This window comes from Phascolarctos cinereus, unplaced genomic scaffold, assembly GCF_003287225.1.
Source record: "Phascolarctos cinereus isolate Bilbo 61053 unplaced genomic scaffold, phaCin_HiC Scaffold_4;HRSCAF=312, whole genome shotgun sequence".
NCBI classification, from domain to species: domain Eukaryota; kingdom Metazoa; phylum Chordata; class Mammalia; order Diprotodontia; family Phascolarctidae; genus Phascolarctos; species Phascolarctos cinereus.
Window position 1 is genome coordinate 721,064,501 of NW_027555847.1, and position 111,494 is coordinate 721,175,994.

At 41.0% G+C, this 111,494-nt stretch overlaps 1 protein-coding gene and 1 pseudogene across 1 annotated transcript; both read left to right on the top strand.

Annotated features, from left to right (window-relative positions):
- The first annotated feature begins 28,958 nt into the window (after positions 1–28,958).
- Positions 28,959–87,817, top strand: LOC110215229 (solute carrier family 5 member 4-like). The gene is given in 16 exon segments (XM_020996543.2): positions 28,959–29,093; positions 36,889–36,919; positions 36,922–36,959; positions 37,705–37,809; positions 41,725–41,784; positions 42,121–42,225; positions 59,683–59,788; positions 64,929–65,009; positions 68,959–69,186; positions 73,193–73,327; positions 76,209–76,316; positions 78,942–79,092; positions 82,658–82,826; positions 85,177–85,392; positions 86,772–86,874; positions 87,590–87,817. Coding segments are annotated over 16 exon segments (1,989 nt in total). The 3' UTR covers positions 87,808–87,817.
- Positions 87,818–98,513: 10,696 nt separating this feature from the next.
- On the top strand, positions 98,514–99,056 carry LOC110215230 (myosin light polypeptide 6 pseudogene; annotated as a pseudogene).
- The last annotated feature ends 12,438 nt before the right edge of the window (positions 99,057–111,494 follow it).

The window sequence follows — 111,494 nt, forward strand, 5'->3', positions numbered from 1 at the left end:
GGACAGGATCAAGAGAGAGTACTAGAAGTTGGAGATTGATGATTTGTGTCAGCCTAGCCACCAACTGCAGGACCTGCTGTGTCCTTGTTAATTACGGCTAGCCTGGCAGTGTTATGGCCCTGTATACAGTTTGGGAACCTATGGAGGAGGTGGGAAGTGATTTGTCCTAGGTGGGAAGCTCCATGTTGCCCAACTGTAGGTGAACAAAACTGATGATTTAGATGAAATAAATGCATCTTTACAAAAAATGCAAAACACCCAGACTAACAGAACAAAAAAATGGAGATTTCAAGTAACTCAGTCTCAGAAGAAGAAATTGAACAAGCCATAAATGAAAGTAAAAAAGTCCAGGACCAAATGTAATTACAAGTGATGTCTTCAAACATTCAAAAAACAATTCATTCCAATATTGTGCAAATTGTTTACAAAAATAAGAATATAAAGGATCCTACCATTTTTATATGATGCAAATATGGCCTTACTAATTAAATCAGGGAGAGAAAAAATGGAGAAAAAATCTTTAGACTAATTAATATCCCTAATAAATGCTGAAGTTCAGGAGGCAGCCCCTGCCCCATGGCCACGCTCTGAAACTGGACCTGAGACCTATCTTCTCTCTCATCACAGAAACAGACTTCCCACCGACCTTCTAAGTTGTATTTGGTGTTTGTAGGTTGAGAAGTCTGGAAACTGCCACAGCTGCCTGCAATTCAGTCCTCTGAGGCCTGCCCACACCAAACTGCACTCCTCTCCCAGCATGGAGAGATATACCTTTTCCATCAACCACCTAGATTGTCTTGGGTTGGAAATTTGTTTCACTCTGTCTTTTTGTGGGTTCTGCTGCTTTAGAATTTGCTTACAGCCTTTTTTATAGGTATTTGGAGGGGTTTGGGGGAGAGCTAAAGCAAGTCACTGCTTTCACTCTATATTTGCTCTTGAAGATAACAACGAGCTATTGGAGCTCCCCAAGTAGAGGAGAGTGACATTGTCAGACCTATCCAATGTCTCTTGTGCCAGATTGCAGAGCCCGCCTCCTAAGGGAGACCTGGGGCAAATACCAGGTCACCTGGATGAGCAGACTGAGAGATCTCAGAGTGGGGGCAGGGAGAGAATTTGGTCTAAATTTCCTGCAAGCGCCTCAGTCTAGTTATGTTGTTAAGACCTGAGGGGTCCAGTTAGGGGAGACCCTAGCTGGGAGGGAGCAGAGGGGAAATGTTGAGCTTCAGTGGGTGAAGGAGCTGATGTTGTGTTGGAAACAAGCTCATATTTGATTATCATGGGGAGGTGAGTGTGCCCAACCTTCCCATCCTCTGACTGTTTGAATAATCAGAAGGATTAGGCCTCTAACCTTGGGGTTAGACCATATCCAACACTTTGGAGACTTCTGCCTAAGGGCATCAAAATGTTAACTAACTAATCCTGGTTTGCATAGCCAGTATGTGTCACAGGGAGGACTTGAATCCAGGTCTCTCTTGCTCCCTAGTCACACTGTATCCATAGCTTCCATTCATAGGGCATTGCAAGGTTTGCCAAGTACCAATGATTAGTCTTGCTCTGCCTGACCCTGGGGGCAGAACCAGGAGCAATAGTACCCGATGTCAGGACAACCATCCTAACAATTAGTGCTATCTCTAAGTGTAATGGCCTGCACCAAGGGCTGGTGGTCTTCAAGCAAGTCTGGATGGGCCACTTGAGGATATTGTAGGCAAAGGTCCTTGGTCTATAAAAAATGTAGGGAAGGTAGCATAGGCTCTGTTCTGAGCATCCAGGCCCATGAGGCTCAAGGTTATATCTAGGGAGATTCCAGGGATGAGGGCCGGGGGAGCATTGAGCTATAATGGATGAAAGGGAGTGGTGGAGTTATGGTGGAGACAAGCCCACAACCATCACAAGTATCATGAAATGTGGCCAATGTACCCAACATTCCCTTCTGTTCATGTCATGGCTCTCTTGGCATCACAGACACCATGGAATGTGACCAATCTGCCCAACCTTCCCTTGTGTACATGCCATGGCTTTCTTGGCATCAGTCCTATAGCCTAGTAAGGCAAGTGAATTGCCCAGGGTCACACAGCCAGGTGGTCAGAGACAGAATATGAACCCAAATCTGAAGCCTCAAAGCAAAGTTTCTATGTTTACTGCCCATAATTATTATAAATACATTTGTTTTCATGATCATTAAGTCAACATTTATATATCATTGTAAGGTTTGCAAAGTGCCATATATTAATCATCTCTTTTAATGAAACTCACAGTCTAGTAGAGGAGAAAGCTACCAGTTCACAGATGAGAATAGCATCCCCTATTACATGATAAATTCATTGCAGGGAGGCAAAAGGCTATGTGAAGAATGAGCTGTCTGAAGGGCCCTGACAAGCTGGAGAGGGTCCAGAGGAGGCAAGGTCATTGGAGGATCTGTTGTTTAGCCTGGAAAAGAGAAGGCTCAGGGAGGACTTGGGAGCTGTGACATGAATGGAATGTTCTCCCTCTTCTTTTAATTGATATTTTTAAAAAAACTAAATAGATAAACAAGCAAACACACAATTAAATCACAGTTCATCTTCCCTGCAAACAAAACAACCCTGAACTGTGATTGGGACCGATGCTTCATTTAGCTTCATTGTTTTATACTTTATTCTTTTTAAAGGAAGGTCATACAGTTTAGGTTTAGTCTGGTAAGATCATCGGCTGATATTTATATTGTATGTTAAGGTTTGCAAAGCACTATACAGACACACACACACATATGCATGAATATTTACATTGATATGTAATGTTATTGTGGAGTAATAATGATTGATTTTATTCACTTAGCAAAATTGACTCAGACATCCCCTAGTTATTAGGGATATAGCTTGTTTCCAACTTTTTGCCATTACACGTAGAGCTGCTATGAATATTTTTGTACAGATCAATATTTCCTTTTTGTTGCTGATTTCCTTCGGAGCATAAACCTAGCAGTGGGATCACTGCATCAAAGAATAAGAAGAATTTGGTAACTTTTTTGATAGTTTCATTTCCCCCTTTTAATTGGACCTGTGATTTCATTGGCCTATGGAACTTTCAGTGAGGAAACCACTGACTAATGCAGATTACCTTTGCTGTAATTCGCAGTCTTAGAGAGTTGCCTATAGCTCCCAAGAAGTTTAATAACTTTCCAGAGTCACACTGCTGGTATGTCAGAGATAGGACTTAAAACTGAGTCTTCCTGAGATCATCTCTATCCACTGTGTCCTGATGCATCTCTACATTGCTTTCTAAAAATAGCTGGATCAACTCCCAGTCAACAATGCATCAACGTGCCTGATTTCCCACAGTCTAGCTAGCACTAAATTTCCCTTCCCCCAGAAAGATCTCTCGCTGGGATCTGATATATCCCTCCTGGGTATTGTAGGTAATCCAACAGCTGTCTCCTAAACTCTGTGCCAGCAATACTGTTTGCTTTCTTTTAAAAAAAATTAAAATTCATTTGAACTTAGATTTAAAAACTAGAACAACAACAAAAGAACATTTCCATGTACACAGCACTACATAAAGAGGATTCAATATAAAACCATGAATTTCCATTTCACATTGTTTGCTTTACTACAGAATAAATGCTACACATCATTTTCAAAATTACTTTGTTTTTTCATTTCTTTCTTCTGATTTTTATTTTTTTCTGTTGTGAACTTTCATTTTTTCCCTCTCTCCCTCTCCACCCCATCCTAGAGAAGGCTGCCACTAGACAGAAATGTATATATGTATATGTATGCATACACACACACACAGAGGTAAAACCATATTATATATGCTTCTCTTCATCAGTTCTTTTGCTGGAGGTGGGTAGCATCATCCTTCACAGGTCCTTTGTAGTTGATTTGATACTCAAGATGAATTAGTCATTTCAAGTTGTTCTTTGAAGTCAGTATTTCAAAGACAACATTTCTGTTACTGTATAAACTATTCTCTCGGTTCTGTTTATTCCGCTTTTCATTATTTCACGTAAATCTTGCCATGTTTTTCTAAAGTCAATCAGCTCATCACTTGTTATAGCACAGTAGTATTCCATCACAATCATAATACCACAACTTGTTTAGCCATTCCCCAATGGAATTCTTTCTATTTGTAGTTCTTTGCCACCACAAAGAGCTGCTATGAATATTTTAGAACATATACATCCTTTTCCTTTTCCTCTAAGCACCTAATCAATGCTGAAACCTATGAGTCTATAGCCATTTCCTTGTAAAATTCAGACAAAATTGGCTAGGAGAGCCAGAGTAGGAATATGCTCAGGAGCTGTCCACGGTTCTGAAACCATACATCTGCTTCCCCAGAGCAGGCTAGATTATGCAGACGCCTCCAGCAATTCTGTCTTAGTGATAAAAGAGCCCATCAGCTGCTCTGCTTGCTCACATGGCTACTGACAAATATCATCCTCAGGATAGAGGGGAAGCACGAAAGTCACTGCTGCATTTAGGGCCAGATATATTTAAGCATGAACTATGTAAGACACCAGTCCCTACACCTTCAAGAGATTCTTGCTACCTAGGAGTGATCCCTGCACTCTATGTAAAACAGATGAATAAATGATGAAATTATTATCATTTGTAAATAATGAATTTTAATTGACTTTTTGAACCCAGAAGGCACCTTAAAGATCCTTTAGTTCAACCCCCCATAAGTCTCAGAAAGGTCATAGATTTTAGAGTCGAGGACCTTGGAAAGAGGACTTGCCTAGGATCACACAGTAAATAAGTTAATAGAGTAGAATCAAGATTTGAACTCAGGTCTTCTGAATCAAAATCCAACACTATTTCTACCATAGCATCAGAGTCTCTAGTGGAAGGAGGGACATGACTGTCATCATTACCATTCATAATCATATGAGAGTACCAGATATCTCTGATATTAAGGTCTTACATCCATCAAGTGTTTTGAAAGTTCTAAAAGTATGTCCATATCCATTCATTCATGTGATCTTTGCAATGGCCCCATGAGGTAGGCAGGACAATGGGCATATTGCTCATTTTACAGACAAGAAAAAGGAGTTCCAGTCATGGGGAGAAGTTTGCCCACTTGGCTAGTTTATTGGTGAGAGATTAGAGACTAGAGTACTAGTCTCCTGATTCCTACTGCTGCACTGACTCAGTTCTATGGGCATGACTTGCCTAAAATCTTCTCTGGAGAATGAAAGACTTCATTCTCTCAAGGAGATATCATTGGAAGATCAGACCTAAAGTTGAATAACAAGTTATCTCTGTTGCTGTGCCTATAGGTTAACCTTTTGTATCCTAGTGCATTTATCAGGAACATCTGTCTGAATTATGATCAGGTGACTCTGTGAGCCTGTAAGTCTGACACTTACAGAGAATCCATCCATATATGTACGCATCCATCCATGCAACAAGACCACACACTAGAAATTTTGCAAAGGCAAAAAACAAAAAACAAACCAGTTCCTGCCCTTATGGAGCTTGTATTCTTTTTTAAATCTGTTTTTACTTTTTAATTATTAAATTAATTAATTTCTTTTTAATTTTCAACATTAACTTCTGTAAGCTTTGAGTTTTAAATTTTGTCCACCTCTCTTCTCTCCTCCCTCCCCAAGATGGTGTGCAATCTTATATAGGCTGTACATATACATTCTTTCTTTAAAATTAATCAATTTATTTTTAGTTTTCAACATTCACTTCCATAAGCTTTTAAGCTTTAAATTTTGTCCACCTCCCTCCCCCTTTAGAAACCCAATTCTCCTTTTTATGAATTCATCACCCTGAGTCGCCTGTATAAGCTAGACTACTCTAGGAGAACAGTGGTCTGGTTTCAGAACCACAGATAGCTTCCTGGGCACCTTCAGGCATTCTTCAGGATTTATAGCCAGTTTTGCTAACATTTCACAAAGCAATTGAAGGCATGCTAGGTTCACAGGCTTTGGTGATGAAGGAGGCTTTGGGACCCTCTAGTTTGAGGGAATCTCTCCAAACCTAGCCTCCTTCATCCTCTTCAGCTTGGAAGGAATGCTAGAGCTTATACTCCATTATAATAGCCTTTGAGAGCTCATTAGGACATTAGTGGGGGATTAAAGAAGTCTTCAATACCAACATTTATAGGACTATCAGTAGTGGCATAGGGCATAAAGGGCCAACCTTAGCATCAGGACAACCTAGGTTCAAGCTTTACCCCTCTCATATGCTGGTGATATGACTCTTGGCCAGGCACTTAACATCTCAGTGTTTTGGACAATTTCCAAAGATCCTACTGGGGATTTAGTACACCAATAAAATCACACATCTGGTAACAAACAGAAAAATCCCTGAAATACTTACAAAGTTCTTTGTGGCTGCAAATACCTTACCATATGAGTACTTGAATTGGAGTCAAGAGAACTGGTTTCAAATCCTGCCTCTCACTTACCTGCCATGCCACTATGGGCAAGTTACTTTACCTGTGTGAACCTCAGTTTCCTCATTTGCAAAATGGGAATAATAGTATCTACTTCACCAGGTTACTGTTCGTATAGAGTGAAAGAAATATAAAGCACTTTGAAAGCCTTAAATCTCTAAGGAAATGCTGGCTCTCATTATTGTCATCTTATTTTCTCATTACAATAAGTGTAAATATCATTACCCATTCTGGACACTAAGGATCCTGGCCCAAAATTCAGGCTGTTTCTACTCTTCTTTGTTGATCTCCTCACTGATGACAAGTTGGATACATTTCTTTTTTTTATTTTTATTTTATTTATTTTATTTTTTTAAATTTTATTAATTTATTTTTATTTGTCAACAATCACTTCCATATGCTTTTGAGTTGAAAATTTTTCTCCCCCTTACTCCCCCCCACCCTCCCCGACACGGCAGACATTCTGATATAGGCTTTACATTTACATTTCTATTAAACATATTTTCACGTTAGTGAAGTTGTAAGTAAAAATTAAAACCAATAGGAGGAACCATCAGGAAAATGAAACAAAGGTAAAATGAGTGATAGCGATTCGACTTCCATAGTTCTTTCTTTGGATGTGGACAGCATTTTCCATCTTGAGGCCTCTGGAGATGTCTTAGATCCTTGTAATGCTAAGAAGGGTTCAGTTTAACAATATTAGTCGTCACATAATGTGGCTGTTATTGTGTACAAAGTCCTCTTGGTTCTGCTCACTTCACTCAGCATCAGACCATATAAGTCTTTCCAGGTTTTTCTGAAGTCAGCCTGTTCATATTTCTTATAGCACAATAGTATTCCATTACATTCATATACCACAACTTGCTCAGCCATTCCCCAATTGATGGGCACCCTCTCAATTTCCAATTCTCTGCCACGACAAAAAGAGCTGCTATGAATATTTTTGTACATGTGGGTCCTTTTCCCATTTGTTTGATCTCTTTGGGATATAGCCCTAGAAGTGCTGTTGCTGGATCAAAGGGTATGCACATTTTTGTAGCCCTTTGGGATTAGTTTCAAATTGTTCTCCAAAATGGTTGGATCATTTCACAACCAAGTTGGATACATTTCTAAAAATATTTGTGTCATTTCCATTTCTGTAAATAGGAATGGAGAAAGTCATCTTTAGCATAGCTGGTTACCAGAAAGGAAATTGCCCTCTTAATAGGAGACTGTCTATCTCTTTGCTATTTTCAGTTCCCCCACCTCCCAAAACCCGTAATTCTCTTATGCTTCTTATTATCTCATTACTCTCCCAATTTCTTGTGGACCAGAAAGCTTTCTAAATAGTGTGTAGTGTAATCTGTGCTCTGAGACACTTAACCTAACTAGAGTATGGCTACTGTATCTCCTCATGGTTTTAGGGATAGACCTAGAAGGTTACGGATTTTTTCTTTCTAGTATTATAGCTCAAAAGCCCCTACTGGTATACTTCTCTCCAAAAGTATTAGTTGCAAATGAATTTAGTTTTTCATTAAATCTAGCAGCATCTTGACTTATTCTTCATAATGAATTTTGACTGATTATGTCACATCCATGCTAGTTTTAAGTAGCTTTTTGAAAGGAGTATTTACTAAGGTGATACAGTAGGAGCAGTTAGCACAAAACACTCCCTTTGCCAATTCTATGATAAACTGTCCCATGTAGATATGGAGTCCAAAGGGAAGTAGGTTCAAGCTTAGAAAGCACATGGGGAAAAAGCATAACTCACAGCTCCTGGTTGTTAAAAGCATTTTTCTCCTTTTTGTGGTGGTGTTCAAGAAATTTCCTTCAGTCATGGTGTAACTCTTTTTCTGTGCTCCTTGGTGGAGCTGTGAGTACACCTTTCTGCATCATATCCAAGTGCTGTTGTTTGGGGAGGGAGGTGGGTGATTCTAGGAAGCTGATAGAACATTCCAAATTCTCTGGATCCTTCAAAGCTCAAACAATCCTGCTCTAGCCAAAGAGGGTTGAGAAGGAGACCTGGGCTGAGGCCAAAGCCAAGGCTTCTCCTTCCCTCAAATCCCTTAAATGATCCTTCCTTGGTGTTTTGCTTTATTGCTACAATTTTCCTTATCTCTAGCAAAATTCTAGTTCTTGACTATCTTGATATTTTAAAGCAGACCTTCAGAGTGTAACATGGTTCCTGTGAAATATTGTTCTCGTCCCCAGAACTTTTCAAATTTAATCTAACATATTTGACTGATTGATTGAGATTTATTTTCACCTGTTGAAGCATCAGGGCATCTAATCACTTACTTTAAGTGCTCTGGGGTAACTCAGTTGATTTACACAATTTGTCCCACCCTTACAATATATTGGAGTAAGTTTGACTTAATGAAATTAAAAAGCACAAGATAAAAATTTAAATTAGGAATTCTAAGTAGTTGGCAATCCACTGCTCCCAGTAAGGTCTGAAATCTCAACTTTCCAGACAACTCACTGTTTCCAGTGAAAACAAAGTGAACATCTGCTTTAATTCATTCTGAGCACTGATATCTGGCCACTCCTAGTCAAGCATTACATCCCAATTTCTCAGTCATTCTGAGTTTGCTGTTTTTCCTGACATATTGGAAGACCACATAGGGAAACGATAACACCTTACACATTTTGATATAAAAAATAAAAGGCACATGGTAGTGTCTTCATGAATTTTACTGTCTTATTAGCTTCAGGGGTGGCAGCACAAAATAGAACTTTATTGACTGAATATAGGAGGGGAGAGGGAAGAGTTGAGGATGACTCCTAGGTTGGGAACTTGGGTGATTGGGACTCTCAAACAGAAACAGGGAATTTAGGATGAAGTGTAGGTTTGGGGTATGCACAATGAATTCCATTCTGGATATTTTGAGTCTGAGGTATTGTTTAGATGGTGAAGTCAAGATGCTCAGCAGGGAGTTGATAAGGCAGGAAAGATGTGTAGTGGGTACATCAATTTGGAAGCCATTTGCATAGATTTGGATATAGATAGACAGACACAGAGAGAGAATAAGAGAGAAAGAACCAGAGGCAGAAGTTGAGCCAAGTCTAAAGGATAGAGCCCTGCAGAACTTGGGGGGAAGGATAGGAGTGGTGATACAATAAAGGAGACTTTGAGCGAGCAATCAAACAGGGAGGAAAAGGACCAGGAGAAAGAAATATTACAGAAATCAAGAGAGGAAGGAAGTGGTTAACTGTGCCAAACATTGCAAAGAGTTTAAAAGGGCTGAAGGCTGAGGTAAGAGCACTGGGTTTCACAATTGAGAAATTGTTGGCAACCTTAGTTAGAGCAATTTAGCTTAACAGTGGGATCAGAAGCTGGAATGCAAAATGCTGAAAGGTGAGAGATGAGATTGAGGCACAGAGTGTAGATAGCTTTTTCTAGTAGTTTAGTTATATAAGGGAAGAATAAATTGAGGAGATGGAAGGGCCAAAGGAAGATCTTTGAATGTGTGTGTGTGTGTGTTTTTTAAAGGATGAGTGAGATTTGTGCATGTTTGTAGGCAGCAGGGAGGTAATCAATGGGTAAGGAGAGACTGAAGACATATCATTAAACCCTTCAAGAAATGCAAATATACTGTAGAGAAAATCAATAGGAGACCAAGGATTTAGGGATATGGAATTAAATATCATATATATATATATAAAATGTGTGTGTGTGTATGTGTATGTGTGTGTGTATATATATGTGTATATATATGTATGTATGTATGTCACACCTGCCTGTGTTATGTTTTATGAAATACCAAATTGTGATCTAAAAAGGTAAGGATAAAACAAGCAATGGTGAATTTTGACTAAAACAATTAACAAAAAAAATCTATTTGTACAAACAACTTCACCTTTTTACATTTCTGACCCATGTAGATCATCAAGGAGGTTTACTTACAGTACCCAGCAGGTGGCAGCAGAGATCTCTTCTAGCATCACTAAGATAACAGTTGAACTAGGCAGAGGGACTGCTCAGGCAATACAGAATCATTGTGTGGGAAGAGGTTTCAGAGGCTGTGTTGTCCAACCTGCACTTGACCCAGAATCCTTTTTTCAACATGTCCCCAGATGGTTATTTTACTTTCCCCTTGAAAATTGGAGCAGGTGAAGGGATTGACCATTTATTAAGTACCATTGACCATTTATTCAGCCCTACTTGGCTTGGAGACCTCCATTATCACTGAACCCACCAGAACCCATGGCATGGCTTTGATTCTGAAGAAGTTCTCCTGACAGCCAGCCCAAATCTGCCTTGCTGTAAGCCACCTACTGCTCTTGTTTCTGCCCTCTGAGGCCAAGGAGAATAATTCTTTCTTTTGAAAAAGGTATGTATTGATAGCTTTGGAAATGAAGGCAATGAAAAAACAAAAGATACCAGTAAAATTGAAATCATTGAAAAATAAAGCCATGTGGAGTGGTAGCTTTTGTTTTTAGATTGTCTTCATTCCCAAATATATCATTCCCCTCTTCCCTATTTAGTCATCCATTCCTTGTAACAAGAACGAAAAAAGAAAGAAAATAACAAAAGGCAATTTAGTAAAATCAATCAACACACTCACTGAGTCTATTGGTATGATAACAAGGACTAGCATTTCTGTAGTGTTGTACAGTTTGCAATGCACTTTACAAACATCACATTTTATCTTCACAACAACCTGGGAAGTAGGTGCTATTATTATCCTCATTTTACAGATGGAGAAACTGAGGTTAAGAGAGGTCAAGTGACTTGCCCAGGATCACACGTCTAGCAAGTGCCTGAGGCAGGATTTGAACTTGGGTCTCCCTGATCCAAGGTCTAGTGCTCTCTCACTGTGCCTCCTAGCTTCCTAGTCCCCCTTCTCTGCAAAGAAGGGGAGGTGGTGAATCTTCTCATTTTCGGGAGAAAGTTTTGCCATTGTAATTTCATAAGAAACAGCTTCTTTTTTTTTTCTTTCCATTTACATTATTGCAGTGGTTGTAGTGTAGCTAGGTGGTGGGCTGGAGTCAGCAAGACTCCTTCCATTACATTGCGATGGTGAAACTGGTTCAGCCATTCCCCAAGTAATAGGCGTCTACTTGGTTTCTGATTTTTTGCTGCTACAAACAGTAGAAGCAGAACAATTCTAATCATTCTCCCCGTATACTCCGCAAGACCTCTTTTCTCCTGATTAACCCCCCCATTCCTTCAGCTGATTTTATGTGGCATTGATTTGAGGGTCTTCGTCATCCTCCTTGTCCTTCACTGAATGCTCCCCAGCTTGTTCATGACCTTCCTAAAATGTCACCCTCAGAATCAACCAACCAACTCCAGATGGCATCTCACCAGAGCAACACATCAGGACCCGGACTCTCAGAACTTCTGTATCAGGGATGTCAGAGGCCACCCAGTCCAACCCACACCGAAACCCACATTTTCTCTCCAACATGATGGCCATCCAGTCTCTATTGGGATCTATCCTGAGGGTGGAGTGGAAGATGAAAGAGTTGACTGAATGCTCTTCAGAGGGTGTTGAGGGCCAGAGCTGGAGAGTCTAACATGGGATAAGGAATTTAGGTTAGAGCTTGACTCTTTCCTTTTCCTGCCCGTAAGGGCTTACTTATTCAGAATATTTGGCTTGCCAGCTTCCTGTGCCTAGGAGGTTAGAACACTGACCCTTAGACCTTGCTAGTAAGCAGGTGTGAACGATTAAGGATGCTCATAAGGGCTGGGGTTAGTCACCTAAGAAGGGTGAGAACGCCTCGGGGATGATTGTTAGCTTTCACTATATAATCCGGACCCTCAGAATAATAAATTGGCTCAGTCTTTCACTGATCCGCCTGGCCCACATTTCTTCATTGCACACTCCTTCGTTTAATGCAACACTTAGTCGCAGGTGACAGGTGGCGCCACGAGCAGGGACTCATGAAGGCACGAGAGGAGTGGCTTTCTTGGTGCTCCAGAGAAGAAAAAAGAAAAAAGAACCTTGGCAGATCCATGCTGTGAAAAGAAGGTAAGAGAGTGACGGTTACAACACCCCATCTTTTAGCAGTTTTGGGGCTGAAAGGACACCAGGCTAAGTGGGGATATAGGGGAAAGAAAAAAAAAGAGAGAAAGGTTCGGTAACAGGAGCATAAGAAAAGAAAAGAAAAAGGGCTCGAGCATAAGAATAATGTCACTTTGGAACGGCCACACGCACTTTCTTTCGGTTCTGGGAGGCGTGCCTGGGATCGAAAGTATGGATCAAACACAAAGCAGAAGCAAAGACAGAGAATATTATCTAAAACTTTCAAGGAAATAGTGAAAGAAAGAGGTTTATTTATTACAAGGAAGTAGGTCCAGGTGCATTCTCTATAGCTACATTCTCAATTTGGAACGTGCTAAAAATATGTCTTACTCCTCCAGAGAAAGTGCTATTAACAACAAAAGTACTTAAGGCAGATGTGGGGGCGGGGACAGAGGAAGAAGAAGAGATGAATAGAGTATTTGAGGAAAAGCTTAGAATTGGAAGAGAAGATGTTATCTATGCAAAATCTATCACACCTTCAGCACCACCACATCCCCCACCTTCATATAGGTCAAGCTCATACAGAGAAGATAGTGGGGAGACAAATAAAGATCAAAAAAGCCATAAAACACATTGTAAAGGGATATTAGAAGAATCAATTATAAAAACAATGAGAAAAGATTAAGAGGAACCACACATTTTCAAGCACAAGTCATAGCAGCTGCCTTTAATAATGTCCAAAAGCCTTAACGAACACTAAAATGTTTTAACTGTGGGAAACCAGGTCACCTAAAAAAGGAGTGTAGAATACCCAGAAAAATCTCTCAAAATTCTCCTAGTACACCCTGTCCCAAATGTTGCCGTGGTAAGCATTGGGCTTCTCAATGTAGATCTTCTATTGATATTGATGGGCAACCTTTGAATCCCCGGCGGGGCCTGCTCTGGCCCCAGCAAACAATAGAAACTGAGCTGGCTCTTACGCACCCCAGGCCAGCTCCGACTCTGCAATAACCACTGTGCTTGATCTTATACATGCTAACTCCGGTGGTGCTGGGTTGGATTTAAGTTCTGATATTTCTACAGAAATTAGTGATGATGTAGTTTGCATTCCCACCGGTGTATATGGTCCACTCCCTCCGGGGACTGTGGGACTTATATTAGGTAGGAGTTCACAGTCACTCCGTGGTCTCATGGTTGTCCCTGGAGTAATAGATTCTGATTACGTTGGGGAAATTGATGTTATGTTGTATGCTTTCTCTCGTTGCCACATTTCTATCAAAAAAGGGGAAAGGGTAGCTCAAATGATTATCATGGAGTATAAAAAGTTAGGAAAAACAGCTAAAAGAGTAAGAGGAACAGAAGGCTTTGGGAGCACAGGGATGTTTTGGCATAGAAAGAACTATCACAGATGCCAGACCTACATTAAAGATAAAAGTACAAGGGAGAGATTTACTGAAACATATGAATGTCAGCGTAAGTAGCAAGAATTTTTTGTAGGGGTCACAGCCAAAGATAAAAGAACAGTACAAGTTCCAAAAATAACTTGGAAAGAAGGGCTTCCCATATGGGTGGACCAGTGACCGCTTAATCTAGAAAAAATCCGTGCTCTTCAACAGATAGTAGAGGAACAATTAGCTGCAGGACACATAGAACCATCCACAAGTTCATGAAACTCTCCAATATTTGCCATTAAAAAGCCGTTAGGAAAGTGAAGGATATTGAAGATCTCAAACAGAGAAATCATGGCATGAAAGAACATGTTAAGGAACCTTTGGAACTCAGAAAAGTATTGAGCAGTTATAGATAAGTGGTTTAAGCAGCCAGAAAGTGCATTTTTGTAAAGAATTGATTGAAGTAGATCAACTAAAAACAGCTGGAAAAGGAGAATTGTTATTGGACACTACATACAGGGACCTTTAAATACCCAAAGATTGAACTTAGATGTCAGCAAAATAATATTATAGTACTAGATGATACAATGAAGTTCAGAACAGGGGATTCCTATTACTATGGAACACTTGACAGGAACAGAGATTAAAAACTTTTAACAACAAAACAAGAGGTACAGACAACTTAGGATTTTTGCTTAAAAGCATGATTTTCAAGGGGTAATTCACTTGTATATAGGATATTTTTCCTTCTTTTTGAGGAGAGGGGAAAATAGTAAAAGACTTTAATAACGACAGATTTTGAACGGTTTCTTTGGTAAGTTTTATAAGAACTCATTCACAGCCAAAATAAAATTCTCCTGTTCCTAGTCTTTACATGCTTCGTATCATCACTGTCCCAAGTGGAAGGGAAAAGCAGTTTTCAAAACTTTATTGCTAACAACTGGTGGAGGTATAAGTGCAAAAATTAGGATCTGGTTATGGTTCTTATAGTGTGTACTTTGTCATGAGGTGGAAAAAATAGTTTGAGTTATCTGTTCACTCTTACAGATTTATTTCACCCCTCCAAGAAAGCAAGATCACATATAATTGCCAATCTCAGCTAATTAAGATGCTCTACATCGGAGTAACATGAGTGGAACAACTTAAGATTGAGGGCTGTTGGGAAAGCTGTGTAGGAAACTTTGTGCTTTCTCCTGCTCCTGAATCTGTTTGAGTTTTGACCTTTCAGAAGCATCTAAGTTTTTCAAAAGGAAAAAAGGCTTATAGGGGAGTTTATTATGTAATCCCTAAATGTTTTTTCAGAGCATATACAGAGCTGCAAGAACAATCACAATTGGTCTACCCAAGAGGAAAAAACGAATGTTTCAAATGCTGTCTTTGATTCTGTGAACAGCCAGGGCCCCACACTAACATCTTTAGAGAGGCGGAAAGCTCAAGCAGCTGAAATGAATGATGATAAAGCAGATAATGAAATTGTACTTTAAACTACCACCAATTGTTAACAAGAAATTGACATGTTGACTCAGATTCCAGGAGTTCAAGAAGAAAGGCAAAGAACACTAAAGAATTATCCTGAACATGGCATCTGCTCAGGGAACTTGGCTTTTGTTATTAGAACCTATTCTTGTATATGACGGCAGTTCAGAGTAGTTCTTAACCATTCGTTAATCGTTCATTTAGAATGGGTGTTCTTATCAGCACAACCAAAGTACGCTGTCCAAACGTATCAAAGAGTAGGTAGTAGACAAATGGCCAACAAGGAATTCTTTGCACTTGCTTCAAGGCATTCAAATAATACAATGACACTGTGAGTGACATGTCCTTCTGTGGACGTAAAGAAATTGAATTTTGTGACACTGAGTTCTTAGGATATTTGGAAATTTTTTCAGGTTGGATTTTTTTTTTTTGTTAAAAAGCACCTGTTTATTGGTTAGAATATCAACTCGTGGTAACCTGTTTCACTGAACCATTGTACAAATACAAAAATCAAATCCATTGGAAGAGGTTACAAACAGAAGTTCATAGTAAGTGACCATTTCACAGGGAAGTCATTGATGTAGAAGCCCTATTGGAGAATGACAAGTCCCTGGTTTTTATTAGCTTACATTGGAGCTGTTAAGACTTTATTTGGATACAGACACACTCCAAAGGCAACGTGGAATTGATTCATCTTTTGTAATATTTACTGACTTATCTGGTCCAAGTCAGCACAGAGTGTGTAAAACAAATATTCTAAGATGAGAAGAAATATAGTGGAAATTTGACTATTATACAGTGACTGCAAAACAAAAGCTTTTAGAAAAACCAATTACATTTAGACTCCTTTGGATGTAATATGTAATACAAGTGTTCAAATGCCTCTTGGAAAGGAGAAAAAACACAGAACACAGAGCGCCATTGTGTAAGTAAAACAAAGTCTTGAAATATCTAAAGACTCTTCCACTGAAGTCCACAATAGTCAAAAACCTAACACTGTGTGTGGTACAAGATTTTGTCAGGCACATTTGATCTCTTGTCAGTTATATCAATTGGGTGGCACTTTGCACATTTTTACCATTGCAACACTGCATTAACATTCTGCATGTATAACCAGCAACTGCATGAAAAGGCCTGTGGTGCCTCCAAAGTGCAGGAAGAAATTTTGCCAGCATGCATACCAGATCACTAAATATAAGGTGCACCAGCAGCCCATGCTTGCTTAATTTATACATGAAATGCGATCTTAAAATCAGTCATTCTGCTATAGAACGCCGCAGATAATGCATCTGTTTTCACTAATTCTAACCAGTTTAGTGAGATTGACTGTCCTTTGAATAAAGGGAGAAAAATAATAATGGAATGTTTTTCATGCTTTTCCAAATAAAACACATCACTGGAATCCCATATAACCCTACGGGAACAAAAAAATAGATCCCTGAAAAGGCTTCTTCAAAAGCAAAAAGGGGGAGAGTTAAGGGGAAGGCCACAAAGACACTTGGCATAAGCGGTATATGCTCTAAATTTTCTTACACCTGATAGAGAAGGCTACACCCCGGCTGAAAAACACTTTAAGGTTTATGGGAAAGATAATAATGAAGAAAAAAGACTCAAAAAAGAGTCACGTGGAAGGACCCAAAACCCAATCATTGGTTTGGGCCAGATAGGTTGTTGACTTGGGGATGAGGGTATGCTTCTGTCTTTCCAGATGGCACAGAAAGACCAATATGGGTTCCTGAACGAAACATCCAGATCTGTGCTCGAAGTGACCCAGAAACTTCAGACACTCAGACTGCAGAACAAGCGCAGAGACAAAAGAACAAGAAGGGAACGTCCGAGATGATGGAGGAGGACAACAAAGACATTATTACAAATTATGATCATGCTGCAGTTGACCACCCTGAAGTCTGATAAAAGCATTGACTCTCATTTTCCCCTGCAGCCTTGAGGTGTTGTTTTTCTTCAGTGCCTGTACAATGTACTCTTTCATTTTGCAAGGGCAAGCCAGTTAGAGTTAAGTCTTCTCCTCTCCTCCACCGTGGAATGTAGTTTCTCAAGATATGAGTAAACCCCAGGACACATTGCTAAAGTGACTAACATTGTACCAGAAGAGTTATGTTTGCATTGCTTATCACCTTGCAGGGGCATTACACCACAGCAAAGTGAAAGCTAGTATGCTTCCAATGTGTTTTAGGATAGAGGTAACTTTTGATCATTGTCTTATCTGGGATATTGTATCCCTTGTATTGTCTCATCAGTGTCATTTGGCAACAGCTTCATTGTGTTATCTGGGATATTGTATCCTTTGTATACTTAACAGCTTTAAGAAGTAGGAAGCATTGGCTTGGAATGTGTCTTTGTCATAGTGTTGAATTTATTGGAGATCTTTGATTCTGATTTGTCTTTTGCTAACAGTCATTTCCCAGGGACTCAACCCCAGAACCTAGCCCAAGAAATTCTGGAAAATTGGGCATAACCAATATAGTTAAAAAGTACCTGCTTTACTGTGTCATCTGTTTTCATGGGCAACATTGTTTGATATATCTCACTATTGCTTGTTATATTATCTACAGCAAAATCATGGCTCGAGTCTTTGGGTGCAGATGTTCATCACCTTAAGTTAATTATAAAAAAAAAAGAAAAGGGGAGTTGTTGAGGGCCAGAGCTGGAGAGTCTAATGTGGGATAAATAATTTAGGTTAGAGCTTGACTCTTTCCTTTTCCTAGCAAGGGCTTACTTATTCAGAATATTTGGCTCGCCAAACTTCCAGTGCCTAGGAGTTTAGAACACTGACCTTGATAGTAAGCAGGTGTGAACAATTAGGGATGCACATAAGGGCTGGGGTTAGTCACTTAAGAAGGGTGAGAATGCCTCGGGGATGATTATTAGCTTTCACTATATAATCCGGACCCTCAGAATAATAAATTGGCTCAGTCTTTCACTGACCCGCCTGGCCCACGTTTCTTCATTGCAAACTCCTCCGTTTGATGCAACACTTAGTCTCGGGCGACAAGAGGGCCTTCCAGCTCAGAAATGTTATGATTTTCTGATTCTTGGCACACTACCTTCTCCATCTGCTTTCATCACCAAATTTCTTAGGTTAAGCAGGAGCTTCATAATTTAGAAGAAAAAAGATTCTCCAGGCTCTTGGTTTCCTATTGTGTCAATCTGGCTATAAGCCAGTTTCTATCATTTTGTGTGAGGCTTGTTACACTCATTTGAATGTGTATTTATTGATAACTGTGTGACCAGAGGCAAATCTCTACCCCTCTCTGAGCCACAGTTTTCTTCTCTGTAAAATGATGTGGGATAATGTTGACTAAATAATATCTAAAGTTGCTTTCACTTCTAAATCCTATGATCTTATAAGAGAATTCCCCATCATTGGGAACCTTTCAGCTTCATTGGGAAGCCAGATTTTAAATTCCTGAAGCATTTAACTTAATTCAGTTGAACATTCATTAAGCTGTTACAAGAGTTCCAGGAACTGTTCTAGGTGCTGGAGTTCCAAAGAGGAGAAAGAAGACAGTCTTCTTCCTTAACACCCATACATTTTATAGGAGGAAGGTGAGGAAAGCAAATTAACCTGTGGGGGAAAGTACACGACAAGATATCAAAGATATTAAACACAGGACAAGATAATAACAGGCCAAATTAAATGTGATCTATTCCCTATGGTCTATTCACTAGCTATATGATCACATATGACCATATCGGTTAATCTTTCTAAGCCTCAGTTTCCCCATCCATAAAATAATAGGATTGAATTAGACAGCCTTCAGTGGTTTTTTTTTTTCTGGTTAATGGTTTTTCTGGATCTTATGTGCTTGCTGTTACCCCTCTTAGATAAGGGGCCAGAACCCATGGTCCAGCGAGTGAGTACCATGGAGAGTCAGGAGGGGGAGAGAGCAACATTGGTTAGAGTAATTGGAGAAGGCCTCCTCAAGGATTTGGTACTGGGAATAAGCTTTCAAGACTGGGTAGGACTTGGACAGATAAAGAATGAAGGAAGGGCATTCCAGGAAAGGAGATCCTGGGCAAGTCTCTACCTTTCTCTAGGGCTCAGTTTTTTCATTGTAAGAATGTATGTAGCTTGGCATCATAGACAGAATGCTGGACCTGGATGAAAGAAGGACTGGGTTCAAAATGAGAAAGTCACGGTCCCTTGTGGACCACAGTTTACTCCTTCCTAGAACTTGCTGAATAATCCTTCTACAACCTTTGTTAATAATAATAGCTGGCATTTCTACGTTGCTGTAAGGCATGCAAAATGCCTTAAATTGTTTAGTCATATCTGACTCCTCCTGACCGCATTTGGAGTTTTCTTGCAAAGATACTGGAGTGGTTTGCCATTTCATTCTCCAGTTCATTTTACAAATAAGAAAACTGAGGCAAATAGTGTGAAGTGACTTGTTTAGGATCACACAACTAGTAAGTGTGTAAGACCAGATTTGAAATCATGAAGATAAGTCTTCCTGATTCTAGATCCAATCCTCTATCCACTGCACCATCTAACTGCCCCTGTGCTTTGCTTGCACAATCTCAATCGATTTTTTCAATGATGATAATTGTGTGTGTGGTGTTCTATTGTGGTGCCCATTTTACATATGAGAAAATTGAGGTTTAAAGAGTTGTCCAGGGCTACTCGGTTAGAAAATGTCTAAGGTGGTATTTGAACCCAGGCCTTCATGCACTTGGCCAAGGTCACACAGTTGGTAAGGTCCAGAGTTTAGAATTTGAAGCCAGCCCTCTTTCCATTGCACCAAGTTGTCCCTGAGTAGGAGAGATAATAGTTGCTAAGAAAGAAGTGTAATTTGAAAGTTAAATGCCACAAGAAAAGGACCAAGAAAGTGCTTATGGTAGTTAAGGAGGAGAGATAGATTCCCTCCTTCCCCTCCTTGTAGGCAGCAGGGTGGGCTTCCTGAAGAAGTCAGCACTTAGAGTGGTCACTGGAATGGTACCACACTCCTGCTGCCATGGCCACATGATGAATTACACTGCCTGTCCTGGTTGCTCCGAGACAGCCAAGAGGAGAGCGTTGACTAGAATCCAAAGCAGTACAGAGGAGAAGGGGCTGGAGACTGGGTAGAAGGAGGTGATCTCTGGTTCAGTGGCCATTTGTCTCCCTGTGCACCTGGCTGTGTTTTGTTCTTAGAAATCCTGCCTTGTGGCAAACAGTTGACTTTTTGGCAAACTGGGAAGGACAGATAGCATGCCAACCTCTCATCTGTTGAGGTAGACTTGTCCTTAGGAGGACGTGGGGCTCCTGTTTCCCTCTATTTATGGCTGTCTTGTAAGCAAAGAGAAGCATTAAGAAGTCTTTGATTTCAAATAACCCAACCCAGGGAAAGTTTGGATTTATCGGAAATTGGTTATGGAGAACTGAAAATCTTGTAACTACTTATAGAGACATTTGTCCATGAGCCCTACTCATAGGAGGTGTCTGTGGTTAGGTCTCTTCATGGTCCTTGTCATAATTTCTATCTGGCAAGGTTTCCAGGAACTTTAACCTGGTCAAATCACATCTAGAATGTTGGCGACAAGGTGGTGCGGTGGCTAGAGTAGGGGATTAAGAGTCAGGATAGAATTGAGTTTATATCCAGCCTCAGATACTTACTATGTCTGTGACCCTGAGCAAGTCACTTAACCTTTGTTTGCCTCAGTTTCCTCATCTGTGAAGTGTAGATAATAATGGACCTTGCCCATAAGAGTTGTTGTGATGGTAACATGAGATAATATAAAGACCTTTGCCAATGTGAAAGTGTTACCCTTTTATGAGTACATTTTCTGACCCCTTGCTTATCTCCCTATCCTCCCGATAAGTCCAAGTGATTCAGAGGGTGTGTCCAGAGAGCTTGAAATATGTTCTTTGGTCTGGAGCCACCTAAAGAAAGGCCCTAACCTGAACAAGGAGGAGGAGCTGACCTGCAGAAGAAGTGGACACAGTCCTTGTGGAGGACTGTGGTGAATGTCACTGCCATCCTGGTGTCCATCATGGGCAGTTCCTATCACTCATATGATAGAGTCCTGCCCAGCAAGCAGAGGAGTGTCTGCCTCCAGAATCCTTGGCCTGCCTCTTCTCTCTACTTCCCTTTCTGGGCTGAGGGAGGGCAGTGACTGGGTGTAGGTGGAAGAGGTTCCCTGGGTGGCACGGTGTTTTGGGTAGAGGGCTGACTTTGCAGTTGGGATAGACCTGGCCTACCTCTGAGAAATACCTAGTTGTATGACACTTGCCAAGTTACTTCGACTCTCAGACAATTTTCTAAGAATGTCTGTTACAGCTAAGTTATTGATCTGCACTAGTGGAGGGAACTTCCACACAGGAACTTCTATACTCTATTGAAATCATAAATCTGGATCCAAAAAGAAAAGCTAGACCTGTGAGATAAAAGTGTGATAGCCCAGTGGATGGAATACTGGTCCTGGAATCAGGAAGACCTGAGTTCAAATCCAACCTCAGACTTGCTATCTGTGTGACCCTGGGCAAATCATTTAATCCTTGTAGTGCCTCTGTTTCTCCACCTGTAAAATAAGGATAACAATAGCACTTGTGTTGCAGGGTTGTTGTGGGGATCAAATGGGATGCTATTTATGAAGTGTTCCACAGACCTTAAAGCGATATACAAATGCTGGCTCTTATTTGTAACCATAACTTCTGTTCAGTCAATTTCAGCGGCTTCCTATAATTGATCCCAGAATCAAATATAAAACCCGGTGTTTGTCTTTTAAAGTCCTTAACCTTCCTACCTAGCCAGTCATCTTACACGTTGATCCCCTCTACATATTCTATGATACTATGACTCTGGCTTCCTTTCTGTTCATAAGACTCCATCTCTCAGCTCCACGCATTTTCACTGGCTGTCTCTCTTTCCGGGAATGCTTTCCCCCTTGTCTCTTTCTTTTGCCTTCTCTGGCTTCCTTTTGGTCTCAGCTAAAATCTCATCTTCAGCAATGTCTTCCCCAGGCCTCCATAATCCATTGATCTCCCTCTGTTGATTATCTCCAAATTATCCTGCATCTAGCTTGCTGTTTGCCTGGCATCTCCCTGATCAGACTGTGAGTTTCTTGAGAGTAGGGGTTATTTTTCTCTTTTATTCTATCTCTAGTTCAGAAATGTATACTGGTCAACTCCAAATGACTTTTATTTCGTAAGAGAAAGATTTCATGAGATGGTGCAGCTGTTTCATTTATTTCTCATTAGTCCCACATAGTTTTATGTCATTTACAGACATCAATTAATTAAAATAACATTTTGTTTCAGCTCAAGAAAGTTATACTTAATTCTTCTTAGGAGAGATGCTAATAGTTTAAAGGTAGACAGAACCACAATGGGCTTAAGCCTGTCTCCTCAGAAAAAATATCATGTTTTATTTGTATAAATTGTTATTGACATGACTGTGTTGGCAACATGTTTTAAATAGGAAATAGTTTCCCATGAGGATATAAGATACTTGGGCCTGTTTTATATGTTAAAATATATGAATAATAATAAATGCAGAACTGAGTCAAAAGCTTTGTAAGCACCAACAAAGGCAGTTAGGTATGTTACGGTGCTTTGGGATAGCTTCTGCAATAAATAATATATAGATAACAAGCCACCTTTATAACTGGAATTTTTGAGTGCATATCTTTTCCTCTGGAAAGTAAACTAAACTCTGATCCTTTGCAAGGCACCTAAAGCTGTAATTGCACTGTATTTGTAGGGGGTCACTGGTATTCTTTGGTAATAGACATGTGATGCCTTTTGTGAATGGAGGCATTGGTGTCTGAGAGTAACCTGGTGAAGTGCCTCACTACTAATCCATGCCCAGGTCCTTTTCAAAATCATTGGAGCTTTTGGAGCTGTTTTTATCCTGTTTCAGCACTGGTAATAATTTCTGGAATTGGGATTGTGGAGAATTTCAATGATCTCAGGATCTTCAACCTTTCCCTCTTCAGATTTCAGTCATTCCTTACTTTGACTGATCTAGGGTTAGAAATGGAGTTATGTGTAATGGTTACCCTGCACCACTTGGCAATATGCTGTTATGTGACTTGGAGCTAAGGGTAGCATTGGAAAAAATGCAGCATGAATCCCTTTTGTCATGAGATATTCCTGATATATAATGAAAGTATTTCTGTTCTCAGACCACTGTATGAACATTTGTGCTTTGCTTGCTTTCATGGTCAGCCATTAATACATAATTTTGTTTTGTTTCCTCTTTCTGGTGGTTCCTCCTATAGGTTCTAATTCTTCCTTACAACATGACTAATGTGAAAGTATGTTTAATAGGAATGTATATGTATAGCCTATGTCAGATTGCATGCCATCTTGGGGAGGGAGGCGGGAGGAAGGGATAGAAAAGTTTAAAACTCAAAAGCTTATGGAAATGATTGTTGATAAATCAAAATAAATTAATGAGAAAATAAAAAAATGAAATTGGCATAAACATCTTCAACCCCCCCCCCCAAAAGCAGTTATAGCCAACAGAATATCCATATTTTTGATTTGTCCTGATGTAATTTTGCTTTGGAGGCAGCCAGTGGCTCAGTGGATAGAGTGCTGGGCCTGGAGTCAGGAAGACCTGAGTTCAAATCCAGCCTCAGATACTTCTAGCTGTGTGATCCTGGGCAAGCCATTTAACCTCTGATTCCCTGACAAAATGGATTCACTGGAGTCACTGGAGAAGGAAATGGTAAACTACCTCAGTATCTTTGCCAAGAAAACACCAGATGGGGTCACAGAGGGTCAGTCATAACAGAAAAACAACACTCTTAAGTGATTTGAGCTAAAGAAATAAGTAAAGCTATCTATTGAGCAAAGCTCACAACAGTTTTTCTTTTTTTTATTAATTTTTTCTGGTTTTTCAGCAATCACTTCTGTAAGCTTTTGAATTTTCAAAATTTCTCCCCTTTCTCCCTACCTTCCTCTCCAAGATGGCACACAATCTGATACAGGCTATACATATACATTCGTATTAAACATATTTTCACATTAGTCATGTTGTAAATAAGAATTAGAACAAATAGGAGGAACCACCAGAAAGAGGAAACAAAACACAATGAAGAAAAAAATAGCAAATAGTATGCTTCAGTTTGCATTCAAACTCCATAGTTCGTTCTTTTTGTGGATAGCATTTTCCATCATGAGGCCTTTCAGGATGTCTTAGATCCTTGTATTGCTGAGAAGGGTTAAGTCTATCAATATTAGTTATTGCACAATGTGGTGTTACTGTGTACAATGTTCTCCAGGTTCTGCTCACTTCACTCAGCATCAGACCATACACGCCTTTCCAGGTTTTTCTGAAGTCAGCCTGTTCATCATTTCTTACAGCACAATAGTATTCAATTACATTCATATACCACAACTTGTTCAGCCATTCCCCAATGGATGGGCATCCCCTCAATTTCCAATTCTTTGCCACCACAAAAAGAGCTGCTACATTTTTGTACATGTAGATCCTTTTCCCATTTGTATGATCTCTTTGGGATGTAGTCCTAGAAGTGCTATTGCTGGATTACAGGGTATGCACATTTTTATAGCCTTTGGGCATAGTTCCAAATTGTTCTCCAAAATGGTTGGATCATTTCACAACTCCACCAACAATGTATTAGTGTTCCAATTTTCCCACATTTTCTCCAACATTTATCATTTTCCTGTTTTGTCATGTTGGCCAATCTGATAGGTGTGATGTGGTACCTCAGAGTTGTTTTGATTTGCATTTCTCTAATCAATAGTGATTTAGAGCATTTTTTCATATGACTATAGATGGCTTTAATTTCTTCATCTGAGAACTGTCTGTTCATATGCTTTGACCATTTATCAGTTGGGGAATGGCTTGTGCTCTTATACATTTGTCTTAATTCTCCATATATTTTAGAAATGAGGCCCTTATCAGAGACAGTAGTTGTAAAAATTCTTTCCCAATTTTCTACTTTCCTTCTTATCTTGGTTGCATTGGCTTTGTCTGTGCAAAAACTTTTCAGTTTAATGTAATCAAAGTTATCCCTTTTGCATTTCATAATGTTCTCTATTCCTGTTTGGTCATAAATTCTTCTGTTCTCCCTAAATCTGAAGGTAAACTACTCCTTCCTCTCCCAGTTTGCTTACAGTATCAGCCTTTATATATAAATCATGAATGCATTTTGACTTTATTTTGGTATATAGTGTGAGATTTTGGTCTATGCCTAGTTTCTGCCATACTGTTTTTCAGTTTTCCCCGCAGTTCTTTTTCAAATAGTGAGTTCTTATCCCAGAAGCTGGAGTCTTTGGCTTTATCAAATAATGGATTACTATAGTAATTGACTACTGTGACTTGCATACTTAACATATTCCACTGATGCATCACTCTATTTCTTAGCCAGTATGAAGCAGTTTTGATGATTGCTACTTTATAATACCATTTAAGATCCAGAATTGCTAGGCCACCTTCCCCTGCATTTCTTTTCATTAGTTCCTTTGATATTCTGGACCTTTTGTTATTCCAAATGAATCTTCAAGCAGTTTTTCTTAAGACCAGCCTAGGTTACTCCATCTATTTCTTAGATTTGTGAGAGCAGTTTCACCTTTCTGCCTGGGGTGCTAGCCCAATCAGTGATGTCTCCAGAACCTAATTTAGTAGAAATTGAGGACTCTTGCCAACCCAGTCTCAGGGCACATGTACATGCCCATGTCTGGCATTGCCCCTGCTTTGTTGTTGCCACCCCTTTCTGACATGGATTTTGAAGGATTTATCATTATCACCAAATGTTACCCACAATTTCCTGGACTTACCACTTAATTGGCGGCAAACTTGAGGATGTCATTTTTAATAGACATCATATCCAAGATACTCAAAGTCTCCAAACTACAAGAAATGAAAAATCTGACAAAGTATAGAGACCTGTCATTTGGGAACAGAAGGGGCTAGTCATAGTTATTTTCCTGTCTGCTAAGAGTTATGCCAAGCACGCTTTCTGTGAGCCTACAGAGGATGAGTGGACACTCCAGTGCTTTTAGTGCACTACAACAAGTTATTTTTATTGACCTGGACACTTGTCTACACAATATTACATATAAAAGGAAAGCAGGAAAGTGACTTCTTCCAGGACAATTTCCATATGAAAGCCACTGGAGTGGATGGGCAGAATAAGATACTAATAAGGACAGAGCCTGGACCTGTGCGTATAGGGAACTCCCAGAAGGGAGAAGTCCCTTTACCAATACAGGTCAGCACTGTCCCTTTAATTTAGTCTTCAAGTATTGCCAGGGCAGTATTCTCCAAGCCTTTTTGATTGTTTTAAAATTTTGCACTCAAGTCTATATCTGAATGTTTATTCATAAATTAAAGACATGTCCTTTGTTGCTGTTTAGTCATTTTCAGTCATATCCAACTCTTTGAGACGCCTTTTAGGGTTTTCTTGGCAAAGACATTGTAGTGGTTTGTCATTTTCTCCTCCAGTTCACTTGACAGATGAGGAAAGTGAGGTAAACAGGTTTAAGTGACTCACCCAGGGTCACACAGGTAGCAAATTTCCACTTGCCACCTCACAGTACTTTTTCATGTATAAAATGCATACAGAAATATAAATTTAAAAGGATGAGATAAAAATGAGATCCTAATGATCCTTATAGTCAATAGGGAGCCATTGGAGTTTATTGAGTAGAGGAGTGACACAGTCAGATCTGTGCTTTAGCAAGTCACTTTGGCAGCTGAGGGGAGGATAGCCTGGAGGAGGGAGAGAATGAAGGCAGGGAGACCAATGAGGAGGGTATTGTAAGAGTCTGGGAAAGAAATGAGGAGGACCAGAGTTGGGGGTGTGTTGTGGTGGGGGTGACTTTGTGAATAGGGAGTAGGGGGGAGATTCATGAGACACCGAGAAATAAATGATAAGATTTGGCACTGGTTGGCTACACTGCATAAGTGAGAGTAAGGAGTTGAGAGTGACACCAAGGTTGTGAGCTGGAGTTACTGGGAGAATGCTGGTGTCCTTGAAAGTAATAGGAAGATTTTGATGAGGGGAGGGTTTGGGGAACAGATAATGTAATGAGTTCTGCGATGCAAACCAACCCCAACCCAAATGAAAAGTGTGTCTAGGGACATCTGACTTCCTTAGCCACCAACCCAAATAGCAGATTCTGGAATCTCAGGGCACCTGTAGAAAAGTCGTCTGTGGGAGCAGGTGTGGGTGTACTCAGGGAGAGGGGTCAGGGAATTTTGCCTTTAGGTGCCAGGGTTCCCTTTGTCTTAAGACTTTAGAGAATGAATCTGGCCCAGACAGGAAATGCTAGGAGTGAGAGGGGGCAAAGACAGGGGGATACTGGAGTTGTTTTGGCAACAACCCCACAATTGACTATGACAGGAACCTTGGGATGTGACCAATCTTCCTGCCTTTTGCTTGCATTTATGGTATGGTCCCCTTGGTGTCAGGCTTATAGCATCAAAAGTCAAGACTTTGCCCAGGTTCTCACAGTCAGTTTATCAGTGTCAGACCTTGAACCCAGATCTTCTTCTTCTTGGCTCGAGCTATCTAGCCATGTTGTCTCATTCTTATAATTATTGTCAGTATAATAAATGTATTTGTTGCCCTTTTCATTAATAGCCAGAATTTATATAGCATTATAAGATTTTCAAAGTGTTTTATATCATGTCATTTATTTAGAGGGGAATTATACACACCTAAAGATAAAGATAATACCCAATATACTTGATAGATGCATTGATAAGGGAGGACAAAGGGCCACAGGAAGAATGACCTGCCAGAAGCACACTGATAAACTGGAGAATGGCCAGAGGAGGCAGCAAGGATGAGGAAAGACCTTGAGACCAGACACTGGAGGAGCCATTGAATGAAATAGCAATGCTTAGCCTGGGGAAGAGAAAGCTCAGGAGAGCTGTGTTCAAGTATCTGAAAGGCTGCCATGGGGAGGAGGGATAAGCTTTGCTTTGCCAGGTCCCAGGAGGTGGGGCAATACAGGGAACGATGGGGTAAAGTTGCAAAGAGGTCAATTTTGGCTTGAAGAATTTCCTGACATCAGTGAGCACTGTCCCAAACAGGAAGGGGCTGCCCCCAAGGGAGGTGGGATGGCAGGCTCTGCCCCACTGGGGACCTTTAAGCAGAGGCTGGAGGTTTTAGAGGTGATCCTTGGTCTACTCCATAGAGAGGGGAGAGTGGCTAGGCTGTATTCTGAGGACCCCTTCCTATGAGCTCCATTTGACTTCCTCTTGTCCAGGGAGGCACAAGCTGCTGTAGGGTCAGGAGAGTTCTGACTGGTCAACACTGGGGACCCAAGTAAGAGTTTAATTCTGGGGGCACTGCCCCCCTCAATTTAATTCTGCTGGTAGAAGGAGCCTGGAGGGACCAATCTTTGGTCTACATGCTTGCTCCCTAATTTACCCTCCCTTCTGTTCCTGGAAAGCACTCCCCCTTTCCCCTCTGCAGCCATTCAGACAGACATTTCCTTTAATGGGACACCAGCTGGGCGAGCTTCCAGGTTCCTTCATCCCCTGACCCCCAGAGAACAGAAAGACCCTCTCTGCATGCCCTGGATACTCCCCTCCCCTGCTTTGCCCTTCTTCCATTCCCCCTCTGGATTCTTCCCTCCTCTGCCCTGCCCTCCTTTTCTGCCCTCCCCTTGGCAGCCTGGGGCTGATCATTAACGCGGATGACAGACAGAGCCCTCACCAGGAGTCATAAAGGGGTGGGCAGCAAGACCAGGGATGGTATCAGATGGTATTTCTGTCAGTGAGGGTGGGCCTGCCTCAGCGAGGAGAGGACACAAGCTGCTGCTGCCACCATGGACATCACTGTGAGCCCCAGTGTCTCTGCTGGGATCCCCGCACCTCCCCACCCATCGGACCATATCAAGAATGCAGCAGACATCTCAGTTATTGTCATCTACTTCATGGTGGTTCTGGCTGTGGGTCTGTGGGTAAGTGGGGTCCCAGGCAGAGGGCAAGGCTGGGGATTCATGGGGAGAAGAGGGGATAGCAGGGAGGAGGCAAGGGGACTCAATTTGGAGCTCTCTCACTTACTACAAAGCTTATTACCTGTGGGACAAACCCTTTCCTCTCTCTGGGCCTTGATTTCCCCAACTGTAAAATGAAAGGGACGTCTAATGTCCTGATGCCCCTTCTATCTGTAACATTCCATGTTCTGAAGTCATCATGCTTGGATACCCTCTGTCTAAAGTACCTTCCAGCTCTAATAGTTAGGGAGTCCATTCTTTGACAGTGGAGTTTTAGGAAGTGTGACTGGAGGTGGGGAAGCTGAGGCAGTGTCATCAATTTATTCCAGAGGCAGCTGAACAACTGTCTCCTTCTCCTTCCCTCAACAAGGGACAGGACAAGGCATTTGATATGCCAGATCAATGAGGAGAAACAGAAGAAAAAAGGGTCCTGTCTCTAAGCATTCAGCAGGATGGAGTAGAAAGACCTATACAAGAGTCTGATCTTCTGATTGCAACTCTGTGGGACCTTTAACAAGTCTCTTCCCCTCCTGGAGTCTGTTTCCTCATGTATAAAATGGAGGATAATCTCTTCTATGCCATCTATCTTGCAAAGGAAGGGTTTCTGTAAATCACTGAGCTTCATAGAAATGGCACATGCCAAAGTTTCTCCTTCAGGCCTCAGTTCCCTCTTCTGTAAAAGGAAGAAGAGAAACCATGCTCTTCCTAGTGAGATGGGCTGGCCCTACAAAGTGGTGGATTCTGTCTCACCGGAAGTCTTTAAATGAAGGTGAAATGACTGCTTAGGATATAGATTTATGAATGGACTTCAGCAGTCATCTACTACAAACCCCTCATTTTACTGATGAGGAAACTGAAGAGGTTAAGTGACTTGACTAGAGTAATAGATAGTAAGTATCAGAGCTGGGATTTGAACCTAGGTCCTCCAACTGCAAATGTAATGCTCTTTCCACATCAAAGCAGAACTGTCCCATTTTTACCATGGATGGATACCTGGAGGGTGGAATCTGCAGGCAAAAGGTGCTGCATCCTCATTTATGGCTCTCAAGCTCCTAAGCCATCATGTATCACATGGTACAGACAACCTCTCACTTACTTGCCCTCAGGTGAAACCTCTTCAGCCCTCTCATCACCACCTGTCTCAGGCACGCCCCTTCAAAAGTCCCTTGCATTCTCCTGTCTGATCTCCTTCCTCCTCCCATTCTATTGTTTACAAACTCCCCTTGATCCCAGATTTATTCCTATTGCCCTCCTATCTTCAGGCCTATACAGAGACCTGGCTCCTCCTCCTTTCTTTCCCAACCCCAAGTGACCCTACATGTCTATTAATTCTTTCCAGGGGTAGATGAACCTTCCCTGCCTCTCCCAGGAAACTGGTCCTGGAGGAAGAATGGAAATACTCCTTCCTCCCTATCAGTACTTCCAGACCCTCCCTCTGCCACTATCTCTCAGCTACCTCTACTCCTTTGCTATTTATACAACGAATCCCTTCCCCCCATTCAAAGCCTGGCCAACAGTTACCAACTGGCCCCCAGGAGTCCAGCACCTGGCTCGAGGTCCTCCTCTCCACATCATCTTTGCCCTTATACTTGGGGACTTCAACATGCATGTTAATGGCCCTTTGAATAGCATGGACAATCTGGTCACCAGCCTTCTCTATTCCCATGACCTGCTCTATTCCACACAAGACTGTCACAGTATCATAGATGAGGAATTGGAACAGAGCTTAGAGACCTGTAAAGTTCAACCCCTTCATTTTACACATCAGGAAACAGGTTGAGAGAAGTTAAGTGATTTGTCCAAAATCACACAATAGTGATCACACTAGTATTATTACACAAGTTTTCCACTTTCAGGTTGGACAATTCTGAAATTCACTATGTGAGACTAGCACCGGTTATAAGCATCTCTCTCTTTGTTCCTCACTCCACCTAATTCTATTCCTCATCTTCTCCACTACATCCAGGCCCTTTGACTGCTTTGGCTTCCCTTTTCTTCCTTTCAATTCTTTTATAAAAATTAATGCTTAATTTCTCCCCATTACATGTAAAAACAATTTTTAACACTGATTAAAAAATTTTTTGTCATCCAAATTCTTGTCTTCCTTCCTTTCTCTCTCCCCTCCCCCCTCATTGAGAAGGCAAGCATTTTGATATAGATTATACATGGGCAGTCACGCAAAATATGTTTCATGTTAGTCTTGTTGTGAAAGAAAATGCAGACAAAAAACCCTAGTAAAATAAAGAAAATGTGTGCCTTGATGTGCATTCAGACTCCATCAATTCTTTTTCTGTAAGTGGAGAGCATTTTTCATCACATCTTCAGATTCATCTTGGAGCATTGTATTGCTGACAATAGCCAAGTTATTCACAGTTGATCATTATGTAATATTTCTGTTACTATATACCACATTCTGGTTCTGCTCATTTTACTTTGCATCAGGTTCTTCTTTTCAGGTTCTTCTGAGAGCATCCTGCTCATTATTTCTTATAGCACAATTGTATTCCATCACAATCACATACAATAACTTGTTTAGCCATTTCCCAATTGATGGACATCTATTCCTTTCTAATTCTTTGCCACCACTAAAAGAGCTGCTATAAATATTTATGTGCATCTATGTCCTTCTCCTTTTGTTTTTTATCTCTTTGGGATATAGACCTAGTAGTTGTATTTCTTGGTCAAAAGGTATGTGTATTATTCTGGAGAATGGTTTAATCACTTCATCAATGGCACATTAGGGTTTCAATTTTCCCACATCCCCTCCACCATTTGTCATTTTCCTTTTCTTTGATATTAGTCTGATAGTTGTAGGTCATAGCTCAGAGTTGTTTTAATTCGCATTTCTCTACTCAGTAGTAATTTAGAACATTTTTTTTCACATGACTATAGATAACAGATTACTTTGTCTGAAACTGCTTGTTCATATTCTTTGACCATTTGTCAATTGAGGAATGGCTCTTATTTCTATAAATTTGATTCCATTCTCTATATTTGAGAAATGAAGTCTTTATCAGGAAATCTACTGTAAAATTTCTTTCACAGTTATTATTACTGTCTTTCTCTCCACCCTATTTTTCCCTATTTATCCTACTCTCTCTTTCATCCTGCCCATTCTCAAAAGTGTTTTGCTTCAGACTTTTACCTCCCCCCAATCTTAACTCCTTTCTATCAGCCCCTCCTTACCCCTCTCCACTCTTACTTTCCTATATGGTAAGATCGATTACTATACCCAACTGAGTGTGTATGTTACTCTGTTGTTGAGCCAGTTCCCATTGGAGTAAGACACACATGCTCCCTTCTCCCTTACCCCATCTTCCCCTCCTTTGTAAAAGCTGTTTTGTACCTCTTTTACGTGAAATAATTTACTTCATCCTATCTCTCCCTTTCTTGTTCTCCCAGTGCCTTCCTCTTTCTCATCACTTACTTTTTTTTTTTACAGGTAATTATCCCATCCTATTCCACTCACATCCATGTCCTCTGTCTATGTATACTCCTTCTAACAGCTCCAGTGGTGAAAAAGTTTTTAGGAGTTACAAGTTTCATTTTACCACATAGGAATATAAACAGTTTAACCTTATCGAATCTCTTATGGTTTCTGTTTCCTGTTTACCTTTGTATGCTTTTCTTGAGTCCTGTATTTAATTTATTATTTTTTAAGTTTTAAAATTTATTTAAACTTAAATACAAAATAAGAAAACAAAACAAAACATTGCCATGCATATAGCAAAACACAAGAGAGGATTCAATATAAAACAATAAATTGCCATTTCAAGAAAACCTATATAAGAAATCCCACACATTATTTTCAAAATTGTCCCTTTTTTTTTGCTTCCCTGTAAGTTTTCTTTTGTCTACTGCTGTGCACTTTTTACTTTATTATTTCCCCTTTCCTACCCCTGCCCTGCCAAGAAGGCTACAAATAAGCATGGACATATTTGTCTGTGTATGTATGTATATGTGTGTGCGTGTGTATGTATATATATATACATATACATAGATATTCATAAACATACATGTATATGCACACATACATTCATACATATATGTGTAAGACTGTGCTATGCTTATTTTCACCTGTCATATGTTTCTCTGAAGGTGGATAACATCTTCCTTCATAAGTTCAAGTTATTCCATATTTTTCTAAATGCAACCAGATCATCATTTCCTACACCACAACAATGTTTTGACCCAGTTACATTCTATCTGAGAGATTGTCTATGAGAATTTTTTCCTCCAATTATCTGCATTACCTCTATTCTTGGCTACATAGGTTTTATTTATAGAGGAAAATTTTGATTTAAACTAATCAAAATTGTCCATGTTACACTTCAACACTGCTCTTACCTTACAATATGGTTTAAGGTATGATATTATCGAATCTAGTTCCTTCACATCTTACCCCCATGGTTTCCTAGAAGTTCCTGATCCTCTGCTGTTCCAGATGAACCTTGTTATTATTTTTTTCTGACTTAGTAAGATAATTTTTAAAAGAAATTTAGTTGAAATGACATTGCAGAGTCTTATTTTTGAAATTCAGATTTTCTATTCAGCTCTGGTCTCTTCATCAGGAATGCTTGAAAATCCTCTTTTTATTTATATATTTATATAGTCCTTTTTCTATTTATACAGTCCTCATTGAATATAAATTTTCCCCACTTACTGGGTAGGTGATTCTTCATTGTAATCCTAGACCTTTTGCCTTCCAGAATATAATTTTCAAAGCCCTCCAATCCTTTAAAGTCAAAACTGCTAAACCTTGTGTTATTCTACTTGTGGCTCCATGATATTTGAATTGTTTCTTTTTGGCTACCTGCAATATTTTTCCTTGACCTGGATGCTCTGGTATTTGGCTATAATATGGCTGGGAGTTTTCATTTTGGTGTCTCTTTTAGGGGATAATCAGTGGATTCTTGAGTTCCTTTTATTTATTTATTTTTGGCTGGGCAATGGGGTTAAGTGACTTGCCAAGGGTCACACAGCTGGTAAGTGTCAAGGGTCTGAGGCCAGATTTGAACTCAGGTCCTCCTGATTTCAAGGCCGGTGCTCTATCTACTACACCACCTACCTGATCCATTTTTTCTGAATTTTTTAAGGTGTTATTTTCTTCAGTACTTTTTCTTCTTTCTTTACCAAGCTGTTGACTCTTTTTTCATTATTTTCTTGCATCTCTCTAATTTCTCTTCCCATGTTTTCCTCTACTTCTTTTACTTGGTTTTAAAAATCCTTTTTGAGCTCTTCCATGGCCTGAGACCAATTCATATTTTCCTTTGAGGCTTTTCCTGTAGCAGTTTTGACTTTCTTTTCTTTTTCTGAGTTTGTGTTTTGATAGCAATTTTCTATAGTCTGGTTCTTTTTGTGCTGTTTTCTTAATTTCCCAGCCTATGTCTCCACTTTTAATTCTATAGTAAAGTGGGGCTCTGCTTCCAGAATGGAGGGATTATGTCGAGAACTCTTTTTTTGCTCTCAGCATTTCTCCTGGAGTTGTCGGGCAGCAAACACTATAGCAATTATTCCTTGGCCCTTTCTGAAGCCACACTGGCTCTCAGGTAGATGATCATGTTCCAGGTGAAGGATGAGTTGAATAGAAAGGACTCTAGCAAGAATCTTGCCAGTAATTACTAAGAGAGAGACCCCTCTGTGATTGTCACAGGTGAATCTATTTTCTTTACCTCTCCAGAAATAGACAATGGAGACATCCATGAACTACTGGGGGATAACCTCCTCTTTCCATATAACCTGGAAATTTTCTGTCAGCTTTTGTATGAGCAGTGGAATTCCTTGCCTTGTAAATTTCAGCTGGAATGTAATCAGCACCAGGTACTTTGCCACACAAGAGGAACCTGATGGCATTCAAAACCTCTTCTCCAGTTGGAATTTCAGGAAGAGAAAGATTGCCTTCAACCTGAGGTGCACACTAAATGACTTCAGCACTGTTTGGTGATAGTCTGTCGAGAACACTATGGAAGTGTTCAGCCCATTTCTCCAGAATCACATCCTTATCACTAATCAAGGTGGTTGTATCAGCACTGAGTAGTTGAGATGCACCATAGACCTTTGACCCACAAATAGCCTACAAGGCATCATAAAAGCACTTTGGATTGTTATTATCAGCATAAAACTGAATTGCACCTGCCTTCTTACTGAGCCAAGAATCTTGCACCTTTCTAAGCTTTTCTTGTTCTTTCCTTTTGATGGAGTTAAACACTGCCTTCTTAGAGATGAAAGAACTCTTCTGCTGGTAAAGCTTTTGGAGTTCTCATTTTTCACTTCACAGCTTATAAATTTTCTCATGACTTGTATCAAACCAATCTTGATTTTTGTGAGTGTTCTGGCCCAGATGGGTAATATGGTGCCGTACACCAAATTTCTGAAAGGTACCCACTCCTTTTCTGCTCCACAGTTGCCAACTGTGTCCCTTCAAGTTAACAACGAAGTGTTCCAGCTCAGAACGGTGCTCTGACCTGTTGATGTTCAGTCTTCTGGGGGTTGTCTTGTCTTGGGGCCACGATTTTTGAATGGGAATATTTAGCTTGGAGAGGATAAGTCTGTGATCAGTCCCACACTCTGCACCACAAATCGCCTTCATCACTCTCACATCCTATCTGTCTCTTCTCCTGACAATGACATAGTCTATTACATGCCAGTGTGTGCTGTGAGTGTGCATCCACAAAGTTTCATTGCATTTATGTAAGTGGGAGAGAGTGTTGGTAGAGAGCAGGTCATGAGATGCACAAGAATTCAGTAGTAAGTAACCGTTGCTGTCGCTGTGTCTGACTCTATTCCTCGCATGGACTTCCTGCCATGTCTGGTCCATCAAAGACAAATACCATGTAAAAGGAAGGTCCTGTCATAGGGAAGGCTCTAGTTTTGTAAAGGAGCCAAGATCTGAGTCTTGAAAGAGTCCAGGGAAGCTAATAGGAGGAGGCAAGGACAGGAAAAATTCCAGGTGGGGGGAAAGCCAATGAAAAGGTACGGGACTGGGAACTAGATGGTCCTTTTTGAGGAACAGAAGGGAGGCCAGTGTAGCTGGAGAGGAACAAAATCTAAGACAAAAAAGTGTCAGGGGAGGTGGGACAGGTCCTGTAGGTCTTGAAATGCCAAACAGAATACTTTCAATTTTATCCTAGAGGTAATAAGGACTGAGCCACCCAGGCAAAGTCAGATGTCTCCCTGAAAACCTCAAGGGCAATCAATCTTTATTTAATTTAGCTTCACATTTGAAAATCTGATTTTTTTTTAGAGACAAAGGGCTTCTTTCGAAGGCTTTGATCTTTTAACAATACAAATCATTGAAACCTATTTGGAGAGAAAGGAGACCAGCGTTGGGAAGGAGACTGTGCTGGATGACTCCTTCTGAGTTTTTGAATGAAGCCATACTAGGATAGACTGCAGGTTGTGGAATCATAAGGATGTGAGTTCAAATCTGATCACAGACACTTACTATCTGTGTGGACCTGGACGAGTCACTTAACACCATTTGCCTCAGTTTTCTGTCTGTAAATTGATCTGGAAAAGGAAATGGCCAATCACTCCAGTATCTTTGCCAAAAAAACCCCAAATAGGGTCACGAAGTGTCAGACAGGACTAATTGATGAAACAACAAATACTGAGATTTGTTCATAGCACAATATGACTGCATGTTGTTGAGAAGACTCTCCCTTTGCTATTTTGGGGAGTCACCTCTTAGTAGCCTGTGTGCCAATTCTGTTGTGCCTTCATCTCTTATATCTTGTCCTATTTGCTCCTTTGTATGCAGGCCGGGCTGAAGACCAGTCAAGGGTCAGTGGGAGCTTCTTCCTGGCTGGCAGGGACATGGTGTGGTGGCCAGTAAGTACTTACGACTATCCCCTTGTTATTTATTTGAACAGTAGCTTTCTATACCCTCTCCCAAGCTTCAGACTTAGGAGGACCAGATGGGATCTGAAATAAAAAAGAAAGGAGAAAGGCTGGGTTTCCCTTTGGACCTCATCCAGAGCTCAACTCACTTCTCTTTACTGTACTTGTTTAGAATATAAATTCAGTTCAGGGGAAACAAGATGGTATTTTTCTGAGTGACCAGGAGAGGAATAAACATGTGGAAGAGGGGGATGTGCTTGAGAGAGAGGCTCAGTGAGGATTCCATTGGGTTCCATTCTCCTGCTCTGCCCCTTCTTCAGTTTTATTTCTTGTCCAGGATTTTTCAGCCCCCATCAGGGACTCAACAGAAAGATGAATGAAAAAAAGGGGCATATGACAGCTTAGTAGATTAAGAACCAGTGACAGGCAGTAGACTGGCCATGACAGAAAGAAGTCTATTATTATGGTAGAAGGAGGGGGGCCAAGCCATCAAGCATTATTAACATCCCCAAGAAAAGATGGGTTTGAATCTCACCTCTGCTACTGCCTAGCTGTGTGACCCAGGGCAAGAGCCCTCCCCTCTCTGGGCCTCAGTTTTCTTCTCTGTAAAATAAGGCAGTTGGATTAGATATTCTGAAAGGTCCTTCCAGTTCTCAAGTCAGTGATCCTGCATTCCTATAAAAGTCTCTGAGAGTTCCACAGCCTGATAACACCATGTTCTTCCTTTGATTTCCAGATTGGTGCCTCTCTCTTTGCCAGCAACATTGGCAGTTCCAGTTTTGTGGGCCTGGCTGGGACTGGTGCAGCCTCAGGAATTGCTGTTGCTGCACTTGAGACAAATGTAGGTGATACATCCATCACGTATCTCTCTCTCTCTCTCTCTCTCTCTCTCTCTCTCTCTCTCTCTCTCTCTCTCTCTCTCTCTCTCTCTCTCTCTCCCCCTCTCTGGTGTTATTTTAATAACAACAATCCTTTATATTTCTATAACACCATTAAGACTTACAAAGCACTTTCACTCATCAACCTTCTGAGATAGGCTATACAAGTATTATTATCCCCATTTTAGAGATACTGTTTTGTCATCCAGTCATTGTCATGTCTGAATTTTCATGACCCATGGCCCATAATTTTCCAGGCCCTTTTATCCTCCATAATCTCCTGAAGTCTTTTCAAGTTCATGTTCATTGTTTCCATGACACTGTCTATCTGCCTCATCTTCTGCTGTCCCCTTTCTCTTCTGCCTTTAGTCTTTCCCAACATTAAGGTCTTTTCCAATTAGTCCCATCTTTTCATTATGTGGCCAAAGTATTTGGAGTTTTTCTCATAAGCCTACCACAACATACAGAGGGAGAGCTCCTTCTTAACCTAATCTATTCAGCCTGTCAGTCAACAAGCATATATTAGGCCTTTACTGTGTGCCAGGCATTGTGCTGACCACTGAGGTTCCAAAGGAACTAATTTTATTATAAGGAGACAACAGATAGCTCACTAGATCTATACAAAATATATAATGAGTGGATGGAAGGCAGTTGCTGAGAGTATGGCCCTAGTAAGAGTAGGAGAAACCTGGGAGGGAGGAGGCCCATGAAAAGCCTCCTATAGAGTGTGAGACTCTAGGTAAGTCTTGGAAGTCACCAAAGCTCAGAGTTGGGGATGAGAAAGGAGAGTGTTTCTGGCACGGGGGACAAGCCAGTGAAAATGCTTGGAGCTGGTGAATAGGGTATTTTGTGTGACACTGGGCCTGTTTCTTCCACTGTAAAGGAAGGGAGGTGGACCATGTGACCTCTGAAGTGCCTAATAGCTCTTCTTTAAAAATGATCTTCTTTTTATTTTTTAAAAAATGATATCCTTTTTGTTACAGCACCTTCAACTTTCAGTGTGCCTCACCTCCTTCCTCACTCCCTGAACTAGCCATCCTCCACCACCCCCATAATTAAGAATAAGAGGAGAAAATGCTCAGCAAAGCCAAACAACATATCAGCTAATCTGACAGTGTATGCCGTGTTCCTCACCCATAGTACCCCACCTCTTCATTCTCCTATTTGTTTTGGGGAGGAAGGTTGGCCATGTCACCACATTCAGTTGGGATTTTTGTTGTTTTTCCTGTGGGTCTATGATCATCAGGCTTCAGATCCAGTTCTCCCTTCCCTACCTTAGAGCTGCTTCAGTTTGAGGAGCTTCATCCTTTTGGCTTATGGGAGTGACACTGGGCTTTAATCCTTCTGGGCCTCAGTTTCTTCATCCATAAAATGAGAGGATTGCACTAGATGACCTCAAAAATCTCTTCCAGTTTCAGGTCCATGATCTTAGGAGCCAACATTTACAACTGTGGGCAAGTCCTTTCTACACCCTGTGCCTCAGTTTCCTCATCTGTAAAATGAGAGGCTTGGACTCAGTGGCCTCAAGGGACCTTTCCAGCTTTGCAGAGTCATAATTAAGCATAGTGTAAGGAAAAACTTCCTAATAATGAGAATTATCCAGAAGTGAGTCATTCTGCCTTGGGAGGTAGAGAGCTCCCCCTCCCCCCGACTGGAGGTCTCTAAGTACAGGCTGAAAGGGCCATTTGCTAGCAATGTTGGAGCAGCAATTCTTGGTCAGGTCTGGATTAAGTCAGAGATCTCTGAGGTCTCTTTCATTTGACATCCCAGAATTCTGAGTCATCTATGTACCTACCACCCCAAACCCACATGTCCTCTGTTCCACTCCCATAAACCTCCTTCCGAACCCAGATCTCAGGGAAATGACCCTACCGAAAGAATCAACTACCTCACACTAAGGTGCTGACATTTGATCACTTCTAGACTGTTCTAGCTGGATGGCATCAGTTTCTAATCAACTTATTTATTCAGCCAGCTTTTTAAAAAACACCTGCTATGTACCAGGCACTGTGCTATGTGCTGTACTTGTAGAAGCAGGATGAAAACAACCCCTGTCTTCAGAGAGTGTACATTCTACAGGAGCAAAGAACACTCTCAGTTACAAGGATATACGAAGTAAATTTAGGGGGCATCACAGCTGGGAGAGGGAGGAACAAGGCAGGAGGTAGCATTGGCCTGAATAATGAAGGATCCTAGGAATCATCCTTCAGAGACAGAGGTGAAGAGGAAGAACATTCCAGGGATGGAGAAGGACTTGTGCAAGGAGAGAGATGCAACATGGAACATGTGCATGAGATGCAGCAAGGCAGCCAATATAGCTGTAGAGACAAGGAACCTGAGGCAGAAAGAGGGAAAATGACTCACCGAGGTCACCCAGTCAGAATCAGTCAGGATGTGCACCCAGAGGTCCTGATTCTACATCCAGGGTTCGTCTATGACATTAAGTTGTACTCTAGGTTATTCAAGCTGGAAGGGACCTCAGAGATCTTCTAGTCCAGAGGTTCCCAAACTTATTTGTCCTGCCACCCCCTTTTCAAAGGAAAAATTACTCAGTGTCTCCCTGGAAATCTACTTTTTTTACCCCTTTTAACCTTTTTAAAAATTTGTGTCATTTCAAAAAAATATATAAAATATGTATTTTAAAATTATACATTTTAATTTAATAATTTGTGCTAAATTTGTGGTTTTTTCCTGCATTGAAAATTTGAAAACATAATATTCCATCATGTAACCATATAGTCTGCATTGTAAACAATTCATTACATACACGTATTCCTGCCTATGCATGCAGGACTTTCCGACAACGTGTGACACACTTGTCTACCAACACTTGCTTAAGATCTGTCAGCGTACTTGACCACTGATCTATTATAACTTGCATCTTGTGTGTTTATTTGGAAAATAATGTAATCACTATGACTTTAACTCTGTTACACAACAGATGAAATATGTACAAATGGTTTTCCAATTTTTTCTTCTCTTCTGTCCTTATGCTTCCATGGCTGCCTTATTTTTGTTCAATGCCCCTCACCCCCAATTATATCTGAGGCTACTACCAACCCCATGGATCATTCCAGCACTGCCCAGGGAGCAGCATTGCCCAATTTGAGAAGCTATGGACCTGGCGCAATCTTCTTCTTCTTCTTTTTTTTTTTTTTTTTTAGGTAACTGGGCTAAGTGACTTGCCCAGGATCACACAGCTACTAAGTGTCAAGTGTTTGGTCTGAGGCTGGATTTGAACTGAGGTCCTCCAGACTTCAGTGCTGGTGCTCTATCCACTGTGCCACCTAGCTGCCCTCAATCCTCTCCTTTTACAGAAGAGGAAACTGAGACCCACAAAAAGTAAAAGACTAGATCAAGGTCTAATATGTATTCTTCCATCCAGAGATTGTATTTTAATAGAGGAGCCTTTATTGTTCAGTTATTTTTCAGTTGTATCCAGCTCTTCATGACCCCATTTAGGTTTTTCTTTACAAAGATGGTGGAATATTGATCATTTCCTCCTCCAGCTCATTTTACAGATGAGGGAACTGAGGCACACATCCATTAAGTGTCTGAGTCTGGATTTGAGTCTGAGTCCTGATTTCAAGCCCAGTGCCCCAGAGGAGTCTGAAAGATTCCCTCTTAAAGACTAAAAACGTGACACTCAAAGGAGTGATTTTCTCAAGGTGGGGCCCATCTTGGCCTCATTGATTAAGGCTGATAGAGAGTTCTTTCTCAGCAGCCATATTTCCCAGTGCCCCTTTAAATCATACCATGTGGGTGCCAGGTGAATAGAGGGGAGAAGCACAGGCTCTTGGGGAAGGATGCGTTGGCTGGGCAGGACCAGTGAGAGGAGGAGCCTGACTCCCATGCGATCTCTTCTGGGTTTCTTGCAGGGTTTGTTATTGGTGCTGGTCCTTGGCTGGATCTTTGTCCCCATTTACATCAAGGCCGGGGTGAGTGAGTACCCAAATCCTGCATCATCAATTCTCCACACCACACACTTGAAAGGTGTTGTTTTATCTTCTTAATTTCATAAGTGAGGAAACTGAGGCCCAGAGAGGTCAAATTACTTACTCAAGGTTACATGAGTGGCAGGACTTGAACCGAGGTCCCTGGCTCCAAATCCCACTTTGGGATGGTGCCTTCAAACTGTAGCTTTAGGAGAATGGTATTAGCTGGGCTTCTGACACAATGCTTCAGAAAGATCCCTATTTCCCCAATCCTACTGCTCAGTGTTCCCATGATGCTTTGTGGTGCAGTGTGACTCTTGCTTCTTCCTACCTGTTCAGGTGGTGACCATGCCTGAGTACCTGATGAAGAGATTTGGAGGGAAGAGGATTCAGATCTTTTTTTCTGTTCTTTCCCTGTTCTTAAGTGTAGTCATATATATCTCGGTGAGTCCATCTTACCCATGTATTTTGGTAGAATGTAGGTTCCCGGGGGACAGGTGCTGACTCCTTTTAGTCTCTTTCTCTACATTGCCTAGCACAGCTCCTGGCACAGAGTATGTGCTTGGTAAATGTTTGTTGAATTGAATTTGGGGACTGCTACCAAATGTAGAAAGCCTGGTATGAGAGAGCTGGGAGCTGCCATTGGGTATCTTTAAAATGTAGGTGGTCGGGCATGTGAGCTTAATAGAAAGAATAATGCTAATAAAAGGAAGGAGGAGCTGTCTCTGGTGCTAGAACAGAGAATCAGGGGGCTGGCTTGTTGATGGATTGGATAATTGAATCTGGTGGGTTCTGTGATCTCTCACAATGTAAGCAGCCCTCAAGATAGCACTGAGGTATTAGCACTGAGGCCAGAAAAACAGTGGAGCTAGCTGCAGGTGAGCAGCATGTGGACCCTTTTGGGTGTCTGTGGGGTTGCAACTGGCATATTTGAGGAGGAAGAGCTACTGATTACTGCTGGGGAACAGGAAGGGTGGTCAACACCTTTTTATCTTACAGTGGATTCCATTGGCTTGAGAGGAAGAATCGTGGGATCATAGAAGTATATAGATTTGGAAGGTACCATAGAGATGATCTAGCCCAGTCTACTTATTTTACAGATAGGGAAACTGAGGACTAGAAAGGCTCAGAACTTTCCCAAAGTTACACAAGCAGCAAATAACAGTTAGGTTTTGATTTCATGTTCCCAAACACATATTCCAAGGCTCTTCCCACTAAACAACACTGCCCTCTGAGGGCTCCAGGAGAACACTGTTGGATTTACTGAACCCATTATGTGAGTTTCCCAGAATGATCTCTCAGGTGCCCTTTCAGGTTAAAAATGCTATGATTCTTGGAAAACTATCTCCTTTATCTGTTTCTAATGTCAAGCTCTCAGGCCATGTATATGTCTCGCTCTTCTCAAGAAAAATAACTGGTCCAGACTTTTGCTGTCTAGCTATGTCAGGCTGCCCATGACCAAGCCACAGCCTGAAGGCATGATGCTTCCCAAACCCAGTTCAAGTAGTAGTCAATGAGCCCTATCTTCCAAAGCAAGCTGTATGAACTTGGGCCAGTCTTTTCGTCTCCTAATACTTCAGTTTCTCTCTGTCAAATAAGGGGGTTGAAATAGAGCAGCAATTCTCAAAGTGTAGTGTGGGTACCCCTGTGGGGTCCTAAAAACTCATAAAGGAAGTCCATGAGGCCAAAAGTGTTTACTTTATATCAACTACATGGCCCAGTAAATAGAGCACTAGCCCTGGAGTCTGTAAACCACTTTGGAGTTTTCTTGGCAAAGATAGTGGAGTGGTTTGCTATTTCCTTCCCAGATCATTTTACAGATGAAGAAACTGAGGCAAACAGGGTTAAGTGATTTGCCCAGGGTCACACAACTAGGAAGTGTCTGAAGTCTGATTTGAACTCAGGAATATGAGTCTTCCTGACTCCAGGGCCAGCACTCTATCCACTGCACCACTTAGCTACTCTTATCTGGAAGAGCTGAGTTCAAATTCAGCCTCAGACACTAGCTATGTGACCTCAGGTAAGTCACTTAACTTCTGCCTCAGTTTCCCCAATTTATAAAATGGAGATCATAGTGGCATCTAACTCACAGAGTTGTCATGAGGATCAAATGCAATATTATTTGTAAAGATAGCATAGTATTTGGCCCATTTTGTGGTTGTTGTATTGTCGATGAGCTGTGGCTGACTTTTCATGATCCCATTTGGGGTTTTCTTGGCAGAGATACTGAAGTGGTTTTCTATTTCCTTCTTCAACTCATTTTATAGATGAGGAAACTGAGGCAATTAGGGTTGAGCGACTTGCCCAGGGTCATACATCCAGGAAGTGTCTGAGGCCATATTTGAATTCAGGTCCTCCTGATTTCAAGGCCAGCTCTCTAAGCCTCCTAGCTGTCCTTGTTTGCCCTATAGTAAGTACTTAATAAATGCTTGTTCCCTTCATCATGATAAGATGTTTCTATTACTAATATGATAAACATTAGTAAACATAAGTCATATAAACAAAAGCTCTTCGGGAAGTTCTCAGTAATTTTGAAGAGTGTAAATTGTCCTGAGACCAAAGTTTGAGAACCTCTGGTTCAGATTTTATCTAAGGTCCCTTGGGTTCAGACATCCTATCTTGAGTTTGTAAGCACTGCACCAGATACAACTAGGGGCAAAGTTGGGTATCTTAGGAGTTTCCACAAATAATAAGGCACAGCTTTTATTCCAGTGAGGAAGCTAGGACTAAGGTCCCTTTCATCTCTGACAATCTAAGAGTCTGTAAATGCCTAAACACATGGTCTAGACAGTAAGGGGAGACCCAAATAGTAGCCGAAGGCTTCTTGGAGGATGAACTGTCCACCAGAAGAATTTTGATTTCCTCTCCTAGACTGGAAATAAATGTTGGAAGTTGCAAAGAAAGATAGATTTTGGCTATGTGAAGAAAAACTTCCTAATAGAGCTGTCCAAAAGTGGAATGGGTGTCCTTGCCCCTCAGATTCCATATCAAGGCATAGCTCAGCTGTCACCTCCTCCACAAAGTTTTCTTTGATTTCTCCCTCAAATATTCCCAGTATACTTTGCTTGGATCTCTTGTTTGCCCACACCTCAAACTGTGCTTGCGCATGGCCTGCCTCCCCAATAGACTGAAGATGAGAACTCTTTCATTTTAGTCTTTGGATCCCAAGAGCTGAACACACAGTAGGTACTTAATAAATGTCAATTAAGTTGAATAGAAAAATGGGCTCTCTGTCCCTGGAGGTCTTGGACTACTTGCTGGAGTTGTCATAGTGGGGATCCTTAGTCAGTACGTGTCAGTCAGCCAACATGCATTTATTAAGTGCCTACTATGTGCCAGGTATTGTGGTAAGTCCAAGTTGGAGTAGACAGCCTCTGAGGTCCCTTCCAACTGCAGGAGCCTGTGTTTCTGTTGCTAGAGGGTAGAGGCTCTCTGTCCTTTCCCTTGGTTAGACCTAGGGTACTGTGTTCAGTTCTTAGTACCATAATTTATGAAAGACTTCAATAGACTGCAGATTGTCCAGAGGAGTATAAGCAGCATGAAAACAGTCAGAAGATCATAGGGCTGGGAATGTCTCTGAGGGGAAAATCAAAGACAGCTTAATGGGAAAGGTGGCATCCAAGCTAAATGTTGGCAGATAATATGAGTGGCAAGGCAACCCATTCCAGTTTTGGATGCCTTTGGTTATTAGGAAGCTTTTCCTTACATTGAGCCAAAATTTGGCTGTCTTTACAACCTCTGGCATTTCCTTCCAGTCAAGTCAAAGAAATCAGATTACTCATTCTGAGTAACTTCAATTGGCAGTCTTCTTGACTGGGCAGACAACTGCATAAAGCACATGTCTGGGTATTTGTAGACTCATAGAATGTCAGAGTTGAAAGGCGATCTGGCACAATCCCCTTATTTTACAGATGGGGAAAAGGAGGTCTAGAGAGGCCAAATGACTTCCTCTTTGTCCCACAGCTAGTCAGAGCTTAAGGGATTTTGAAGGCAATCTATTTCAATCTTCTTGCATTACAAAAGAGCAAGGGTAAGAAGGCAGAAATAGCAGAGTCAAGACACCCTAGGGAAGTGATAGCCCCAGTCACAGGCATCCAGGGTATGTGCTGGGCACTCAGACTACACAGACAGAAATGAAGCAATGCTGTCCCTCACAGAACTTAGGTTCTATCAGAGGAAATAATGAGTACACTCATTTGACAGCAGAAGAAGCACTAGCCTTGTTCAGCTTGGCCTAGTGGGCAGAAGAAGGAAGAATGGGAGAAAGTTACAGAGAGGCAGATGCTGGTGTGATAGAGGAAATAACTGCTTAATAGTTAGAGGTATCCCAAAGGGGAATGGGGTGTCTTCAGGCAGAACCTAGAGGAGCACATGGAGGGTCCATTGAAATGGGAGTTCACATTCAGATATGGCATGGGGCTGTCAAACTTCTTGGCACTGTGGTCAGTCTGGTGAAGCCTTGGGAACCCTTCTCAGACTCAGCTTGTGCAATGCATAACATGAAATGCTTACAGTTACAAAGGAAACTCATCTATCCATCTACCTACCTACCTACCTACCTACCTACCTATCTCTCTATCTCTCTATCATTCATGGATTCAAGATTAAAACCCCCTGGTTTATGGGTAGAACTCAGGGGCTGCTGAGGTCCCATGAATTCTTGCTCTCTGGAATTCTGGGCAGAGGTGGGCCTTGAAACAGATTCTTCAGCACAGGTGGTAGAATTTGAGTAGGGAGAGAGGGGAGAGCAAAGGAGGACATTCTGATAAAAGTTGTGCCTCTTGGCACAAAGGATAAGGTGGTCCTCTGAAGCCACTTCCACTTTGGGGCTAAACAGCATGAGTAAAGGTGTGGAGGTGAGAGTGAGCTGGGGCTGGGAAGGTGCTTGGTCTTCCTGGGGCTGAGGGTTCATAGTGGGGAGGAAGAGTGATAAAAGTTGATGGCAGGTAAGGCCAGGTTGTGGGAGGCCTTGAATGGCAGCTCCCCACTGATAATGTTGGAGTGACAACCACATATATGGAAGTTCACCCTTGCCTCAGCTTTTGGTGAGATGTTTATAATAGCTATTAATCTCAAAGACCCGACCTTTTGTTCACTTATTTTCTGCTGTGGGTGATAAGAGATTCTCCTCAGGTTATTAATTAAGCCTCAAATTCCAATGTGACTCTAACCTTTTCACAGCATCATCCTAGAGCTGGCAAATACCTAAGAGTCCACTGGGTCCTGTCCTTTCACAGATGAGGAAAAAGGTCCAGAGTAGGAAAGTTACTTACGCAAGGTCCCATAGAGAAAGCAGAATAAAAGGAGGTGTTATTTGGGAGTGCACATGGAATGGTGAAGACAATATACCAGAGCCCTTGAGCTTGGGGCCCAAAGACTTAAATCCTGCATTCTTGACCCTGTCATTCACTGGCTGTATGACCTTGGCCAAGTCACTTTATATCTCTTAGACTAAGTTTCCTCTTCTGTAAAATACGGAGTTGGCACCTGATGATCTCTGAGCTTTGTTTCTCTTTCTGTTCAGACATTCAGAGTTAGAAAACAAAAGTAGGAGTGTTATTTCCTAGGACAGACAGAACCCTTACAAATGCTTTAGCTGCTAATGTACATTTCAAAGGGCAGTGATAAGTGGGGGTGGAAGAGGGGGGAGGGACAAGTAATGAGCTTTTAATCACAATGTCATAGTTTTCTGAGAGGGATCAGGACTTGGCCAGAACCCAGGGAGTAGCAGGGTGTGTCAGGAGGGAGGCCAGGCCATCCCCACACCTCCCATCTTCCTCATGACATGTGTTGTTGTTCACTCAATGATGCGACCTCAATGCTGTCCTCAAATAATATCTACTCATACTTTGATATCTCTTCTTTTTCTTGGTGGGGGTTGGCTAACATGGGGTCTATAACTATGTAGGGAACTTCCAGGGTGGAAACTCCTTCTATCAACTCAGCTCATCTGTGACTTAAGAGTCCGAGAATTCCCTTGACGCAGTCAGAGATGAAGTGGTTTGACATACAGAGCCCATGTGGGAAAGTGACAGGACTGGATCCCAGGGCTTCTCGGTTCTCACCACCATGTTACTCTGCCTCTTAAATGTCACAGAGTTCCACATGTAAGGTCTCTAGGGAGAGACTGGAGCTCCTAATTATCTGCACCTTTCTGTCTGTGTGGGTGTCCTGCTCACTATTTAGAACGGGCAGGGATGGGGAACCAGTAGCCTTGAGGCCACATGTGGTCTTCTAGGTCCTTGGGTGAGTCCAAGTTTTACAGAACAAATGTTTTTATTGAAGAGATTTGTTCTGTGAAGTTTGGATTCATTCAAAGGGCCCCATTTGAGGACCTGAATAGCTGCATATGGCCTTGAGACCAGAGGTTCTGCACCCTTGGAACAGAGCATTCATAGGTTTGGGACTGTCAGATGGTGCCTTGGTGCACAGAGCAAGGCCATGGAGTCAGGAAGTCTTGTTTTCTTGAGTTCACATTTGGTCTGAGACACTTACTAGCTGTGTGACCCTGGGTACATCTCTTACCGTGTTTACCTCAGTTTCCTCATCTGTAAAATGAGGTAGAGAAGGAAATAGCAAATTGCTCCAACATCTTTGCTAAGAAAACCCCAAATGTGGTCATGAAGAGTGGGACATAATTGAAAAAAGACAACAGAAATCTGTAGGTCTCATGACCACTAAGCTGTCAGGGAAGGAATGCTGAACTAAGTCTTTGAGCTTTCTTAGCTGTATGACTTTGAGAAAATCACTCAACTTCTCAGGGATTCCCTTTCTTTCTTTTTCTTTTTTTCCTGAGGTAAATAGTGTCTTTTTTCTGTTTTATTTATTTTTAGTTTTCAATGTTCACTTCCACAAGATTTTGAGTTCCAAATTTTTTTCTCATCTTGCCCCCAAACAGCCTGCATTCTGAATACCCCTTTCCCCTAATCTGCCTTTCCTTCTATCACCCCCCCCATTTCTCTTTTCTCCTTCTTTTTCTATTTTCCTGTAGGGCAGAATAGATTTCTATCCCCCATTGCCTGTATACCTTATTTATCAGTTGCATGTAAAAACAATATTTAATATTTGTTTTTAAAACTTTGGATTCCAGATTCTCTCCCTTCGTCTCTCCCCAATCACCCTCATTGAGAAGACAAGCAACTCGATGCAGTTTATCCACATGTATTTATGCAAATAACTTCCATAATAGTCATGTTGTGAAAAACTAACTTTATTTCCCTTCATCTTATCCCACCCCCATTTATTCTATTCTCTCTTTTGACACTGTCCCTCCTCAAAGTGTTTGCTTCTGATTACACCCTCCCCAAACTGCCCTCCCTTCTATCATCCCCTCCTTTCTTATCGTCATTCTAACCTCATTAGCTTTCATGTGTTCCATTCTAATTTTTAAGGAAGTATTTTCTTCAGTGAACTTTTGGACTTTCTTTTCCATTTGACAAATTTTATTTTTTAAGGCATTCTTCTCCGCATTTGCTTTTTGGACCACTTTTGCTGTTTAGGTTAGGCTATTTTTAAGATGTTATTTTCTTCAGTATGTTTTGGGTCTCCTTTAGCAAGCTGTTGACTTGTTCTTCATGATTTTCTTGCATCAGTCTCATTTCTCTTCCAAGTTTTTCCTCTACTTCTCTTACTCGCTTCTCAAAATCCTTTTTGAGCTCTTCCATGGCTTGAGACTGATTCATATTTTTCTTGGAGGCTTTGGATGTAGGAGCTTTGACTTTATTGTCTTCTTCTGGTTGTATGTTTTGATCTTCTTTGTCACCAAAGCACGATTCTATGTGTCTGACTTTTTTTCAAAGCTTGGTCATGATCCCAGACAATTACTTGAGTTTAACTCTTTGTTAAGGTAGAGGTCTGCTTCCAGTGTGGAGAATGTACTGTCCTAAGCTTCGGGGAGTTTGTGCAGCTGTTTTCAGAGATACTTCTAGGGACCTGTAAATTTTCAGTTCTTCCACGGTGGTATGATCAAGGGTGAGGTGTTTATTCCTTTCCTGGTCTGTGCTCTGGTCTATGAGTGACCACAAGCACTCTTTATGGCCTTGGAACTGTGAGGAAGATTCCATCTTCACCACCACCATACCAGCCCTCCTCCTTGCCCCAGGACCACTACCCAGAACTGAGACCCAGATCCAAGCATGGACAAAGTAAGAGAATCCTGCCTCAGTGTTAGCAAAGAGACCCTTGCAATCCCTCTCTGATTAGCTGCTTGTTCTCCCTCTATCTGTGGGCTAGGAGCTCTGGAAGCAGCTGCTGCCCATGGGCTGTGCTGAGACTGGGGCGAGACAGAGTTCCTTTCCTCCTGACCTTTTAACTTGTCTTTGGTGTTTGTGGGTTGAGAAGTCTGGAAACTGCCACAGTTCCCCTTGATTGAATCCCATGAGGCCTGCTCCAGGTTTGCTGAGGACCGGTCTTTGCCTGCTTGGTGGCCCATGCTTAACTGCACTCCTCTCCCAGCCCAGTGCAACAGATCTTTCCAGTCGACCAGGTTGTCTTGGACTGGAAATTTGTTTCACTCTGTATTTTTGTGGGTTCTGCTGCTGTAGAATTTGTTTGGAGCCACTTTTACAGGTATTTGGAAGCGTTTGGGGGAGAGTTCAAACAAATCACTGCTGTTACTCTTCCATCTTGGCTCCTTGCCTTGATTCCCTTTCTTTTTCTATGAGACAAGGGCTTTTGACTAGGGGATCTCCTAGGGTCCCTTACAGTCCATTCTAGAACTCTATCAATCTTCCTGCTGAATCCCTATCATAAAAGGAAGGTGACCTATGTGTCTAAGTATACTACACAAGTATTGATTTTTTTTCCCAAAGCAACCTGTCAAAGATTGTCTACTGAGGCATAGATGGGCTGCATTCTGGAATGGTGGAGAGACCACCCACAGACAAAATCATACATTCTGGAAGTGTTAAAGCATTCATGGCAAATGAGAGCTGGTGGTATCATCACATCTAGCTCCTTCATTTCACAAATTAATAACCTGAGGCTTCTAGAGGGAAAGAGACTTGCCCAAGGTCACACAGGTAGTAACAGACAGAGTTGAAATTCAAAATGAGGCCTTCCTCTTCCAAACTCAGAACTTTTCCCACTACTTCCCCATCTTCTTAGTCTGAATTCCTCATGTCACATGAGAAAGCTGATGCCCAGTGACAGGAAGGTCCCAGAAACAGGATTCAAACCTAAATCCTGGGATTCCCAATTCAGTGTAGTCCTCTGGACTCCACAACTTTCTAGTCACATTAATCTGACCTCCCTGTTTAATGGAGAAGAAAACTGAGACCCAGAGAGGAGAAGCCAATGGCCAAGACCACCCAAGCAGTAAGTCACAGAGCCAGGGTTCAAGGTCAAATCTTTTGACTTCAAAATCAGGTACACTTTCCAGGAGAATGCTACACTGTTTCTCCATCATCTTGGTCTACCCCCTCTTTTTATAGATGAGGTTAAGTGAGAGCCAGAGAGAGAGAAGGAGGCTTCCTCAAGTCAATCCAGAGGCATAGCCAGGACAGGAGCCAGATTCTGACTCAGAGTCTGTCATGGTCCGAAAGATTTTGACCCCTCAAGGACCAGAGTACATGACAGGGTCTTCTGGAATGAATTCAGAGACTCAAGCATGCTTTGAGTCAAGGTGGCAAAGATTTATTGTAATGCTGTATAATGCACAAGGATTCTCAAGGAATCTTCCATGGTGGGCAGAGCTCCTTAGGGAACTTGCAACCTGGCAGGACTGATGCTAAAGCTTATATAGGAAAAGTACTGGATTTTGTGCCAAGTATGCTAATTAGGTGATAACATGCAGCTTTGGTCACAGGCATCATTCACACTGGGGATTTCCTAAGGGGTATGTTTTTGGTCTGTTATGTCTGAAATAAGATAGCTTCAGGAGTTGAAGTCTATAGCTTGACCTCTGGATTGTAAATGGCAACTGTGGGCATCAGTACTTGATACTTCTGCTGGTACAAAATAGTCCTATTCATAGAAGGGAAATTCTACAGAGGTCAGCTTGTTCTTGTAACAGGGAGAGATAGTTTACCTCACTGCTCTCACTCATGCGTTATTGCCAGAGATAGGATTCTTTGGCTGGAGAGAAAACTGTCAAGGATAGTGTTTCTCAGGCCAGAGAGGAATATGATATTGGAAGTGTGGTCTGAGTACAAGCAGTGAAGCACACCATCACTCACCCCTTAAACAGATGGGACCCAAAATCTTTTGGGGTAAAGGATGAAGGTCTCAGTTTCTGAAACTACTCCATCCTGGGATTGGCTGTAGAGCCATTCCTGCCTCATGAAGTCCCTCCATTCCAGGTGTCAGTGTTTTAGCCAGTATCCCAAACTTGGCTGATGCCAGGTCCAAAGGGTGATGAGTTGTAGTCTTGGACAGAGGCTGGTAACCAGCCTGACCAGTCATCTGGAAGTGAGGGCACTGAGTGTAGAGGAGATAAATCTAGCAAGGAGATTAAGCAGACAAGGGCCAAAAAGGAGTAAGCAGAAAATGACCAGAAGTGGGGTAAGTATGAGCTGTTCTGCCAACACAGCTATCTGAAATTTGGTTGAGCTATTGCTCTTCTTCTTCTTCTTCTTCTTCTTCTTCTTCTTCTTCTTCTTCTTCTTCTCCTTCTCCTTCTCCTTCTCCTTCTCCTTCTCCTTCTCCTTCTTCTTCTTCTTCTTCTTCTTCTTCTTCTTCTTCTTCTTCTTCTTCTTCTTCTTTGCAATTGGGGTTAAGTGACTTGCCCAGGGTCACACAGCTAGTGAGTATCATGTGTCTGAGTCCGGATTTGAATTCAAGTCCTCCTAACTCCAGAGCCAGTGCTCTATCCACTGCACCACCTAGATGCCCCTATATTGCCTTTCTTCTTAAAATACTGTCATACTTCCTCACACCCTCTCAAAATACTTAAACCATCTGAATTTGGCACAAAGGTACCCAGAGCAACTATCCATGGATGACAGGAGTGACTTGGATATCCCCCATTTGTCCACAAACTTTCTTGTCTACCTTCCATATTTTCAATCAAACCTTTATTTATCTTTCTAAATCTTTTGAACCCATTACTCAGACTGCTCAACATTCCTTTATATTTCAACCATAGCACAAGATAGCTCATAAGTTGTTACTCTTCACTAACATAATTGTATTGCCTTAAAAAAAGAGATTCCTAACTTCAACCTCAGAACTAAATAGATACACCTTTATTTCACAAGCTTGTTTATCTTTCTCTAATTACACTCACTGTGAAAGAAAGAGATACTTCAGAAATTGAATCTTTTACGTATCATAAGTTCAAACATTAATTTTAACTCTTATTTAGGAATGATTGTAAAATGATTAATGATTACAAATTCAGATCAAAATAGCAAGATCTCACATACTTACATTATGCTCATGTCTTTTACTGACCACTTGCTCTGATCGTAGAAATTTGCTATAAAAGGAAAAGGCAGGGACATGCAACATACCAAATATAACAGGATAGAATGTCCTTAGCTCTGTTTGAATTTAGATAAGAGTCACAGTTCTCCAACCATGCAGTATCAATACCACCTCAAATCAGGCTCGGGAATAGTCATGTGAGAAACATTTCTTTTCAAAAGAACACAATGGGGAAACTGAGCCAGGAAGATCCCATCCTAGATTGAGGCTAAGATTGTCCTTATGGATTTTTCCCAGATGCAGACCTCCACCTGTTAACAATACAGGATCACATTCCCTCCAAGTAGCTTGTGACATTTTTCTCAGGTACTGATTTAATGCAGACAATGATACACAAATTCAAACTCAGAATTAGTTACAGTCCCAAGAGCCTTTAACCTCAAACAGTAAGTTTCACTAACCACGGCTTAGACTCAGATACAGTCAATTTTACTCTCGTGGAGTTGCAATAAGCAATAAAGATTTACCAGAACTCACATACATAAGGGATTCCATCTCAAATTTAAACTTGTCCTCATGTAAAAGCCAATCATTAGAAATCCTTTCTCTCTATTATACATAAACTTGCAACTTCTGAGCAAGCCAAGTTCATTGTTTAGGAACTCCATACCCCAAACAAGTTCTTTTCCCAAGGCTGATGACCTTGCCCACACAGATGGTTTTCAGGGACCTTGGCAAGTTTACAAAATAAGGGGAATTGCCATGGACCCAGGGGAGGGCTGCTATTGGCGCCCCTGCCTTCTGATCCTCATACTCCAAGGAGGACTGTTATGAATGGGCAGAACCAATCTGGATAAAGCTTTCACCCAGTCCTCTCCTTTTCACACATAGTAATCAATGAACAATTTTAGTTTTTAGAATTAAAACAGTAACCCCAAATGACTTAACCCCTTAGTTAACAATCTTACAACTTTCATAAGTGATAGCCAAATTGTTTTAGTTGTAACCTCCTCTTTAACTATAGGCAAAGGCAGAAATATCTGGTTTTCTAAATGGTAGTTATAAAACATTATAAGACAGGATTAGCAGGGGTGATAAAATAACATAACTGGTTTTACACAATTTTCCCATCATACTTTAGTTTCTTTCAGTTCCTACTTTAACAGCATCCAAATTATGAAAAGTTGCTTGACATAACTGATCCAAAAGTTTACCAATTTGAAGTAATATTATGTACTTGAAACAAACACCTTACCACTCAGGTGACTCCAATTCTGTTGAATACATTTCCAAATTACCTTACATAGAAAACTGGGTATTTCATCACCTTTGGCCTTGTATACTGGTCCCATCTGATTAAGGAACCAATAATAACAGTTAATATTTATAGTGTCCACCCTCTGCCAGGCATTGTGTTCAGCACCTTCCAATCATGTGAGGTAAACTGAGGTAACTTGCTTAATGTCACCCAGTTAATAAATTTCAGATCCATACATTTTCCCAACTTGCCTTAGTGCCAAATAGTATAATAAAGTCTGACTTTAGCAGCAAATTAGGAATGCAACATTTCCCTTAAAAAAGATCAGAATGGGTAAAAACAGCGATTTGCTTGAGCTCTCACCCAAACCCCTCTAAATACCTGTAAAAATGGCTCTAAACAAATTCCAAAGCAGCAGAACCTACAAAAAGACAGAGTGAAACAAATTTCCAGCCCAAGACAACCTAGATGGTTGATTTGAAAGGTCTATTGCACCAGTCTAGTAGAGGAACGCAGTTCAGCATGGGTGTACAGGCAAATCAGGCCTCAGCAAACCTGGAGCAGCCCTCAGAAGACTGAATCATGGGCAGTTGTGGTAGTTTCCAGACTTCTCAACCCATGAATGCCAAAGAGAACTTAGAAGGTCAGTAGGAAAGGTCTGTGACCACGGTGAGAGAGAAGCTAGGTTGTGCTGCCATGGTGGTGGTGGTGGACAGGGAATCTTCCTCACAGTTCCAAGGCAAAAAAGAGTGCTTATGGTCACTTATAGACCAGAGCACAGGCCAGGAAAGAAGTAAATACCTCACCCTTGATCGAACCACCTTGGAAGAACTGAAAATTTGCAGGTCCCTAGAAGTATCTCTAAAAACAGCTGCACGACCCCCCCCAAAGCTTGGTACAGTACATTCTTCACACTGGAAGCAGACCCCCTACCTTAGCAAAGAGTTTAAAACTCAAGTAATTGGCTGGGATCATGAGCAAACTGCACAAAAAGTCAGACTATAGAATCTTTCTTTGGTGACAAAGAAGACCAAAACATACAACCAAAAGAAGACAACAAAGTCAAAACTCCTACATTTCAAAGCCTCCAAGAAAAATATGAATCAGTCCCAGGAAGAGCTCAAAAAGGATTTTGAGAAGCAAGTGAGAGAAGTAGGGGAAAAACTTGGAAGAGAAATGAGAGTGATGCAAGAAAATCATGAAAAACAAGTCAACAGCTTGCTAAAGGAGACCCAAAAAAGTACTGAAGAAAATAACACCTTAAAAATAGCCTAGCCTAAACAGGAAAAGTGGTCCAAAAAGCAAATGCGGAGAAGAATGCCCTAAAAAGCAAAATTGGCCAAATGGAAAAGGAAGTCCAAAAGCTCACTGAAGAAAATACTTCCTCAAAAATTAGAATGGAGCAATTGAAAGCTAGTGACTTTATGAGAAATCAAGATATAAAACAAAACCAAAAGAATGAAAAAATAGAAGACAATGTGAAATGTCTTATTGGAAAAAACAACTGAGCTGGAAAATAGATCCAGGAGAGAGAATTTAAAAATTATTGGACTATCTGAAAGCCATGATCAAAAAAATAGCCTAGACATCATCTTTCAAGAAATTATCAAGGAAACTGCCCTGATATTTTAGAATCAGAGGGCAAAATAGAAATTGAAAGAATCCACCAATCACCTCCTGAAAGAAATCCCCAAAGGAAAACTCCTAGTAATATTGTAGCCAAATTCCAGAGTTCCCAGGTCAAGGAGAAAATATTGCAAGTAGCCATAAAGAAACAATTTAAGTATTGTGGAAACACAATCAGGATAACACATGATTTAGCAGCTTCTACATTAAGGGACCAGAGGGCTTGGAATATAATATTCTGGAGGGCAAAGGAGATAGGATTACAACCAAGAATCACCTACTCAGCAAAACTGAGTATAATCCTTCAGGGGCAAAAATGGATATTCAGTGAAATAGAGGACTTTCAAGCATAATTGATGAAAAGACCAGAGCTGAACAGAAAATTTGACTTTCAAATACAAGACTCAAGAGAAGCATGAAAAGGTAAACAGGAAAGAGAAATCTTAAGGGACTTATTAAGGTTGAACTGTTTACATTCCGCATGGAAAGATGGTATTTGTAACTCATGAGTCCTTTGTCAGTATTAGGGTAGTGGGAGGGAAAAATTATATGTATATGTAAATCAATAGATAGATAAATAGAAGGCACAGGGAAAGTTGAAGATGAAGAGGGTGATATCTGGAGAATAAAATTAAGGGGTGAGAGAAGATTATACTGGGAGAAGGTGCAAGGGAGAGGTAGAATGGAGCAAATTATCTCACATGAAACAGACAAGAAAAGGCTTTTACAGTGGAGAGGAAATGGGGGAAGGTGAGAGGGAATGAGTGAATCTTATTCTCATTGGATTTGGCTTAAGGAGGGAATAACATAAGCACTCAATTGGATATGGAAATCTATCTTACCCTACTGGAAAATAGGTGGGGAGAGAAGGGGACAAGAGAGCAGGGGGATGATAGAAGGGATTGCAGATTGGGGGAAGGGGTAATCAGAAGCAAACACATCTAAGGAGGGACAAGGTTAAAAGAGAGAATAGAATAAATGGGGGGGAGGATAGGATCAAGGGAAATCTAGTTAGTTTTTCACAACATGACTACTATGGAAGTGTTTTGCACGATTACACATGTATAACTTGTATTTAGTTGCTTATCTTCTCAATGAAGGTGGATGGAGAGGGAGGAAGGGAGAAAATTAGGAACCCAAAGTTTTAAAAAGAAATGTTAAAAAATTGTTTTCACGTGCAACTGGGAAATAAGATACACAGGTAATGGGATATAGAAATCTATCCTGCCCTACAGGAAAATTGAAGGAAAAGGGGGTAATAGAAGAGGTGGGGAGATAGAAGGGAGGGCAGATTAGGGGAAGGAGTATTCAGAATGCATGCCATCTTCGGGCAGGGAGAGGGACGAGATGGGGAGATAATTTGGAACTTAAAATCTTGTGGAAGTGAATGTTGAAAAGTAAAAATAAAATAAATTAATTTAAAAAAAAACATGTTTGGCCCCAGAGAAGGGAGGAGAAAAGGCACCTCCCTCTCTTCTTCGTAAAGATAGAGGGCCATGGATATGGGATATTGTCCTCACAGTGGGATTCATTTGATGTAATATTTGTCTCCCCTAATTGAAATGTGAGCTGCTTGACAGAAGGAATTGAATAGCTTTTCTATACGTATCTTTACGGCTTAATACAGTGTTTGGCACCTAGTAAGCAATTAAAAAAATGCTCTTCTATTCCAAAAAAAAAAAAAAGAAGAAGACGAAAATGAATTTAGTTACCTTTTGTTTGTGTTCCAGTACACAAAAACTTTTTTTTCTTTTATGTGAGGTAGGAAAGATTAAGTTCTATTCAACCTGCCTCTCTTTGATCTGAGAGTAAAAGGTTCCCCCTTTCTTTCTTGTCTCTTTTCCCGCATTTAAAATTTGGCCAGAATTGGAATGTAGAGAGAGAGAAAATTTTTACCAACAATTTTCCAGAAGTTTCCAAACTGTTTACTCTCAAACCCTCTGTTCACACAGTCCGTGCAGACAGGTTATGCCTTTCTTTCTCCCCATGCTCCTCTCATTCCTACATGATTAAACTTTCTTGACTTTCCTTCTACCTACCTATCCCTCTGGTGGACTTTGATTAAAGTCCCTTTAAAACTGCACATATCTTATTTCTTTCCAATTCTGATCTGACACTTCTCTTACCTTTCTCGACCTGCCTTTACCAATCATATAACCTAAACAGTAAAATGTTTCTCTCTCTATGTCTCTCCTGTCTCCCCACTTCTCTGAGGCCCCTGTAATCAGGGAGGGAGAGAAAGAAAGTGGAATTCCAAAGTCCAGCTGCAGCCCTTGAATGTTACTCTTGCTGGCTGGCTGCATTTTGAACCCTATAGGGTGTCAGATTACACATAGAAACTCACTCACACCACACAGAGCCACAAATGCAGAACAGATACAGGATACAGGATAATACAGATAATGACAGAGAGAATCCAAAAGCTCAGAGAGTCTTGTCAGAAATCCCCTCCATAAATCAGACAACTTTTTTTTCATGGTCCTCCAGATAGTATAGAAGCCAGGCAAAATATTCCTTTATAAGGTCTTGGAGACTGAGCTTTCTCCAGTTCTGTAAAAGATAACCTGGGGCAGATCCTTGAGTGTAGGGGGGAGGGGAGAATTTGACCATTTCTGTGCCTACATGCCTTAGAGAGAAAGGGAAGGAAACCAATAAGCACCTGTAGCCAGTTGCCTCAACCAGCATCCTGGAGAGGGAGAAAAATGATCTGCAGATGTTCCCAAAAGAAGGCATACTGTGTTAAGAGGGAATTCTGCGAGAGCCTGTTGCAGGTTCAACCCAAAGCCTTTACAAATCTTCCTAGTTGCTTGAAAGGTGACCCAACTACAGGGCAAGGGGAGGGTAGGCTTACGTTGAGTCAGAGAATACCTGAGACTTTAGACAGGCCCCACGTTGAGTGCCAAAAATATTGTGGTCTGAGAAAATATTGTGGTCCCCTCAAAGACCAGAGTACAGGACAGGGTCTTCTGGAATGAATTCATAGACTCAAGCATTCTTTGAGTCAAGGTAGCAAAGACTTATTGTAATGCTGTATAATGCACAAGGATTCTCAAGGAATCTTCCATGGTGGGCAGAGCTCCTTAGGGAACTTGCAACCTGGCAGGACTGATGCTAAAGCTTATATAGGAAAAGTACTGGATTTTGTGCCAAGTATGCTAATTAGGTGATAACATGCAGCTTTGGTCACAGGCATCATTCACACTGGGGATTTCCTAAGGGGTATGTTTTTGGTCTGTTATGTCGGAATAGCTTCAGGAGTTGAAGTCTATAGCTTGACCTCTGGATTGTAAATGGCAACTGTGGGCATCAGTACTTGATACTTCTGCTGGTACAAGATAGTCCTGTTCATAGAAGGGAAATTCTACAGAGGTCAGCTTGTTCTTGTGGCAGGGAGAGATAGTTTGCCTCACTGCTCCCACTCATGAGTTATTGCCAGAGATAGGATTCTTCGGCTGGAGAGAAAACTGTCAAGTATAGTGTTTCTCAGGCCAGAGAGGAATATGATATTGGAAGTGTGGTCTGAGTACAAGCAACCAAAACCCCCATCAAATCCAGGTCTCTAACCCAGAACATTTTATTTCTTCAGTCATCATTATCCCCTCAGCAGTCATAAACCTCCATTCTCCTTGATCCTGATGTCTTCTCATTCTCAGGGAAACATGTTCTCGGGAGCCATATTCATCAACCTGGCCCTCGGGTTGGATCTTTATGTAGCTATCATCATCCTATTGGTCATCACAGGGATCTTCACTATTACAGGTGAGTCCTTCAGCCTCTGCTGGGTGTTCTCTATCTGACTCACTGCACTCTAGGCCCCTGGACTCCTCAAGGCACTACCTGCCACATGAGGCCTGATTGAATAAACTTGAGGTGTTTAGACTGGAGGAAAGAAGCCTTAGGGGGCCCATGATCCCTAACTTCAAGCATTTGAAAGGGTGTCCTGGAGAAGAGGGATTACATATGTTTGTTTTGCTTTGACCCTCAAGGCAGAACCCAAAGTAATGAGTGAACAGTATGAAGAGGCAAATTTGGGCTGAATGGATGAGAGAACTTTGTAACTGTAAGAGCTGCCCCAAGGTAGGACAAGCTGCCTCCAGAGGTAGTGAGTTCCCCATCACTGGGGACCTTCAAGCAGAGATTGCATAATCACTTGTCAGAGGTATTATCATAGGTATTCTTTGGGGACCTGGGCCAGGCTAAATGGCCACTGAGGCTCATTGCAGCTCTGAGATTTTGTGCTTCTGTTACTAAGGTAAGGAAGAAGGAATATAGTCTAAAATAAGATAGCAAAAGGCCTGGGTTTGACTGTTGGTTCTGCTTTTGTGAGATGTTGGGCAAGTCATGATCCTTCTCCAAGCCAGAGTTTCCTCAACTGTAAAACAAAGGTTGTAGAGCTGGAAGGGACTTCTGAGATCATCAAGTAGCAGTCCTATGGGCCTATGCTGCAAGGAGACAGCACCCATTCATCTCCCATCTGTGACCTGGGCAAAGCCCAACCCAAAATAATGCAGCTGCAGGCCTAGTTGCTGGGACCTAAGCACCTGTGGGTTGAAGAAGAGGGCCAAAAAGCCAGGGTCAAGAGTTCCACTTCTGGGAGCCAAGATGACAGAGTAAGAAGTAAGTTGCTCTTACCATACTTTATTAACCTCTGAAAGCCCAGAAAATATCACCACAGAAAAACCCCGGAACAGCTGAATCAGAAGAAAGACTTGGTGCAGCAGTCCAGTAGCCCAAGTAGCTTGAGGGATTAATGGGAAAGGCCCCTCTTGCCCTGAGGGAAGGGGGAGCAGTACAGCATGGGAGGCATCCCAACAAGCTAGCAGAAAACCCCAGCTCAGCATAGCAGGGGGAGATCTTGAAACCCAGATGGTGGAACAGGCAAAAACCAGCACCGGGATCCCTGGGTACCTCAGTATAGTCAGGAGAACCAGTGGAAACTGGCTTGGAAAACCACCATATGCCTTGGTGTTCTACAGCAGTCAAGTCTCCCAGTGCCTCAGCAAAACTCTGGGAAGTGCTCCAAGGGGGAAAGCCCCAGATGGAGAAACATCCTGCAGCAATGAAACATCCATCTGAAAGGAGCCGAAGAAAGCAAAAGGAGGGAAAGGAAAGGCCTGAGTGAGCAGGCAACCTCCAGGGCCCAGACTATCCAATCTTACCCCAAGAGTTCTAGTGTTGCTGATTCCAGCACAATGCCAGGTAACCTGCCAGAACCCTACAGTCTCCACCTGCCAGCAGTTGAAGCCCTAGCACACAAAGCCAATAACCAGGCTCCCAGCACAAGAAGCTTGGATCAGTGTCCCCTGCTCCCCAGCAGGAGACCTTGATCTTTTTAAAGGCCAGGAAATAAACAAACACCATGAGCAAGAAGAAATATACCATAGATTCTTATTATGGGGACAGTGATGATCAAGGCAGAAATTCTGAAGAGGACAACACAATCAACAAACCCACATCTGGAACCTCAAAAAAGAATACGAACTGAACTGAAACCCAAAAAGCCTACTTGGAAGAGCTCAAGAAGGATTTTAAAATTCAAATAAGAGGTAGAAGAAAAATTGGGAAAAGAAATGAGAGGTCTGCAAGAGAGAGAAAAGGAAGGACAAAAATTAGCTACAGAAAACAAATCCTTAAAACATACAATTGGCCAAATGGAAAAAAAAGGACACTGAATAAAACAACTCCTTAAAAAGCACAATTGGCCAAATGGAAAAGGAGACAGAAAAACTCACTGAAGAGAACTCCTTAAAAAATAAAATGGGCCAAATGGAAAAGGAGGTACAAAATCTAATAGAAGAAAACAATTTGTTAAAAATTAGAATTGAGCAAATGGAAGCTAATGACTCTATGAGAGAGCAAGAATCAGTCAAACAGAAACAAAAGAATGAAAAAAATAGATGAAAATGGAAAATACTTCACTGATAAAACAAGTGACCTGGAAAATAGATCTAGGACAAACAATTTAAAAATTATTGGTCAACCTGAAAATCACAATGGAAAAAAAAGCCTGGACAGCATCTTTCAGGAAATCATCAAGGAAAATTGCCCTGAAGTCCTAGAACCAGAGGGTTAAAATAGCCATAGAAAGAGTCCACTGATCATCTCCTGAAAGAGCTCCCAAATTGAAAACTCCAAGGAATTTAGTAGCCAAATTCCAAAACTATAGGTCAACTTTGAAAGAAACAATTTACGTATTATGGAACCACAGTCAGGATTACACAGGACCTTGCAGCTTCTACATTAAAAGACCGTAGGGCGTGGAATACAATATTCCACAAGACAAAGGAGCTTGGATTACAACCAAGGATCAATTACCCAGCAAAAATGAGCACAATATTTCAGGGGAAAAGAAGGACATTCAACAAAATAGGGGACTTCCAAACTTTCCTGATAAAAAGACCAGAGCTCAACAGAAAATTTGATCTGCAAATACAAGACTCAAGAGAGACATAAAAAGGGAAACAGGACAGAAAAAAACAACAATATGTTATTAATAAGGGCAAATTGTTTACATCACCAGAAGGGAAAATGACACTTGCAATTTATTTTTTTTCTTTTAGGCAATTGGGGTTAAGTGACTTGCCCATGGTCACATATATAAGTGTCAAGTGTTTGTCTGAGGCCGGATTGAACTCAGTCCTCCTGACTTCAGGGCCGGTGCTCTATCCACTGTGCCAACTAGCTGCCCCCCACTTGCAACTCTTGAGAACTGTATTATTATTAAACCATTTTAAAGGGATTTACATAGAGGGGGTAGGTGCAGTTTGACTTCGATGTAATTATAAAAAATTCTAATCAAATGGGTTAAATGGATCTAAGTAAGAGGAATCTTATCTGACTAAGAAAATGACTGAGAGAAAAGGAAAGGAGGAGGTAGACAAGGGTAAATTACATTACAGGAAAAGGCACAAAAACCTATTACAGTAGAGGGAAAGAAGGGAGGGAGATGAGCATTCTTTGAACCTTACTCTCATCAGATTTAGCTCAAGGAAGGAATGACATAATCAATTAGGTATAGAAATCTAACTTGCTCTATAGGCTGTAGGAGGGAAAAGTGGAAAGAAAAGGGAGGGGGATAGAGGGGAGGGAAGAATTAGTAAGAATAAAAGGGAAGAAGAGGGAGGGGACTAATAGAAGGGAGGTTGGACTGAGGGAGGTGGTGGTAGTAAACAAAACACTAGTGAGGAGGGAAAGGGAGAAAGGAGAAAGAAAAGCATAAACAAGGGGGAGATAGGAAGGAGAGAAAGACACAGATACTAATCATAACTGTGAATGTGAATGGGATGAACTCTCCAATAAAACGGAAGTGGATAGCAGAATGGATTAAAAACCATGATCCTACAATACGTTGTTTACAGGAAACACATTTGAAACAGGGACACACACACAGGGTAAAGGTAAAAGGCTGGAGTAAAATATATTATGCTTCAGCTGAAGTAAAAAAATCAGGGGTAGCAATCCTGATCTCAGACAAAGCAAAAGTAAAAATAGATCTTATCAAAAGAGATAAGGAAGGAAACTACATCCTGCTAAAAGGCACCATAGACAATGAAGTAACATCATTACTAAGCACATATGCTCCAAATGGTATAGCATCCAAATTCTGAGAAATTCAGAGAGTTACAGAAAGAAATAGTCAGCAAAACTATGCTAGTGGGGGACTCCAACCTTCCCCTCTCTGAACTAGATAAATCTAACCACAAAATAAACAAGAAAAAAGTTAAGGAGGTGAATATAGTATAAGAGCAGGGGTCAAGAATTTAGAGGAATGCTGGGAAGAGACAGGTGTGTATAATCCAAGGCAGCTAGTGAATGTCCACTGAAGGGGATCCAGAAGCATCACATACACGCGCGCGCACACACACACACACACACACACACACACACACGCGCACATGCACACACTGAACACCAGGGTCAACCCAATGGGTCACACCAACCCAATCAGTCCAGGCAATGCAGCATCACACAAAGAGCTTGTGGCTGCATTTAGGGGGCTTGGTTCCACATCCCAGCTCCTCTACCTGAGTAGTTTAAGGTGGGTCAGTATCCTTTTCTGGACTTCATTTTCTTCCTCTGTAAAATAAGTAGGTTGGACAAGGTGTCCCCTGTGGCTCTAAATCTCATGGACACCAACAACTGACAGGTAGATAGGGCTTCACACTGTCTTACACAGCCTCACAGCAACCCTGGGTGAGTTGGGCACTAGAGGTGGGACCATAGATTTGGAACCAGAAGGGACCTTAAAGGTGCTGAGTTTTGACTTCCTCATTACACTGGGGAGTAACAAAGGCTTGGAGAAGTGAAGATACCTGTCCCAAGCCACACAGGCTAGTGCCTAGCACAGAGTAGGTGCTTAATGAATCTATTTATTCAATGGATTCATTCATTCATTCATTCAAATTCAATAGAATTCATCTATTGATGAATTGGTTGATTGATTTGGCAAAGCTCAGATTTCAACCCAGGTCCTTGGACTCCTAATCCACCCTTCTCTTCACTGTATAATACTATTATTATCTTTACTTTTATAGATGAGGAAACTGAGAATCACAGAGTTTAAGTGGCTTGACTTGGGGCACAAAGCTAGTAAGGGCCAAGGGCAGGATGCAAACCCAGGTCTCTCTAGACTTCATGGTCACTGCTACATCTACTACACCGGATCATACCTGATTCCTGGCCATTACAACAGAGAATTGGGTCACGGCTCGGGGAAATCTGAGAGAGAACCAGGGGGACACAGAACCAAAGGACTCTTTGAGTTCAAATCAGTTCAGGCCATAGCAGAAAGCCAGGAGTGTGGGAGACACAAATTAAAGCAGCGATGGTTTCTGTGTTACCACACTGCGCTCCTTCTACTGGAATCCAACGTCCTCATTTCTCTCCTCATCCTTGGCAGGTGGCTTGGCCTCTGTGATTTACACTGATGCCATGCAGGCGGTCATTATGCTGGTTGGTGCTTTCATCCTCACTGGCTATGGTAAGTAAAGCCAGGCAAGGCCAGAGACCTCCCTGGGGAATGGAGGGTGGACCTGGAGCAGTAGGAGGCATTGGATGAGATCCATAAGCCTTCTGTTCCTGGCTCTGTCTGTCTATCCATCTTCTCTGTGGTTTCTATTTCTGTTCTCTGGAAATCGATTTTAGCAGTGAAGGACTCTAGGGAGGACAGGAAGAGTCCACTTTATCATGGAGAGCAGTGTGGTCTAGTAGAGAGGGCACTGGCCCTAGATTCAAATCCCAGCTTTGGCATTAACTCTGATCCTGGCCAAGTCGCTTGCACTCACTTTGCTTCAGTGTCCTTGTAAAATGATAGGATTGGACTTGTTGACCTCTGAAGGTCTTTCAAATTCTACATCTATAATTAGACTGTGGCCTACATGTGGCCTCAACTCCCAACTCTTCCCCAATATACTCTTGTCCCTGTGATGGATTGCTTACTCCACCTACATCCACTTTAGTATTTCAGGGTAATGTTCCCAGAGGTGTGGCCAGCCTCTCTCTGTCTCTGCTCTGCCTCTGCATGTCTCTCCTTCCTTCCCTCTCTCTCTCTATCTTCATCCTAGGGGTAACACTGGTGTTTGTGTGTGTACATGTATACATTTCTGCTATATGCCAATAGAGTTTCTGAGCACCGTTTGTTTCACTTCCCATTTATACTGAATTAGTTACCATGACACCATTAATTTTTAAACATAAAAAGTTTCCTAAACGGCAAGGCAAATGCAACAATCATCATAACATTTACTTGATAAAAGACAAAAGCAAAAATAATAATTTTTAGCCAAGATAAGACAAATTATGAATAACCAAACATCCTCCCAGGAACCTGGGTCATACTTTTACCAGTGCATACCAGTCTCCATATGGAAAATCAGGCATAAGCTTAAAGAAGATTCATTTCCTCCTTATCTTGCAATAGGTATTCACAGATGCCTGAACCTCCTTCGGTGATTTGGAGACCAATTTCCCTTCTGTTATTAATACATTCCTTGTTGGTCATCTGCTTCTACTCAAGGTTTTTGTTAGATTTTTCTTCTTCCTGAGATTTTGGTTACTTCAATTTTTTCTTTTCTTTTCCTCTGTTGTTCACTTTTTGACTCCCTTCCCTTTGATGGCAGTTTCTCTGGGAGCTGGCCCTCAAAGCTGTCTCAATATCCTATCACACTAGGGTTAATTTATAGTTCACTAATCTTTGCCACAGGTGACTTCTGGAAAAATCAGAATTTGTCCCAGTTGTATGCTTTGCTCTTTCCCTTAGATTTAATGGAGTGCCACAAATTCCCTCTGCCCTAAACACCCCCCCCCCACAACACACAATGACATCCTGCCCCCTTGTCTGGTGAAGCTCTGTTGTGGCACCTCTCCTTGATGCTGCCATGATCCCTCTTGCTGCTATCACAACCTGATCAAATTTATTCAGCTTGGCTTTCCTTGGCAGCATGGAGGAAGGTGGTAGAGTGTGTAGTTGAGTTCTGTTGCACTTCTGTGAGTGGGCTTGTGCAGCCTGGCTGCCTGGTGGGAGTGAGGGAGGGGGTGCTAGGTGAGCATGGAATGGGAGTAGATATTAGACTTCTCTATTATTAGTTCATTGAGTTTTTGCCTTGTATGGGTTCTTGGTGCCCTACACACTGGAGACAGATAAAGTTGTTTATCTTTTGCACGTAATTCCTATTTTGGAGAGGTATGAGAGTACCCCATGAAAGTCTAATTGTGAGTTACATAGGCCCTGTTCAGGGTCAGAGTCTAGTTCCCTATACTTTCTGGGTGAGTGGGGGTCCTATTGTGGGACTTCAGAGTGTTCTGTGTGCTGTTGGGTCTTGGCAGTCCTGAGGAAGTGGTCTTGTGCTAACAAAGTCTATAGTAGTTCAGTGGTCTACGATGTAACTTTCTTCTTGTACCTATATCACTCAGTCAAGAAACATTTATTAAGCACTTACTACTTGCCAGGCACTGTGATAAGCACTGGGACATTGTGATGAGAGGTGAACAAACAGGAATGCCATGCTGGAAACTAGCCAGTACTTCAAAGATCTTTAATTTCATTGTTGGAATCCACCTTTCCCCTTCTCCCTATCCTGATGCAGATCACAACTCTTTCATACCTCGGGAGACAATTCATACACACTCCTAGAGCAAAACCATCCAACCTACTACCCCACCCCATGCCAAGAGCAAAAAATCAAGCAAGCAACAAGGATCATCTGGCAAAACAACTAGAGATGAGCTTCTCCGAACGCGGTTCAAGTTCTTAGATGACAAGCACACATCCTCCATCACCAAGCCAGCACTCAAAGGCTTTCTAAATAAGCAAAACTTTCTTTCTTTTTTTTTTTTTGAGTGCTTGTCTCTTTTTATTTTTATATTTTTTCCCAGTTACATATGAAAAAAACATTTACATTCATTTTGTAAAATTTTGAGTTCCAAATTCTCTCCTTTCCTTCTCTCCCTCCCCCCTCATTGAGAAGGCAAGCAATTTGATATAGGTTATACATATGCAGTCATGCAAAATATATTTCCTCATTAGTCATGTTGTGAAAGAAAACACAGATTAAAAAAAAAAGCCAACCCAAGAAAAATAAAGTAAAAAGAAAAGTATGATGCATTCTGACTCAGTCAGTTCTTTCTCTGGAAGTAGATAGCATTTTATATCTTTTTTTAATTAAATTTTTTTTTATTTTTTCCGTATGCTTTTGAGTTGAAAATTTTTCTCCCTTTCCCTCCCCCCCCACCCTCCCCAAGACGGCACACAATCTGATATAGGCTTTATATTTACATACCCATTAAACATATTTTCACATTAGTAAAGTTGTAAGTAAAAATTAAAACCAATACGAGGAACCATCAGAAAGATGAAACAAAACTCAACAGAAGGTAAAAATAAGTGATAGCGATTCGACTTCTATAGTTCTTTCTTTGGATGTGAACAGCATTTTCCATCCCGAGGCCTCTGGAAATGTCTTAGATCCTCATAATGCTGAGAGAGGTTCAGTTTAACAATCTTAGTCATTGCATAACGTGGCTGTTATTGTGTACAAAGTCCTTTTGGTTCTGCTCACTTCACTCAGCATCAGACCATATAAGTCTTTCCAGGTTTTTGTGAAGTCAGCCTATTCATCATTTCTTATAGCACAATAGTATTCCATTACATTCATATACCACAACTTGCTCAGCCATTCCCCAATGGATGGGCATCCTCTCAATTTCCAATTCTTTGCCACCACAAAAAGAGCTGATAAGCAAAACTTTCTTGCCCTTGCACTTTGGGCTGTTATCATCTTTGCCAATCTGGGGTGACCTCCACTTGACACAGAGGCATTAGAGGAAGATCACAGGGGAGGACTCTTGTAATCCCATATCAGGCACCACACTAGACACTGTTATTGTTGAGCCACTTCAGTTGTGTCCAACTCTCTGCAATCCCATTTGGGGTTTTCTTGGCAAAGATACTGGAGTGGTTTGCCATTTCCTTCTCCAGCTTAACTAAGGCAAACAAGTTTACATGACTTTCTCAGGGTCACCAAGCTAGTAAGTGTCTGAGGCTGGATTTGGGCTCAGGAAGATGAGTCTTCCTGAATCCAAAGCTAGCACTCTATCCACTGGGCCACCTATCAGCCCACTAGGGACACAAAAACAGAAAAGAAATTGTCCCTGCCTTCAAGGAGCTTACATTCTCCTGGAAGAAAATAATGTGTCCACAAGCGAGCATGATACAAGATAATTTGAAGTGGGAAACAAGATGACCTGGATGGGATCAGGAAAGGCTTTGTCCCAGGAGAGGAGTGGGAAGGACAATAGGTCTGGGACACTTATGGATGTTGACATTAATGTACATAGACATAATTATCATGGCCTAAGGACAGGTTCACCTGATATGGCCTATTGGCTCCCAATGCACATACAGAGTTAACTTTTTTTCCTGATTTTTTTAGGTTTTGCAGAAGTGGGGGGATATGAGGCCTTCACTGAGAAGTACATGAAAGCCATCCCATCTGTCATCACGGACCAAAATGTAACTCTGAACCCAGAATGCTACACGCCCAGAGCAGACTCCTTCCACCTCTTCCAGGATCCCATCACTGGTGACCTGCCATGGCCAGGAGTGCTCATTGGCATGAACCTTGTTTCCATTTGGTTCTGGTGTGCAGACCAGGTGAGAGGTCCATAAGAGAGGAGAGGCTTGAGAGCCACTTCACTTTTCTCTATAAAATAGAAAGAATGGGATCATAGACCTAGAGCTGGAAGAAAGCTTAGAGATCTTCTAGCCAAGGCTCCTCCTCTAACAAATAGGGGAACTGAAGCTCAGAGAGGTTAAGTGACTTGCCCAAGACTATATAGCTAGTGAGAGATAGAGGCAGGATTTAAACCCAGGTCTGTGACCCCAAAGCCAGGGGTTGGTCACTGGCAGTACAGCTCAACTCCTTCATTTTTCAGGTAAGGAAACTGGCTTAGAGACCTTAGGGGATTTACCGAAGGTCACCTAGACAGTGTGTGCGAGACATGCCTCATGCCCTCCCTGCTTCACCTACCTCTTAGAAACCCTGGCTTCCTTCAAAACTCTGCTCAGGGTCTTTCCTGGCCCTACTGTTGTTAACTGCTCTCTACTGGAAATTCCTTTGGATGTACTCTGTCCTTCCTCACTTGGGTCGATCCTTTTAGAAGAATGGAAATTCCTTGAGAACACAAACTGATCAATTTTCACCTCTCTATACTCAGGGACTGGCACATAGTGGGCATTTCATTAATTATTTTTTGAGTTAAGATGAGTAGAAGAGGTGAAATAGAACCCAATATGTTCTCCTGGGTAAGTCACCTAACCTGAATTGCTTCCCCCCAAAAAGGAAATTTGAACCCAAAGGTGACTCCAAAGCCAGTGCTTTTTTCATGCTACCTGAGAAAAAGATGATGTCCTTGTTTGCACAAAGAACTTTCTTCTTTTCAAAGTGTTTCCCAATTATTTTTTCAATCGAATGTCATAAAAATGCTTTGAGGGAGGCAGGGGAAGAATGAAGAGTCCCATTTTACGAAGAAAAAAGCTAAAGCCCACAGAAGGGCAATGACTTGCCCAAGATCACATCAAGCCAGTGAGTGAGTGGTGGAGCCAAGCGCCCAAACATCAGTACTTCAATATCAAACTGGTAATGACACTAAAAAGTCAATAGGACCAGAACACAAAGTGAGAACAGAAGGAGGGAACGGAGCCGCTGAAGCACTGACTCACAGCATCTCAGAGCTGAGTTGGCCATCATTCCAGTCTTTGCTTGAAGGCCTTCAGTGATGGGGCTTTATCTACCTCCTGAGATATCCCACTCCTCTTTTGAAAAGCTCTAATTTCTAGGAAACAAGCAGACCAATCACTAACAGACCTCAAATTCTTATTTTCAAAGATCTATTGCTCTTAACTTCCTCAACTTCTGTTTTTCTTTTCCTCTCTCCGTTTCCCCTTCCCTCTCTCATCCTTTCTCACTTTCCATTTCCTTTATCCCTCCTTTTCTTCTTCTCCTCCATTCCTCTCTTCCTTCTCCTTTCTTTCCTCTTTCCCTTCCCTTACACACACACACACACACACACACACACACACACACACACACACACACATCTTTTTCTTTTCTTTATCTCTTCTTGAACACATACTTTCATTTATTTATTTGTTTGTTCAGTTACAGTTCAAATTTCATGCAATCATGCATTTAGAGACCTCTGAGATCCTCTTCATCTTGCAGAGGGAAAACAGGTCTAGAGATGGGAAAGGACTTGCCCACTGTCACACAGTTAAGAATCCAAAACAAAAAAACTGTCACAGAATCATGACTATAATTCCCCACGGAGTCAGACTCCTTCAGCTCTGAAGTCTCCCTCTGATTAAAGCAAGAAGAGTTGTTTTGTGATGTTTCATGGGTATCTTTCAGGATATTAACCTCAAGACATTAGAAATGTGTCCACAATCACTCGCAGCTTGCCTCAATGAGCCAGTATGCATCAACCATACATTAATTCATCTAAAATCTTCTTTAAACTGTATTTTGGCCAAAACTCCATGGTCCCAAAAATATTTCCTAATTTCCCTTCCCTATCTTGAATCTAGGCTTCTTTTTCTGCACAAATACTATGAAAGGTAAGGTCCTTGTTCTTCTTTCCCTCCTCCCATCATTTGCTCCGTGATCTGCCCTTTGCTATGTCTCCCTAGCAGCAGCAAAACTCAGAAGATCATAGAGTCCAATACCTTCCTTTTACAGATGAGGAAACATTCAATGATCAGATGCTCAGAGACATTCCAATATTTGCTTGAGGTCACACATGAGTTGTTGAAAGAGATGGGATTTGAATCCAGACTCTCTGACTCCAGAATCAATTAGTTAATCAATAAACATTTATTATGTACCTACTATGTGCCAGGAACTATGCTAAGCATTCATGGTACAAAAAGAGGCAAAACCCACCAACTTCAAGGAGCTCACAATCTAATGGGGAGAGATAATATGCAAACAACTAGACACAAACAAGCTTTATACAGGACAACTGGAGATTATTAACAGAGGCATCTTAGAAGCCCGGGATTAAGGGTGTTGGGGAAGGCTTCCTGTAGAAGGTTAGATTTTAGTTGGCATTTAAAGGTCAGGGAGGTTAGTAGGAGAAGGGGGAACATTCCAGGCACAAGGTATGGGCACAGAAAATGCCCAGAGCCGAGAGATGGAAGGTCTTGTTCATGGGACAGCCAGGAGGCCAGGGTCTTTGGGTGGAAGAGAACATGGGTGAGATGTACAATGTGAGAAGACTGGAGAGGTATAAGGGGAGTAGTTATGAAGGGCTTTGAATACCAGACAGCATTTTGTATATGACCCTAGAGGCAATGGGGAGCCACTGGGGTTTATTGAGTAGGGGGTGACATGGTTGCATCTGTACTTTAGGAAAATCACTTTAGTGGGTGAATGGAGGATAGACCAGGGAGAAATTTGAGATAGGCAGAGCCTTCAGCAGCTACTGCAACAGTCCAGGCATGAGGGAGTGAGGGTCTGCACCAGAGGGGTGCAGTGTCAGTGGAGAGAAGGGAGTGAATTTGAGAGATGGTGCACAAGTGAAATTGACAGGCGTTGGCACTAGCTTGGATATGGTGGGTGAGAGAAAGTGAGGAGTCTAGGATGGCTGCTAGGATGTAAGCCTGAGGGACTGGGCACAGAGTGTTGTCCTCCACAGCAGTAGGAATGGAAAGATCAAGTGAGGGTTTTTTTTTTCAGGATAAAGGAGACCTAGGCATGTTTGTAGGCAGTAGGAAATGAGCCAGTAAACAGGGATTGATTATTGAAACAGTGGGGATAACAGAGAGAGGAGATAATGTATTAGAGGAGATGGGATGAAGTGGGGTCACTTGAGCAGGTAGAAGGGTTAATGGGTAGAGGCTTAAAGTAGGAGTGGCAGAAGCCATCTAAGTGATAGGAGATGAAGTAGAGGGGAAAAGGGGGAGCTGAGTGAATGACTTCCATTTTATTTTATAAAATATGAGGTTCTTAAGGTAACGTCCTCATCTTAGAGGCTGGGGGAAGAGGGGCCATGGGAGATTTGAGGAGTGATGAAAAGGTTTGGAAGAGCCATTGTGGGGAGTAGGAGCATGAGTTGGTAAGGGCAGTATAGGATTGCCAAGCATCAGTGCAGGCCCAGTTGAGGTTGTGTAACTGGGTCAGAATAGCAGCACACATGTAGGAGGGGCTGCAAGGTGGGAGTGATCTGTGGCTTGGGCTTGGCAGAGCAAACTCAGCAAAATCATGCTTTCTCTGCCATGAAACATTTCTCCCCTCTGCTTCAAAGCGATGTGTTGATCAGCATAAACAACAACAACAACGAACCTCACTGCCTGAGGGGTCATACAGTCCAAATGCCTGTCCACAGCATTATCAGTAGGTGGCTGTCCATCTTCTGATTGAATCTCTCCTGTGGTGGGGAACTCACTACCTATGTCCTAGGCTGTCCATTCCAGTGCTGGAGTGCCAGACAGCTCTAATTCTATAACATTCTTTCCTGCACTGAGCTGAAGGCTAACTTCCTAGTACTTCTACCGATTGCTTGAAATGAGAACCAGGTCACATCCCGCTCCTAGGCAGGAGCATCTTTTAACTTGAGCAAGAGAGTCCTGGGGCCCTGCACCATCCATAAGTTCTGTTCCCCTGGCAGGTGATGTGCAGCGGTGCCTCTCAGGGAAGAATATGTCCCACGTGAAGGCTGGTTGCATCTTGTGTGGCTATCTGAAGCTGCTGCCCCTCTTCCTTATGGTGATGCCCGGTATGATCAGCCGCATTCTGTACCCAGGTAAGTCCTCTCTGCCATTTGTTCACCCTCAGGCTCTAGGAAATGCTGTGATGGTTCAAATGTTGGCCACACATCTTCTCTACTTTGTGGTCAGTAATGAATGCTATTATCGTGTGTTTCTCTGCAAATCCTTTTCCCTTCAAGATCTCATCTTGGGGTGTGAACTATATTCAGGGGAACTTGCCATTTGGGAGGATGTAGCAATGAGGCAGAGCACTAAACTTGGGGTTAATGAGCCCCAGGTTTGGGTCTAAGCTTGTAACTTAGCCATGTGATTGCCACTTATCACCTTGCAAGTCACTCTCGTCATTGGGCCTGAACTTCCTAATACATGTAATGAAGGGGTTGGCCCCTTTTGGTTCTAGATCTGGTTCTGGATCTAGATCCATATGGTACTTTCAGGTTGTGAGGGAACCTCGATTACCTGGAACTCTTGTGAAACAGGATATTTGGGATAATAGAATTTTCAGTCTGGTGATGAGTAGCACAGAAAACCCCTGTTGTTTCTACTCTCATATTTCTGAAGTTCTGACTTCCCAGCTTTAGTTAGGAGGAGTTCAGGGGCACAACTACGTTCTCTCAAGCTGATTGAAGATCATGTTGTGGGAGTGCCATGACTCCTAACTGCAAGTTCCCAAGACTTTTTTTTTGAGTACAATTTAGAGAATGGAGAGAAGGAAGTAAATATGCATTTATGGAGTGCCAGTATGTGCCAGGTTTTGCACTAAGCCAATATTATCTCATTCAATCTGCACAACCCTGGGATATATGTACTTTTATTTTGTAATAATTTTACAGTTGAGGTAACTGAGGCAAACAGGTTAAGTGACTTGCCCAACATCACAACGAGTCTTCCTGAGTCCAGGACTAGCAGTATATCAACTGTGCCAGTCCACAGATAGAGGAAGGGGTTACTCCTGGCATTGTGATGTAGCGATACTGCTGTTCCAGACCTTTAGTGTAGTCTCACTGGTTATAGCTCTCTCTGCTGTTTGAAATCCCACCCTGGACCCTCTGAATCCAAACCCCACGTTTATTCTGTTTTATTATGTTGCCTCCACACTTTGAGAGGTCATTCAATTATCTCTAATAGGACGTTGAATGCTGAGTAATGAAATTGAAAAAAAATCCTAATACCAGAAAATAGATAATAAGACATATCTCCTTCAAGGCTATTAGAAGTCTAAAATTTGCTCCAACTGCCATTCAGACTTCCAAGACCAGACATCCAGTAAACATATTAAACTGAACATGTCTAAAACTTAGCTCATTCTCTTTCCCCTTAAATCCTCCCTGCTCCTACCTTCCATATTACCACCAAGGGCAACACCTTCCTCCCAGTCCCTGAAACTTACAACTTACGGATCATTCTGGATTCCTCACTACCTTCCCCCTTGCCAATGTCTGTTGATTTCACCTTTGCAACATTTCTCAAATATACCCCTTCTCTCCTCTGATGCTGCCCCTACCCCAAGGCAGACCCTCATCACCTCATGCCTGCACTATTGCAGTAACTGCTGGGGAGGTCTGCTTTCCGGAAATCTCTCCCCATTCCAATCCATCCACAAAATGATTTTCCTAAGCCTCAGTTCCAACTCTGTCACCCCTTACTCAATAAAATCCAGTAGCTCCCTCTGGCCTCCAGGATCAAATACAAATGCTCTGTTTGGCATTCAAAGACCTTCATAACCTCCCCCCTCCTCCCTGTCCAGTCTTCTTACACCTAATTCCCCTTCATGTACTCTTCGATCCACTGACCCTGGCCACCTGGCTATTCCATGAACGAGATCCTCCATCTCTTGGCTCTGTTCATTCTCTCTGGCTGTTCCTTCATGCCTGGAACTCAACCTACTGAGCTTCCTGACTTCCTTTAAGTCTCACCTAAAGTTCCACCTTCTACAGGAAGCCTTCCTCAATAGCCCTTAATTCTAGTGCTTTCCATTATTTATTTCCTATTTGATTTTCTTTGTATCTATTTGTTTGCATGTTGTCTCTCCCCATTAGGCTGTAAGCTCCTTAAGGACAGAATGTATTCTGCCTCTTTTTGTACTCCAAGTGCTTCATATAGTGGCTGACATATAATGGGCACCTAATAAATGTTGATGGACTGATTGATTGATTAATCAAGGGTTCTTAACTTGGGGGTTTGTGAACATAAAAATACCTCTTTTGGTAGCTCTCTTTCAGTCTGATCATTTTCCTTTTTAATCCTGAAAATGTCGATTTATTTTATACACTTAAAAACTTGTTAAGAAGAAGTCAAAGGTGCCATCAGACTGCCAAAGGACACTTTCCAAAAGATGAAAAAAGCTGGATCTAAATAAAGAATGTTGTATACATTAACAGATGAAGTCACTTCATCGGATGTTGCTGGATTTTTTGTTCCTTGTTTAACCTTGGGGCAAAGGCAGAAGGTTTTTTTAATACTCAGAAATGATTGTGATGTAATCAACCAAATGACAAGCATTTATTTAGTGCCTACTATGTGTCGCTTACTGTCATTGTTCTGGGAATACGAACACAAAAATAAGTCACTGTCTTCAATGGGTACAACAAGGAAAACAATAAAATATGCTTTTAAAAATGTTTTTAAGAGTGAAGACACCCTGAGAGAGTTCAATGAAAAAGTGGGGAGCAGAGGAATTGGGTTTTGTGCCTTATTGGATGTTAGGCCAGCTCTCAAATTTGGGCTCTTGTCTCAAGAGGGGTCACTTCTACGTGGGAGCTGCCAGGCAGAATCTCCTGGCCCCAGGTGAAGCCCATTAGCCACTGCCAAGGCAGACACTAAGAAGCTCCCTTTCCAGCTACCATACCAGTGGGTTTGTATCTTGTCATTGCTTAGACTCTGGCTGACAGGAATTCTCTCTGGTTCTTTCCGCAGATGAAGTTGCCTGTGTCGTGCCTTCAGAATGTGAGAAACATTGTGGCGCCAGAGCAGGCTGTAGCAACTTAGCGTACCCAAAGCTTGTGGTAGAGCTTATGCCCAATGGTTAGTGTCCCTGTAGGGTCTTTGTGTCACCTGCCATAGAGTGTCATGAGCAATGATTTGAGTGGTCTCTAACTGGTATTGGAGTCCTTTCTCACAGAGTCCCAGGGTTGGCAAGGACCTCAGCGATCATCTATTCCAATCTGGTCTTAAGAATCTCCTCTACATTATATCCAACAACGGGTCACTCAGTTTCTTAAAAACTTCTAATGCTAGCCCATTCAACTTTGAGTTAAAGCCAGTTGTTAGCCAATTGTTTTTCTTAACATGAAGCTATGGGCCATAAAATTCCAATCAGTAACAAAAATCATTGAGAACAAGCTCCAAGCATATTCGATTTATTAGGGATACTGGTGGTCTCTAATTAAGTATGTCCAAGATCTTCCACATGATCAGGGTTCCCTCCCCTTATGTGCTAGCTACTTTTATATACTTGGAGAGCAATAAAACTAGAAGGAGAATATTAGAATTCATTGATTGGTCAATTCCAGAAGTGGGGAAATCTTATACTTGGCTAAGGGAAATGTCCATCAATCATAACCACTTTGTCAACACAACGTTCACAGGTCACGAGCCCTTCCACACGTCATCTCATCAAAGGCCATAAGACCTTTTTGGTAATATCTTGAGGCCTTCCTCAAATCATAAGATGCTAGTGTTTATACAATGGTATCTGAGGGTCCAAGGAAGTCGTGGGTTTGAAGAAAAGGTCACAAGGGAATGGACAGCAGTGCTTCACAGAGGTGAGGTGTATAGTATCAACAGATGAACCTTATTACACCACGTTATAGACTCGTTAGCGGGGAGGTAGTGCAGCTATTACATTTTTAACTAACAGTATGAATCTCACTGATAAGTACAAGTAATATAATCATCAACATATGATGGATTAATTGTTCATAACTCTTGTCATAACTACATTAACATTTATAACTAACTTAAACAATTCTACTCTGTTTAAATAGCTAATATAATCACTGATACCCATCAAATCACAATGAACTGAGTAAATGTGGATTAGTTTGAATAGAGGGTATCAAAATTATCATCACAAAACCTAATTCTGCCTTCTTGTAACTTCCACCCATGGCTCCTGGTTCTGCCTTCTGGGGTCAACCTTAACAAGACTAATCCCTTTCTTTTATGATTGGCCTTCTAATAGGGAAGCACAGATATCATGTCCTCTCCCCTACCACTCACTGCCTTTCTTGACAGCCTTACGATGAATTTTAGCTTGTCTCTTTGAGGGTAAGTTATTCTCCCGTACTTTCAAGGAGACCTGAACCCAAGGTGTAAGTTCACAACTTGCAGACACTGACCAGCTGTAAGACCTTGGGCAAGTCACTTAACCTCTGTCTGCCTCATTTGAACCAGATGGCCTCTGAGGTCCCCTTCTGGTCTCAATCTATGATCCCATGAGCCCTCAGGTGAACCCAGAAGGTCTGGTATGATTTACTTATCTGAAAACAGTAGAAAAAAGATCAGCATCCCCATAAATTCATCTAATCATAGAGACCAGAGGACTAGAGGTCAACCAGATCATTTCCCAGACATGATGTCAAAGTGGACTCCTAAGAGCTGACCATGATTGCCTGGCTAATAAAGCGAATGGAGTTCAGATTGTATAGATTTCTGGACCTTAGAGATCACTCAGTCCAAGCCCTCATTGACAAGATAAGGAGTGAAGCTCAGAGACGGGCAATGACTTCATGACAATCATGTCTCCCATTTCTCCAAGACTTTGCAGTCTACAAAGTAGTTTCTTCCCAAATAACCGTATGAAGCAAGTAGCATAAGCATGATTTGCATGATTAATCCCATTTCACAGAGGATGAGGCCAAGGTTCAGATATGTGAAAGAACTTTTCTAGTCTCAGACAGCTAGTAAGGCAGAAGGGCTAGTATTAAAATCCAGATGTCTGCTATGTCTAGAAGGTGCCCTGTCTCTGGAGTCATTTTTCAGTCATCAAACTCATCTGAGATTATTCCAGGGAATTTCAAAATAAAGTACAAGGATGACTCATATCGAGGTTTCAACAAATGTATAAACACTCAAGTTGTGTGTGTATTTATTCATTTATCAATCATGTCTGACTCTTAGTGACCCCAATATTGTTTCCTTGGCAGAGATACTGGGGTGGTTTTCCATTTCCTCTTCCAGCTCATTTTTTAGCTGAGGAAACTGAGGCAAACAGGGTTAAGTGACTCGTCCAAGGTCACACAGCTATTATGTGTCTGAGGTCAAATTTGAAGTCAGGAAGATGAGTTTTCCTGACTCCAGGCCTAGCAATCTATCCACTGTGCCCCTCAGCGGCCCAGGTACCCGAGGTAGCAAATGCAAATTGAGTATGAGTCAGCTCTTGTTTTGTTGGCTCTGATCTTCTATGTGCTATGGTCCCTTCCAATCTTGCCATTCCATATTCTGAGGTCCCTTCCAGGTCTGACATTCTCTTTCTAATGTCTGTCTTAGCTCTGCCAATGTCTCATCTAAGACTCTACCAGCTCTGACATTCTGTGCTTGAATTGTTCTCAAAGGTTCAGAAATTAGGGAAGGACATTATAAAACCATGGATATTGGCTCCTAAGTGCAGAAGAAGATAATTTCCTCTTTTTCTGGTTGTTGTTCAAGGACTTCGGGGATTGATGTTGTCAGCTCTGTTGGCATCACTCATGAGCTCCCTCACCTCCATCTTCAATAGTGCCAGTACTCTGTTCACCATTGACATCTATACCAAAATCCGAAAGCAAGCATCGGAGAGAGAGCTCCTACTAGTGGGAAGGTAACAGCTAATAATAATAGCTAATATTTATACAGCACTTTGAGGTTTGTAAATGGATCTACATGATTATCTCATTTGCTTTTCATAACAACCCTATAAAGTAGGTGCTATTAACATTATCATTTGACAGATGAGGAAATTGAATCTGACAGAGGATGTGTGGTTTTTCAAGGGTCACATTACTAGCCAGTGTTTGAAGAAGGATTAGAATTGAGGTCTTCCTGAATCTAAGTCTAGCACCCTGTCCACTGCTTCACCTAGCTGACATAGGCCTGTGAACATCCTGGCCAGGGTGTGCTGGAATTCTCTTCCCTAAAACCTATGCATCTTATAAGTGGTAAAGAACAACAGGATGGATGGCCTTCTGGGTAGAAGAAGTAGACTAGCAAGACCTAAGAAGCCATGTTTCTCATGCACAGCTAAATTATAGAAAGCATAGCATAAGATTTCTTAGCCCTAAAAATGCAAATAATAACAGATTCCAGTCAAAATTCAATGTACACATATTAAGCACCTAATATATGCAAGCTACTCTTCTGGGTTCTAGCAGATAGAAAACAAAAATTAAAAAAAAAACAGTTCTTGCCCTCAAAGATCTTCTGTCCTGCTGGAGGGGTACACTATATACCCAGACAAGGAAATAAAAAGTATTTTAAAAAGTTATTTCAGGGGGAAATCAAGTAACCCTTCATGGAGGAAGGTGCATCTAAGCTGGACTTTGAAGGAAGCTGGGGATTCTACAAAGTGCAGGTGGACCAGTAATACAAAGGCATAGAGACTGGGCATAAAATGTAATGTGTACAGAGTACCTAGCCAGCCAGTTTGATCCAAATAGAAGGTGTGCAAGGGGAAATTATGAAAAGTAGGTGGAAGGCAGATTGTAGAGGGCTTTAAAAATGCCAGAGTGAAAATTTTATATTGGATCCCAGAAGCCAGAGGCAGCTAGTGAAGACTTCTATTAGTAGGAGGGAGTGCAATGGTCAGATCTGAGCTTTGGGAATGTTGGTTTGGCTGCTGTTTGGAGTATAGTTTGGAGTGGGGAGAGACTTTGAGGCAGGGAGACCAAATAGAAGGCTATTGCCATAGTCCAAAATGAAAGGGAATGGGGGTCAAACTAGGCTGGTGGTAGTCTCAGCAGGAAATAAATGGGAATACATTACCAATAAGGAAATTTGTTTTACCTGGTTGTGCATGTATAACATAGATCAAATTGCTTGCCATTTCAGAAGGAGAGAGGAGGTAAGGAAGAGAGGGGGGGAATTTGGAACTCAAAATTTTAAAAATTAATATTAACAATTATCTTTATGTGTAATTGGGGAAATAATTTTATTTAAAAATTTCAAATCATTTTAAATGATTTTAAATGATATTGAAGGAGCAGCAAGTCTTGGCAACTGATTGCACGTAGAAATCAATGAGGAGGGAAATCAAGGGTGACCCTGAGATTGCAAGCATTGAGGACCCCACGGATGGTGGCGCCTTAACAGAAACAGGGACGATTTGGATCATAGACCAAAGCATTTCAGAGCTGTGGTAGAGAAATTCTGAGATTTTCAAGTCCAACCTCCTCATCTTTTAGATGGGGAAATGGATGCCTTAAGTGGTAGGACAACTTGACCAAAATTACACAGTTAATGAATAGTAGTGCTTGGATTTGAACTCAGGTCTCTTGATCCCAAATGTATTTTTTTACGGACTCACATATTTGGATTTTTCAGAATGTTTTTAAGATGTTCCCTTAGGAACTTCTAAAGTATCTTTGAAAAATCCCTTCCCTTGGGAATAAGCTAGAAGCCTTCCCAGTAAGGAGTGAAGCACAGATGTTCATTATCACCATTATTATTTTATATTATACTAGAAATTGTAGTTATAGCAATAAGACAAGAAAAATATATTGAAGGAACAAAAATCGGCAATGAAGGGGAAAAACTATCATTCATTGTATATAATATGATGTTGTACTTAGAAAACCCTAGAGAATCATCTAAACACTAGTTGAAATAATTAACAACTTGAGCAAAGTTGAAGAATATAAAATAAGCCCATACAAATCACCAGCATTTCTATCTATAACCAACAAATTGACCCCAGGCTCAACACTTCATGACTTGTGCCACCTAGCTGTGAGAAGAGAAGATGGAGAAATCAGTAACTTGAATATGCAACAACAATAACAAAAATGAAAAGAAAACCCTTGAGGAATGTGTTCCAGGATAGAACAGCAAGTGTAACGTCCCTTCCTTCCCAGGGGATCTCTCTGTACCTTCAATGAGCTTGCTGGGAGCAGCTCCCCTTCCTCCTGAAGTTTACAATTTTCTTTTCTCACAACCAACCCATGAGTAACATAGGGGAAGCACTGCTATCTCTACTGTGTGGATGCAGAAATCAAGATGCAGAGAAGGCAAGCCAGTTGCCCAGGGTTACCCAGCCAGGAAGTATCACAACAGCAATAAAACTCGGGTCTTTGGCCTCAGAGTCCAGAGCTCCTGCCCCCAAGTCAAACTGCTGGCTGCCTGTTAAGTTGTATGGGAAGAAAAGATGCTGGGGAAGCAGTGTGGTGCAACGGGAATAACATAAGCTCTGGAGTCAGAGAGCCTGAATCTGAATCCTGCTTCTACCACTTGGTGTGTGACCTTGATCTTTTGCCTTGTTTCCTTCCCCCTCAAATGAAGACTCAGTCGAGATGACTTCTGAGGTCTCTACCCTCTCAGCCTATGATGAGTCAGTGACAAGAACTGTAAGGGAAGAGAATTGTTTGGAGCGGTGATGTATTAAATGTGGGGAGAAAAGGAAGAAGGAGAAAATGATAATTCTAAGGTTCAGAACATGATTGAGAAGAGAATGAGGGTGTGTTTATTGAGAATTCAACATGAAGCCTCATAGGTATTTAAGAGGAAGTCAGGCAGCGCCCAGGAAAGATAGCTTGACTGTGTGGAGAAGGGGAAACTCATCTTCATTCCTTCCCCTTATTTCCTTAGTCCCTACCACCAGTAATATTATTAGTCATTCAATGAAAGCTCCCTCCCAGACTAATATTGTTTTGGTGGAAAATTAAGCCATCTTTTGTCTCAATTCTTTCCTAGCCCTTAGTTGTCAAATGGGTGTGCCTCAGACAAACTGAGACCTGGGAAAGATCTTACTTTAGAAATGCTAAGGTCATCTACTACATCCCAGGCATCATCAGTTGTCCTGACTTTTATCTTGCCATTGAACTTAGATGACTCTAGAGGAGACAGTGAGATTGACGACTTTGTTCAACGCTGCCTGACTTAAATCCAATTTGAGCACCAATCAAGACATCACTCTTGTGATGTTATTGGGCCTCTTCATGAATGAAGGATGAACAACAGCAACAACTACGAGTAATACCTCCTCCTCAGCCTCTCCCAAATCCTACTTTCCCTTTTCTAACTCTTATGATGTCAGGGTCTGTTGGAGGACTTTCCAATACAAGGCTTATGATCTCATGGGAAGGAAGAAGAATCCTCCTGGAGAATAAATGCCTCCCCCCGCCGTGGAAAAATCCCCAACTTATTCACCCTAGTTATAGCTCAATATCCTACAGGTTGTTCATCATGGTCCTGATTGCCCTCAGTATTGCTTGGATCCCAATAATCCGGGCAAGTCAAAATGGTGAACTCTTCCAGTATATGTCATCGATATCAAGCTACCTTGGGTCCCCCATTGCAGCTGTGTTCCTGCTTGCCATCTTCTGCAAGAGAGCTAATGAGCAGGTGAGTCAGAATGGGGAGAGTCTGGTGTGTAGAGGTGGTAAGTACTCTAATTGACTGGGGAACCCAAAATGCCACTTCCTCCCACATTGATGGACGTCCCCAAATCCAAATTTTTCACAGCAATAAGACATTCTACTAATAACCATCCATTATAAATGTATGTTAGAAAAAGCCCTGAATTAGGAGTCAGGCTTCTTTTTCTTTTCTTTCTTTCTTTTTTTAATTCACAAGCATTTATTTATTTTTTATAATTAATTAATTTATTTTTAGTTTTCAACATTGACTTCCGTAAGATTTTGAGTTTTAAATTTTCTCCCTCCTCCCACTTCTTCCCCCCAGCCAAAGACGGTGTACAGTGTGATGTAGTCTATATATATACATTTATGTTAAGCATATTTTTCCATTAGTCATGATGGGGACATTAGGAACAGTTAGAACTAATGGGAGGAACCACAGGAATGAAGCAATAAAACAAAAAAACAAAGGAAAGGGAGAGCAAATAGTATGCCTCCATCTGCATTCCGACTCCATCGTTCTTTCTCTGGATGTGGATAGCATTTTCCATCATGAGTCTTTTGGAGTTGTCTTAGATCCTTGCATTGTTGTGAAGAGCAAAGTTTATCAAAGTCAGTCATCGAACTATGTGGCTGTTACTGTGTACAATGTTCTCGTGGTTCTGTTCATTTCACTCTGCATCAGTTCATGTATGTCCTTCCAGGGTTTTTTTTTTAATCAGCCTGCTCATCATTTATTATAGCACAATAGTATTCCATTATATTCATATACCACAACTTATTCAGCCATTCCCCATTTGATGGGCATCTCTATTTCCAATTCTTTGCCACAACAGAAAGAGCTGCTGTAAATATTTTTGTACATGTGGGTCTTTTCCCCATTTTTATGATCTCTTTGAAATACAGACCTAGAAGTGGTATTGCTGGGTCAAAGGATATGAACAATTTTATAGTCCTTTGAGCATTGTTCCAAGTTGCTCTCCAAAATGGTTGGATCATTTCACAATTCCACCAACAATGAATGTGTTAGTGTTCCAATTTTCCCACATGTTCTCCAACATTTATCATTGTCCTGTTTTGTCATGTTAGCCAATCTGATGGGTGTGATGTGGTACCTCAGAGTCTTTTTGATTTGCATTTCTCTAATCAATAGTGATGTAGAACATTTTTTCATATGACTATAGATAGCTTGAGTTTCTTCCTCTCAAAACTGCCTGTTCATGTCCTTTGACCATTTATCAATTGGGGAATGACTTGTATTCTTATAAATTCGACACAGTTCTCTATATATTTTAGAAATGAGGCTTTTATCAGAGACATTGGTTGTAAAAATTCTTTCCCAGTTTTCTGCTTTCCTTCTAATCTTAGATGTATTGGCTTTGTGCAAAAATTTTTCAATTTAATGTGATCAAAATTATTCATTTTGCATTTCATAATGTTCTCTATCTCGTGTTTGGTCATAAATTCTTATCTTCTCCATAGATTTGAAAGTAAACTATTTGTTTTTCTAGTTTGCTTATAGTATCAGTCTATATCTAAATCCTGTAACCATTTTGACTTTATCTTGGTATGGGTTGTAAGATGTTGTTCTATGCACAGTTTCTGCCATACATTTTTTCCAGTTTTCCCATCAACTTTTACTAATAATGATTTCTTAACTCAGAAGCTGGAGTCTATGGATTTACCAAATAGTAGATTAGTATAGTCATTGACTGTTGTGTCTTGCATCCCTAACCTATTCCACTGATCCACCACTCTATTTCTTAGCCAGTACCAAGTGGTTTTGGTGATTGCTTCTTTATAATGCAATTTAAGATAAGGTACAGCTTGCCTACCTTCCCTTGCATTTCTTTTCATCAGTTCCCTTGCTATTCTGGACTTTTTGTTTTTCCAGATGAATTTTGTTATTGTTTTTTTTTCCTATCTCTATTAAATAATTTTTGGTAGTTTGATTGGTATGGTGCTGAATTAGTAAATTAATTTAGGTAGAATAGCCATTTTTATTACATTAGCTTGGCCTATCCATGAGCACTAATATTTTCCTAATTATTTAGATCTGACTATTTGTGTGAAGTGTTTTGTAATTGTGTTCATATAGTTCCTGGGTTTGTTTTGGCAGGTAGATTCCCAAATATCTTATAATGTCTACATTTATAATGTCCCTTCTAATTCTGACATTCTTAGAATCACATATGAAAGCTTTGTGTTGTTATTCTGTTGTTATTGTCATGCTTGTTTTCAATAATTCTTCCATCCCACAAAATTTACTTTTTGTGTTTTGTGCTCCCTTGTTCAGAAAGCATCCTGAAACCACTCTCCTTGACTTTCTTTTGCAGGGAGCTTTCTGGGGACTGATATTTGGCCTTGTGGTTGGTCTAACTCGTATGATTGCTGAGTCTGCCTATGGGACAGGCACTTGCATGGTCCCCAGCCAGTGTCCCAACATCATCTGTGGATTGCATTACTCCTATTTTGCCATAGTCCTCTTCACCTTGACAGTTTTGGTTGTACTTGGTATCTCTCTGATGACGAAACCTATTCCTGACATACATGTAAGTATGAGTTTGCCTTTACTCATTGTGAAGTCATACCTTTTTCCTGGCTTCTACCTCAGCTATGAATCCTGAATCAGGAAGACTTTGAGTCATACAGCCCTATATTCTTAGACAAAGGGGCCATTTCAAAACATAGCATGTCAGAGCTGGACTATAATAAGCTGAAATGAAGTAGAGATAAGCATGAAGTTTCACACTTAGGTTCTGAGAGATCAACTTTACAAGTACAAGATGATGAAGGCATGACCTAACAGTAGTTGTTGTGAAAACAAATTGACAGGGGTGTTGGGGGGGGAGTTTAGTGGACTGAAAGCCTATGGGGCAGCAACTTGATCTGGCTGGCAAGAAAGTTGGGATTGTCTTAGCCTTCATTGAGAGAAGCAAGGTATCTGGGACACCTCCTGGAGTACTGTGTTTTAAAAGGATGTGGATAAATTACAGACCATTCTGGGGAATGTGAATAGGGTGCCAGATGGCTTCAAGTTCACGTCCCAAATGTGGGTAGGTTGAAAGGACTGAGAATAGAGATGTAAGAAAAGAGACTACTTGGGTTGAGGTAAGGGAGAGCTGTGGTAGATGTCCTCAGGAATTTAAGGACTGCCACACAGAAGATGAATAAGACTTGTTTTATGTGGCCCCAGAGGGCAAAACCAGAAAAGAGAGAAAGAAGTTGTAAAAAGTTGAACTGAGTCTGGAAGTCAGGAAAAATTTCATAGAACATAAGACATCAAAGCTTGGGGGAGCCTTAGCATGTAAAATGTCAGAACTGAGAGAAAACCTTAAAAAAGAGAATGCTAGAGCTTAAACATGGAAGGTGAGAGCTGGAATGGCTCTTAGAATAGAGAATGTCAAGTCTGGGACAGTCCTTAGAACACAGAATGTGGAGATCTTAGAGGATTTTTAGAACATAAAATGTCATAATTAAGGGGGAACCTTAGAACAGGTGATGCCATAGGTGGTAAGGACCCTAGAAGAGAGAATGTCACAGCCGGGAGAGGCCTTGGAACAGGGAATGTCAAATCTGGGAGAGCCCTTAGAACATAGAATGTGAGCTCTTGGAGGGCTCTTAGAAAATAGAATATCAGACCTAAAAGAGACTTTAGAACATAAAGTGATAGAGTTGGGAGGGACCTTAGAACATAGAATGTGAATCCTTAGAGAGTTCTTAGAACATAGAATGTGAGAACAAGAAGGGCCATTAGAACGTAACCTGATAGATTTGGAGGGCCCTTAGAACATAGAGCTGGGGAAGAATGAAGTCAGACTTCCTGGATGCAAGCAGCAAATGATCTGAGGTTCCATCTGATATCTCTGGTGGAGAGAGGTGCTCATTGCCATGATCACGTGACGAAATCCTGCCTGTGCTCTCTGGACAGCTGTACCGCCTTTGCTGGGCTCTCCGCGATAGCCAGGAAGAACGCATCGACCTGAACCCTGAGTGGTATGGACAAGAGGAAGCTGGAGACCAGGGAGAAGAAGGTGATGTTTAATTGTCCACTTGTCTCTCTGTGTACCCAGCTCCCCTGGGCTCTCAGAAGTCCTGCCTTCCAGCAAGAAATTTTCTTTTTGACAAACTGGCTGAGACAGCTTCCCAGCAATAAGAGACCAATCTGTCCTTAGAAGGACTCAGGGGCCCCTTCTGCATCTGTTCAAGGCCACCTTGAAAATGGAAGCCCCTTTTCCTTTCTGGTGCTAAGGTGGAAACCTCTCTGGTGGCCCAAACTTTGACCAGAATCCTGCGATTGCTGGGGTCCAGAGTTAACCTGGAGGTCTCTTTTCTTTCAGGCTCATTTCCTCCAGTTGCTGCATTTACTAATGTCAAGGAACAGCTATTGGTTTTGTTGGGGTCTGAACACTTGCCAGAAAAGTTGCTTCCTCCCAGTCATTGTTACAGCTCATTATTGCAGGGTACACTGGCTAGCATGCTGTTCTTGGAGTCAGAGAGAGCCGAGTTTGAATCCTGACTCTCAGACCTGTTAGCGGCACGACCTCAGAGAAGTCACTTTATCACTCTGAGTCTCAGATTCCTTATATGCAAAATGGGCATTATAATAGCTGCAGTTCTCACCTCATAGTACTTTTGTGGGACTCAAATGACATCCTGGTAAATCCCTTTGCCAACTTGAAATGTGCTGTAGAAATGCTCATTATGAGCCCATTTCCTCACTGCTTGCCTCTCTTCCCTTTCCTCCAGATGGCCCAGTGGAATCACAAGGGTTCTTCAAGAGGGCCTGGAATGCATTCTGTGGGCTGGAGACAAAGAAAGGCCCCAAGCTGACTGAGGAAGAGAAGGCTGCTCTGCAGAAGCAGCTCACAGACACATCAGAAGAACCCTTGTGGAGAAATGTGGTGAATATCAACGCCATCCTGGTCATAGCTGTGGGCATCTTCTACTATGGTTATTTTGCCTGAGTCTTGCTTGGGGCCTCAGAGCAGGGCCATCTAAGCCTGGACTACCAACCTTCCTCTTCCTTTTTAGCCCTTCACTGAGCTGTGGAAGGGTCACAATCAAGTATAATTGAAAGCTGATGAGATAGATGGGCAAATGCGCAAATCTGGGGTCCCTAAACTGTTAAACAAGACCCATTGATCTTAAATCCTTACAAAGTCATTTCTTAGCTGGGTGGTGGCTGTGTGTGTATGTGTGTGTGTGTGTGTGTGTGTGTGTGTGTGTGTGTGTGTGTGTGTGTGCTTTACTACTACATCTATTTGTGGGTAACAGTGGGGCTTCAGTGTATTTTAACTCTGGAAAACATCTAAAGAGAGACTTGACTGAACATGAAATCATCCCAGGCAACTTACTGTCTTGTGGCCTAGGATGCAAGTTTGTATGAATTCCAGCCTAACACAGTACACATAGACTATTATAGCTTTGAGGGGGAATCTTGTTTTCCTGGGCACAAGGAAAAACCTACATGCCACGCTTGGGACAGAGAGAAGAAAGGGACCCACACAGAAGCCACCAAACTCTTTGGGTCCAGCAGTGTCTCTCCTACAAGGCATCTTTGCAGTCAAAGAGTCTGAGAGATTCTCATTGTAACAGCAACCACTTTCTTGGCATTCATTCCCCTTACCATGGTAATCTAGATCGTAGGATCAGCTCTACACCCAGGACTCATCTCACTGGTCAGTCACTCAACTGGGGTTAAATATTGTGAAAAATCCTGAACTGGAAATTCCTTCCTATATTCTCACATATTTTTGGTGCTCTTCCATCTCCACCTCCATTTTCAAACACCTGTAGCTCTAACAGTAATGCCTCTTCCCAAGTCCCTTGCTTCTTCCTAAACTCTTAGATAGATAGATAGACAGACAGACAGATAGATAGAGATACCTATGTTGAGAGAGAAGAAGAAGGAAGAAGGAGGAGGAGGAGGAGGAGAGGGAGGAAAAGGAAAAGGGGGAGGAAGAGTAGGAAGAGGAGGAGGAGAAGAAGAAGAAGAGGAAGAAGAAGGAGGAGGAGAAGAAGAAGGAGAAGAAAAAGAAGAAAAAGAAGGAGGAGGAGAAAGGAAGATAGAAAGGAAGAGAGGGAAAAGGAAGGGGGAGGGAGGCAAAGAGAAAAAATCCACCGAGACACAGAGAAATAGAATGTATTAAAAAGGTTTCATGGAATGAACTCTCAGATACATGTGGTCTAGCTCATACCTGATCAAGAATCCCCTCTATACCCTCCCTGAATCATTCATCTTCTACTCCATGACATCCAGTGATGAGAAATTCCTTCCTGATCAAAGCAACCTTTTGGACAACTCTAACAATAAGAAATATTTTTGCCTCACATTAAGTCTAAATCTGCCTTTTGGCAACTGTCACCTATCGAACCCAGCTCTGTTCTTTGAGACTCAGGAAGAATGTCTCAGAACCAGTAAGAACAATTCAATTATGAAGTTCTATTAAAAAAAACCCTCCTCATAATAAGATGGGGGAGCTCCCTTCAATATTGTAAATATAGGATCTATGATATCATGAAAATTATTGTCTCAAATAAATCTAACATCCACTAAATACTATGATACTTTTTGATATTTAGATGGCCCTTCTCCATCTCCATGCTCTTATCACTGAGGCTGATGACAGTCCATTCAAGTCTTCTTAGCAATCAAGCAACAAGTATTTATTAAGCATCTAATGTGTGTCGGGTGGTTCTTGTCCACTGCCTCCTATAAATCCTGCATGAAAGGCCCACCGATCCAAGGTGCTAGAGACCTTCCCTCCCCTGGGCCCTTCATCACTCCACAGATGCCCTTTGGCATCATACCTTGCCCTGGATACTTGAGCTGCCCGTTTCCTTTTCCAATCATTCATATCATTGATGACATCTTACACATAATTAATCATGAATTATAAGCTGTAGCCTCTTCACACTCACATTGTATCCTTTTGCTGTGCTTTGGGCCATCAGCAACTTCATACAACATACAAAATAAATACAGAATACCTGGAAGCTGATCTTAGAAACAGTGACATCAGCAATGTGGCTGGGAGAGTGAAGGGGAATCAGGAAAGGCATCCCGTAGGAGGTGATCTTAAGCTAAGTTTTAAAGGAAGCCAGAAATTCTAAGAGTTTGAGGTAGGGAGAGAGAGCATTCCAGGCATGGGGAACAGCCAGTGCAAAGGCAGAGCGGAAATGTTGCATCATGTGCAAGGAACAGCAAGTAGGCCAGTATGGCCGAATCATGGAAGGCACTGAGGGAAGTAGAGTTTAAGAAGACTGGAAAAGTTAAGAAGGATCCTGCTGGCTGTGAAGGGCTTTGTATGCCAAGCAAAGGACTTTATATTTGATCCTGAAGGTAACAGGGAATCACTAGAGGTTATTGAGCAGGGGGGTAATATAGTCAGACCAGCACTTTAAGAAATTCACTTTGGCAGTTAAGTGGAGGATGTATTGGAGCAGAGAGACACTTGAGGCAGACAGACCTACCAGTAGCTATTGCAATAGGCCAGGTGTGAGGTGATAAAAATCTGAAGTAGAGTGGTGGCTGTTTGAATGGAGAAAAGAGGATGTATAAAGAGGTATTGGGCAGCTAGGTGGCACAGTGGATAGAGCACAGGGCCTAAAGTAAAGAGGCCTTGAGTTCAAATCTGGGCCCCGACACTTATTAGCTGTGTTCTCCTGGGCAAGTCACTTAACACTGTTTGCCACAGTTTCTTCATCTGTAAATTGAGTCAGAGAAGGAAATGGCAAATCTGTCCAGTATCTTTGCCAAGAAAACCTGAAATGAGGTCACAAAGAGTCAGACACAACCGAAGTGACTGAAGAAAGAGAGGTATTGTAGAGAAATAAATGAGAAAACTTGGCAATTGATTGGCTCAATGGGGTCAGAGAAACAAACAATGATGCCAAAAAAAGATATTGTATGGAAGTAAAAGACAAAAGTTGGCAATTCATTGGCTCTTTGACTTGAGAGAAATAAAGAATGATGCCAAGGTTGCAAGTCCATGTGACTGACAGATGGTAGAACCTTTGAGAGAATAAGGGAAGTTTGGAAGAAGGGAAGGGGTGAGTGGAAATATAATGAATTCTTTTATGGATGTGTTCAAGATGACTATGGGATATCCAGTTTGAGTTATCCTAAAATGGTTGTTGACATGTGACTTTTGTTCAAGAGAGAGACTAGAACTGGATAAAGAGATCTAGGAATCATGAGCATAGAGGTAATAAAGGATCTGATGAGACCATTAAGTGAGATAGTACAGAATGACAGAGAAGAGGCCTCAGAATGGGTCTTGAGGCATGTCCATATATTGTGGATATAACATGGATGAAGAATCAGCAAAGTAAATCGAGAAAAGGTCAGAGCAGTCAGAGGAGAGTCACAAGAACAGGATCATGAAAACCTGGACAGGAGAGGTTATCCAGGAAGAAAGGGTGACTAATAGTGTCAAATGCTGCAGAGAGATCAAGGAGGATTGGGATCAAGAAGAGGCCATTAGATGTGGCAATTAAGAGAACCTGAATAGCTGGAGATATCTGTTTCTGTCAGTCAACAAAATTTTACTATGTGCATGTACTATGTGCCAAGCACTGCACTAACTGCTGGGGATACAAAGAAAGGCAAATACAGTCCTTACCCTTGAGCAGCTCAAAATCTAACGGGGGAAACACATTCAGGCCACTATATAGAGACAAGTCGGGTAAAATGGATGTAACCTCGCAAGGAAGACATTAGCATTGCGGGAGACCAGGGAAGACTTTTTATTGAAGGTAGGATTTTAGTAGAGACTCAAAAGGAGCTGAAGACCCAGAAGACAGAGATTAGGAGAGAAAGTATCTCAGGCATAGGGTACAGGCAGTGAAAATGCATAGTGGGGATATGGAGTGTTGTCTGAGAAACAGCAAGGAGGTTCATTATAGGTCAACAAAACTGATGACTTAAACAAAAGAAATGAATTCTTACAAAAAAATAAAAACTCAAATTAATAGAACAAAAAAAAATAGAGAATTGAAATAACCCAGTCATAGAACAAAAAAAATAGAAAATTGAAATAACCCAGTGTCAGAAAAAGAAACTGAACAAGTCATAAATGAAAGTAAAAAAATCCAGGATCAAGTGTAATTACAAGAGATTTCTTCAAATATTCAAAGAACAATTCATTCCAATATTATACAAACTGTTTACAAAAATAAGGAGATAAGGGATCCTACCAGACTGTTTCTATAATGCAAATGTGATTTTACTACTTAAGTCAGTGGGGAAAAAATGGGAAAAAATTAAACCAATATCTAATAAATATTGAAATAAATTAAACTAATATTGTCAAAGAGGCTACAGCAACATATCAAAGTGATTATGTCCTATGCCCAGGTTGGATTTATACCAGGATTGTATGATTATTTCAATATTTTAAAAACTATAAACATAAAAAATCAAATTAGTAACAAAACAATAAAATCATATGATTGCATCAATGTGACTAGAAGAAGCTTTTCACAAAACACAACATCCATTTTGGGATCTTTCCTTAAATATGGTAAATAGCATCTATCTAAAACCAAAAGCCAGTGTGAATCTAGTGTATTGCAAATGAACTAGAAGTCTTTCCAATAAGATCAGGAGCAAAGCAAGAAAATCCATTGTCATCATTATCATTAGAGATAGTGTTAGAAGTGTTAGCTCTAAAAACAAGATAAAAAATAAATTGAAGGGATAAGAATAAGCAAAAAGCAAGCAAAATTGTTGCTTTCCATTAATGATATAATGATTTACCATCTACTTAGACATTCTAGAGAGTCAATTAAAAATTAATTGAAATGATGATTTTAGCAAAGCATTAGTGCATATAATTAACCCACACAAATCATCAATTTTTCTTATGTTAGCAATAAAATGCTGAAGGAAGCTATAGGAAGAAATTTTTTTCAAAATAACAATTTTCATCAAACCAGTCTTGACGTTTGTGAGTGTTTGAGCCCAGAAGAGTAAATGCAGTGCTACACACCAAATCTCTGAAAGTTCCCCACTCTTTTTCTGCTCCGATGTTGCCAACCTTGAGTTGGCTCAGTTTTCCCTGCAAGGTAGGAATAAGTTGTTCCAGTTCAGAGCAACGCTCTAATCTAATCTAAAAACAATAACCTTCTTGTAGTTGTCTTGCCTTGGGACCACCACTTTTTTTTTTAGAATATTTGGCTTGGAGAGGATAAGTTTATGATCAATTCAATACTCTTCACCACAAATCACCTTCTTTATGCTCACATTTTGTCTGTTTCTTTTTATAATGACATAGCTTATTAAATTCCAATGTTTTCTGTGAGGGTGCATCCACAAAGTTTTATTGTGTTTAGGTAAATGGAAGACAGTGTTGGTGATGTGAAGATCATGAAACTCACAAGTCTTCAGTAGCAAATAACCGTTATTGTTACTGTTTTTGATTCCACTACTTCCAAGAGTTCCTTGCCACATCTGATAGTCATCAGCCTCACTCTGTCTTCCAGAGTAATCAAAGTCCAGTGGCAAGACAAATGTAAGGATGACTCGTGATGGCTAAGAATAGAATGGAGAGTTTGGCATCTTCAATGTCTAACCAAGCTCTAAGCAGTTCAAAGCATCCACTTCAGCTGCCTTCCTGGCCATTGAAATGAATAGTTTTCATCCACCCAATACACTGGGGGAAGTCTTCACATGCTTGGGATAGCCAATCCTGTAATTGACCAACAGGTTTGAGATTCCTCAGTTATCCTCTGCCACTGGTTTAACCCATCTGCCAAAGTGATTTGTGAGAGTGTGGTCGCTGCACATACTACAGCTTCTTGGAGTCACAGGTGAGAGTTGGAGGAATCAGGTGGACACCAAAGGTGGACAGTATCCCTGAAAAAGGCCTTGGCAGTCCTCACATCAGAGTTACTAGTCTTCCCTGAACACCCCATCAACATTACTTTTGTTGTAGCAAAGAACTGGAAACAAATTCGCTGCCAATTGATTGGAAAATGATTGAAAGAACTGAGGCATATGAATATTCTGGAATATTAATATACTGTTAGCAATGAAAACCAAGAGAAATTCAGAAAAACCTGGGAGGATTTGCATAAAGTGATTCAGAAGAAATCATCAGAAGGAAGAGAACAAGATACACAATGGTTTGGGGAGTTGTTCAGTCCTTTCGGTTGAGTCCACCCCTTCATGACCCAATTTTTCATGGCAAAAATAGGATCCAGTTAGGGGAGACCCTATCTGGAAAGGAGCAGAGAGGGGAAATGTTGAGCTTCAGTGGGTGAAGGAGCTGATGTTGTGTTGGAAACAAGCTCACATTTGACTTTTGGGGGAAGGTAGGATTACCCAACCTTCCCACTTTCTGATTGGTTGAATAATTAGAGGGGTTAGGCCTCTAACCTTGGGGTTAGGCCATGTCCAACACTTTGGAGATCTCTGCATGAAGGCATCAAAATGTTAACTAACTCATCCAGGATTACTCAGCCAGTATGTGTCGGAGGGAGGACTTGAACCCAGGTCTGTTGCTCCCTAGCCACACTGCCTTCATAGCTCCCATTCATAGGCCATTGTGCATGATGTCAGGACAACCATCCTAACAATCAGTGCTATCTCTGAATGGAATGGCTTGCACCAAGGGAGGTGGTAAGCTGGGGGTCTTCAAGGAAATCTGGATGGGTCACTTGGGGGTATTGTAGGGAATGGTCCTTGGTCAACCTCACAAGATAAAAATGTAGGAAAGGTAGACTAGGCTATGATCTGAGCATCTAGGCCCATGAAGCTCCAGGTTATGTCTTGGGACATGCCGGGGTAAAGGGTGGGGAAGCATTGAGATATAGTGGATTAAAAATGGAGTGGTGGAGTTATGGTGGAGACAAGCCCACAATCATCACAGACACCATGCAAGGTGACTAATCGGCCCAATCTTCCCTTGTGTACATGCCTTGGCTCTCTTGGCATCAGTCTTATAGCTCTAGTGAGGTAATTAACTTGCCCAGGGTCATACAGTCAGGTTGTCAAAGGTAGAATCTGAACCCAAATCTGAAGCCTCAAATAAAAGTTTCTATGTTTGCTGCCCATTATTATTATAAATGTATTTGTTTTCATGATCATTAAGTTAACTTTATATGGCATTATAAGATTTGCAAAGTGCCATATATTAATCATCTCTTTTAATGAAACCTACAGTCTAGTTGAGGAAAAATCTACCAGTTCACAGATGAGAATAACATTACCTTAATAGGGGATGTTATCATGTAATCATGATGAATTCATTGGAGGGAGGCAAGGGGCTATGTGAAGAATGAGTTGTCTGAAGGGCTCTGACAAGCTGCAGAGGGTCCAGAGGAGGCAAGGTCATTGGAGTATCTGTTGTTTAGCCTGGAAAAGAGAAGGCTCACGGAGGCCTTGGGAACTGTGACATGAATGGAAAGATCTCCATCTTCTTTTAATTGGCATTAAAAAAAAACCCAACGAAGTAGATAAGCAAGCAAACACAATCAAATCACAATTCATATTCCCTGAAAACAAAACAACCCTGAACTGTGATTGGGGCTGATGCTTCATTTAACTTCATCCATTTGTACTTTATTCTTTTTAAAGGCAGGTCATACACTTTAAGTTTAGTTTGGTAAGACCAACAGCTAATATTTATATTGTACTTTAAGGTTTGCAAAGCACTATACAGACACAATACACGTATGTGTATGCATGAATATTTACATTCATATATACGTATGTAATCTCATTTGAACTCATGACAACCTTGTAAGATAGATGATCATATTATCTACATTTTACAGATGAGTCAATTTTGTTGCTGTTTAATATTGTCTTTGTTTACATAGTTATGATCAGTTTGTGTACCACATACAGTTGATTTGTTTTCTTCACTTTGCATCACTTCCTACAATACTTCTGATATTTCCTTTCTGATATATGTTGTTCATTGTGGAGTAATAAAAATCGATTTTATTCATATCGAAAAATTGACTCAGACATTCCCCAGGTGTTGGGGATATAACTTCTTCCCAACTTTTTGCCATTACAAATAGTGGTGCTATGAATATTTTCATACAGATAAATATTTCCTTTTTGTCACTGATTTACTTCGGAGTATAATCCTAGCAGTGGGATCACTGCATCAAAGTACAAGAGCCATTTGGTAACTTTTTTGGTATAGTTTTATTTCTCTCTTTTAATTGGACCTGTGATTTCACTGGTCTATAGAACTTTCAGTGAGGAAACCACTGACCAATGCAGATGGATACCTGCTCTGTCAATTGCAGTCTTAGAGAGTTGCCTATAGATCTCAAGAAGTTTCACAACTTTCCAGGGTCACACTGTTAGTATATGTCCGAGGAAGGACTTGAAACCAAGTCTTCCTGAGGTCATCTCTATCCACTGTGTCACTATGCATCTCTACATTGCTTTCTAAAACTAGCTGGATCAATTCCCAGTCAACAGTGAATCAATGTGCCTGATTTTCCACAGTCTAGCTAGCACTAAATTTTGCCCCCAGAAAGATTTCTCCTCCACTGGGATCTAATAGATCCCTTCTGGGAATTATAGGTAATTACAGCTGTCTCTTAAACTGTGTGGCCAGCAACACTTTTTGCTATCTTTTAAAAAACAATTCATTTGAACTTAAATTTAAAACTGGAACAACAACAAAAGAACATTTCCATGTACACAGCACTACATAAAGAGGATTCAATATAAAACCATGAATTGCCATTTCATACTTTTTATTTTTTAAATCAATTTATTTATTTTTGGTTTTCAACATTCACTTCCACAAGACTTTGAGTTCCAAATTTTCTCCCTATCTCTACGTCCCTCCACTCCTAGATGGTATGAATTCTGAATACTTCTTCCCCTAATCTGCCCTGCCTTCTATCTCTCCTCCCCTTCTCTTATCCACTTCCCCTTTAATTTTCCTGTAGGGCAGGATAGATTTCTATACCCCATTTCCTGTATATCTTATTTCCCAGTTGCATGTGAAAACAATTTTTTATACATGTGTTTTTAAAACTTTGTGTTCCAAATTTTCTCCCTTCCTCCTTTACCATCCACCCTCATTGAGAAGGTAAGCAACTCAACACAGGTTATATATGTGTAGTCATGCAAAACACTTCCATAGTAGTCATGTTGTGAAAAACTAAGTATATTTCCCTTAATCCTATCTCATCCTCCATTTATTCTATTCCCTTTATGACCTTGTCCCTCCTTAGAAATGTTTGTTTCTGATTAACCTCTTCCCCAACCTGCCCTCCCCTCTATCATCCCCCTGATCTCTTGTCCCCTTTCCCTGCCTATTTTCCTGTAGGGTAAGACAGATTTCCATACCCAATTGAGTGTGTATGTTATTCTCTCCTTAAGCAAATCTAATGAGAATAAGATTCACTCATTCCTTCTCACCTTCCCCCATTTCCCCTCCACTGTAAAAGCCTTTTCTTGTCTGTTTTATGTGAGATAATTTACTCCCTTTCTCCTTCTCCCTTAATTCTCTCCTTCTCACCCCTTAATTTTATTCTCCAGATATCACCCCTTTCGTCTTCAACTCTCCCTGTCCCCTCTATTTATCTACCTATTGATTTATACATACACATAATTCCCCCCCCTCCAATTACCCTAATACTGATGAAGGTCTCATAAGTTACAAATATCTTTCCATGCAGGAATGTATACAGTTCAACCTTAATAAGTCCCTTAAGATTTCTCTTTCCTGTTTACCTCTTCATGTTTCTCTTCAGTCCTGTATTTGAAAGTCAAATCTTTTATTCAGCTCTGGTCTTTTCATCAATTATGCTTGAAAGTCCTCTATTTCACTGAATGTCTATTTTTGCCCCTGAAGGATTATACTCAGTTTTGCTGGATAGGTGATTCTTGGTTGTAATCTTATCTCCTTTGCTCTCTGGAATAATATATTCCATGCCCTCTCGTCCCCTAATGTGGAAGCTGCTAAATCATGTATTATCCTGATTGTGTTTCCACAGTTCTTGAATTGTTTCTTTATGGCTGCTTGCAATATTTTCTCCTTGACCCGGGAACTCTGGAATTTGGCTACCGTATTCCTAGGAGTTTTCCTTTGGGGATCCCTTTAAGGGGGTAATTGGTGGATTCTTTCCATTTCTATTTTGCCCTCTGGTTCTAAAATATCAGGGCAGTTTTCCTTGATAATTTCTTGAAAAAATGATGTCTAGGCTCTTTTTTTGATGGCTTTCAGATAGTCCAATAAGTTTTAAATTCTCTCCTGGATCTATTTTCCAGGTCAGTTGTTTTTCCAATGAGATATTTCAAATTGTTTTCTATGTTTTTCATTCTTTTGGATTTGTTTTACAGTGCCTTTATTTCTCATAAAGTCACTAGCTTCCAATTGTTCCGTTCTAACTTTTAAGGAAGTATTTTATTCAGTGAGCTTTTGGACTTCCTTTTCCATTTGGCTGATTTTGCTTTTTAGGATATTCTTCTCCTCATTGGCTTTTTGGACCTCCTTTGTCATTTGGGTTAGGCTATTTTTTAAGGTGTTATTTTCTTTTTTGCGTCTTCTTTAGCAAGCTGTTGACTTGTTTTTCATGATTTTCTTGCATCACTCTCAGTTTTTCCTCTACTTCTCTCACTTGCTTCTCAAAATCCTTTTTGAGATACAGCAGCAGCAGTACGAGTGAGCGAGCGAGGTGCATGGCCAAGATGTGTGACTTCATGGAGAATCAGACAGCAGAATTCAATGAGGCCTTCCAGCTGTTTGACCGAACAGCGGATGGAAAGATCTTATAAAGTCCGTGTGGGGGCGTGATGTGAGCCCTGGGCCAGAACCCAACCAATGCTGAAGTGCTGAAGGTCTTAGGAAATCCCAAGAGTGATGAGATGAATGTGAAGGTGTTGGACTTGGAACACATATGAAGGGCACATACGAAGACTTTGTAGAAGGGCTTTGGGTATTTGATAAGGAACGGAATGGCACAGTCATGGGGGCTGAAATATGACACGTCCTCATCACCCTGGGTGAGAAAATGACAGAGGAAGAAGTGGAAGTGTTAGTAGCAGGGCATGAAGACAGCAACGGTTGTATCAACTTTGAAGCGTTTGTGAGGCATATCCTGTTGGGGTAAAGGGCCCCATGGGGTGGAGCTAGTCCGGATGGTGCTGAATGGCTGAGAACAACTCCCCTTTCTACAAAGAACCCCCTACCTTCTCAGTGTGAAAATCATCCTCTTGCCCTTGAAGCAACTAACTACATTTTTTAGGGTTACTAATATCCTTACTTCCAACCCCCACCATATGTCTTCTTTGGCCAATCTGCTCTCTGCTTTCACCAAATAAATTTGCTATCTGCTCCTAAAAAATCCTTTTTGAGCTTTTACATGGCCTGGGACCAATTAATATTTTTCTTGGAGGCTTTGGATATAGGAGCTTTGACTTTGTTATCTTCTTCTGTTTGTATGTTTTGATCTTCTTTGTCACCAAAGTAAGATTCTATAGTCTGCCTCCTTTTGCACTGCTTGCTCATGATCCCAGTCAATTACTTGAGTTTTAAACTCTTTGTTAAGGTAGGGGTCTGCTTCCCGTGTGAAGAATGTACTGTCCCAAGCTTTGGGGGTTTTATGCAGGTGTTTTCAAAGATACTTCTAGGGACCTGTAAATTTTCAGTTCTTCCAAAGTGGTATGATAAGGGGAGAGGTGTTTACTCCTTTCCTGGCCTGTGCTGTGGTCTATGAGTGACCACAAGCATTCGTTTCTGTCTTGGAACTGTGAAGAGGATTTCCTCTTCATCTCCACTACAAGTTCCACCACACCAGCACTCCTCCTTGCCCCAAGACCACCACCCAGAACTGTCACCCAGATCCAAACACAGGCAAAGCAAGAGAATCCAGCACTAGCAAAGAGACCTCTGCAATCCCCCTCTGATCAAGCACTCGATTCCCCCTCAGTTTGTTTGCCAGAAGCTCCAGAAGCAGCTGCCATTCTGGAGTTGCATTCAGGGACTGGGGCTGGGATGGAGCTTCTCTCTCACTGCAGTCACAGACTTTTTCTATTGATCTTTTAAGTTGTCTTTGACATTTGTGAGTGGAGAAGTCTGGAAACCACAACAGCTGATAATGATCCAGTCCTCTGAGGGCTGCTCCAGATTTGCTGAGGCCTGTTTTGCCTGTGTACCTATGTTGAATTGCATTACTCTCCCTGCCTGGGGCAATATACCTTTCTAATCAACCATCCAGGTTGTCTTGGGTTGGAAACTTGTTTCATTCTGTCTTTTTGTGGGTTTTGCTGCTTTAGAATTTGTTTAGAGCCATTTTTACAGGTATTTGGAGGGGTCTGGGGGAGGGAGAGCTCAAGCAAGTCACTGCTTTTACTCTGCCATCTTGGCTCTGCCCCTCTTAACATCTCCATTTCATACTTTTTTAAAATTAAGGAATAAATGTTACACATGGTTTTCAAAATTACTCTATTTTTCTGTTCTTTCTTCTGAGTTTTACTCTTTCTGCTGTGAACTTTTAGTTTTTTTCTCTCCCTCCACACCTCAGCCTCTTAGAGAAGGCTACCATTATTCACAGAAACACACACACATACACACACACACACACGTAGATAGATAGATAGATAGAGAAAAAGAGAGAGAGAGAGAGAGAGAGAGAGAGAGAGAGAGAGAGAGAGGCAAAGCCATATTATACATACTTCTCTTTATCAGTTCTTTCTCTTTATCAGTTCTTTCTCTGGAAGTGGATAGCATCATCTTTCATAGGTCCTTTGTAGTTGATTCAAGGTGAATTAGGCATTCAAAGTTGTTCTTTGAAGTTAATATTTCAAAGACAACATTTTTGTTACTGTGTACATCATTCTCTTATTTCTTCTTATTTCATTTTTCTTTATTTCATGTAAATCTTTCCACATTTTTCTAAAGTCAACCAGCTCATCTCTTCTTATCGCACAGTAGAATTCCATCACAATCATAATACCCCAATTTGTTCAGCTATTCCCCAATTGAATTTCCTCTATTTCTAGTCCTTTGCCACCACAAAGAGCTGCTATACATATTTTAGAACATATAGATCCTTTTCCTTCCCCTCTAAGCACCTAATTAATGCTGAAACCTATGAACCTATAGCCGTTTCCTTGTAAAATTCAGACAAAATTGGCTAGGAAAGCCAGAGCAGGAATGTGTTCAGGAGCTGTCCACGGTTCTGAAATCAGACATCTGCTTCCCCAGAGCAGACTACAGTATGTAGAAGCCATCAGCAATTCTGTCTTAGTGATAAAAGAGCCCATAAGCTGCTCTGCTTGCTCACATGGCTACTGACAAATATCAACTTCAGAACAGAGGGGAGGCATGAAAGTCACTGCTGCATTTAGGCCCAGATATATTAAAGTATGAACTATGTAAAAGCTTATATTCTTTTTGTATATTTTAATCAATCAACTTATTTTTAATTTTCACCATTCACTTCCATAAGCTTTTGAGTTTTAAATTTTGTCTACGTCCCTCCCGTTCTCCCTCCCCAAGATGGCATGCAATGTTATATAGGCTCTACATATACATTCTTTCTTTAAAATTAATTAATTAATTATTAATTTTCAACATTCACTTCCACATGCTTTTGAGTTTTAAATTTTCTCCCCTTCTTTTCCCAAGATGGCATGGAATCTGATATAGGCTCTACATACACATTCCTACTAAACATATTTTCACATTAGCCATGTTGTAAAGAAGAATTAGAATCAATAGGAGGAACCACAAGAAAGAAGAAACAAAACAAAACAGATAAAAAAAAGAGCAAATAGCATTCTTCAATCTGCATTCAGACTCCATAGTTCTTTCTCTGGGTGTGGATAGCATTTTCCATCATGAGTCTTTTGGAAACGTCTTAGATCCTTACATTGCTAAGACCTAAGTCTATAAAAGTCAGTCATCGCACAATATGGCTGTTACTGTGTACAATGTTGTCCTGGTTCTGCTCACTTCACTCAGCATCAGTCCATACAAGCCTTTCTAGGTTTTTCTGAAGTCTGCCTGCTAATCATTTCTTCTTCTTCTTTTTTTTTTGCTTTATCAACTCACTTCCATAAGCTTTTGAGTTTTAAATTTTCTCCCCTTCCCTCCCCTCTTCCCTGCCCAAGATGGTGCGCAATCTGATATAGGCTATACATATACATTCCTGTTAAACATATTTTCACATTAGTGATGTTTTAAGTAAGAATTAGGTCCAATAGGAAGAACCACCAGAAAGAAGAAACAACAACAAAAAAACAGAGACAAAAATAGCAAATAGTATGCTTTGAACTGCATTCAAACTCCATAGTTCTTTCTTTGGATGTGGATAGCACTTTCCATCATGAGAACTTTGGAGTTGTCTTAGATCCTTGCATTGCTGAGAAGAGCTAAGTCTATCAAAGTCAGTCATCACACAATGTGGCTGTTGCTGTGTACAATGTTCTTCTGGTTCTGCTCACTTCACATCAGACCATACAAGTGTTTCCAGGTTTTTCTGAAGTCTGCCTGTTCATCATTTCTTATAGCACAATAGTATTCCATTACATTCATATACCACAACCTGTTCAACCGTTCCCCACTTGATGGGCATCCACTCAATTTCCAATTCTTCGCTACCACAAAAAGAGCTGCTGTAAATATTTTTGTATATGTGGGTCCTTTTCCCACTTGTATGATCTCTTTGGGATACAGCCCTAGAAGTGTAATTGCTGGGTCAAAGGGATGCACATTTTTATAGCCCTTTGGACATAGTTCCAAATTTTTCCCCAGAATGGCTGAATCAGTTCACAACTCCACCAACACTGCATTAATGTTCCAGTTTCCCCACGTCTTCTCCAACATTTATCACTTTCCTGTTTTGTCATTTTGGTCAATCTGATAGGTGTGATGTGGTACCTCAGAGTTGTTTTGATTGACATTTCTCTAATTAATAGTGAATTAAGGCATTTTTAATATAATAATAGCTTTAATTTCTTCATCTGAAAAGGGAGCTTACAGTCTATTGGGGAGATCATAACAAAAATGGCTAGCATTTATATGGTGCTTTACACTTTACATATGCCATCTCACTTGATACTCACAAAAACCCCGTGAGATAGATGTGTCAATATCCTTATTTTTAATACAAGAAAACTGAGGCTGAGACAGGTTAAGTGACTTACCCAGGGTTACACAGCTAACAATATAAATACAGCCTAATTTCAGGAGCCAGAGAAGAGTGATTAGTATCAGAAGTGAGCATATGCATGTATTTTAGAAAGGTTTTTTAACTCAACTTTCCGTTTGTTATAAATTCATCACCCTGCATCTCTGCTATAACTTAGCCTGCTCTGGGAGAACAATGGTTTGGTTTCAGAACCACAGACGGCTTTCTGGGCACCTTCAAGTTTTCTTCAGGATTTATAGCCAGTTTTTCCAACATTTCACAAAGCGATTGAAGGCATCCTAGGCTCACAGGTTTTCATTTTGATTTTTTTTTTGGCTAGGTAATGGGGTTAAGTGACTTGCCCAGGGTCACACAGCTATAGTAAGTGTTATATGTCTAAGGCCGTGTTTGAACTCAGGTCCTCCTGAATGCAAGGCTGGTGCTCTATGCACTGCACCATCTAGCTGCCCCTTCAGGTTTTCCTTTTGAAGGAGGCTTTGGGACTCTCTAGTTTAAGGGAATCTCTCCACAACAAGCCTCCCTCATCCTCTTCAGCTTGGAAGGAACTGCAAGAGCTTATACTCCATGATAATAGCCTTTGAGAGCTCATTTGGACATTAGTGGGGGAATAAAGAAGTCATCATCACTAACATTTATGTACTTATCAGTAGTAGCATAGGTCATAAAGGGCCAACCTTGGCCTCAGGACAAGCTAGGTTAAAGCCTTACTCTTACCATGCGCTGGTGATGTGACCCTTGGCAAGGTACCTAACATCTCATTGTTGTGGGCAATTTCCAAAGATCCTAAGTAGACAAGTTGCTAATATTCATTGGTATTAACTCACTGGGTGTTCACTATACCAGTAAAATCATGCATCTGGTAACAAACAGAAAAATCCCTAAACCATTTACAAATTCTTTATGGCTACAAATACCTTACCATATGAGTGCTTGAATTGGAGTCAAGAGAATTGGTTTCAAATCCTGCCTCTCACTTGCCTGTCATGCCACTATGGGCAAGTTACTTTACCTGTGTAAACCTCAGTTTCCTCATCTGCAAAATGGGAATAATAGTATCTCCTTCACCAGGTTACTGTTTGTATAGAGTGAAAACAATGTAAAGCACTTTGAAAGCCTTAAATCTCTAAGGAAATGTTGGCTCTCATTATTGTCATCTTATTTCCTCATTACAATAAGTATAAATATCATTACCCATCCTGCACACTAAGGATCCTGGCCCAAAATCCAGGCTCTTTCCACTCCTCTTTGTTGACCTCCTCACTGACAACAAGTTGAATGCATTTCTGAAAATATTTTATATAGTTTCCATTTCTGTAAACAGGAATGGAGAAGGTCATCTTTAGTACAGCTGCTGACCAGAAAGGAAATTGCCCTCTTTATAGGAGACTGTTTAACTCTTTACTATTTTCAGGTTCTCCCACTTCCCCAAACCCATGATTCTGTTGTGCTTCTTTGGCACAGAAGTCCTTCAAGAGAGTAAGAGATGCTTTAGGAAGGCCTATGAAATATTCTGTTAACTGGACCAGCAGAAGGGGCCCAAACTGATGAAGGGGGTAGAGGCCCTCAAAATGAAGCTGACAGACACATCAGAGAGGTCCTTGTGAGGAAATATTGTCAGCATCAGTAGCATCATCCTCCTGACTTTGGCCATCTTCTGCCATGCTTTCTTTGCATAGATCTAATTGACCCTCTCCTGCAAACCAGGTTTCCCAAGGCCAGCCTCTCAACCTTTCTCCATCTAACTGCACTGTCATGGGACAGGGGGAGAGAGGAATACAGTTGAAAGCTATAGTTAAGAATATGAGTGTACATATTTGTAATTACAGCCAATACAAATGAAAATAATTTTTCCATTGTCAAATTATATTTGAAGCAAAGTGAAGAAAGTTGTATATACTAAACTCCCCTGAAGCCATTAGTTTCCCTAGGGATTAAGCACCTACTCTTCTGCTAGGTACAGGGAAGATGAAGATAAAAACAAAACAGTCCCTGAGGATGTGCAGATCTAGGGGCTTTGGTTCCCATGAGATCAGCTGCATGTCGGCCCTAGGAATTAGAAAAAGCATCCTTGATAATTGTCAGAAGAGTTAGGGTAGTTAGTGATCTTGAGACTCAGTATCTGGAGACATATTGACTGTGCCAGTAATTTTCTGGGTTGCCTTGAGCAGCATCTTTCTCCTCTCTGAACCTCAATTTCCCCATTTGTAAAATAAGGGCATCAGACTGTCTTTTCAGGGACAACACTAAAAATTAGAGCTATCCCAAAGGAGAATGGGCTACCTTGGGGACTGGTAAGTTCCTTTTCCTTGGAGATATTCAAACAAGAGGGAGACAACCACTCCTTAGTAATATTATTATGGAAATCCCGTTCCCATGTGGATTGAACTAGGGGGCCACTGAGGCTTCTTCCACTTCTCAAATTCTCTGATTCTCTGATCGGACAGCCTTTGAGGCTTCCTTCCATTTCTAACACTAGAGACAATCTGGTACAAAGGAAAGAGAGGGACTTAAATCCCACCTCTGGCACTGCCTGGCTATGTGACTCTCCCTCTCTGTTTGTTTCTGTTTCCTTTTATTTGTCATGAATCCAGCAGTTGTACTTGCCACATATTCAGAGGCTGGAAGGATTGTATATCTGTTGTCTATCAAATGAAATGTTTTCATCCTTTTTTGGCCTGGTTTACTGAGTGCATAAGCAAAATGTGTAGATGTATGTGATAATTTAGATGTTATACCATTTGGTACACATATGTTTAGTAATGATATTACTTCATTGTCTATGGTGCCTTATGAAGAGAAATTTAAAATTCAAAAGCTTATGGAAGTCATTGTTGATTAAATCAAAATAAATTAATTCAAAAATAAAAAAATAAGAGTACAGTGATAAAATGTATTGTGAAGGAAGAATCAGTCTTGCTTTAAGGGAAATCCAGTTTCCCAGGTGCTCTAGATAGCTTCTGCAGAGTTTAATAAGCTTTGGTATCTCTAAGGGACAAGACTAATCTTGTTACCTTGGAAAAAATTGTTCAATATTTTTGCCACTAACCAAGTGTGACCAATCAACAATGGACCTTGAGCAAGTGCTCCAAGGGGAAAACTGGAATAACAAATTAGTGCTCCCGAAGAGTTCTGGTCTTGGTCCTATTTATGAGCAGTGTATTTACCAAAGATTTGGATGGAGCTACCCTTGACGGCTTTAACAAGTTTTTGGTCAGCATGAAGCTGAGAAGGATACTTGATAGAGTGGAAGACTAAATTAGTGAATTAAAAAAAACTCTTGACAAGGCGGTGACATTGGTCTAAATCTACTGAGATAAATGTAATGGGGTAAATATAAATTTGTCATATAGATTTCAAAAACGCCTTGAGACATTTTAATTGAATGTTTGTAACAAGGCTTTAACTTCTAAAAAAAAGCCATTCCCTTGGCCCTTCCATCTCTTTAAGTTACTGTCCAGTATCATTTCTCCCTTATGTAAACTCCTAGAAAGGTTATCTGCACTTTGTGCCTCAATCTCATCTCTCACTTTTCAGCATCTTGCATTCCAACTTCTGACCGCACTACAATAAGTTGCTCTAAGGTTGCCAATAATTTCTCAGTTGTGAAACCCAGTGCTCTTACCTCAGCCCTCACCTCTTTTGAACTGTTTGCAATATTTGGCGCAGTTAACCACTTCCTTCCTTCCTTGGTTTCTGTAATACTTTTTTCTCCTGGTCCATTTCCTCCCTGTTTGACTGTTCCTTTAAAGTCTCCCTTATTGTATCATCAGTCCTATCCTTCCCCTAAAGTTCCCCAGGGCTCTATCCCTTAGACCTGGCTCAACTTCTGACTCCGGTTCTTTCTCTCTTTGTGTATCTCTGTGTCTTTCTCTCTCTGAATTTCTTTCTCTCTTATTCTCTCTCTGTGTATCTCTGTCTCTCTATATCCATATCTATGCAAATGGCTTCCAAATTGGTGTACCCACTACACATCTTTCCCACATTATCAACTCCCTGCTGAGCATCTTGGCTATCCCATCAATACCTCAAACTCGACATGTCCAGAACACAATTCATTGTCCATCCCCAAAACCTACACTTCTTCCTAACTTCCTTGTTTCTGTTTGAGAGTACCATGGTCCTCTCAATCACTCGGGTTCCCAACCTAGGAGTCATCCTCAACTCTTCCCTCTCCCCTCACATATTCAATCAATAAAGTTCTATTTTATGCTGCCGCCACTGAAGCTGACAAGGCAGTAAAATTCATGTGGAGACTACCATGTGCCTTTTATTTCTGATACCAACATATGTAAGGTGTTATCCTTTCACTATGTGGTCTTCGAATATTTCAGGAAAAGCAGCGAACTCAGAAGAATGACTGGGAAATTGGGATGTAATGTTTTACTAGGAGTGGCCAGATGTCAGTACTCAGAATGAATTAAAGCAGATATTCATTTTGTTTTCACTGGAAACAGTAAGTTATCTGGAAAGTTGAGATTTCAGACCTTACTGACAGCAGTGGATTGCCAACTTCTTAGAACTTCTAATTTACATTTTTATCTTATGCTTTTTGATTTCATTAAGTCAAACTTACTTCTATATATTGTAAGGTTGGGATAAATTGTGTAAATCAAACGAGTTACCCCAGAGCACTTAAAGTAAGTGATTAGATGCCCTGATGTCTCAACAGGTGAAAATAAATTTCAATCAATCAATCAAATATGTTAGATTAAATTTGAAAAGTCCTGGGAACTAGAACTATATTTCACAGGAACCATGTTACACTCTGAAGGTCTGCTTTAAAATATCAAGATAATAAAGAACTAGAATCATTCTAGAGATTAGGGTAATTGTAGCAATACAGTAAAACACCAAGGAAGGATCATTTAGAGGATGTGAGGGAAGGAGAAGCCTTGGCTTTGACCTCAGCTCAGGTCTCCTTCTCAACCCTCTTTGGCTGGAGGAGGATTGTTTGAACTTTGAGGGATCCAGAGAATTTGGAATGTTCTATCAGCTTCCTAGAATCACCTTTCTCCCTCTCCAAACAATATCCCTTGGATATGATGCAAGGATATGTTTCACAGCTCCACAAGGAGCACAGAAAAGGAGTTACACCATGACTGAGAGAAATGTTTGAACACCCCTACAAAAGGGAGAAAAATACTTTTAGTAACCAGGAGCTGTGAGTTACACTTTCCCCCCATGTACTTTCTAAGCTTGAGCCTGCTTCCCTTTGGACTCCATATGGACAGTTTACACAGTATTCACAAAGGGAAATGTTTTGTGCTAACTGCTCCTACTGTATCACCTTAGTAAATACTTCTTTCTAAAAGCTACATGAAACTAGCATGAATGTGACATAATCAGTCAGAAGTAATTATGACAAACAAGTCAAGATCTGCTAGAGTTAATAGAAAACTACATTCATTTGCAACTAATAATTTAGGAGAGAAGTATACCAGTAGGGACTTGTGAGTAACAGGAACAGGAAGTAATAGGAAGTAATAGGAAGAAGCCCTTCCTAACTTTCTAGGTCTATCCCTAGAACCCTGAGGTGACACAATAGTCATACTCTAGTTAGGATAAGTGCCTCAGAGTACGGATTACACTATATACTATTTAGAAAGCTATCTGGTCCACAAGAAATTGGGAAAGGAATGAGATAATAAAATTGGATAAGGGCTGAGCTATTGTGATGAATTATCATGGATTGTTGAGAATCTTCATACCTTTAGTCTAGAGTGGATAAAATCTGAGCTGAGCTACCAAGGACTGCAGGACCCAGGCAAGTCCTCTCTGTGTGTGTAAGAGACTAAAAAGGGGAATATTCTGTCTTCTTTGCACTTATGAAAATTGGAGTGAAGGGGACTGGAGCAACTCAAGTTCTGACCACCATCTGGTGGCATATCAAGACATTACACCCTGAGTTGCTTTTCCAGCCCTGCCCCCTTAGGGAAGAGGCAAAGGAAGCAATGGTTGCAAAACACCTTTTCCTCCACAACACTATCTCCTGTGTGAGTTCACTTGTCATACTAATATACTCACATTCATTTTTTTTTTCATTTTTTAACTTTATTAATTTATTTTGATTTATCAACAATCGCTTCCATAAGCTTTTGAGTTTTAAGTTTTTCTCCCCCTTCCTCTCCCCTTACTCCCTAAGACAGCACACAATCTGATATAGGTTGCACATATACATTCCTATTAAACATGTTTTCATATTAGTGATGTTGTAAGGAAGAATTAGAACTATTAGGAGAAACCACCAGAAAGAGGAAACAAAACACAACAGAAGGAAAAAATTGCAAATAGCATGCTTCAAGCAGCATTCAAATTTCATAGTTCTTTCTTTGGATGTGGATAGCATTTTCCATCATGAGACCTTTGGAGATGTCTTAGATCCTTGCATTGCTGAGAAGAGCTAAGTCTATCAAAGTCAGTCATTACACAATGTGGCTGTTGCTGTGCACAATGTTCTTCTGGTTCTGCTCACTTCACTCAGCATCAGACCATACAAGTGTTTCCAGGTTTTTCTGAAGTCTGCCTGTTCATCATTTCTTATAGCACAATAGTATTCCATTACATTCATATACCACAACCTGTTCAACCATTCCCCACTTGATGGGCATCCCCTCAATTTCAATTCTTTGCCATCAGAAAAGAGCTGCTATAAATATTTTTTGTACATGTGGGTCTTTTTCCCAATTGTATGATCTCTTTGGGATACAGCCCTAGAAGTGTAATTGCTGGGTCAAAGGGATGTACATTTTTATAGCCCTTTGGGCATAGTTCCAAATTGTTCTCCAAAATGGTTGGATCAGTTCATAACTCCACCAACAATGTATTAGTGTTCCAATTTTCCCACATCTTCTCCAACATTTATCATTGTCCTCTTTTGCCGTGTTATCCAATTTGATAGGTGTGTTATGGTACCTCAGAGTTGTTTTGGTTGGCATTTCTCTAACAAATAATGATTTAGAGCATTTTTCCTATGAATATAGATGGCTTTATTTTCTTCATCTGAGAACTACCTGTTCATATCCTTTATCAATTGGGGAATGACTTGTATTCTTATAAATTTGACTTAATTCTTCATATATTTTAGAAACGTAGCCCTTATCACAGACACTGGTTGAAGGTTTTTTTTTTTTTAACGGTGAGTGAGATTTGTGCATGTTTGTAGGCAGCAGGGAAGTAATCAGTGGGTAAGGAGAGACTGAAGACATAACATTGAAACCTTCAAGAAATGCAAATATACTGCAGAGAAAATCAAGGGGAGGCCAGGATTTAGGGATATGGAATTAAGTATCTGATATATGTGTATCTATGTACAAATATATTGTGTGTATTATATGTATATATATATATATATACATATATTATATATATATACACATATATACACACACATATATATATATATGCATGCATGTGTGTATGTATGTATATCACTCCTGCCTATGTTGTTTTATGAAATACCAAATTGTGATCTAAAAATGTAAAGGGAATGGTGAATTTTAACTAAAGCAATTAACAAAAAATAACATATTTTCATAAACATCTGTTTACCTTTTTACATTTCTGGCTGCTATAGATCAACAAGGAGGATAACTTTTTAGCAAAATATGAAAAGTGGAGGTCATGAATAGATTTAAATGATTTTATCTGGTAGATAGAGTGCCTGAAGAACCATGGAGAGAGGTTCACATTTTTGTAGGGAGGCAGCAACAAAATCATTCCAAGGAAAGAGAAAAGCAAGAAAGCAAAATAGCTGTCTGATGAGGCTTTACAAACAGGTGAGGAAAGAAAGAAAGGAAAACAGAAAGGAGAAAGGGAAAGATATGTCCAGTTGAATGCAGAATTCCAGAGAATAGCAAGGAGAGATAAGGTTTTCTTAAGTGAACAATGCAAAGAAAGGGAAGAAAACAACAGAATGGAAAAGACAAGAGATCTCAAGAAAATTAGAGATATCAAGGGAAAGTTTCTATGCAAAAAAAAATGGTATGAGAAATACAAAAAATGGTAGGAATCTAAAGAAGCAGAACAGATTACTAAGAGGTGGCAAGAATACACCAAAGGACTGTACAAGAAAGATCTTAACAGTACTGATAACCATAATGGCATAGTTACTGATCTAGAGCCAGATATCCTGGAGAGTGAAGTCAAGTGAGCCTTAGGAAGCTTTGCTAACAGTAAGGCTAGTGGAGGTGATGTAGTTCTAGTTGAGCTATTTAAAACCCTAAAAGATGATGCTCTAAAAGTGCTGCTGCCACTATGCCAACAAACTTGGGAAACTCAGCTGTGGACACTGGATTGGAAAAGATCAATTTATGTCCCAATCCTAAAGAAGGGTAATGCTGAGAAATGTTCAACTTGCCGAACAATTGTGCTCATTTCACACGCCAGGAAGGTTGTGCTTAAGATTCTGCAACCTAAACTCTAGCAATACATGAAATAAGAATTACCAGAAGAGGTTAGTTTTCAAACAGGTAGAGGAACCAGAGACCAAATTGCCAACATTTTCTGGATTATGGCA